The sequence below is a fragment of the Pogoniulus pusillus genome, chromosome 4, assembly GCF_015220805.1.
Source record: "Pogoniulus pusillus isolate bPogPus1 chromosome 4, bPogPus1.pri, whole genome shotgun sequence".
In the NCBI taxonomy this organism is placed as follows: Eukaryota; Metazoa; Chordata; class Aves; order Piciformes; family Lybiidae; genus Pogoniulus; species Pogoniulus pusillus.
This window is the reverse complement of record NC_087267.1, coordinates 6778213-6916332: the sequence shown is the minus strand read 5'-3', so window position 1 is coordinate 6916332 and position 138120 is coordinate 6778213. Positions and strand designations below refer to the sequence as shown.

General features: G+C 41.6%; 1 protein-coding gene across 2 annotated transcripts; it reads left to right on the top strand.

The window, feature by feature from the left end:
- The first annotated feature begins 35743 nt into the window (after positions 1-35743).
- On the top strand, positions 35744-137808 carry MET (MET proto-oncogene, receptor tyrosine kinase). 2 transcript variants are annotated; one of them, XM_064142080.1, is made up of 21 exons: positions 35744-35969; positions 57276-58490; positions 76274-76465; positions 88383-88517; positions 90380-90553; positions 95807-95967; positions 96836-96938; positions 97164-97300; positions 99686-99850; positions 101470-101569; positions 112244-112462; positions 118618-118764; positions 122602-122758; positions 123553-123693; positions 126055-126285; positions 128801-128881; positions 129505-129686; positions 131571-131680; positions 133771-133936; positions 134837-134973; positions 135496-137808. In XM_064142080.1, the coding sequence occupies exons 2-21, from the start codon at positions 57291-57293 to the stop codon at positions 135704-135706; spliced, it is 4149 nt and encodes a 1382-aa protein (XP_063998150.1). In that variant the 5' UTR covers positions 35744-35969; positions 57276-57290; the 3' UTR covers positions 135707-137808. The 2 variants fall into 2 exon arrangements, with proteins under 2 accessions (XP_063998150.1, XP_063998149.1); XM_064142079.1 differs by lacking the exon at positions 126055-126285 and having other exon boundaries at positions 35897-35969.
- The last annotated feature ends 312 nt before the right edge of the window (positions 137809-138120 follow it).

The window sequence follows — 138120 nt, the reverse complement described above, 5'->3', positions numbered from 1 at the left end:
GGCACCCTGTCAGGGGAAGAAAGCCTCCACTGGGGGACAGTGTAATGCAGCCAAGCTGAACTTTCTTTCTGAACTGCTGGGTGCATTACCTGCACCTCAAAAAACATCCTCAAGAAAGATTTGTTTTTTTAAAGAAAGGGTGTTTGAAGTCAAATAGCCTTGCAAATCACCATCAGGATTCAGTATTCCAATTGCTATTGTATTTTCCATTGGAAGCAGAGTTTCAGATAAATCAAAATATTCTTCAGCAACTTTTAAATTTCATTGGAATTGCAAATTGGAAAGCTAGCTGCAAATTAATTTCTGCAATGTTGAAACAATTCACACTGTTATCATTTCGGCTTTTCTGCTTCATATAACATGCATTCTCAAATATTTCACTGATTAGTTAACTAAAATGATAGACATTTCTGCACAGCAGGACTTCTCTTTTCCAGCCTGCATTGGAGCTAACTAAAAATGTGTAGGATAGAAGAAAACTTTGCACATATTCCTTTCTCCAGAAGGCACTTTTTCAGTGAACCTTGTGAAAACAAAGCTAACATCTATTAGGCAGTCCCTGGACTGAAAAAGAGAGTTAAAAAGAGAAGACCTATAAGAAAGTATATCATAATATGATTTGTATATCATAATATGATTTGTTTATTTATTAAATCCTAGTTGCCTTAATCCCACTGACTTTGGCTGGAGGAGGGGGAGTTTAAAATTTATCTGAGCATATTCAGCCTATACTTCATGCCCAGCTTTGGAGAACTGAACATCCTTTACAAGGTCTTCGGGATCCCTTTCAAGAGAAGTTGAGAATATCCTGGGGAAAAAACCAAACCAAACCAAAACAAAACAAACACACTTGGACCTGAGAAATACCTTACATAAATACCATAACAAATCTTTTAAATTCCATAATTCAGAAGAGGACAAGCTCTAGCTCCTGCCTGTGTCTATGCATTAGTAATTAGAGTGGCTTTTGATTGTCTTGTGAGGGCATTACTGTCTCTCATGGCACATCTGCCATGCTGCACCCTGCCCTCACACCTTCACTTGATGCACGCTGATGTCTGGTGTCTCATGCTCACCAGGTCCCAGCTGATCCACAGGGAGATGCTATGGGAAATGAGAACAGGGCCTGATGTTGAACACTTCTGGTCTACACCTGGTTCATGTAGATGCATCTGGTCCTTTTCAGGAGTTGCTGGAAATAAGCAATAACCTTCTTAACTGAGGCTACAGAGAGAAGAAAATCCAGGCTTTATTGTTAGGAAAGGTTTATATTGTGGGGAGTGTGGAGGCTGGCTTACAAATGTATGACTCTTCTCTCAGAAATCATTAAATTAGTGTGGAAAGCTGCTGGCAGTGCTGTGTACTGAGATGGGCAAAAATCAGTCAGAACTGGGGTGTACCACAAAGAATTTAATTTAAAAATCTCTGACTATAGCTGCCAGAATTTCGACTGGCTTCTCAGTTTAAACTATTCATGTTTGAAAGTGAGTAGCATTATTATAATGTTTATTTTTTGCCATTTATAAGCAGATCTCATCAGTGTGACCCACTGTGAATGGGATGAGTCTACAAAAGCATTTGAGAGTGTTTATGAAATATTGAGTTCTGTCCACAACCCCTGGGGGAGAAATGTGCTCTTAAAACAATTTAACAGCTAGGTAAACTAAGCTGGGTAGTTTATCCCAATTATTAGAGGACAACACAGAAAAATAGTACCTATTGCAATCCACATGTTCATATCCTCTATGCACAACTTCCAAATTCTTTCTGTGTATGTTTATTTTACTTAATAACAGTTTAAAATACTATTCTAAAAGGCTACTGCCAGGTAGTATATGGAATCTTAGAGTCATAGAATCATAGAATCATAGAATCAACCAGGTTGGAAGAGATCTCCAAGATCATCCAGTCCAACCTAGCACCCAGCCCTAGCCAGTCAACTAGACCATGGCACTAAGTGCCTCATCCAGGCTTTGCTTGAACACCTCCAGGGACAGTGACTCCATCACCTCCCTGGGCAGCCCATTCCAATGCCAATCACTCTCTCTGGGAAGAACTTCCTCCTAACATCCAGCGTATACCTACCCCAGCACAACTTGAGACTGTGTCCCCTTGTTCTATTGCTGGAAAAAGGCCTGTTAATACCCTGATAAAATATGAAAACATGCAGACAGGCAAAATACAAGGTAAGCATCGTGGTACTGTAAGAAATCCATCTCCAGAGCCACTGGAGTTGGTATGTAGGCTTTAAAGTGGAAAAATTAATCAGCTGGTGATAAAAAGAAACTTCAGTTCCACATCTACATCCTTATTTCATACTATATTCCTCATTCTGCTCTTTATATTAAAAAAAAATCCACACTTTAATGAAAGTGAATAGTCTGTCTCTCGAGCTTAAACAGGAGTGGGTTAGTGATAGTCTGCTGCCCCACCTATTGCATCTGGAATCTGATTGTAAATCAGAGCCACAAGCAGTTATCCCATTTTGCTATTATACAACCATATGGGTAGAAAGGCTTTCCAGATTATTACTTATTTGATAAACAGGAAGAAGCAGAGTGTGTGGATGCCTAAGTATTTATCTAACTGGAAGAACCCACACACACCCCCCTCCCACCCCCTGAGAAGCAGTCACTTACAGCAGGAAGTTGGAGGGGCTGTTGCAAAGAAGTTATTCGGGGTCCTCTGCTCAGCAGCACAGCTCCTCCTCCAGCGTTATCTGATTGCATCCCTCTGCCTGGCAGTTTGTTCAATGTTAGAATCATAGAATCATAGAATCAACCAGGTTGGAAGAGACCTCCAAGATCATCCAGTCCAACCTAACACCCAGCCCTATCCAGAAGCTTAAAGCCTCTTCTGGTCTGTAAATGAATTTTTATCTTTGGAGCCACTATTTAAGCTGAGCTAACAAACTGCATTGCTATGGGACAGGTTGTAAATGTGCTGAAGTGCTGTTTGACAAGCAGGAGTGATGACATTTCTAAAAGATTGTCATAACATTAGTTACTTAACACTGTGCTGAAGTCAAAGATGCTTGTCTGTGTGGAGAGGATATATTTCTATCACAGATCCAGCATACTAAACATTGAGTATTGACTGAATTGATAACAGCTGAAAGTAAGAATTAGTTTCTGCTCTGGGCACTAAAGTAGGAGTCTAGAAAGAGAATCTTGCTGATATATTTTGTTGAATATTCAGTTGTAGGTGCTAAGCCTAGAACATAACCAGCAAGCAATTGAAAAGATAAATGCTATCTAATTATAGTCTCAGTAGTTATATTTTCCAGTTATTTTTAAATCTGCCTCAGGAGTAGAGATGCATGTTGTGCTTTTTAAAACACAGTTGAATTAAACATAAATTGATTCATTTTCATCTTCAAGAAGCTTTAGGTAATTGTCTGGAGAAGAAGAAATAAGTGTGTAAAATACCTAGAGGTTTGAAATCACTGTGGTCCTCTTCTTTGGGAAGCAAGAATCAACATTCATATCTGTTGAGCAGAGCAGACTAATAAATTAAAGTCATGTGAAAAGTTCATTTGTGCTCCAAACTGTAGATACAGAGAAAGTAAGTTTTTTTACTTAGAAGGTATCAGAGTCCATTTAGTATATGGATACCTGCTTAATTTCTAATCACAATATGCATTTGAAAAGTTCATTTGTGCTCCAAACTGTAGCTACAGAGCAAGTAAGTTTTTTATTCAGAAGGTGTCAGGGTCCGTTTAGTATATGGATACCTGCTTAATTTCTAATCACAATATGCATACTTTACCCCTTGTTGTTCTGCAGAACCATTATCGGCACCTGCAGACTGCATCTGCTCTTGGTTGTGCAACAACTGCAGTACTGTCAGACAGGTACCACTGGCAAAATCCATACATCTGACGTGAAGCAGTAAGAAGAAGAATTGAGTTGCCCATGCAGATAAAACACCTCTAGGTCTTTTAAAAAACATCTTATTTGAATCTGAGATTTAGTCATGTCTTAAAGAGCTAGCAAACATAGGAGCTGATACTGCAGTTCAGTTGTTCACATTTCAGAGTACGACTGCCAGTTCAGTTATCTTGTCTCAGCCAATTCTAGCTCTTGGAATCAAAAGTAGATGTTATATGATACAGTCATGTATAACAAATTAAGCCAGAGTGACTTCATGATAGGTAAAGTAGAAGGTATGCCTATCAGATTAGCAATCAAAATTAATATTGTAGAACAGAAGCCTCTAGAAATATCTTAAGGGCATGACAGAAGTATTTTTATTCCTAGGCATGATATAATTACATAATACCACTATAAGAAAGACAATTGCTGCATTAAAATTATCCAGGCAGATGTAGATTTGCTACAGTAGCTTTAGTAAGACAATCAGAAAATAATACACCAACTCATCCTGAAAGCACAATTTGGCCATGGCTTTCATCCCACTGACATCAAAGGAGTCATGTAGTGAATTGTGTCTGCTCCATCAGTCTCACAGGGACAGCAGAAAGAAGAGACAAGACATAAGGTATCTTGGAAGACACAGTAATTTGTTTTCAAGATAAAGTCAATTAACATGCCTAAATCACATCAATTTTATGTGAATTTGCTGCTCAGAAGTCCTTAATTGGCCTGAAACTCTGGACATTTTATGCTTGACTTCCACTGACCAAAGAATGCCTTTTTTTGATGGTGTGTGGTTAAAAGGTGTGGAGGGAATAGGTGTAGAATGAAATCAACACAGGCAAGCTAGGAAATGAGAGTACTTCACCAGGCAGTTCAGTTGACATGAAAAACACAAGTTCAACAGAGATCACAAAGCATTTTAGCCTAAGTCATAAGGCTCAGCAGATTATTTTATTACAGGTGGAAAATCTTTCATTCTCACAAAGAAGGCAAAGTTGGCACTGGGCATACAGTAATCCTGTGGATTTTAAATTCCATTTGGATACCAGGAAATCTCTCCCCAGCTTGTTCTTTTTAGTGCTGCAAAACTTGGCTGAGATAGCCCATTGCCATAAAAAGAGGAGGAAAATTTCTTAGAGCTTAGTTCAGGCAGTTCAGAGACCTGTGTGTATCAAAGTACACAAAAGCATGGGAAAGCCCCACATGTGCAAGCAGAGATATGAAAGACCTAAAGAGCCAGGTGAAATGGGGAGAGGAAGGTGTTTGAGAACATAAGCATCGGGGCCTGCTGCTGCCATAGGGCAGTCAAAATGAGCCAGGTTCTGACTTTAAAAGACTTTTTTTGGTGTTTTAAGTCTAAAACTATCAGAATGTTAGAAAGAATGAAAGAGATGGGGAAACAGATGATGTTCAAGAGGCAGTCATGCCAAGCCATTACAAGCTAGTATTCCATCAAGTTTCAAAAGTCACCCCTGTAAGACTTTCTAGCCCCAAATCAGCCTGATTTTTTTGGAAAGTAGTTGTGGCTAATGTAAAATGTTCAGTGTTTCCCAGGCAGTAAAATGCTTGTGTTACAGGTTTGTTCCCCAGCCAAAGAGTCTGATCACCCAAGTGCAAGTGTTCAGTTCAGGTTTCCCAGTTTCCATTGTGTCCAGTGCTTTGTATATGTACATCTCAAGTGCAACCATTTGTTATTTCATGCTAGGGTTCCATGCAGAATTAGCAAAAGTAAATCAGTTAATGATGTGCAAACTCCTTTTATTACACTGTTTTCTGTCAAGTTTTCAGCTAGATCAAGCTCTTAGTGAGAACTAGCCATTTACTGGACAAAATGTTGTGGTTTTCTAAAAGGAGATTGGGTTTGCATGAAAGGTTTTGGTAGCAAGGCTTCTTGTATGAGAAGCTGGTAAAAGTTTCCCTTATGTCTGATGGATCCAAATGCCAGCCAGCTTCAAAATGCCTGTGCAGCTGTCCAAGGCCAAGCCCATCAGTAATGGAGGTAGCACCTCTGTGATAACATATTCAAGAAGGGGGAGAAATTATGCATGATAGCAATTTCAGCCAGAGAATATGTGAGAGAAATAACTTTACAGACATCAAGGTCAGTGATGAAGAAAAATGAGGAAGAAGTGCTCCAGGTGCTGGAGCAAAGATTCCCCTACAAGCTGTGGTGAAGACCATGGTAAGGCAAGTTGTTCCCCTGCAGCCCAGGGAGGTACACAATGAAGCAGATATCCACCTGCAGCCCATGGAGAACCCCATGGTGAAGCAAGTGGCTTTGCCTGAAGGAGTCTGTGGCCCTGTGGGGAAATTTGGTGCAGTCTGTTCCTAAAGGACTGAAACTCATGGTGAAGACCCATGCTGGAACAGTTCACAAAGACCTGAAACCATAGGAAGGACTCATGTTGGCAGAGTTTGTCTCTGGAACATGAGAAGAGTGTGAGAGGTTGCCACCCTGAGGAGGAAAGGAGCAGCAGAGATGTATGAAAACTTCAACTCATCCCTCATTCCCCATCCCCCTGAACCACTGGGCCAGAGGAGGCAGAGACATTGGAAGTGAAGCTATGCCTGGGAAGAAGGGAGAGGTGCGGAAATATGGTTTTAAAATTTGTAATTTTTCTTATTGTCCACTCAGAACTGATTGATAATAAATTAAATTAATCTTCCCCAAGTCAAGTCTGTTTTGCCACGACAGTAATTGGTGAATGACCTCTCCCTGTCCTTACTTCAACCCATGAGCCTTTTGTTATCTTTTCTCTCTGACATCCAGCTGAAGAGTGGGGGTGACAGAGTAGCTTTGATAGGCACTTGGCATCCAGCCAGCATCAAACCATCACATCAGATTACCAGAAGTCTAAATTAACTGCCTTTTTTTTTCCCCTCAAAGCAGATTACCAGAAATCTAAATTTTTTTTTTTCCTTAAAAATGCAAAACATTTCAGAATTGTCCCTATGGAGGGTCATGAAAGATGTAGCTGTCTTCAGGCCTCTCTATTGCCCAGGTTTTCTAGCTGGATTAGATATCATATAATGAGTCCTACAGCCGGGAACTCTTACAACAGACAGGTCAAGGGAGAAACAGTTTGTTTAAAAAGCCCACACAGCTGAAGGCTTTGGAGTATGAAGCATGCAGACTACTGCTCCCATGAGATGCTTGAGGTATCAAAACAAAACCATTTGCAAGTGAAAACATCAGCTTTATTTTTCATCATAAAGCATAATTTTCATTAAGAAAAATAATTTCTGAGCAGCTCCAAACACAACAGCCCAGTGGCATGCACAGTTCAATGGCTTATTAAACCCAAACTGGGGAATTTGCATGTTATAACATTGGGACATGGCCAGGATGTTCTCGGAAAAAAAGAACCAGGGGACCTTTGCTGATCATTAGCACTACACATGCCAGGGTTAACATCTCATCCAAAACCTGTTACCTCCGAAGTGCTGAACCTCCCTAAGACTCTGTGAAAGAGGTAATCAGAAGGATTATGGGGAAACTTAGCCATTAATAAAAGTCTCATTTTTTGCCAAGGCTGAGTAAAACTTCTTCCTTTTGCCAACAAGAAAATGATTCAATGTGTACCCCTTTCTCAGTTTGTATGAAGATGGAACACACTTCCCTACATTTGGCTGCTGGTGTTATTAGAAATACTGTATCAACAGACAAGATGTACATTAGCAAGAAAAGCACCCAACGTTTTCAGTACAAAGTGAAGCAAGTTCCCCAAGTGAATATTTAAAAACCTGAGTGCAGCATAACAAGTCAAAGTACTTTAAGATTACTAAAAAGCTCTTGTTCCCTCAACATTAGGCAGCAGGGGTCGTTTACCACGGTGGGATATATTGGCAGCCATAAACTTGTAATGGCTCTAGGAAAGTGGGTACTAGGTTAAGGTGATATTGTAGCACCTTAATCAAGTTTTTCCAGAAAAATATTTACTGCACAGTGGTTCTAACACTCAGGATCTTTCTTTTTTTCTCAGCTGTTTTCAGCAGTCTCAGGGAGTGAGACACAGGATGGAAGGAAATGACACAACATTGAAGAGCATCACCAGAAGGTGGGTGACTGTCTTGATGACAATGTCCAGCCCCATGTGTTGGCACTCTGCCTGAGCACTGTCTTTGGTGGAGTGATGTGAAGGACAGGTGACTGGAATGGACAGGCAGGCACAAAGCAGCCAGGGAGTCTGTTCATAATTGCTACAACAATCCTAATGTTTCAGCAGCCCTGGGATTGGAAAAGGCTGACTGAGGTACATTAAGGAAGGGTGAGATAACAAAGGCTGTGGCTTGCCAAGAGTAGAAGCCTAATCTGAAGAGGAAAGTCCATAATAGCAGGTCAAATCTATATAATAGGTAAAAAATCTGCAGGGAAAATCCCCCATTAAAAGATTATAGTTGCAGAGCTCTCTAAAATAGGAGAGTATTTGAGCCTTCCTACCTTGCCATTCACTACAAACTCCCCAGTACAGTTTTAAGGCCCATTCAAACTTTCAAGACAGGCTTTTTTACACAAGTTCTGTACTTACAAAAACTAAACAAGAACAAAAGAACTGAGAAAAGTGTTTTGTTTCCAAAATATCTAGTGTTTGTTGACTCAAATTTTGAAAGTAGAATTTATATAGAGATGAATGCATTTATAGCTCACAGTGCTTATCTCTATCTTCCTATATTCAGCCTGCTTTGGACATTGAAAGAACTGTTGGAGTCAGACCCTTTTTCTAAAAATTTGTTATCTTCAGTGTCTTACATTTCCAGTCTTCCTTCAGGTAAGAGAAAGTCCTAAGTTAGCTATATTTGAAAGTGTATTTGCACATTCTTACCTTGTAAGTGTTCAGCCTTTTAATTATTTGCTGGCAGATGAGAATAACGTCAAACATAAAACTGCACATTGTTTCAGAATTAATAAACCAGTGTTTGACCTCTGCTTACACTGTGAGATTAAGCCAGGCTTGCAGACAAGCATGTTGAGCTTCATGTTATGCTCTCCACACACTGATGGATGATTTCCATACATATCCCTGCCACCTAGTTTCACTAAATGTACCTGTGCTTAGCGCGACCCACGAATAAACTCTGGCTGTAGAATGCTTCAGAGACTCTGATTTCCCTTGTGCTCATCTGTTCAGCTCACCCAAGAGGGTTCAGGTGCCAAGGTACCTGACCCAAGGTACCAGACCCAAGCTTTCCCTTCAGGACTATGCCAAATATCCATATGAGCCCACAGTAAGACACGTTTCTGCTTACAAACAACTTGGAAGGCTGAAAACTGAAATAAGAGGTTAGATATATCAGTGGTGCTTCTTCTATGTATGGCTGCAGCAGTGCATTGCATGATACTCAGCCATGCCCACAATTATTTCCTCAGGAAAAAGCAGGACTCTGTTGTTTTATTTTATTTTTTTGCACACATATATAAAGATCAGTCAGGCACAGTAGAGAAAAGTATTACTTGGATGAAAACTGTGCTGCTTGTATCTGCCTACAACAACAATAAAAACCACAACACTTAGGTGAAATTGTGACTTTCTAGTCTTCTAGCTTTAAAATATAATATTGATATTGACTTTAGATCTTGCTTGATTTACTTTAATTTGAGCTGGGCCTCTACAGAAACCTGTTGCCAAGGTAACAAATGCTGTGCACTGTAATAAGGCAAATTGCTGTTGAAATAAATAGTAATTATGGCCCTGGTTTCAAAAGTATTACCTTTCTTTTTTTATTTTAAACTATCTTTGGGTAGGGTTGTTGGCATTGGCTTTGTTCATTTGCACTGTCATATTGCATGGCAGCTGGGGGAAGAGAGAGTGCCCACTTAAGTCTGTGTCCTCCCTCTGCTCCTCAAGCAGCAGTGAACAAATAGATACTTTGAAAAGGCATTTAATTCCTCAAGGGTACAGCAATACAAAGTATAAGGTTCCCATCAGGAAGGAGCAGGGGTTGACATTACTCCTGTTCAGCATCTCTTACAAGAATCACTTACACATGAGCACTGTAAGTGAGCCTTGGCTCACTCGAGTATTTGAACTGGAAAAATTAATATGGAAAGGAATTTTCATGGCTGCTTTCAGTTTTTTCCCCTCTTCATCAGTTTTTGCTGGTGGATGGCTCAAATCAGCTATGAGGGAACAAAGACCGTGGGGATCATTTGTTATCATTTGTTCTGGGGCTCCTGTCACAGCCCTACTACAGCACACAGCAAAGGCGAAGTCCCACATCTCACCTTTCTCCATAGTAATCAGGACCCAAAGGAAGAAAAACACTGCCAAGCAGATATGTGAGGAGTAAACTGCAACGTGGCCACATAAGAGACAGTGATCCCATCACACATGGGAGCCATCAGCAACACATCTGGGGAATGGAATATAGAGCTTCCCTGCTTGGTCCTGCCACCCATGCCATGTAAGACGGATATTCAGGTTACCACTTTCCACAACAGCTCCTTTGCAACCAATGCTCCCCCTGTTTTGCCCTGCAGGGAGTGGGGAACAGAAGAGAAATGTATTTGGCTGTAGAAGACAACTGTCTGGAATGAGTCACAGCAAGTCCATCCCTAGATATGTTTTCTACTGACACAAGATTTAGTGGGTTGTAGTGAATTAAAAAACCCTAAGTTGTTGTTCTTCCAAGCTAGTGGATCTCCAGAGTGGTGGCACCATCTTTAAAACATTCTTCAACTTTATGATTTTCTTGATATTTCCCTGGTGTTTCTACCTCTGTCATGTTTGTTTCCCAGAGCTTTCAGGTACTCTGCCTGATAAACTACCATAGATTCCAATTTAATAACGTTAAAGCAGCCAAAGTGAGAAGATATGGTTAAAAGAAGTGTTCACAATACCACTTTGCTCAGGAAGATGTCTCCTGTCCATTAAGAAAGCTAAGTCCTGCAGGGAGGGAAGACTTGGCTTCAGGCAGAATGAGTAATGCCAGTCATCCTCTTGGCTTCTCCAGCCTCAGAAAGAGCTGCAGCCCATGGGGACACATAATCACATCTTTGCATCGGGTTTTTCCAGCACAGCTCAGATCTGGTCAAGGATCCTTTCAAATGGGGGCAGGAGTACATTGTGCATATCTTTACACGCCTATTTCTGATAAGGTTTACACATCTCTTTGGAAATTCAATAGGAGTTTTGAAAGTAAACTGAGCTGAAGTGGTGACAGCCATTATGGTGCAAGCTCTGGGACACTGCCCAGGCAGGGGGTGCTTCATCAGGCTTCAAAAGCTCCCTGCTGAGAGTAAAAGGATCAGCTATGGAAAGTGAATTTTCACCTACTTTGGCTACTTCTTAAGACTTCCAAAAAATGTGCGGAGCACGGATTCATTGCCCTATTGAGAAAGAATGACATTTTCTAGAGCTATCTCTCCACCTTATTTAATGAGCCTTGAAACCACTTTAAAAGCGTGTGTGCATGCATGCATGTGTGTACTGGAGGGCAGGGAGGCAGAGGGAATCAGACACTTTATCAGAAAACATGATCTGTTCTTTACGGAGTTTGACACACACAATCTTATCTAATTACTCAGAACATTTAGCATCACCTAACTCCAGATAAAAATCTCTTTCCTCTTCCCCTGCCCCCTCTTAGCTGAAACTTAATACACGGAGGCTAATACGGCACAGAACCATCTCATTGAGCTTTAAGATGTAAGACAACAATTCATGACCTTTGCCATTGATTGCCAGCCAAGTTACATACATCTCGAGTCTCAGTGGGCTACCATTTGTCATTGCACTGACACTGAAATACGGCTCAGCTTGTTGTTCTGCTGCAGTAACCTCAGCCTGGGGCACTGGTAATGAGGGGCAGTTTGCAAGGCATTGTGCTGTGTTCCCTGGGAGACTCTGTGCTGAATACCCTGGATGGTCCATGCGGCTGGGGAAAGGCCACAGACATCAAGGCAATGGAGAGAATTATTCCGTAGAACAGCTTTGGAAACCAGGAATGCCAGCATTGCCAGCCCAGAAAGGGTGGACAATCATCATGCTTTTGGAAAGATTATTATATCTTGGATGAAAACAGGAAAAAAGCCTTCCTCAACAGCACAGGGCGTTTCTGCAGTAAGATGCTGTTTGTGAGTCCTGTGCTTTCCAAACTGGGATTTGCTGAGTCCCTCCTATGCACATTTCATTTAGGCAAAGGAAAGAAACTCTGAATCAGACTGTTTACTTGGGTATAGCTGCTCTCCCACTGTGCTGGCCAAATTTGCTTTGTAGGCTTAGAAAAATACCTAAAGGCCAAGAAGGCTTCCAGGCAGCTATTCTTTATCATTTGGTGCCTGCAAATTAATGGGTACAATTGCAAGGACAATTTGGGTTATGTGAAACAGGCACACATGCAGCCCAAGAGACTGGGTGCTCAACCTGACTTAGGCTGTGTGGGAAAGATCTTTGCCTTCAATTCCTGTCTTCACAACAGGGACTAAGTTTCCTACCTGACTCCAGATGTCCCAAATTAGTGTCCATCAAATATTCATTTAACACTAGAGACACACTCAAAATTCTCTCCTGCCTTTCTCAGTTTCTACAGATGAATATGCTAGAACCACCTATGTTTTGGCAGCACTGCACTGTTTAAGAAAACATCTTTCATTTAAGTTCTCACAGCACTGCTCCATACCTAGCAGCCCAAGACTATGGTCTTTGCTTGTCTTTGAGAACTGGCTCAATAACAAGGGTGTATTTAACCCTATAGAAACCATGCTGTGATTAAGATGTTGGTGTCCCAATTAACATTCTAAGTACTTGCATCTATTCAGGATGGCAGAGTTGCTTTCCTGGCTACAGAAGTGAAACTGCCAGAAAAACATATACAGTCAGATCAATGGTCCAGCACTGCTAGAATTCTCCCCAGCAATGACAACTTCTGACCTTCCAACTCTATCAGCTGGGCTGCTGGATCATATCATAGAATCATCAAAGAACCAACCAGGTTGGAAGAGATCTCCAAGATCATCCACTCCAACCTAGCACCCAGCCCTAGCCAGTCAACTAGACCATGGCACTAAGTGCCTCATCCAGGCTTTTCTTCAACACCTCCAGGGATGGTGCCTCCACCATCTCCCTGGGCAGCCCATTCCAATGCCAATCACTCTCTCTGGGAAGAAATTCCTCCTAATATCCAGCCTACACCTACCCCAGCACAACTTGAGACTGTGTCCCCTTGTTCTGTTGCTGGTTGCCTGGGAGAAGAGACCAACCCCCACCTGGCTACAGCCTCCCTTCAGGTAGCTGTAGACAGCAATGAGGTCACCCCTCAGCCTCCTCCAGGCTAAACACCCCCAGCTCCCTCAGCCTTTCCTCATAGGGTTTGTGTTCCAGGCCCCTCACCAGCTTTGTCGCCCTCCTGTGGACACCTTCCAGCACCTCAGCATCTCTCTTGAATTGAGGAGCCCAGAACTGGACACAGTACTCAAGGTGTGGCCTGACCAGTGCTGAGTACAGGGGAAAAAATAATCTCCCTCATCCTGCTGGCCACACTGTTCCTGATGCAGGCCAGGATGCCATTGGCTCTCTTGGCCATCTGGGCACACTGCTGGCTCATCTTCAGCCTACTATCTACCAGTACCCCCAGGTCCCTTTCTTCCTGGCTGCTCTCCAGCCACTCTGTCCCCAGCCTGTAGCACTGCTTGGGGTTGTTATGGCCAATATGCAGAACCCTGCACTTATGAGTAAGTTATAAAACTTTATCTAAGTTATATAATTTACAAAACTTTATAAATAAAGGCTTCCTCAGTTCTTCCTGTCTGAAGATGCTCCTTATTGCACACACAAAATTCTGGGAAGGCAGCATCTCTGCCTACATGAAAGTTCTTATTTCTGCTTAATATTTATACAATGCCAAGCAGAAGAAAAATCACAAGAAAATGGGAGACCTAGAATCCCATCCTATTCAGCAGTGGAAGGATCTGAGTGTTGATCCCCACTACCTCAAGTGACTCCCCAAACTGACTAGCTACCAAACAAAAAGAGAAGGAAAGCTCTCCATGTTTGTTGTAAGAAATGTGATGAGGATACTCTAGCTCCTAACTTAGCCAAGGTTTCCAGGCTTCCAGCCCACAAGATGATATTCTGGACATGGTACCTTCCTATCTTAGAATCATAGAATCAACCAGCATCCTAGGCTGCCAAGCTTATCTCATATGTGAGTCTATATTTAAAATGTGCAAGTGCATGCACTTTGGTAAAACAATGAAAGCCTTAATTCTGAGTGCTAATATTTGTGCTTCTGCTTCTAAGCTCTACGGTATTTGGCACTGCTCAAATTAATGTCCCAGTATTAATCTGGAGCTCCAAGTAGAAGCAGCAGGAATACAAGCTTTCTTCTTTGTTTTCCTAGTGACATTAACCCTTCTCTCTAGAAAGAAAAATTCTTCCCTAGGATGCCCCCATGTTTTCTATGTAAGAGTATTGATGTGATAAATTCTGTAGGAATTCTCTTGCAACATGTAAAAAGGCCAAGCATTTATCTTTCTTGTGTTTAGCCAAATAACAACTACCTGAGGGGAGGTTGTGGCCAGGAGGAGGTTGCTCTCTTCTCTCAGGTGGCCAGCACCAGAACAAGAGGACACAGCCTCAAGCTACGCCAGGGGAAATTTAGGCTGGAGGTGAGGAGAAAGTTCTTCACTGAGAGAGTCATTGGACACTGGAATGGGCTGCCCGGGGAGGTGGTGGAGTCGCTGTCCCTGGAGCTGTTCAAGGCAGGATTGGACGTGGCACTTGGTGCCATGGTGTAGCCTTGAGCTCTGTGGTAAAGGGTTGGACTTGATGATCTGTGAGGTCTCTTCCAACCTTGGTGATACTGTGATAAGGAGGAAGGGATTGGATGAGTGTTTGTCTCTTTTGGCTATTGGTCTTTTACTAAAGAAGCAGACATAATTATTAATTATGCTGGGGTTTGCTGTTTCTGCTAGTATTTTCAAACTCTTAAAAACAGCTTAGATTGATCTCCCTAAGAGAAGATTCAAATAATTTAACAGTAGAGCAGCAATCAGAAGAACTTAATAAGGCTATGCTGTGTCAGACAGATAGGCCTACAGTACTCTCTCTGACAAGAAGCTAACCTCAGAGGCCTATGAAAGGGTGTTGAAACAGGGTCAGCACCTAGTAACACCCCCTCAGACTCCAACAATTTTCAGACGCTGAGCTTCAGTTTCATATGATAAACCTTGGTGTTTATTTCTTCTTGGGGTTTTTCAGGAGAGAAAAGCATGCATAAGACTGGAAAATACACTGAGGAAATGAGATAAATATCAGAACTCCACTAAAGTCAACTGATTTACACTTGAATAAAGCTGGTAATCAAGATAAAACAAAAGCACGTTTTAATATAGACTATGGATTAGACAGAAGACATTTTCTTGACTGGAATCAGCAGGAATATATCCTGGCAATTATTTTATCCATCTTCAGACCAGCTCCCAGATTCAGAATGTAAATTCCAAGTACCCTATAATTTTCTGCACTCTTCCATTTGATTTCTTTTCAGCATATTTGGGGTGTTTTTGTTACCTAAATTGTAAGATAAATAGCAGTAAAATTTGTGGTTTCATTTCTGTTTGAAATCAAGCTAACACCTCTTGGATATAATACACATCCTAAAAACCCTGTCTCCCCTCTTCAGAGATGCACTTGTGGTATAGAACACTCCTTTTTAGGTGTGTGGGCCACTTCAGAAGAGCAACTTCAACAGCCCCAGCATCTCCAACCTCCCTTTCCTACTCCCAGAAATTAGGAAACCAGTGAGTGTGAGCAGCTTGTATCTTAGCCTTGGGTGCATTGCCGAAGTTCAGAGGAGTAGGCAAGAAGTCTGGTAGCCAGGGATGGGACAAACTGTAAAGCTGTTGCACAGTAGTGGTTAGGTCTCTGCCAACTTCTGTGCCAGGAGTCTCTGGAGGATTATCTACAATCTGTCTCCTTCTGGTGATATGATAGATTATTGTCTTACCCTGTGCCTTTAGAATTATCCAAAGTAGAGCTAAAACAAAGGATCATGCTACAATGGCTATGACACAGAAATATGTACTTTTACTGTCACACTACAGAACCTGCTGTCCTCCTAAAAATCCTTGGAAATGGATATGATAAAGATGAAAAAACATCATGAGAAAGGAGATTTGGATTCTGAATCTCATAGGGATGCAGTTAACAAAAGATGTATTTCCACTATACTCAGTGTTTCCAATTATGAGAGATGTTTCCAAACTGATTTTACCTTAGTTACACTGAGTACTGACAATAACAGACCTAAGAAGTCATGGACTGTAACAGGCCAAAATGCTTAATACTCCTGGCAATTTTACAGCTCATAATGAAGCTCATTACAAGAAGGGCAGTTCCTTGTTGCCAAGAAGAACACTGATCATCAGGTCATGTTGTATAAAACATGGAGAAGAGGATTAGTCCTGGGTATAATCATACATCAGCTTTTATCTTCTGAAAGCATTTCAGAAGTTTTAGCCCAGTTTCAGGTGAACATGTCCAGACCACAGAAATACTGTCACACCTCATATCTTCTCACATCTTCCTTAAGCAGTTCCAGAGCTGCCATTCTTTTGCTCTGATAAATAGTTCCTCTGTTCAAGCATCACAGTTCGTTGGTACAACAATGTTAGGAAGAATGTGATTGGGTAGAATCATAGAATCAACAAGGTTGGAAGAGACCTCCAAGATCATCCAGTCCAACCTAGCATCCAGCCCTATCCAGTCAACTAGACCATGGCATTAAGTGCTGCAGAAAGAGAGAGAAAATCAGACTTACAGTGATATTGCTTCAGGGAATAAAGTTTTAAACAACCACTCCCTGTTTTGAGGCTATAAATAACTCAAATTTCTAAACTTCTTATGCTTTAGCTGCCTGAAGTAGTATGTGTTCTTCTCCCATATTTCTTAAAGTGACTAGAGCAATGTTTCTGTGAAAAGCAAGACAAGACAATCAGTAGCAGACAGAGTCTTATCCATTAGTTTAATTGCATCCTGACAGCTGAAGCATGATCAGAACTTCAGCTATGTAGAAAGCCAACAAATAACAATGGCAGAATTAGATTATGTACCTTTATGTAACTGAGGAGCCTCAGAGGGGACCTTATCACTGTCTACAACTCTCTGAAAGGAGGTTGCAGCCAAGTGGGGATCAGTCTCCTCTCTCAGGCAACCAGTGGCAGAATGAGGGGACACAGCCTCAAGCTGTGCCAGGGGAGGTTTAAGCTGGATGTTAGGAAGAAGTTCTTTGCAGAAAGAGTGATTGGCTGTTGAAATGGACTGCCCAGAGAGGTGGTGCAGTCACTGTCCTTGGAAGTGTTGAAGAAAAGCCTGGATGAGGCACTTAGTGCCATGGTCTAGTTGACTGGATAAGGCTGGGGGATAGGTTGGACTGGATGATCTTGGAGGTCTCTTCCAACCTGGTTGATTCTATGATTCTATAATAGCGTCCCTTCACGCAGGTGTCCTGAAAGAGCAACCTGCAGGTAGTTCTGTCCCTTGTGATTGTAGATTACAGAGCAGTAATTTTATTTTGTGTGCATTTTCCTTCATTTTCTGAAGCACAAATTAGAATGTTCATAGAAGGTGTCAGGTACAAATGCTTAATTACTTGAAACTTCTTTCTAAAACAGAACATCAAAATGCCAAGATTAGACTTGAAATGGCAGCAATCATTCCTGTTCTTAAATTGCAATGTTTATTTCAAGTAATGAAAACATCTGCTAATATTTAGGCTAATGACAAAATGAGCAGTGATGTGCTCAAGGTATCCATCACTATAACTAGGGACGTTGAGATGCTTGAGCATGTCCAGAGAAGGGCGACGAGGCTGGGGAGAGGCCTTGAGCACAGCCCTACGAGGAGAGGCTGAGGGAGCTGGGATTGGTTAGCCTGGAGAAGAGGAGGCTCAGGGGTGACCTTATTGCTGTCTACAACTACCTGAGGGGTGGTTGTGGCCAGGAGGAGGTTGCTCTCTTCTCTCAGGTGGCCAGCACCAGAACAAGAGGACACAGCCTCAGGCTGCACCAGGGGAAATTTAGGCTGGAGGTGAGGAGAAAGTTCTTCACTGAGAGAGTCATTGGACACTGGAATGGGCTGCCCGGGGAGGTGGTGGAGTCACCGTCCCTGGAGCTGTTCAAGGCAGGATTGGACGTGGCACTTGGTGCCATGGTCTAGCCTTGAGCTCTGTGGTAAAGGGTTGGACTTGATGATCTGTGAGATCTCTTCCAACCTTAATGATACTGTGATAGTGTGATAATTTTCAATACTCTTGTTAGGAAATGAGGGAAGTTTACATGGGAGACAGTATCTTTTCATCCAGAAAACAGGTACTTCTACATGAAAAGCTAAGTCACAAAATACTGCTAAATCTTTCTGGAATAATTTCCAGCTCTCAGATTTCTCAAAAACACTGTTTAAAGCTCAGGTATCTGTGAGGAAAAACATTGTTATCAAACTCTGCAACAAACCAGTTTAATAGTTTTCCAGTGACATAAGTCATCAAAAACATTGTGCTTCTTCAAATAGTTAATTACAGGTCTAACAAAAATGTTCTTGTCGTTATTACAGTTGACTTTGGCTTTCACTTTTGCCTGCAGTGTTTCATTTGCTTAGTTTCTTTCCTTGTTTTGCCACATAAGATTCTTTCTGGAATTTATGGTGTCATCCTGCCTCCAAAATGGCTTTTACAGTATCTCTTTCCACTTTCTGAAGTATTATGGCAGTTTCTTTGCCAATGTGAAGTGTCACATTAACCAATATGTTTCTCTCCTGCAGTGCTGGGAGTCCACTTTGAACAAGAGCCACTGCTCTAAGAAGCTAGCCCCACAAAGAATGTTTTATTTGTTGTGAAGTCTCACCTCAAAGCATCAGTCACATCTCAAAGCATCCTGGGCCAAATCTGCTCATTGAGAGGTAAGGTGTGCTTCTGGAGGGATGTAATGAAGGGTTGGAACCTTCTGAAGATGTTGCTATTGGCACCTTCTTTCATTCTGCCTCTGAACTCTTACACATTAGAGCACACATCCACATTTCTACCCACAGAGCTCTCAGGAAGTTCTGAAACATGCCAAAGGAACATTGAGGCTGCAAGACAGTAGGGCTATGTATGAGGTCTCATATCTGGTCTGCAAGGAGCATTGATGACTTTCAAATTTACATCTTTCTGGGTTGCACCCTTTTAAGGACTTTGAGTAGTGACCATCCTTTCACTCCTAGACTTTGCACTTTGAGGGTGGTGTGCAGTTTTGAGCTGAGTTGTGTTGCCTTGAGGAGAATAAGAGCTATGTGTCAGTTTTCCCCTTAGGTTTCTAATCTGATGAAGTAGACTTGTCCTCTTTCCAAGGAAGTTTGTTTTCCATTTGAGTGTTAGTCCACATTGGTCTCAGGACAGGAGTCACCTAGTGTCAATGCTAACTTTCTAAGAAGTAAGCTCTACAGTTGTTGTTTTGCTGCTGAGGGTGTGCTAAAACTGAAGTCTGAAACAGACAGAATGGTTGTTCTCTAGATGGATCACCTCTCTTCACTGACTACAGATAGGATTTGACTAGTTTACATTACATACCAGGCTCTCACATTCTCAAAATTAGGTGCAGTGAATCTCATTTTCTGCAATTACAGGAGCTTGAGCTTTATGTTTTGAATTCTGAGGTGATGAGCTCTGAAAATCAGCTCATCAACGAAAGCTGGGGGCCTGTCTTAGCTGAACAGCACTGGTGAGTATCAACAGAAGGCAGATCCAAGAATATGGTTTCTTTCAGTCCCCTTGCTCTTTTAGGAGGTGTTGACCAGCACCTTTTGTCTTCACTCCAAGTTTTAATCCAAGAAGTTCTCTGGGTAATTATCTTGTTATAACTATTTCAAAAAACAGCAAGCACCAAGTGAATTTATTTTGCCAGAATAGCACTACAAACCAAAGCCTTATTGAAATTTCAACCCTAATCTCCACCCACCCACACAAACAAAATATGTTACCCTCTTTTGGATGTACCTTGAGATCCCACTGCAGACCACAGTTAGACTAGTTCGTTGGGTTTTTTTGACCTGATATTTTGCAGCAAGGATGCTGACTAAGTCAAAAGCTGATAGTCTGCTAGCACTTTCCCATAATTTCCCTTGAGGGATAAACAGATTCTCCTAAGACTGACTGAGAAAGCACAAGGGCTGGGCATTACACAGTCAGATACATACAACAAATTGTAAAAACAGTGAAGAAACAATTGTACATGTGTGGGTGTGCAGTTCACACCCAGCTTGTATTAATTTGCCTTCTGAGAGCGGAGTGACAAACTCTCAGGTTAATTTTGAATGAAAACATACTCCAAAACCAGCCTGTGTATTCTTAACATCTGAAACATTGTTATTAAGGAAAATTTATTGGTTCTGAAAGACTTTTTTTTTTTGGTGGGCTTCTGGAGGTAAGATTAAAACATGTTGGAACTAGAAAAAGGATTTGAATGCACTAACAAGCCTCATGCTCAAAAATGAGACTAAATTGATCAGGATTTGCCACCTTGGGAAAGTGACAATGAGGGGAAAGTTTAAGAAGTACAAAGAAATTAAAGTTAAAAAAAACCCAAACACCAATGACAACAAAAGCCAACTAAAAATACAAGAGGAGAGATTACACAAAATGACAAGGTAGGGGGGTAAAAATAATATTTTTTTCCACACAGATTCTACTGAGTGAGACTCATTGGCAGAAGACACTGAAAGGCAAATGTATGTACACATGTGAAATGTAACAGGAAAAATGGGTGAAATGCTGATCAAGAGCAACAAAACAAAAGCCTAAGGAATCAACAGCTGTCTCACAAAGTTCTCCAGCCACAGACTGCTGGAAAATGAGGAAAACATCCCTGTTTGCTTTGTTCTTGTGCTTCTTTCCCAAACACATGTGGTGAGTGTCAGGAGTTTGATGAGGTTTGGGGACTTTGTCATGATCCAGTGTAAGCAGTTTTTTTACACTTAGGTAGTCAGTGTTGCTCTCTGGATCTCTCCTCTATTGTTATAGCTATAAATATTTTCTGAAGTTTCCCAGTGTAGCCATAACTTCCAAGTGCATTTTGTCGAAGCTGGTGAGTTTTCTAGTATTTCCAGGTTTCATTCTTCTCAGGTTACCTATTAGGCCTTCATCTCCACAAATTCGCTGACTTAGTTACATTGCAGATTCTGATCTATATTTTTTTGGTACAAGCTTTTGAAAACAGTGGCATTTCCTCTTCACATGTTCTTTCTTAAACTTTATCAACATTTAAGTGAATATTTTTTGGTGAGAGAAAGGAGAAACGTTTATTTAGTGATATTCTTGACTGTAATAAACAGTCAAACTGCATTAGTGAGTCAGTATGTTATGAACAGCAAGAAAGGCAAAAGCAATAAGTAAAATAAATAAACATAAAACTCCTTTCAGTGTATTTGATGCAATGCATTTTTTTTTCAACTAGCCAACAGAGTTGTGAGTATGAGTAAGATGCAGGAGCTAAACTCAAAACAATAAGCCAGTGTTCAGACTTACAGAAGGAAGTATGAGCAACTTGAAAAGCAACTGAGAAGTGGTAAATAGAGAAAATAATGAATGCAAATAAATCGCAGCTGCAGAGGGAATTACAGAAAGTTAAATGTTTGATGATGTGAAATCTAAGTAGTTTAATTCTAAGTGTTAATTATTTCAAGTGCCTTTTGCAGCATGCTGAGTCTAGTGAAACGGTATGAATCACTGTCTAGCCTTAAATATGAACCATAATGGAATTTATTTCAATGTTGCTGTCTGTTTTGCTGTTTTTCAACTAAAGCAGTCTTCAGGCATTGTTTACTTAAGGGGCATGAGGCCCCCTGGTTTCAGCTTTGTCTTTGTACAACACTACAGATCTTTCACAAACGTCTTCATAGTTGATTTTAAACATGCAGAAGTGCTAGTTTTCATTTCAGGGGAAAGTCTTAATACAAATATTTGTATCAGTGGTTTATTACAGCTGCCGTGAGTTTGGTCTCAGAACAGATGCATGCTGCACATCAAGCTGCAACAGTGTTTCACAAGAAGCTCTGCTTCAGATATTGTCTCCCACACATGGAATCATAGATTCATAGATTCATAGAATTAACCAGCTTGGAAGAGACCTCCAAGATCATCCAGTCCAACCTAGCACCCAGCCCTAGCCAGTCAACTAGACCATGGCACTAAGTGCCTCATCCAGTCTTTTCTTGAACACCTCCAGGGACGGTGCCTCCACCACCTCCCTGGGCAGCCCATTCCAATGCCAATCACTCTCTCTGGCAAGAACTTCCTCCTAACATCCAGCCTATACTTCCCCCGGCACAACTTGAGACTGTGTCCCCTTGTTCTGTTGCTGGTTGCCTGGAAGAAGAGGCCAACCTCGTCCTCCTGCCTACAACCTCCCCTCAGGTAGTTGTAGACAGCAATGAGGTCACTCCTGAGCATCCTTTTCTCCAGGCTAAACACCCCCAGCTCCCTCAGCCTCTCCTCATAGGGTTTGTGTTCCAGGCCTCTCACCAGCTTTGTCACCCTTCTCTGGACACCTTCCAGCACCTCTTGGGCATTCTAGTGATATTCTTGGTAAGCTCAAAGAGCAAGAACAGTGTTGAACTTTCCATAATATATTTTGGTTTTCTTGTTTGTTTGTTTTTTTTTTCTCATGCATTTATTATGCAGTCACTAATGATGTGCTGAAGGAACAGTTCAGATCCTTCAGGAAAAAAAAAAGTCAGTCGTTCTTTTCACTGAGTCAAATAGACCACTTCTCAGCCCATGTTATTTATACACACAGGTGAAAGGATTCCTCAGATACACACCTCTCAGACTTTCTCAGGGGTGAATTACAAAGACTCAGTTTATACAGCAATGAACAATAACAGGGAGAAGTCTTTTGTTCCTTGTATAAGCAGCCTTCAATCACAGGCACAGTTTGTGAGAGTCACTGCATCTGGATACATCATTAGGAGGGACATTGAGATGCTTGAGCGTGTCCAGAGAAGGGCGACGAGGCTGGTGAGAGGCCTTGAGCACAGCCCTACGAGGAGAGGCTGAGGGAGCTGGGATTGGTTAGCCTGGAGAAGAGGAGGCTCAGGGGAGACCATATTGCTGTCTACAACTACCTGAGGGGAGGTTGTAGCCAGGAGGAGGTTGCTCTCTTCTCTCAGGTGGCCAGCACCAGAACAAGAGGACACAGCCTCAGGCTGCGCCAGGGGAAATTTAGGCTGGAGGTGAGGAGAAAGTTCTTCACTGAGAGAGTCATTGGACACTGGAATGGGCTGCCCGGGGAGGTGGTGGAGTCGCTGTCCCTGGAGCTGTTCAAGGCAGCATTGGATGTGGCACTTGGTGCCATGGTCTGGCCTTGAGCTCTGTGGTAAAGGGTTGGACTTGATGATCTGTGAGGTCTCTTCCAACCTTGGTGATACTGTGATACTGTGATACTGTGATTATCTTTTGTGCATGCTACAGAGTAGCTAATTGGCAAGTTTAGACTACTATTGCTTTTCAAAACACTGTTGTGTAAGAATATGCCTCCTAACTTTCAGACAAGAACTTACAGTGCTGCTTATGCAAATCCTAATAAGATGCTCACCTATAACATTAGAAGCTGAAATATTTACAGAAATGTGGATTCTATATATCAGAATTCTGTGGGTAAGAAGTGAGCCATTATTTGACCATGAATTGTGATACACATTCATGACGACATGTAGGCGATAGTGGTAGAGTAGCTAGATATTATCTCAGGATCCACGAGGTGGCAGTGTCACAGTTTTCTTAGTGTCTCACCCTGAAACATTCATGTACTTGTAAAATATCACAGTATCACAGTATCATCAGGGTTGGAAGAGACCTCACAGATCATCAAGTCCAACCCTTTACCACAGAGCTCAAGGCTAGACCAATATCTGCCTATAACTGTGTGCTATTTTTCAGGTTTTTAAAATTTTAGAGAAGCATTTGAGACATCTCTTTCATTTCCAAAGCCTGACAACGAAAAATTATTTTCCTTAGAAAATTATTGAGTAAGAAAAGGCAGAAACTGGTGTGTAAAGTTTAAGAGCTGGCTTCCCATGAGCCATCTGTCACGTTCTGGGCAGTTCAGTCTTGTGGTAGATACAGAGGCTCGTGAAGGATGTTGAACTCAATTGTGATCACATCTTGCACAGAAATCAGAATGTCAACTCAATTGTGATCATATCTTGCATGGAGATCAGACTGTCACACTCTGAAATCAGCCAGTCTTCAAGACCTACATTCATTTACAGTAGAAAAAGTAAAACAAAACTTTTAAAAATAAAGAAAAAAAACCAATCCTTCCCTACTTCAGTTTTATTTAGAAATTCTTAAGTTTGATATTTAGTAAAACACTGAATGGTAGGCCTATGCCCAGGTGGGCAAGAGAGCCAGTGGCATCCTGGCCTGCATCAGGAACAGTGTGGCCAGTAGGACAAGGGAGGTTATTCTGCCCCTGTACTCAGCACTGGTCAGGCCACAACTTTACTGCTGTGTCCAGTTCTGGGCTCCTCAATTCAAGAGAGATGTTGAGGTGCTGGAAGGTGTCCAGAGAAGGACGACAAAGCTGGTGAAGAGCCTGGAACACAAATCCTATGAGGAGAGGCTGAGGGAGCTGGGGTTGTTTAGCCTAGAGAAGAGGAGGCTCAGGTGGGACCTCATTGCTGTCTACAGCTACCTGAAGGGAGGCTGTAGCCAGGTGGGGGGTGGCCTCTTCTCGCAGACAACCAGCAATAGAACAAGGGGACACAGTCTCAAGTTGTGCTGGGGGAAGTACAGGCTGGATGTTAGGAGGAAGTTCTTCCCACAGAGAGTGATTGGCATTGGAATGGGCTGCCCAGGGAGGTGGTGGAGGCACTGTCCCTGGAGGTGTTCAAGCAAAGCCTGGATGAGGCACTTAGTGCCATGGTCTAGTTGACTGGCTAGGGCTGGGTGCTAGGTTGGCCTGGATGATCTTGGAGGTCTCTTCCAATCTGGTTGATTCTATGATTCAATGTTTGAGAATATCAAATCTCTTCAATAAACACCTCCTTATATAGAATGTGGAATACAAACTATGTCCCTACGTTCCTGACAATATACCTGCATTCTATTTAAAAAGCACTAAGAGAGCAGAAGTACTAAGAAAATCTAATACCCTTGTCCTATTCTAGTCTTTCCCAGGAAACACAACACCCCTATTGCAAATGAAGGAAAAGGTCATGAAGAATTTAACAAATGGTTTCATTTGAATTCCCTTTGCACCCTCTGTCTGGCTCCTTGTGGGCTGTTCTGCTCTGTGCTGAGGGCAGGGGTTGTGGCCATAGCCTTGGCTGCTGGTGCTATGCCGAGGAGGAGCTGGGTGGCCCACACGGAGTTGCCACCACACCAAGAACATTAATGTGATTGGATAGATCACATCCTTTGGGATATGTTGGATTCCCAGGAGGATGATTGATTACTGTAATCATATTTAAACACAGTGTATTGATCCAAATCTTTTTCTACATCCAGTGTGAGCTTTCCTCCCTTATTTTAGCAAGCCCTTTGATAAACACCAGGGATGTGGGACCATGGATACACAGTCTGAGTTGTTCTTAGCAGAACCAGTGCTGGGATTTTCCTCTTGGAGTAAGAGATGCACAGCTGGCTGTCTTGACTTTCACCTTCCAAAAACATCCCTTTAGGCCCTGTGACAGCTACAGCCTTCTTGAAAACTCATGCCTGTGATTGTACCTCTTCCTTCTGGCAAATCCCAAGTGTGATTTTCCCTCCACCTTCTCCAACTCTCCACTTTGCTCTTGCCCACATGTAACATCTCAGTCATGGTCACATCTCTTTTGCCATTCTTAACTAAGTCAGTGACAAAGGTGTTTACCTGAAAGTGCCTACTTGCAGGTGCTCATATGTGAGTTGGGTGTTCAGGCCACACTGCATAGAGGTGCAATTAATACGATCAACCAGTTCGGGAAACACTTAAACATCCAAAATGAGTCTCAGCACCCACAAGACTTCAAGTCAATCTTTCAGCCTCTCTGTGAACACCTGCAGCAGCTCAGGTCAAACCTGGTTAAAACACAGCTTTCACCTTTCCTCAGAGCTTAAATTTTAAAATAGCAACTTGTTCCACAGAAAGTGAATGCTGTTTAGGCTACTGACATGGTGAACAGCCAAAGACAAAGCAGTCCATGAGCCAAAATTTTTGCCATCTGTTCTTGTCCATTTATGAACTACTTCCAAAACAAGTGTTGCAGAAGTAGATTGCTGGTCTAAGGGTATCTCACCAGCCATACCTTTAAGGAAACTGTTATTTATCACAACTAGTGAAATGATCCCTTTATGTTTTGCTACATCATTGATCTATTAAAAAAAAACAAAACAACAAAAACACACACACAAAAAAGAAAAACCAGAACAAACATAAAACCAAAACCAAAAATCCAGCTCTATAGTGAGATCTCCTGCTATCTTTCACAATGAGCAGAAAAATATCAACATTCCTGAGCTGAGAAAATTAGGAGCTGTCTAAGTGTTGGGTTATGCTTTTATCTGTGTATTTTGTCTGCTTTCTTCCTCAAAACTAAACCAATCTGCTTCAGAATTTCTTGGACAACACTGGAGATAACAAATCTTTCCAAGAATATTTCCATTGAGACTTGTTCTAAATTAATTTGGTTTGAAATCTGCATGTCCTGCCATTGCCTAGGTGCTTCCCTCATAGTACACCAGGCAAAAATGCTGGGCTTTTCCTGTCTGACTACCTGTTAATAACTGAGATCCAGATAGGAAGCATCAGATGTCCTGCATCTTGAGTGTAGTATATGAAGAAAAATAGAGTCATTCGTATTTTAGACACACCGAATCACATTCTCAGATGTTTTAGTCTGCTCTGATGTTTACTGCAGAAGGAGGCCAGATTAAAAAGATTCCTACCTTGTGCATTTCAAAAGACACATGGATTGAGCAGAGCCTTGCCCAGGTGAGGGGAGAAGCTGGGAGCAGAGGCCAGCCTGCCCCTAACATAAAGGCCACATCTAACACAAAAGCCACTCCACAGCAGGGTGATGGGGCTGGGTACCTTCTTTTCCTTCCTAGAAAGGAGCAACCTTTCCTTTTTATCTCCAGCCACACTTACACCCTGGGCACTCCCTGACATGTTTAGGTTGAGATTAGGCCTATTGCCTGATTAATGCCAATAGGATGTGTGCAATGAGGCACACTGAAGCCTTCTAAGACAATGTTAACAATTCTGACATCATTATTGTCATTAAAGAGCATTAACAGTTATCAGCAAAACGTTTTCAATACATTTTAGCTCAGAGAAAGGCATCAAAAACTACTGTAGGATGTAAAAGATGGGCAGCCTGATCTAGTTGAGGATGCCCCTGCTCACTGCAGGGAGAGTTGTTGAGGTCCCTTTCCAACCCAGACCATACTATGATTCTATGATAAAAGATTTATCTAAGCTGGCACTTTCAGAGGAAACTGAAATCCCTCAACAAGTTGCCAATCTTTCTATGTGTCCTTCAGTGTAACTTCTGAGAATTTCACAGAGATGATCCTTTATTTATTAAGGGACTGAGAGGACAGGCTGAATTGGCAAGGATGCTTCAGCTGACCTCACAAGCTGACTTGACCAAGACAACCAAGGTGACCTCCTGCATCTGGTAACCAGTATGCTCAAGGCAAGTAGTCCAAGTAACCGTAATTTCTTTCCTGTTTCTCGAGAAACAATTGTGTCAAACCCCCCTGGATTTCACAAGCAAGCAGTTATGTGAGCATAGATTAAAAACACAACGTGGGCAAAAGAAGTACTTTCAGAATTAGCTTCACAACTCAAGGTCTCAATTCCTAAAACGTCTTTTTAATTCTTTTTTCACACGAGGCACACCTCCCTGACTCATTTAGGTATTTTTTAAAGTAAGGTTTCATCTAGAATTTTTAGACCTTCAGAAAGATAATTCTGTATTAAAACTACCTTCCTCCATCTGCTTCTGTAGAAGTTTCCTTCCTGTTGTACCTTAGACAAGACAGTGGTATTCTCAGTTCCTCAGTTCCTCATCAGTCAGCTGATGCTAACAGCACTTCTCAGGAGTATTTTTGGTGGAGAATTAAAACAGCAGGAGTTTGAGATGGAAGGCAGTTATAAGGGATGTATGTAAGTTATAAGGGTGTATGTAAGTTATAAAAGTGCATGTAAGAAAGAAGAAAGAAAGGGTAAAATCTTTTTTGTCTCTCAGTTGGGAGCTAAACTTTGGGAGCTAACGTGGGAGTCAATCAGAGCTGGATCTGTCCTGATGGTAATTGCTGCTTTTATAGGATCATTTAAATTGTCTGTCAAATGAAAATATTTCTGTATAATGAGCATGCTATTAAAAACACCCCTCTCAAACTGAGGGCAGACACAGTCGCCATATCTATGAAGGACTAGCATAGACACATAGCTACTGCCAAGCCAGGTAAAGAGCAGCTCACCATGTGTGAGCTTCCCTTGGCTTTCCAGAGCAGGCTGGGCAGGTAGGCAGGGTAAGTACTGATATTTAATTTGGGAAAGAACTATCACCTTCCAGTTCCTCTCTTCTGATGTACTCATTATACAGCTAAATCTCCTGAGCTGCATGGGTTTTGTCCTACTGGTCACCTCTTTCCTGCTGCCCAGTTCTTGGTGGGGTGCTTTTGTTCCTTCTGAGAGATAAAATTAAATCTATGAAAGTGGCTGAAATCAAGAAGGTGTTCTTCTAAAACTCACATTTTAACTTTGAATTTTCCTTTGTTAAATTCTCTCAGCAGATAGTGGAAAATGAAACATAAAATTACAATGCTGAAGTAATCACTTTTGGTTTGGCTCAGTATTACCTAGAAACTTCTTGTTTCATTTTATTTGAAAATGTTCCCAAACTCAGTTAAACTTTAAACTTACCTGAGCTCTTGCTGGTATGTTAAGCATGCCTTGGGATGTTACACAGCAGTGTTACTAGCTCCCAAAGGAATATAAATGGTAAAAATTTAACAATGGTACAAAGACACTCTGATTTATAGTTTGGTTTTATTTTTCTGTGAAGAAACATACTGCTATCACTATAGATGTATTGTGAAGGGCACAAATATTTCCTGGCTACACATTATGGTTGTGCTCACGCCTAATTTAAAATAATGGGATTTTAATGTTGACTTCATTCTCCATAGTATTAGCTTCATAATCAGCATATGTGTCTAATTAAATTATGGAAGTTATTGAAAGGACTGATCTCCTATCGAGATTCTTATGAGTTGGGCTGTGTCCTAACCCAGCCTTATGAAATACAGCTTTTGGCAAATACCACATACTTACATCATCACAGAATCAACAATGTTCTTCTAAATTTAACTTTAGAATGCAGATTCTTTAATGATAATGAACCAAATGGCCTGACTTACAATGTATTGGCTTGGCCAGAGAGTATCACAGTATCATCAGGGTTGGAAGAGACCTCACAGATCATCAAGTCCAACCCTTTACCACAGAGCTCAAGGCTAGACCATGGCACCAAGTGCCACATCCAACCTTGCCTTGAATCATAGAATCAACCAGGTTGGAAGAGACCTTGAAGATCATCCAGTCCAACCTATCCCCCAGCCCTATCCAGTCAACTAGACCATGGCACTAAGTGCCTCATCCAATCTTTTCTGTATTTATCTCTAAAAATGTATCAGAAAAGGTATTGTACATAAAATGTAACACATTCTAAGCCGTATTTGATGGCTCATGTTTGATGACATTAAGTAAAAAGCCACTTAGTTTTTAGGTCTGTGTTTTTTGGTCATATGGAAGTCAAATTTTATATATTCAGGTATGCACAAAGATTTTTTTTGTGGCCATATAGAAGTCAAATTTTATATATTCAGATATGCACGAAGGTTTTCCAAACCAACAAATAATTCTGTGTCCCTAGAGGAGGTGAAAACATAGTAATGAAACCTAGACACGGTTCTCCAATACTAAGCATGCCAGGCAAATTCCCACTCTAAACTACATCAATCTGAGATTTTGCCAGAGACCTACACTTTGGTAGTTAGAGAGAGCTAAGATGCAAGCTCCCAGGTCTGCAAATGCTTGTGTGTGGAAATGATTTCATTATCAAACATGTTTCCTTTCTTCCCTCTTGATGCCTGGTCAGTATTATGCCAAGTATAAGTCAATATACAATCTCTTTTTTCCTATATTCCCCTGGCATTTTATGGAAGTTTGACAATGATAATTTCTGTTTTAAAGCTTTTTCCTCTTTGACACATGTTGGAAAAATTATTAAGGTGAGGTGCTATAAATGCAAGTAGGCATGCAGAAAATCCTCTGAGATAGTGCTTAGCAGAATTACCCTAGGCAGTAGCATTCTGAGATGCTTGCAGACAAAGGAGAAACCTGAAGGTGATATTTCTCTTTCAACCTGCAGAAGCTCAACAATGGTAATACTTGTGCAAATGACACACAGTGGAGCTGCATGGTGACCTGCAATGAGGAGCACAACTGCATAAACTAGACTGTAAATGCCTGACACATTTGGCATCACCACACTTAGGTACGTGTTTCCCTTTAGGCATCAGATTATCTCTAGTGAAGCTTATGTCCTTCAAAAGTAGACTGTCAGGACGCTGTTTGTTCACATGTGCTCACAGGTATGTTAGTACAGCCACGCCCTCCCAGTGCTCACCAGGTGCACACATAGCTGGAGGCAGCATTTGTCCCTGTGCTTTTAAATAGGCAGATTTTCTATTTCAAATTATCTGGCTGATACTACCTTTGTAAACACAAACAGCAAACTGAAGGGGGAAAAAAAGATTGTATCCAAGTCACAGGAATCAGACAAAAAAGAGACTTCTAGAAACTTTAGCAGCTGATCCAAAAATAATCCTGAAAATATCATAATCAGGTTGATTTTACTAGAAGACAAATGCAAAATGTTTGCAGCCAGAACAAAGGAGTGTAGTATACATTTTAAATGTACTAAAAATAATGTCAGTTATACTTATCAGACCATTTTAATGCAACTAAACATGCAATACCAGTGAACATGTGAAGATAATACACAGCAAATTCCTCACTTGGTAAATATATGACTTTTTAATATCATCAGATTCATTGCCAGTTATATGAACAAATCTACTGTGCCAAAGTGGCAGGTACGTGATGCTGGGTTTGGGGTTTGTCACTGTGCTTTGCCAGAAGCAGTTAGCAATAAGATAAACTACAAAAGTTGGCCACAGCATGTGCTTTGCTTCTATGGTATGTGCCTCCCTATCTTAAGGACATGAGCATAAAATCATGAAGACCATTCAGCTTTTCACCCTTAAAATGATTTCTTGGGTTTGGACATTGAGAGATGCTCATTCAGGAATTTAATATATTTCAACACAACTAGGAAGAGAGATAAGGCTACAGTGGGGAGCAGTGACATATCATCTCCTCCCGGTTTTACTGCCGCTTTCCAGAGAGTGAGGTGCCTCCTCAGTTTAAAGTAACGTAAATCTTGGCTGCTGCCTCCTCCTTGGTCTCTGACCTCGTCCTTTTGCAGACACTAGCACTCATGTTACTGAATAGCAGATGGGTTTGAAGAGCTGATTTGTTTGTAAAGTAGTTTTTTTTTCTTTTGAGTGATTATTTTTTCCTAGATTCCTAAACTTCATGTACCAGGTTCCCACTTGGTGACCAAGGCTCTGGGGTCCGTGGTAATCCAGACTGCAGGTGCACAAACCCTATCCATATTTTCTACCACTCTGGCAATCCACATTGATGCCTGCACCAGAGGGATTCTGAAATTGCTCAGTAATGGTGTTCATTTACAATCAGGAAGACAAATAAAGAAGGGAAAAAAAAACCTCAGAGAAAACAAAGGACTTCCCTTTGCTTAGTCAATACATAGAGAGAAGAAATTACCTGTGATCCACAGTGCAAGGAGTGGAAACACCTTTGGATACAGTCTCTTTTTCCACGCAAATGGAGAACGGCCCAGGGTAGCTGAGTGATTAGAGATTAAGATTTTTAACTATGGACTTTTATTTCTGGCTTTGCAAGGGACTTTTGCAACCTTCAGCAGGATGACATTTCTTTGTGCCACTGTTGACTGTCACAGAAACAAACAGAAAGTACTTCTTTAGCTTGCAGAATCTATAGGCTTGGTTAATAAATGTCTAGATAATTAATAAATAGCCATAAAGCACAGTGATGATCAAATCTTTGAAGCCTAAAAATCTAAGTGGTAATTGTGATATTTAACCTGGTTTCCAGAGAGCCAAAGAAACCATCACAGGCATACTTTCTTGAGACCCAAATCACCGAGTCACCATCATCTGTTCCTGCCCATTTTATGCTTTTTGAGCATAGGAAAGACAGTGAAAAATGGATTATGTCAGAGTGACTTGAAGGGACAAAGTAGTCACAAGAAAATGTGCCTCAGGCACAATCCCTTCCCTGAGCTGCCCCTGGCATTTGCAGCCAGGCTGTCTTCCAGTAAACAAGGGTCTGCAGGAGTTAGTTACACATTACCCAGCAGAATGTTTCACTGATATTTTACTTTCGGACCACTGTAAGGCAGTTGGGTTGGGTGGAGTCATCAAAGGCTCTTTTCTGTATATTGCCGTCTAGGGAGACTCAGACTGAGCTACTGTCAGTCCACATTGCAGAGTACTGCAGCAGGAGGGTACCTGATACCCACCACTTTTAAGCTCAAGTCTAGAGATCTTTGTCTTGCGTGTTCTTTAGCATTCAATTAATTCCCTTCCACTGTCTTGCTCCTTGTGAAATCATTTACTCATGAGTAACCCCCTCTAAGTCAGACGTCTCTGGAGTCTCACAATGACGTTTGCATTTTATATCTGCTCCCAAAGGTGTGAATTACTGCAGCAGAGGACAAAGAGCAAATCCACTGGTGGTACCGTATAGATGTAGTGTCATATAGTACAATGTCGTCCTGCACGAATGCCCAGTAAACCCAAGTTTGATTCTGCAGGTTAAAAGAAGTGGTTAGATTCAAATTTACAGAGATATTTAAATCTCTTCAACTTATTGAAATTAAGTAGAAGTTGAGTACCTAGATGAATCTGGTCTTTTGTCTTTGTTTTGCTACCTGTAGTTATGATGAGTAATTTCTTAGTCTCTGAATACAAGTCATTATCAAACTTGGTCTGAACTGGGCCACTTAGTGTGCTGGGCATGAACTACTGCTAATGCATACAAATATAAATTCTCCTGTGTTTTCATTCCTTATCTTTATGTTTGAAAGTTTAACTTAAAAATAGCCCTGCAATTAGTTTTTTTTCTAACTATGTGTTTGTGTCCTTGGACAAGTGATAGTGTTTGCTCACCAGCTTCCTATCTCAAAACATATCAGGCTGAAAAGCATGTGCCAATACTCTCCCTGGTGCATTCCAGTTCTCTTGCTGAACAGATCACTGTGACAGACTCTCCTTCACACACTTAAACTGTGTTCTGCAGTGCTGTTAGCTTTCTAAAATGTGTCACATGATCATACTTATGCCAGGTGCCTTAACAGAGTCTAGACATCCAGCTCCTTTTGGACAAGAGCGAGAAGTGAGGAAAAGTTATTAAGCCCCAAGGAGTATAAGAAAGGTCATAGTTTCTTTTTCACCAGTTCCTGCACCTTAAAAGGTGCTTCAAGTCTCTGAGAAGCAGTTCACAGTGCACACACATCATTGCAAGTACAGTGAAGGGAGTATCTGAGGATTATCAAAGCCCTGCTGCAGTCTAATTGTCTCATATGGCTAACCTAAAATAACATGGCATCAGCATGGTCAAAATGGAAAGGAAACATCTGTTTCTCCTTTTTATGTTAGTGACAACTCATTTATTAGCTTTAGAATAGCACAGGCTGTCCCACTGATAACAGCTTAGGCGCTGGCTGCTCAGCTGAGGCAGGTGCACAGGGAACTGAGGAGCAGACTAAGAGCAGATAACATGAGAGGCTGTTCTTAGGAGGATGAACAGTGGACTCAAATATTTTTCTTTATCACTTTCTTTTTAAACTAATAATGAGGATTCTTTAGAATCTGGTGTGCCTCTATGGATGCACACTGATTTAACTGATCAATAGCTGAAACCCAGCAAGTTCTATGATCTAACTGTAACTACTACAGCCCTCTCTGAGGGCTGGCACTGTGTGTGCTGCTTCTCAGTCTTCATTTTCTCGACCACTGCAGAGTACTAATTGAAACAACGGTTACTGAAATAAATGGACAGATTCCCAGCGACTTCAGAAAAATCAGATCAGTCAGAACACCTGTACTGCTGGTGAGTTTTTAGCAATTTCATCTTTCAGGGCACAGGAGAATGGGCTGGATTTATTTTCACTTGCTGCACTTTTTAGTGTGCTGCTAACATACATGAAGTGAGGAGGCAATAAGTATAACCTTACCTGTAGCCTCCCAACACTTCTTGGCATGGGCTGTCTTTCTTGCTATGTGTTGTCAGTAAAAGGTACTGCAGAGTAAGAACTTCACAAGTTAGGCACAGAAAAAAAATCACACTCTGTCTCAATCACACAGTTGTTTTTGTAGAGAATTGGTTTATAGCTATGCTAGATGTCTTTATCACTAGTGCCAAAAAGCCTGTAGGAAAGAGGAGACAGACAAACAAACAGTGAAAGCACTGCTGATGCAGATTAGTGGAAGGCTGGCTAACTGCTTTTTAAAAGCATTTTGTTCTGATGTACAGCCTTGTCTATACACACATCACAGTGACATCCCAGGCCTAAACCAAATACATGAAATGCTTTATTTAATTTTCCTTCCAAAATGTTTCAGTGTTAGGTCTGACATTTTTCCCATGGTTAATCATGAAACTGGGCAATGTTTCTTACAGTTCCTTGTACTTCACTCATGCAAAACATTCATCAGTTTAAATGATATGATTAAGGGGAGCAGAGTTGGGGCCAAAAAAGGAAGCATGCAAAGAAAAATAGATGTCTTCAATAACTTCTATTGGAATATGGAGCCTTTCACTTAAAATCTGTTTTAAATCTGTAGCTGCTGTAACTCATTACCATGAAAGAGATGGGTCCTCCAGTGTTGAGACTTAGTCTCTCAGCAGCTCCAAAAGTGTAGATAGCATTGCTTGGTGCCTCAGTTCCCCAGCACCTCTGAAAGGTGAAGCCACTATCCGCCTTGCAAACTGTGCAAGAGAAGGACCCCAACATGTGCCATGCAATGCCCTGCAGAAAGCTCATATGAGCAGCTGTTTGATGGTCTACATGAAGTGAGGTCATTTGCTCTACATTACACGTGGGCAGATGTTCAGAACACAGGCAGCACTGGCACTATCACAGAGACAGTATGGGCTGAATATATTCTCCAATACATGGACTGAGGGGTCCGGAGGCCAGGCTGGAGGTAATCAAATCGTGTCCTCTCAAGATACGGCTTTAGCATTGCTCAGGCGCAGGCACCTGACAGTGCCCAGAGGTCGAGAGGGCAAAGGGAGGCTGTGCCTGCTACCGGTACCCATCGGGCCTGGGAACGCAGGGAGACAGGACGAGGGTCACCAAGAGTGGCCGCGGAGTACCCTCGTGTCTTTCCCCATCTGAGAAGGGATGGGGTGAAAGGAGGTATGGAGGGAAAGAAGGGATGGAAGGAGGGAGAGGGAGTGAAGGAGGCTCTGCCTCCTTCCTTCCCCCCACCGCACACCCGGGCTCCCGCGATGTGGTGAGTCACAGGCAGGTCAGGACCGCGCCGGAGGGGCGGAGGGAGCCGAGGGGACCGGCTGATTTACCGCTGGGAGCCGCCACCAGCGCGGCGAAGGCGCCGGAGGGAAGGGTACGCAGAGCCGCCCCGCAGCCCAGGTGACGGGCAGGACGCACCCACTCTCCGGGGCGCTCAGCCCCCGCCGCCCCCAGGTAAGAGACGGCAGCAGGAGAGGCGAAGCCCGTGGGGACAGAGAGGACTGCAGGACGGAAGGGAACAGGCAGAGCGGCGCGGAATCGCGGAGGTGCGCCGGACTGCGCCCCGCTCCGCTCCGCCCCGCCCAGCCCGGGCTGGGCTGGGCTGTGCCGGGTGCCTGGAAGACGACCGCGGGAGCCAGCCCGCGGAGGAGCAGCGCTCGCCCCTCCGGCGGCGGTTGCCGGCGCGCAGCCTGCTGCGGTAAGGACCGGCAACCGCGGGGAAGACGGGGCGAGCCGGGGGACGCGGGGAGCGGGATGAGCCCCGAGCGGGAGAAGGACGGGGAGCGGCCCGGGTGTTGCGCTGTGCCGCGCTGTGCCCCGCCCGGGAACTCCGCAGGAGTGCAGCGCCCGGGACCGCCGCTGCCCTCCCTGGGGCAGGCAGCCTTCGCGCCAGGCGGGCGCCGCGGGGGCAGGTGAGCCGCGATGTGGGGCCGCCGACACCGGCTTCACCCCGTGCCCGGCCGGGGTCCGCAGGGCGCCAAGAGCAGGGGACGCGCGCGAGGTCGCCGCCACAGGCAGGACTCAGAAGGCTGTGCAGGGCAGCGCGGGCAGCGCGGCGGGCAGCGGCCCCGCAGCGGGCAGCGGGCCGAGCCAACTGCCTCCTCTCCCGCCCCTTCCCGCGCCACGGGCGCGGCAGCAGGGCACAGCACCGCGGAGCTGGCCGCAGCGGCTGCCTGCGGCGGGGCTGGACCCGCAAGCGCCGCGGGAGGTTCCAACTCGGAAACGGCGGCTCCGAGGCGTGGGGTTGTGGTGAGCAGTCCGTGCCTTCCGCGAGGCTGAGGTCTCGGGGCGAGCCTGCAGGATTCCCAAGTTGAGGTTGTGTACTTCGTGGCTGTGCGGCGTTTGCAGTCTGCCCTGAGTTCGTATTGCGGTTCGATTTTCTTTTCCCCCCTTTTTTTTTCTCACGCACACCCCCCACACCCCCCATTTTTGGAAAGAAGCCTTTGCTTCAAATGGTAAATAATTCGCACCATATAATGGCATTCCACCGTTTCCATGTCAGCATTAAATTAGGCAATCTTTGGCTTTACAAGTGCTAAAGGTACTCCTTAGAAATTGGAAGTTTCACACGTACATCTTAAAATAGGAATTAATAATTGAGTAACCGTGATGTTTAACGAACTGTGCGTTTGTAGCCTGTAGGAGGTTATTCAAGCTGCAGTACAAGCGTTTCCCTAAGAACCTCTGCCATATGTGGTAGTGCATTTCCTTTCATCCTACAGGTGCCTTTTGCATTGTCCACCAGAAAAAAATAAAGAGGCTGATGTCTTTTTCTCTTATCTTCTTTTCTCTTCTCTTCTTTTCTCTTCTCTTCTTTTCTCTTCTCTTCTCTTCTCTTCTCTTCTCTTCTCTTCTCTTCTCTTCTCTTCTCTTCTCTTCTCTTCTCTTCTCTTCTCTTCTCTTCTCTTCTTTTCCTTGAGATCTGAGAGATTTGGATTCATAATCAGGCAAGATAAAGTGTCTCGCATGTTTCTCTAAGAGCTGGTTTAATATTTACAGATCACTCTAAGAGCAAAACCTAGCCTTTGGCAGGAGTTGAATGTTGAAAACAAAGTTAGAGAATGGCTGTAGCCCTTGTTCTTTGTGTGCTCTCATCCTTCTTCAACACTGTATGATTCTTTGTCTGCCTTCTAACACAAATGAAATCATTTGGGGAAATTATTACAAATATTTTGTGAAACATTCCTCTCAATTTACAGAAAAGAGAGTCAGCTTCTTTGCCTTTTTGGTGAGGGGGGAATGAATTGTCTTTAGGACTTTTTTCTCCCCTTTCTTGGTTGAGTTTCGTTCTGGTCTCTAGAGGATAACAACTGCTTAGCGGCTTTTTAACTGCAAAACTAAACTGCACATGTTGTGTATGGAGAGTGGTTTGTGGAGGTGTTTGCTACGGGAACATTGCAGTGTAGCCTGTAGATGGATGGGAGCAGATTGAGTCAGGGCAAGCCAGTCATAAAACCAAAATTCATCAAAGATTCAGTGAAGGGCAAGAGAATGCAAAACTGAGTGGCAAATGTCCTCCCAAGACTGCCTTTCTTGTTCTGATTCTCCTGTGTTTATAGTTTCTGGTACCTTAGCTGATGACCTGTAGCCTCCTGCTGGCCCAATGCAAATAGACCCACCTACTCTCATTCTTCTTTGATCTGCAAGGGACTGCTCTGTATTTTTCAGCTTGGAGAAGAAATTCAAAGTCTTCTGCCTTTCAGATCTGGCTTCTAGGACTCCATAGAGTAACCTCAGAGAATGCAAGAGCAGCAAGCAGCCTTGCTTTCACAGCCATGAAGGGAATGAGTAGACACGAGGAAGAAATTTTTTTACAATGAGAGTGGTGAACACCAACATAGGTTGTCCAGAAGGTGTTAGAAGTCCCAGCCATTAAAACATTCAAAGTCAGATTGGACAGGGCTTTGAGCAACTTGATCTTGTTGAAGATGACCCTGGTCATTTCAGGGGGGTTGGATCTTTAAAAGTCTCTTTCAACCTAAAGCATTCTGTGATGCTGGCAACATGCTGCACTGGAGTAGGAAGAAGGGCAGAGCCACAGCAGTGGGAGTCCCAGCCCTCTGGGTAATCTTGCTTTGTACCATAGCTGCTTTGTGGTGGTGATGTATCTAAACTTTCACCTAAGGCAGAAAGCAAGCAGAGGTTCTGCACCTCCATGCATATTTGTGGAATATCTAGTGTAAGGGAAATTCTGCCTGGACTCTCAGGACTGCAGAAATATATCAATTCTTGAATGACAAATGAGCTGAATTTTGTTCTCTGAAAGTACAGGAAGATGAAGAGGGTTGCAAGATCTGTTTGGTGCAAAAGAGAAGGATTGGGCTTCAGTGTTTAATGCTTCAAACAAACCTTCCTAAGATTTTGGGTAGCAACCATGCCTTCCTGGCTGACTGCTGTGAAACCTTTGTGTCCAGCCTTCTCACCTCCCCGTTGCTCTCTCACTGGCTGGCCTTCAAGCCAATGGCCACAATTTCATGTGTTGTTAGGCTTACCCTAAGCCAAGCTGTCAACCTGTGCATCTTGTCCACCATGGACACAGCCTGTGATTTCTCTTTGCACAAAAAAGATTGTTGCCAATAATCAAACCCATGCAACACATCAATGATTGCCACTCCACGTGGGCCTGAGCAGCATGCCGTCACCAAGGACGCAGGACCATGGCTCTGCAGAGGTCTCCACGGGTGCCACCTCTGCCATAGCCAAGCCAGGAAGGTTTTTGCCATTTGCTCTTTATAAAAACATCATGTTTTCCTTGGCAGTAGTTGTAGCAAATCTGTATCTCGTACTTAGAGACTGATGGAAGTGTGTTAGCAGAAGCCATTTTAAAATCAGTTTCCTTACCCAGGGGAAATGTAGTATAGACAGGGCCTTCAGGAAACGAATAATTAGGTGACCTTTTTCCCCCCAGAATATCAGGTCTGTTTTATGTAGAGCTGTTTGAAGTCTCACAAATTCTCATTACTCTCCAAATCTCTAACCTTGCCTTGTTTAAGATACCTTTTAGGAAATCAAATCAGTGTTTCAATCTAATTTCCAAAGGCATTCAAACACATGGTATGTGTGCTAACTTGCTCCCTCTAGCATTAACAAATGTAGCAAATTGCTGAGCTATTTGCCTTCAGGAGAACGATGATGCTGGGCAAGAAGATAAAGTATTTTTTCCTCAGATTTTAAAAATAAGAAATATAAAGGAGAGGTAAAGTTATCAGACTAAATTGGTTTGGGGTACAACTCTTTTGAAGGAAACAGTGTTACCAAGTAGATTGCCCTCTTTTATTGATCTGAGACTTTTTAGTTGCACTATGATCTTTTTCAGTCGCTTGCTGTGGCTGGATGATGACCCAATCCCCTTGGCTTAGATGGATGTTCCTTGAATTAGCTGCTATTGAGTACACAAAATATCAGAGTGGAAATCACAAGGGGCTATAAAGAATTTGAAGGATTTATAACCTTCAAATCTTAAGGGTTAGTAACCCCTAGGGAGAAGCTGTGTAAGTAACCCAGCTGCAGGGTGAATGTGGTGCAAACAGGTAGGTGGTGGATGCCCTGAAACCCCTCTCCTCTACCTCTCCTCCCAGCACTCTATTCTCCAGGGAAGCAAATGCCTCAGGGCGTTTCATTTTTCAAGTAGGTGCCAATAACAAAATAGTTTCTCTAATGCTAAGTAGCTTAATAAGCTCAAGATACCTAAAGAGATCCCCTTCTTTTGTGCATCCTACAGCTCCATGACAATCTCTTCTGCTTATCCCAATAAAGTTAACGTGCACATTTTGTATGGAAGGCAGAGGAAGGGTTCTCATTTGAATACATGATAGATTTGGTTGCAAATGCATGCGAAAGGAAAATTGCCGAATGCTTTCAGAAGATTTTCATTTTGCTCAAGTGTTCACACCATGGCCATCACCATGGCATTTGATAGCTATCCATTTTGTTGTGTACATTTGCAGCTTTAACCTCTCTTTGAAGGGTCGCATGGGCATATATTTCTTCCCATAGTCACGGAGAAATAACAATTCCTATGTAAGTTGCTTTCCTCTACCATAGCTCCTTCATTTTGACGTTTATCCAGCTAAATGATATCAGGATCTTTTTGACATGTATGGGTATCATTTCAATGAAGGATCAGTGACCTAGCTTGATAAATTTAAAGTATCAGCAATATAACTAAATATGTGACATTTATTGAAATTCATTCTTTGCCATGGAGCTACTTACTTTCAAAAATATTGAGAATAGTTAGAAATTTCAGCTGCAATTTGATTAAATCTACAGTTGTTACCATTTGCCTTCTGAAAATTGATTCCCTCTCCTCCTCATCCCCCAGCTTGACATGCTTATTGATTAAAAACTCTGCACTGGCCTAAACCAGCATATATTTGTTAGTGTTTGTGTGCTTCCCATGCAAGTTCAGACAGGCTTTAGATGGTGGAGGCTGGCTCTATTCCTAAGCTATTGGAAATGGTAAGGTTCTTTAGCGATTGTTTTAAACTATATGATGACACATCTTTGAACTCCATTGTGCAAAAGAAAAATACCTTCTGACTGGAGAGAGGCTTCCTGTTTATGTGTGTGTTTGCTGGAATTAAGTCTTCCCCTGTGTGTTGGCTGGGTATGGTTGTTGAGTTTGTTGGGGTTTTTTTCCGTCCAAAATGGCAACATGGTAAGTCACCTCCAGGGTTTATTTTTTGGACAGGATACAGGTCTTTTATTTTCAAAATAGCATGGCTACAGAGTTGATGATGAAGCATAGGGGCCTCTCAGTTGCACTTTTGGAAGCAGGCTCATTTAATCGAGGCAGCACATTTATAAAGACAGATAGATTTGGGCAATAAGTAATTAACTTTATTGACAATTTTCTACTGTGTAAGTTGTTAACTTCCCACACAGGAAGTCTTTGGCTTCAGGCAGATGTTCTTTCAGCATAAGGACATGAAATTTGCCAAATGTTTAATTTATCTTATAAAATGTCCACAGTCATAGCTTTGGTTGTGACTGAAGAGAGAGCCTTAATCTCCTGATTCACTTTGCAAAAGAGCAAAAAGTAGCCCAACAGGTGGCTTCCAGGTAACAGCCCGATTGCAGAAGGACTGCATGCAGCCCAGCTGTGTAGATGTGAGCAGGTGACAAAAAACCAAAGTATATACTGTGCTTCTGCCTCCTGGTGTCTGAGGTGCCTAGGTGATCTTGTAGTGCGCCTCTGCACCCTATGTGCCACAGCTGAGCCTGATTCAGAGGGGAGAGTTGATGTTGCAACACTCAAGAAGGCATTTTGCTTATAACGGTTATGAGGCTGGACTGCTGTGAATTTAGGCAGTAAAGTTATATATTAAGGTTTCTGGCTTGCTTCAAATGATACTCATTTTAGACATGTGTCTGGAACTGGGAGAAACCTGGACTGCTAGACTGATTATTTCAAGCACTTGTTAGGGTTGAGAGCTACAAGGCTCTAGTGTGGGATATTTGTGTTCAGCCCCAGCTGTGCCAGCTGCTGCCCCTGCCCCTGTCCCTTTATTACTCATCACAACGGTATAGACCTACAATAAACATGTCCAAGCAACTTGGTTTTCATACCTTTTATACCTCCTTTTGTGGTTGTACTTCTTGCCTGGAAAGAGTCATGAGCAAGACTGGCCTTGTGGTCTTCCCTATGAGTTTTTCCACTCATTCTTCGTGGACACTGGGTTAACTCTGCCTTTTCTCTGTTTGCACTGTATTTGCAAAACTGATTTCTTCTCCTTCAACTTTAATAGAAGATAGAGATATCCTTTTCCACGTGAGATTTTTCTCACTTGTACAAATTGATAATTTCTGAGGTAATTATTTATTCTTGTTTAAATTTTGTGGAAACAAAAATCCCTTTTGACAATGTCTAATGTGCAGATGAAAACGATTGCCAGCTACAGCCAGAACTCAAAACTTACTTATTTTACTTTTTTAAAAGTATATGTTTTGTTTTCTTATTCTTTTAATTTGAGAAACATGCTGAACCTTACTTTTCATTTACTTTTTTTTCCCCCTATACTGAAACTGGTTCAGTTAGTATGGTTTCAAGCTTGCTAGAGGTCTATTGTGCCACCTGAGTTCCTAGAAACATACATGTTTGGGTTGTTGGGTTTGGGGTTTGGTTTTTTTTCCCCTTGTTTTGTGTTTTGCTTTTATAATGAATAAGAACACCAAAATTTCAGGACCATTAGATATATTTATTAAGTCAGTGGGGTTTGCTTCTCCCTCCTTCATACCTTCACCGTGGATGATCCTACGAGGATCAAAGTAGCAGGTTTCTGAGTAACCCCAGCCTTGAGAAAATCCCTTAATCTATGAGTTGTTTCAAATGCATGACTAGAAGGTGCTTTGGTCTGTAAAAATGAAATAACTTCACAAGCTTAATCTGTCTTTAGATATATGCTGGGGTAACTGAGGCTTGTTTTATTCTCTTAAGTCTGCCACACAGTGAAAATTGTATTAGGATTTCTGTTACAGCCACTATATATCCTTTTATCTATTAGATATCTCTGTATCTTTTATGGGTATTATGATATCATTTTCATGTGTCTTCATGACATGTATCTTCTCGTCCAAAAATACCAGATTCTACTAGTTAGCCTTGAGAAAGCAGGGTACAGCAGAGAGGCAGCTTTACTGAAGACAATGGAAGGTGTTGGTGGTTGAATTCATGTCAAAAGTTGATTAATTCCTCTTTCTTAATGTCATTGAAAATGTTAAATGAATTACTGGAGTTATATTCAGTTTTCCTGTCTACTTCTAGAAAGTGAGTACTAATTTTAAATGTTATCTATTGCTGTCCTGCAAAGCCTTTGCTTAAACTCTTCAGGTTTATTGCTTTTGCTCTTTGCATTAGAGGCTAATCTTTTTCTTGGGGAAAAATGTTTCATGTCAATACTCAGTATTTGATATCATTCTTACAAATACCCAAAACTGCAGTTAAAAAAAAAAAAAAACAAACCAAAGAAAAAACCTCCAACAATTGTAACAGTTAAAATGCCTTAAAGGGTAGGTAGAGTAGAAACAGCATGGGTCTCTGGTGAAGCAGTGAGGCAATGTGGAGATCCCTGTATGATAAAAGACTTTCACGTCAGAGAATATAATCCAAATTTCCTCTGACAAATGTGCTTACCATCCATTCAAATCAGTGGAAAATGTTGTGCTTGTTTGAAGATGTAATTTAGCCCACAGCAGATGATTAAAACCTTTATCTTAACTGTTGTTTAACCCTTCTGATGAGGAAAACTTTAGCATCCACTTTGCTGTTGCCTTCCCATTTGTATTCAAGGACATCATGATGCGTATGATAATGACTTTTATCCTTGTCTGAATCTGCAGCACTTCCAAACACTAAGTAGGGGTGTTGCCCCAACCAGGGTGCAGAAGCCTTTAGGTAAACTCAGGGTATCTGGATACAAGCAAGTTCTATCACCTTCAGTGGAAACTATGCAAGTTCTGGGACCAGATAGAGGACTCGCACTTGTACTGTGGCCTTTTGGTTTTCATGCTTCGCTTTGTTTCCCTCATTTCGTAGTATTTAGTGTTTATTAAGTATATTGCAGTCAGCATCTGCATTTCCCAAATGTCTGTTTTTCCTGTTACTGCAAACACCAGCCTTACATACAAATCAGCAGATAACACGGCACAGTAGCAGCATTTCACTCTGTTCTTTTGCCTTTTTAGAAGATTAAATATCTCTTTGTCTGCGAATGTCTTTTCCTCTGACATTCTCCTTATCTTGTCAGGTCTCTACCTTGGCTTGTCAGTCACACTTCTACACTGGGAATATCCTGTTGAATCTGTCCAGCATGGGAACTTTACTATAAGTTTTTGAACTATGAAACTTAACATTGATTCTGTTCTTGCTTCAGAACTACAATGTGTTTAAAACCCCTTTTCATTTTATCTTCTGTTACATCCAATAGAATTCCATTACTGTTTTTTCTACCAAATTCTATTGGATTTTTGTCCTTGTTATATCCTAGCCTTGTGTCTACAAAAGAGATGGATTGCAAGGCATGTCCATTTGTGAGAAAGAGATGATTACCTCCCTCTCCTAGTTATAAGCAAAAAGACCTAACTAACAGTGGTTATCTTCTTTTGGTTTTTTTTTTTTCCCTGGACAATTACGACAGGGTAGATGAGAGGAGTGGCTCTGAATGCAGAGCATGCTAACAGAAGTTAGGAGAGATGAGAGCCAGATGGGAGGTTGGTAAAGTCAGCATAGAGTGCGTGAAATCACGAAAATCATTAATGACCTTTCAATTGCAGAGCTGAATCTCATGTTTTTCTGCAGGGCTAAAAAAGGAGAACACTGTGCATGGTCATTATCAGTCAGAGGGACAGTTTGCCAGTTTTCTGGAGTTTCCATTCCTTTTGAAAACACATTTACAAAAATAAATATGTGTTTGTTCTTCTTCAGAAGCAATCTGCCATGATAAAATCAGCTGGGGCCGAGCTCTGAGACATCTCTGTAGCTTCCTGAGAATTGCTGCATGGATTTTTTTTTGTTGTTTGTTTTCAGACTGAGAGGTTTTTCATACAATATGCTTTGGAAGAACTCCCTTTATGCAAATAATACCACACTTCTCTTGTAAACTAAACAGAAGCTGGGCCAGTCTCTGCCTGTAGATAAGAACTCATGGCTTCCAAAGTTCCCTGACTGTAGCAGGAGGCCTTCCTGCTTATCTGAAGAGAGTATGCACTTGAAATCCCTGCAGGGCACAAAAATAAGGTAACAACCAGTGAATTGTTTTCATAGTACAAAAACCCTTTCAGGAAGCAGCAAGAAGCAATAAGAGGTGGCTAAAGAATAAGAAAATGCCCCTTTCCCTTCTAGAGAAGGCAAATTTGAGGGTAGGTTATTTACCGAGACCTCTATCATATGCTATTAATAGGGGTAAAAGCCCATCAGTCAAATATTTGACTAGGGATGGTTTATGGGGATTCCAGAGACTTATGAAAAGATAATGCTTGTGTCCATTAGCTAGTTACTTGGAAATGCAGTGCAAGTTAGTTCAGCCTTTCTTGAAAGAGTAATGATTATCTTCATTAACAATATATAAGATTTTTAAAGATTTGCTCTTCTGCACCTATCATCCCTGTTAAATTATCCCTTCTACCACTCAATATGTACTTTGTATCATCTCTTCCTCATTTTAAATGAGGTAATATTGAGATTCTGTCATGCCAACAGATATTCTGTCTTTCAGGCTGTTTCAAGAACCCTGTTTTCTAGTCCTTAGCTCAACTATCACAGGAATCAATGAGAATATTGTTTGCGTAAAAACTGTGGAGTCAAGTTTTGGAAAAGGTGGCAGCTTTGCAGTAAAGGAATGTAATAATCCTGACAAACATTTGATCTAAAGCCAGGGTTATGTGTAAAGGGCCATGTGTGTAAGAGTTTAGATCTGTGCCATCAGCTGTATCTGTTCAATTTAAATTGCTTGAGTGAGTTATTATGAATCACATAAATAGTCTATTTTTTATCTTTAGATGACATGTGTGATATTAATAAGCAATACAGTTTACTTAGAATATTTTAAGTAGAAACTGGGATGCAAAAGAAAATGTCCTTGTTAAAGGACAGCGACCTTCGTTCAGTGCCCGAAGTATGGAATTACAATTGCTCAGGATTAATTGTAGTATAAAGTCCTAAATTCAAAGCATACATTAACTGACATTTCCAATTTTACCACTGTCTTTCCTTTTGGATAAGCAGACCAAGCTTAAAATTATGGATAAGATTAGGAGTGGTTACTTTGGCATCTCAAATGGGGTTTAGAGTGAATTTAGGGCACGGCTCCAAGAAGGGGATCCAGAAAGCTAACACTGGCAGGCCACAAAGCTCTCAGGTGCTTAGATTAACCAGCATCTGCACTTTGTGCTGGATGTGCCCTGGATCTCACCTGAGCTTGTGCTCTGTGGGAGATGGCATCAGTGCTGGCTGAGGTACAGCTCCCAGCAAAGCTTGTTTGCAGTCCCCAGACAGAATGGAGCCAGGCACTGCAGACAGGTCTAGCTGCTGACTGGTGACCTCCTGTCCCATGCTTAACTCCCTCTCTTCCTCCTGTCCCACTCAGCTCTGGAATGTGAGGAGCACTTTGTCTAGGAGGATTCACATCCGTGCCCCCCACCGTTTGCATCTGCCTACTGGGGCGGGAGGAAGAGAGTGAGGAATGGCTGTCAGAGCGGGATGCTGGATCTCTAGCAGAAGAAGGGCAGGAGAGCCCAGGTGGCAGCTGGGAAGGATAGGGGACACAGACAGACAGAGCCGAGCCCTAGTCCAGATCTAGGCCTTTGACCAACTGTGAAGGTTTGGGTGTCCCCTGCCCCCCCCCCCACTTCAGAAATCACCCAGACTAGTCTCAGCCAGCTCTGGGAATATAAATGAAGCTATTTATTTACAGCTGGCACAATATACAAGCAGATATTTACAGTAGATACAGTTACAGACAGAAATATACAAGGTAAAAGGTAATACAGAAACACAACTCCCCTCCCAGAAACCTGAGTCCCCAGGAGGGCCTCTCAACCACCCCTGCACCTTCCCCCTGCCCCTCTCAACCTTACCCCAGTCCTAAGGAAGAATAGAGGTTCGGCCAAGAGGTTAAGAAGCAAAGGTGAGTGGAAGGTGAGGTTAGGGAGATGCAGCTCAGTCAGAAGCCCAAGGCAGAGAGTGACAAAATGATGAGAGAGTTATCTAGTGTTTTCCTTTCTTCTTCAGCAAGACTCTGAGGGCAGTAGACATCACCATTGTTTTCCTTTCCCAGCCTATCATCTAGTTCTTCTCACCAAAACATCCTAGCTAGCTTCAAACTAGCACACCAAGCTGTGCATGCCAGGATGAAGACCACTGTTTCAGATCAGCTGCTTTCTGTCAGGTGCGGCCTCACAGCTCAGCGCTGCTGTGCTAGGCCTGCTGTTAACGCTGGCTCTTTGCCCGTCACAGTCCGGAGGTGCTCTCTAAGAACGAGATCATTTATCCTCGTGTCACCTCTGTGAGAAAGGGAAGTGTTTGGGAACAGCTTCTCTGCTTATCTCATTAACAACTTGAATCTAGTTCCACTGTGAGGTCTAAACAAGTCACAGTTATCACAGTAACAACAACGTTGGAAGAGACCTCATAGACCCTTTACCACAGAGCTCAAGGCCAGACCATGGCACCAAGTGCCACGTCCAATCCTGCCTTGAACAGCTCCAGGGACGGCGACTCCACCACCTCCCCGGGCAGCCCATTCCAGTGTCCAATGACTCTCTCAGTGAAGAACTTTCTCCTCACCTCCAGCCTAAATTTCCCCTGGCATAGCTTGAGGCTGTGTCCTCTTGTTCTGGTGCTGGCCACCTGAGAGAAGAGAGCAACCTCCTCCTGGCCACAACCTCCCCTCAGGCCTGTATAAATGCAAGCCTCTGCGAGGGTCAGTTGCACGTTTTAATCTCCCCAGTTCTCTGCAAAATGAGGGTAAGGGACAGGCTGAAAGGAAATAAATGAAGCAGGTGAAATATCCATTCAGAAAAGAATCCCTCTGACAGCTCATCCATCCCTATACACCTTCAAACTACTGAGCTTTTCAGCATCTGCTGAAGGTCAGCACAGTATTTCAGAATGGAAGCTGTGGCTGACGGACTCTCGCTGAGGGACATCTGCCAAAAAACAGGAGCTGAGGCCACTCCAGATCAGCTACTCTACTGATTGCAGCTGTGACACTGCTGCCTCTGGTGAGAGCCAGGATGTCAGATAGGCTGGTCCCAGGCCATTTAGGGATTTATGAACACCAATATCGTAAAGTCCTTGGAAGGAGATCATGAATCACAGGTTCACAGCAAGGCAGCAGTCATGCCAATGAGCCATCATTAACTCAGTTTCTAAACTGAGTGAAAGTAGGGCATCAGTTAAAGTGCATTGCAATAACATCAACTTGCAGTGACAAAAGCGAGGTCAGCATTAAAAAGAAAGGGTCATAACCTCCTAACCAAACACAGATGCAAAATGAACACTATCCTTGACATGGCTCCTGTTTGATTATCAAAAAGCTGCTATGAACCTAAGTAGACCATCAGGTTATTAACTTGGGAGATAATGGATGTGTTCTGCTAAGCTAAGGCATAGATATAGGCTTTGTTACTTTCACTAGCTGTTTTACAAGCAGCCAAATGACATAGAATCATAGAATCAACGAGGTTGGAAGAGACCTCCAAGATCATCCAGTCCAACCCATCCCCCAGCCCTATCCAGTCAACTAGACCATGGCACTAAGTGTCTCAGCCAGTCTTTTCTTGAACACCTCCAGGGACGGTGACTATTTATAGCTGGTCTGAGGGTTTGCACCATGCTTTTTCACTTGGGGAAAAGACCACCAAGTTAAATTTGCAGAGGCAGTTTGTATTTGATGGGGCTAGTTATCTCAAACACAACGTTATGGTATCGTGGATATACTACTTGCAGAGCCATCTTGGGCCTGTGATGAGTCCAATCTGCTTTCCAGCACTAAATATAATACATGTGGACAAATCACAGCTTCATCCTGATGGATTATGCAAGGCCAAACCAGTTCAGCAACCTCACAAAAGCTCCTACATGCAAGGAGGGGGCTTGGACACAGCCTAAGGACCTCTGTGCAATGCCAGCACAGGTCCACAAACAGAGCTTTTTCCCATTTTCTGCTTTACCTGATAAATCACCTTCAACAGACTGAGTAAAGGAGACCCGATGGTCATATTCCAGGCCTCTGAGTCTGGGAACCTGGCTTACTCTTACAGATGAGCTGATGTTGCTGAGACCCTGCACAAAATTTGATCGTGACATCTTGGCTTGACTGTGCATCAAGTAAGGCATCAGCAACCTATTGGAAATCCTTGACTCTGTATTTTGTTGCTAATTTGCCTTGTGGCTTTTGGAGACACATTGACTCAGAGGGGTGAAGTCATGGCACCCAGTGGCATGCTTTATGTGTGCCTGTGGAGCAGAAAAGCTGTTGCCTGACACTGTTCTGCCAGTTCTTTCAGAGAAAAGGACAGAGCCAGCACAAATTCTTTTGCTTGCTCTCCTAGGCATTTGTACCACACTTTGGAAGAATTCAGGGACTTGTTGGCTTTTGGTTGCTGTCATTATTATATTCATTTTATTTACTATGGCATCAAAAGAAAACTTGATAATTTAGCGTGCATGTAAATCCTTCGTTATGATTCTCATAATGTACTTTATCATCACTATCTATTGATGTTCAGAACTTATTTTTTAATTATTTAAATAGATGAATGTTTGACTAAGAAGAGTTATTGTCTCAGAGATTCCTCAGAACCATTAGCACCACATGACAATTAAACTGCAGGAAATGCCCTACATCGGGATCATTCATAATTTCTGTTAGAACATTTAGATCAAATCTGTATGCTGCCTTTGTTACTCATGGCTATCTGCCTTTTAATCTTTTTAATTTTATGACCCATGCCATTCCTTTAATTATTACAGTATGGAAGGGTGTTAGCCTTACAAGACAGGAAAAGCTTCCAAAATCTGCTTTGCATTTCATTACGAGAATTCAGGTAGATAGATGTTATAACCATAAAGCATAAAGTAGAAAATCTAAATAAGTGCTGAGAGTAGTTAAGGGAATTGAACTTGCAGTATGCTTGCACCCAGGTTGGCCAGCTTGGCTCTTCACAAAAGGAGGAACTGCATTCCAAGGAAATGACACTGTCCTCATTCTGTACAGACAACCACAAAATGCTCAGACTCATGCAGAAAAAGCTGGTCAACAGGATTGACTCAGAAATACTGCTTTCTCCTACTGTAAGGTACTTTTATCACAGCAAAAAAGACTTACTTCTATACCTAAGCTTGTGTGATTTCATCAGAGAACCAGAGCACGTGTCTTCAGGTATCTCAACTGGCTAGAGCAAATAAAGGTCTTTAGTTTGCATAAGCAGTGACAATACATTTAGAGTTGAATTAGTCTGTCCAAACGTGAAAAAATTGGAATGAAACACAAATACCTCCATACTCACTCCCCTGAAATAGAAGAACAATGTTACATGGTGTTGTTGGTCATGCTATACAGTAAGAAACAATGTTAATTTACTCAGCACAGCTCCTTTTCTACTTACAGTAAACACTTGTCAGTTGTCAGGCTGAATTATCCACTGCAGATACCAAGATTACACCCGTGATAGAACTGAATTTGTTTTACTAGCAGTGTACAGAAGAGCCACACCAGCATCACAGGCATTTTACTAAAGCTCTACAACTCCTGACTTGCATTTCAAATGAATGGAGTGGATCAATAGTGTTGTGTTGTTCAAAGTTTACTTTTTTTTCCCTGCTATCACTAAACAATGTAGTGTTTTTCACAATCTTCCTATCCCTATGCATTCAGATGTGGAAAGAAGTCCACCTGTACTTAAAGACCAAAATCCATCTGGAAATACAAGCATGAACAAAGAATTGAGGACCTGCTGTATCGTGGGTATCTCCTCCCTGTTTTTCACTTGTTCTTTGTGTAATTTGAGTTTATTTTTGAGTTTCTGATTGTTATGAAATTGACTGCTCAGCCTTTAGAGTACCACTTCCTCACGTAAGAAATTTCGCTTAATCACAACAAATGCTGTATAACACCTATTAAATCAGTCTTTTTGAACAATGTGTAGCTCTTCATCTACTCCACTCATTTGTAATATACCATTGAGTGTATGCTGAGTTTCATTACAAAAGAACCTGTAGTGCTGTTGTAGCCCACCACAACACAATTTGATTAAATAAATCAAGTTGTGTTACAGACCGAAGATAGGAGTTGGCTTTAGGATGTTAAGTTTTAATCTTAAGTTTCAAAGAATATACTCTAAACTTTAATGCACTGCAGGACACCTACAAAAAAAAAAAAATCTGAATTATTTTAAGAATAATACTTTTCCCAGAATATAGGACAGATTAGTGTTGTGTTTTAATGCCTGTTGGAACTAAACCTGGTAGACTATGAAAATGTCTGTTCCTTACCCTTGTGAATTGCGATGGTCTGCTAGACTTACTAACAGACCATGTGCCACACCTTGAGTACTGTGCCCAGTTCTGGGCTCCTCAATTCAAGAGAGATGTTGAGGTGCTGAAACGTGTCCAGAGAAGGGCAATGAAGCTGGTAAAAGGCCTGGAACACAAACCCTATGAGGAGAGGCTGAGGCAGATGGGATTGTTTAGCCTGGAGAAGAGAAGGCTCAGGGGTGACTGCATTGCTGTCTACAACTACCTGAAGGGAGGTTGTAGCCAGGTGGGGTTTGGCCTCTTCTCTCAGGCAACCAGCAACAGAACAAGGGAACACAGTCTCAAGTTGTGCTGGGGGAAGTACAGGCTGGATGTTAGGAGGAGGTTCTTCCCAGAGAGAGTGATTGGCATTGGAATGGGCTGCCCAGGGAGGTGGTGGAGGCACCATCCCTGGAGGTGTTCAAGAAAAGCCTGGATAAGGCACTTAGTGCCATGGTCTAGTTGACTGGATAGGTCTGGGTGCTAGGTTGGACTGGATGATCTTGGAGGTCTCTTCCAACCTGGTTGATTCTATGATTCTATGTATATTAAAGAGTATATTTTATGCAGGGAGAATTTAGGTTCTATTTTGGCATGTGTTTCAATATTGCAAGTAAAGGCTTAGAGGTCAATTGAACACACTAATAAAAGCAATTTCTTCTGACACACTCAACTGCCCTAATATGTAGAGGTAACTGTTAATGGTAGATCTACCAGCAATTGCCTAGGTTGTGCCTTGACCACTAGTTCCTTGCCAGCAGCCATCTGCATGCACTCACACACCATTTGGAGTACCATACAAACCTCCCATGTCTATTAGGAACAAATTTATGACCTAAATCACCTCTACAAAGTCTTGTGACTCTACACACTAGACAAATGCATCATGTAATGTACACACCACACTGCAGAAAAATTATATTCCCATCCTAGTCAGGATGAGTAACCGAAACTAGAGCTGAAATAGTGCTGAAGACAAAGAAACTTGGATTTTAACTCAAATTAGCCATTTGAAATCAACTCAGGGATCATTTATATGCTCATTGCTGACTACCTCTTTTGATTTCCATGTTCAGGGCAGCCCAATCTAGTTGGATGTGTCCCAGCTTACTGCAGGGGGTTGGACAACCTGAGGGTCCTTTCCAACCTGATGCAATCTGTGAATCTGTTCTCTGTAATTTTAACACAAGGTAGATTATTTAGGTTAGCAGTTCTAACTGAAGAATTATTTTAATCTAGAAAAATAAATTAACTTCAATATATGTTTTGCATATAACCAATCCTGGCAAGAGGTGCAACCATTTGAAGATTTGGATGAAGACATGTTCGCCATGGTCTTTGTTGAAGCTGATGGTAGTGCTGTGACAGATTTGCAAGACCAGATTAAAGTTGGATGGATGGAGCTGTTGTTGATCTGCCCTCTCATTTGCCCTGTGCTGTTAAATGATGCTGCTGTCTCCATGGCAGGGCCTCTGATCCACAGGGAATGAGGTCCTGAACTGGCAGACTTCCATCCAGGATAGCAAAGCAAATGGTATCCTCAGGAGCAGTAGCCACTAGGATTATCCTATATAAATTTGCCACTGCAAGTCTGTCATAGCCCAAAGCAGCCAGGTGTATTAACCCACTGGAAAACAAATATAAAACTATACTAGCAAATATTTCCTTAAAGAGAGGAAAAGGCTAAAATTTGCTGATGATGGACTTTTTTCACATACAAATTTACATGGCTGTGCTGTTACCTAACCTGAAATTACCTCTCTGAAGACTAAAAGTATTCCAGTGCAAACACACATTACATGGGGTATGCAGGACTGTCATTTCCTTTTCTGTAACAAAGCAAGGGAGAATGAGATGCAACAAACAACTTACAAAATGCTTTTGTATCAGTGTGTTGTCTTAGCTCATGCAGATCCTTGGGAGTGCTTTGTGCTTAGAGCTAAATGGGACCCAAGTTGTTGAAACAAGATCTAGGAAAACAAGCATGTCTGTGTTTCCTGGCTTCCTTACATGTGACAGCTTGAACATTATTCCATAATGAAGCCCGGCCTGACTTGTCAGTATGGTGGCAAACAGTGGAAAGGAGAGACATGATCAATATTTACAAATTATCACTCAGGCCATAATTAGGGAGAATGAAACTTGTATGAAAAAGATTCCCATTGGAAAGCCCTTGATAATATACAAACACTCAAGACCAAGCCTGGTAGGAAGCATCGGCCATAGCACTTGGGGCTGCCAAGCACACTAATATGACACATCATTACCAGCCACTTTCAGTGGTTGACCAAAATCCACTTTGTCATCAGTTATACAAGCTACTGTCTGCAGAGGGATGGAAAAATGAGCACATCATGACACAGGCTTTGAAAATATCACATAGAAGAAGGAATATTCTCTCTACAGCTATTGTTTGCTGATAGTTACTGCAAGTCAAAGCTTACAAGTCTTCTGCAGGCACATGAAAGACACCCTGACACACAAGTCATGGGGAGGTCACAAAAGAGTGACTATCATCCATCATTCAAACCTAGTAGAGAAACAAAGAGATTACTTGTTTTCTTTCTACAAATGATAGAGCAGCTAGTTCTTTGATTTGAACTTAAAAAGTGAATCTGTAGCCTAAATGTTTTTGTTCTAATTTAACAAAATGATTTAAGTGCTTAAGTTTAACTGAAACACATTTGAATTTGTGCTAAGAACTGTCACTGTTGGATTTCTGAAGAGTGGTGGGACTGAATTTTTAATCCTTCAAAGTTTTCCTGCTCTTCAGTATGTATTCAGATGAAGTGTGTTTGTGATGACCTACCTGGTGTGGAGATTACAAAAAAGCAGCTCTGTGCTGCAGCTTGCAGTAGGGGAATAGAGAAAGACTCTGGGTCAAATGCAGATAAAGGAGTCACTGAATGTCATGGGAGTCTTACTGAGGAACAGCAGAGTTTATGAGGTGTGTGAACTGAGAAAAAACCAAATACCTAAAAAAAGGAGTTGCACATTGTACTATTCACATAACTCTTATGTCATTCCTAAGTTATAAATGCCTTACAGTAGAGTATGTGCCTTCTGATTTCAGGCACTGTGAGAGAAGTGTCCTGAAAACATGCATTGTTGGCAAACAGCTTCCCTAGAGGTGCCCATAAATTTGAGCCTGAGCTTTCCATAGGTCAAAACTGGCAGATTTCTGTCTGGGAGGAAACATACAAAAGAACACACAATGGAGCTCAAATATGAAAGGAAAGATGACTTTGGTTTTCATTTGTTGCTCATATTTTCTTTCCTGTAGTGGTGAAATACAGTACCTCTTATGCCTGGCATCCTTTGCATAACACCAAATCATAGAATCATAGAATGCTAGGAGTTGGAAGGGTCCTCCAGAGCTCTTGCTGTTAAAGATTTTTATTCCAGTCTCATTTTCTAAAGGAGTTTAAGGAGGAATGTTTGGTGTCCGAAGCACAAATTCAGCCGGTGTTGTTTCACAGAGTGTGGGCAGAGTAGCCTGTCCAAGGCTACTGGCCTCACGTCCTGAGCTGTAGTTTGAGGGGGGGAAATAGGTCAAACAGTAGTCACAGCTCTAAATCTCTTTACTGTTGGACAGCTAGGGATCCTCTTTTTCAGGCACTGCAAGATCAGAGAAAAGTTGTAAACTGGAAACTGAGGGGCATACTTGGTGTGAAATATTAAAATAGGTATGTAACATGATATGCTTCACAAAGTTGGTGCCTGTCAAGTAGCCTTGCATCTTTTTTCCTGAGCAGGTGGTTAATCGGCCACATCCTCATCTGTTGTCCTACCTATTGCTTTCTCCCTCCACTACAGCACCCACCCCTCTTAACGTGAGTTTAAACTTGTTGCAGTAAACGTGCCTCTGTCTCGTGTCAGAAATGCAACACTTTGGAATTTTCTGCTTAATCTAGGATTTGTCAGAACATGTTGATGCACCAGAAGTGAATCTGCAGGAATGCTTCAGTTGTAGCAGTATCTCAGGTAGCAGTGCTGGCTGAAGGAAGGCAAATGGTCCGACCAAGCTCCCCACTCTTCCCTTTGTAGGGACCTTCACTTGGCACTGGTGGGGCAGACATGAGCATGGTTGTTCTTGGATTGGATGTGACTTCTGGATGTTTCACACAAACTTTGAAATCTCTTGGTTTCAGCCAAGCATAAAGCAGGGATAAAAAATTGTAGTAGTAAGAAGTTTCAGAGGATGAGAAAAATATTTCCTGCCCTATACAACATAGAAGTCAGAGCTCTGCGTACTGGGGTTATTTTCTAATTATAACAATTTCCAGTTCTTCTTTTCTTTTAAACTTAAATCCCTATCTGATTTGTTTCCAGGATTCTGTTATCACTAATTAAGATCAGAAAATGTTGTTGATTTGAAAGATCTTAATTTCTTAATACCAGAGGTGTGACTTGTTCTTACCAGCTAACACTTGCAAATATCTTGCATTTCTGATTTTTATCTCCAGTTCTCAATCATGATTCTCATCAGATAACAGGGAAGAAGAACAATTCTTTGTTTCCAAAACCTATTATTTTGTGTAATTAATGAGGTAAGCCACAGTAGATGCTGAAATAAAATATCACAAGAAATGCAGGAGAATTAGCAGTGGATTGTTTTAACCAGTCTAGTGAAAACACTGAGGCAGCTCTGGTCTATAGTCATCTTTTAATTTTGCTTAATGCCTTCATGAAATAAAAAGTCAGCACAGATTCCTGTTATTTCTTTGACATTTTCAACGTTGTCTATTTTAAATCCTTTCAGGGGTCACAAACATTTCTTGATCAGCAACAATTGCTGAACAATAAATAAACTATAAGTATTTTCCCAAAGTATGTGATCATATTGCTGTTAGAAAGCATAATTGTTTTCTCCATGAAGGAGCTAAATTTGGCTTAATGACTGTGTTACAACGTTAACAGAAAACGTCTGGTGGGACAGAGCATAGTGTGGACACTGCACTGAAACGCTCATAACCACAGCTCATTTAATTGATCATCTGAGGGAGTGAAATATCACACTAGTCATCTGCCTCTGGTTTTTCAAGCCACATCAAACAATTGTGTGGAGAAGTGAAAAAAAAAAAAAAAAGAAGTGCTAGGTTGTTCGATTTCATCAGTTAATGGCTGTAGGTCACTTGATACCCCTTTGTTTACAATACAGTGATACGCCTGTGTCTTGTAAAGGTTCACCAGAGTGGCTTACTGCTGTGGTACAAGGCCTAAAATAAAACTTGCACATGCCAGGCACCACATGATGCATAAAATATTCTAACAATATATTACAAAACCTTGTCAGCACTAGGGAAAATTACTATTTCAAGAAGTAGAGCTGACTGAAAGAAAACATTCTTTTTTTCCAAGCCAGACCCTTATGAAATACAGTAATCTGGGGAGCTGGAGGGACAGAGAGAGAAGTTTCTTTCTTTGGTCTGGTGGAGAAATGTCAGCAGAATAAAAGAGAAACCGACTTCCAGCTCAAATCTTCACATTGTTTATGTCTTTTCTATTTCTCATTTTTGAGCAACTGTGCTAAGAACCAGCTCAGCCTTTGAGGAACTTGACAAATATCTTATATCCACACACTGGAGTAATACGGCTCCTTTGTGTGCAGTTGTGTCCTGAGCAGATTTGCATTCAGCTACCTGTGCACTGTCTTGTTCTAAACGGTATGAGTCAGCTGGTTTAATGCCAGTGTGGAAGCAGTCATCGCTCTTCTGCCAAAAAACACACTGAGGGGTCTTGCAAAATTAACCAGAAGAAGGTCCTTCTGTGAATTGTTCTAAAAGCGGTGAAATGGGTACCCAAGAAAGCAATAATTGTACCAGCTTCTAGCACAAGTCTTTCAGTGACACTAAGCGAGATTATGATGCTTCTTAAACTGAGATAGTCCAGCTAATACATGCAGCCTAGAAATGGATTTCTGTTGACTGATAAACTGTTTTAGTATGTGAAATATAACCACTCTTTCCTTTAAATATATTTTGACAGATTAAATCTCTGACAATGAAGCCTTTTACTGCATATCCTTCTGAGTTTATCGTATTCCTGCTTGCCTTGCTGCAGAGGAGCCATGGACAATGCAAAGAAGCAGCTAAACAATCGGAGATGAATTTGAGTGTAAAATACGATCTTCCTAACTTCATTGCAGAAACCCCAATTCAGAATGTAATTTTATACAATCATCACATTTATATTGGAGCAGTCAACAAGATTTATGTACTTAATGAAACTCTCCAGAACATTTCTGTGTACAAGACTGGGCCCATTTTGGAGAATCCTGACTGTGCACCATGCGAAGACTGCAAAGATAAAGCAAATTTATCTAACAGCGTGTGGAAGGATAATGTCAACATGGCGCTGCTGTTAGAAACTTACTATGATGATCAGCTCATCAGCTGTGGTAGTGTGTCTGGAGGCGTTTGCCACCGTCACATCATTCATCCTGACAACCCTGCTGACATAGAAAGCGAGGTGCACTGCATGTATTCACCCCGAGTAGATGGAGAAGCAGATAATTGTCCTGACTGTGTTGTAAGCACTTTAGGAACCAAAGTTTTGGTGACCGAAAAGGACAGATTTGTCAACTTCTTTGTTGGAAATACTGTGACATCTGCTTTTCAACCTCCTCATATGCTGCATTCAATATCGGTTAGAAGGTTAAAAGAAACACAGGATGGATTTGAATTTCTGACAGATCAGTCTTACATAGATATCCTCCCTCAGTTCCGCGACTCATATCCCGTTAGTTATGTCCATGCCTTTGAACATGATCACTTTGTCTATTTTCTGACCGTCCAGAGAGAATCTCTTGACTCGCAGTCTTTTCACACTCGAATTATCCGCTTCTGCACTTTAGATTCAGAGATGCGTTCGTACATGGAAATGCCTCTGGAATGTATTTTTACTGAAAAGCGGAGAAAAAGGTCCATCCGCAAGGAGGTATTCAACATTTTGCAAGCTGCCTACGTAAGCAAGCCAGGTGCAGCCCTAGCCCATGAAATGGGTCTTGGCTTGAACGATGACATTCTCTATGGTGTTTTTGCACAAAGCAAACCAGACTCTTCAGAACCAACCAACAGGTCTGCTGTCTGTGCTGTCTCTGTGCGAACCATCAACGAGTTCTTCAACAAGATTGTTGACAAACAGAACATGAAATGTCTCCAGCACTTTTATGGGAAAGAGAGTAAATACTGCTTGAACAAGGTAAGTGACAATTCATTTGTTGTGTTTTCAGACTCTTCTTCTCTCTTTGCCTGCTCCACTGCCAGGTCACTGTGCCCTCTGTTTCTGTTACAAAATGTAAGTCTGATTACTTAGCGTTGTCAGTGATTCATCTCTGTAAGGATTAGTTCTTGTAAATTGAGTGCGAAAATCACTGAGGTCCTTATGGTGCTAAAAAAGTGGAAATGGGGAAAAACTCCTTTTAAATTAAAAAAAAGGGCAAGTAATTATTTCTCTTGGAGAGACTGTGATGCAGATAAATGGAACGTTTAGGCAGTTATTTCTTTTAATATTTTATTTTAAATTCATTAACATTTGTATCAATGTGCACTGAGGAGTCCCCAGAAATATCACTCATATTTTAAACTACATTAATGCTGAAATACTGCTCTCAGACAAAAAAAAAAACAAAAAAAAGCCAGTAATGCATTTACTCATGCTTGGTATAGAAACAATCCCACCAAAATCAGGTTTTTTTAATGAAAGAAGTGTTTATGAAAAGTGCATCTGAATGAGGATACTGGTAGTCTCAGATGAGAGGGTTGCCTTTCTGCATGCTGTGTTAAAGTGGTTGCTGCTCTCCAACCTTCTGAAATATTATGAGAGAAGGAAGCATAGAAGTTATTTCTTTCCTTCTAGCCAGTGTCTGCTGTCACCTTTTGTAAAGGAAATATGGTATCTGGGAACTGGGTGCTTGTAACATTTACTCTGAAAGATAAAATGAGCTTTGAATTTTACCTGCTTATGCAGTAGGGCCTTAAGTGTCCTCTCTTGGGAACCTTCTTTTCTCAAAAGAAGAAAACTGGAGTTTGGAGGCAACACGTTGTCCTCTTCTAGAGAGCCAGAGAACAGGAGCTCTTATGGTGTGGCATTGCTAAGCATCACAAACCAAGATGAAGTCTATGTCAGGACAGAATGGTGGATCAACCTGCATTTAGAGATGACTGGGATCTATCATAGAATCATAGAATCAACCAGGTTGGAAGAGACCTCCAAGATCATCCAGTCCAACCTAGCACCCAGCCCTAGCCAGTCAACTAGACCATGGCACTAAGTGCCTCAGCCAGGCTTTTCTTGAACACCTCCAGGGACGGTGCCTCCACCACCTCCCTGGACAGCCCATTCCAATGGGAAATCTGAATGGGTTTAGGTGAGGGTGGGAAGTGCAGGCCTTTGTCTCTCCAGTACCACCAGAGTTCTCCTCAGCTTGGCTGCCCAGCATGGAGCATCAGGATAGGATGCTGGTACGTGCCCCATTTGAAGATGGGAGCCTCTGGCATGAAAGAGAAGGGCTGCTTCTCACTCCCAGGGATGAGCATCCGTTACAGAGCTGCTGCAGTTTATCTCCAATAGGTGGTATGCTCAAAAGTTGGGTCTAACCCAGCCTGAGCATCATCACAACAGCTCAGCATTTGGGGAGTGACTGCTTATTGCAAGCTCCCTGTGTTTCACAGAGAAGTAAGCATTGCCAGTGGATGCTGATACAGTAACTGCAACAGACATACCATTTGATTCCCTGTTCTTTTTTAAGGGAAAGGCAGTTTTCAGGAACTTAAAGGAAATGTTCAGCACAGTAACTTATTACCATCTTTCTTCATTGTGTTATTGTTGTCCTAATTTTTCATTTCAGTTCTTCTCTGAGAGTACCTTTTTCTTCTCTCCCCTGGGGTATTTTATTTGTGAGCGACCGCCTTTAAAGCTTGTGGCCTTTAACTTATCTCATTCTGTACTTACCTATAGACCCATTTCAGAAGTTAATCTTTTCATAGCAAAGTATACCATTAACATATTGACAAAACAATTTGCCACCTTTCACATGCTGGGAAGCACTTTCCCTTTTCAGAAGCTTTTCCAGAGTCTGCCACTGCTTTGCATATCAGAACTGAATGTTTTGTACTGCAAACAGCTTATTATAGTTGCCCATTTAAAAAAAAGTGTCATCCAAATTCTGATGTCTCCTAGATTAAATTGATACAGGGAAAAATGCTTCTGTGGTTTCTTGTGATTCTTTTAAATAGCATGAAGGCAGTCAGAATTTTTTGTCCTGTTTGTCTTCACACTGAAATATCAAAACTGTCAAGTTTTGCCATTCCATTTCTTTGGCTTTTTTTTACAGAGGATTCATTAAGGCTCCAATAAAAAGTGTCTTGTGAGGTTTTTTTCAGGCTTCAGTTGGCCACAAAGAATTTGACAAGCATCATTTATACACCTATTTTTCTCAGGTGTGTAAAACAGGACTGCCAGGTTGGAAGGTAAAGGAAAGGAAGGAGGAGGCAGAAGAAGGAAAGCACATTACTCCATAGGTTTATATCAGGAATGTCTAATCTGGTCTTCCTTGATTTTGCTGGAGATAAAATAGTAAGAAAAAAGCCTCAAACCCCTCAACTCTTTGGCCTTTTAAAATACAGTATAAAAATGAGTAAGCCATTTTTCCCCTTTTGTAAGTCAACTTCAACTTAAAAGAAAGCTGTGAGAGTTTGTCACAGTTTGTTTTGGCAAAATTCAAAACCTGCTCTTTGTAATGTAGCCAAAATGATCTTTCTCTTTGATGTTGAGAGTATGAAACCATAGACCACTGATGGAAGTGAAAAGTACTGACCACTGTGAGATTAAGTCATAGGACAGTGAAAATAGTACAGCAGTGAATAGAGTATACCACTAACTTCAATATTAAAAAGAAAAATGAGCCTTTAGCAATGTTGGCAAAGGAGTGCTATCTGATAATTTACAGTTTGATTGATGAAAACCATTTCATATTAACCAAAAAATGCCCCACAAGACAGTTGTACATAATTTTGTTGGCCTTTGGTTAGTCCATCTTTTTGAGTGGCTGTCCCTCAGGACTGTTTCATCTGAGGCTGCTGAAGGTAGAATTAGACCACAATAAAAAAAATCTAGAACACTTCCTTAACTCATTCTTCTCAGATTTTATGCATTAAAAGATCCCAAAATATTTTAATTCATCTTGATGTGATTAACAAAACTTGCTATCCTTTAGCCTCATTTCCTAAAGGAATGAACTTTATGTTGTCACAATATTGTACACCTGTCATTCTGTTGGTTGTCCTGACCAACTCAGCAGTAAGAAATCTTAAAGATATGAATCCAGAGACACAGCCAATATATGCTCAGGCTATGGAAACTGATTAAGTTTGAGGAGCCCCTTTAGAAATGTGAGAAGGGACCAAAGCAGGTTTTGCTCACCCATAGGAAAAGTCTCCGTTAGAGCTTAGTTTGCCATGGTAAAGTCAACCAACCACAAGCTATAAATCCAGACACAACAATGCTTTGCTTATTCCAGTGCTCATGGAAAACTTTGTAAAATCAAAACAAAACATTTCCACTTGGTTTTAAGTGAAATACCTATTAAGCCAAAGTGTGGGCTCACTGTAGTCAAGGCTAGGAAAAGTGAACCCAGTGATGTCAGTTAGATGCACCTCAGTGGGGCTGTGACTAATTATCTCTTCTTAATATTTTCCTTCAGTGGAGAGCTGGTCATCATTTCAGTGGCAGCAAGGAGGAAGCAGAATTGGCTTTGAATAACAAAAAAAATCAAAAGGTTGGATTCATAGTAAAGGGATTTTATTGCCTGAATCAGGACAAAGATGTCTGAGAAGTAGCTGAAGTGAAGGGTTTTGAATCACTGTTCAGGATTTTCTTCACCCACAATGAAGAGAAAACTGGATGGATGCTTTTAGCAGAATTTACTTGGTCATAGTTTAGTCATTACCCATCTTGGTATGGTGCTCCTCAAAGCAGAGGTGTAGTTAGATGATGAGATAAATGCCACTTGGGTATTTTGCAGATATAGTGCAGTAGTGTGTGCACCTTTGTCATGGATTAAGTGTGATTCTCCAAGTGAGGAAGATGAGTTCGAATTAGCCTTGACAATTTCAATTATACAATTCAATTGTCATTAGTTAGATCATGACTTTATGGGTTTTGTTTAGCCTTTTTGCATCTCTTAATGTGCTAAACTATTGTTAGTCTTCTTGTCCTCTGATACTTAACTTCAGTCACTATTGACTCCCACAGAGAAGCACATCTGAAAACAAAATCGAAATTCAGGTCTGTTGAGATCCTGTAACTTTGTTTCTTCAGTAAGTAAGTTCAGGTGAATGGCTAAAGTACTCTGTTCACCCTACAGGAAAACAGAAACCACAAACAGGCTTTTGCCACCATGTTCCCAACTAGTACCCTAGAGCAAGACAAACTGGTCACAACTACTGTCGTATGAAAGGTGGAAGAACGTGAAATGAAAACAGGAGATCATGAAAACAAAAGATAAAGTGACAGTAAAATAAACACATGGTGATGCTTCTTTATTACCATTACACACATGATAGATGAGTAAAATTAGGTTATGCTTATATTGTAATGGAAGAAAATAATTGCTGCCTTCTGTTGGGAGACCGCAAAGGCACTTATTGATCTGTCATCCTAAGGGTACGCCTAAGGAATATTTAATCAAATAAACAGAGACAAATAACTCTTTTGAGGCTCTGTAACTGTAATATTCCATACTGTTTGGCTTAAAAATTTTTGGCAGGTTTAAAAATAACACCACACCTCTATGATTAAGAAGGGTTGCTATCATTTATTTAGTTAATCATACAGTGTGGAGGTGTAATGAAGGGGTAATTAATTAATGCAAGATGATATTTTTTCCAAAATTAATATTGTTTTATTAATTTTGATATTCAGAACTCTCACCACCCCTGACCACTAATTTTAACAATAATTGGTTCTTTGCATGATCATGGAAACATTATACAGATAATAACTAGATCTAGAAATAACCAGCAAAAATATATGAACATTAATTGGCTGGAAGAGAAGGTTCCTGTGGTCAAATACCGCTTGTCCACTAGATGTACTCAAGGAGCTCCTTTCTGCTTACAGCAGAAGGCAATGGTGAATTACAAGAGGCTTTAAGTATTTACACACAAAATGTTATCTCCCAACTCACAGGGCTAGCTACAGCTTCAGACAGTACCCAAATGCTTTCAGGGAATTCTGATATTGTCTTGACAGCTGTTGAGGTTCCCCAGGCTTCAGCATGCTGGGGAAAGGAGGCAAACAATCTCTGACCTTGTCCCTTGGCTCCTCTGAATGATCTGTGTATCCAGGACTTCCCGTCTTGTCAGGAGACTTTCAGGTGTAGGCAGGATGTCTTGCGATGTGCAGTCTCAGCACATCATCACTCTGGCTATGCAGGCTGATTGTGTGGAGGCATTTAGAGCCTGTTCCTGGAAAACTTGAGGCAGTGTAGTTTCCAGACAAACAAACTCAGAGGGTCAGAGTTTGTTACTTTGTGGCAGAGGTAGCTTATAGCTTTAGCATAATGCTGCAGAAGGCAGTGGCAGAATCACTGCCAGAAACAGAGAGCAATAGCAGCAGGCAACAGCAGGCATGAATACAATGGCAGAGCACATTGCATTTACCTGTGTATCTCCTTTTATCAATGTAGCCCAAGACTAATAGGCCTTTGGACACACAATTGGCAGTCAGAATGGCAGTTAGCGAAGCCTGACCATATTAGGTGAAGACATAGACTTGCTTTACCCAAAATTGGGAAAATTATAGGCCTTGCACAAGGCAGGCACAAGCTAAGTGTGTGTACCTTGTTTACCACAGGATGTAAACAAGTCTGGGCAGGCCAGAGTCCTTAGACTCAGTGGCTCCAGGTTCTTTGTCCGCTTTCCTGCGGTTGCTTCTCCCCAAAGCAGAAGGAGGGAGAGTACAAAAACATGCCTAGGCAATCCAGGACATGTATAAGCCTATTTTGGTCTATCAGGCCTACCACAATAGGAGGAAAACTTTCTTTATATTGTGAGTAGAACGTGCCTGAATATTTTCCCTAAAAGTCAGGCACCAGAATCCATTGGATTAGTTCAGTCATTTATCCCCAGGAAATAGTCTATCAAATGTCATGCAGCACTCTGCCTGGGCATGAAGTCTGCTTCCATCCTTACCGATTCTGTACAAGCTTCTCCATGGTGTTCTGATGTCTCAGAAGATTAAATGAAGAGGGCCTGAGTGATGGGCAGTATGCACTGACATGCCTTACAACAAGCATGAACCGTAGCAGTAGGATGACAGACTGCATCACTATTCCTACTGTGCTCACTGCCCAACTGCTGAAAGCCAAGCTGTATCCTGAAGGTCTCTGTTGTGTAGTGCAAGGCAAGATGTGTTCACCACCTAGACCTGTTCCACCATCAGGTATGTGGCCATCTACCCACCTGGCCATGCAAGACCTGACTGAGACAAACAGCATGATGTAAGGGATTGCAGTAAGAGTCTGAACTCCAGTTAAGATGGAGGCACGAGTATGGGTATGTATAAGAGTATAGATAGAGGTACGAGCGTGTAGCTGGTATGACGTGCACATAGGTATGGGTATGGTTTTCTCAGGTTGAGCAGACAGAAGTATAGAGGTAAGGCCTCTTCTGTCCCCAGGGACAGCCACATGGACACTGTCACAGGCGAGTTCCTAAGAAAAAGGGAAGGCAAGCCAGGGCAAAAAGCAGGTCAGAGAGTTTCTTTGCAAAGTACCACACCACTCTGAGTGGCAGATGGCTCTTCTGAGCCCTGTGCAGATTCAGGGCTCACCTACTGGCCCTTGAATGCTGCAACAAATACTTTTCCTACCCCTGATGTCCTGTTAGGGTCCAGTCTCTGTTTGCCTCCCAGTGCTGCTCCTTGGTGTTTTAGCATCTTCTTGATGAAAGCTGGATTTCTCTGTGAAAAAGTGGTATCTGTTAAACTACCATTTTCTGCAAAGGGCACTGTTTATCAGCCAGAGTTACTAATAATATTCCATTTCCAGACTCTTTAATGCAATTCTTCTACTGAAGACAGGGTTCCCTATTGGTTATTATTGTGAAAGAGTGACTCTGCTGCTTTTCTGTGGAATTGTACAGAAAGCTTTGTATTTTTGAGGCTTTGGGGAGGGGGGCTGTTTCTTTGTTTTTTACATGGATATCTGGTTATGTGGTTTTATGTGTCAGAGTTTCTTGAGGCCCTTAAATAATTCTGAAGGCTAGAACTGGGCAAGGACCAGTTTTCTTATCCTATGTAACCTTGACAATTTGAAAACCTTTACAATCCCACAAGAAAAGATGTCCAAAATGCAGACAATCAAGTATGTAACTTTAAGGATACACACTAGAGATGTTTAATATTCAAATCTAATCCTCTTTTCCTGGGTTCAGAACAAATTCTATGTCTCCTGTGCCCCACATTAAGTTTCTTTCTAGTCTGCTGATGGCTATTCTGCAATTGGACTATGTCAGCTTCTCCTGAAACCCCTCCTTGGGTTTATTTTTAAACAAGTTCACGTTCCAGAGAAAGAAACTGATTCTGCAGTGCACTGCATGCAGATTTAAGTTCTGGATTCATCCCACTTAGCTTTAGTAGGTAGTTGATGCAGCTAAGTAAGCAATGAATTTTGAGGTTCTGCTGCCAAACAATGGAGAGTCACATAAATCCTGACAAAGCAAACATCTGTCTTTCAGCTCACTCAGCACCATCCTTACCTCAGCAGTTTCTCTACTTACTCCACTTGTTCTGACTCAGGACCACAGATTGCCATCATTATTGTTCACTAAAGCAACAGTAGGTGGTCATTATCCAGGAAAGTGTGGTGTTTCTTGAACTTTCTAGTAGTATGTGGGTTTCTGATCTCAGGCAGTTTTTGCATCAGAGTGGAATTAGTCCTAATTTCCAAACACACAAGTAAAACCAGAGTCAAAGCCCACACTTAATTAAAAAATATCTATATATAGATATACAGATACGTATTGCTGCTCCATGACATGAAAGGTTCAGAAAGCAAGGGCAGGTCTGTGGAGTGGGTGAAAACAATTAAACGTTAAAGGATGAATGATCTTCAGGGAATTGATAATGAGAGATTCATTTTCTTAACACAGATGTTACCCTGCTTTTGTGTGTGGCCTATGGAAATCAAGGCAGATTCCATGATATTCTCCTGCTTTCTGGACTCCTTTCTATCTAACACTTCTCTTGCACCACTGTTTTGACTAGACATGCAGTTGCTGTGCAAGATTATTTTGGAATAAATCTCCACACTCAACGTTATCTTAAGATAATTAGTCTACTTGGAATTCACAGCTTTTCTATTTCATCACAGCTTCCATGTAAATAAGGACTTCTATGAAAGATGCACCTGATGTAAGCTACAAATGTACAGCAAAACTGCTTTTATCAATACAACATCTCAAATGCATTGTTTTATTTCTTCAAAATGTGTAATTAGTCAACACCTGTCCTTTGGTAGTCCGTGTGCTCAGTTAAATGTTAAATTAATATAAGGGAAATCAGCAAAATACAAAGATTACTTAGGTCCATTTTATCTGCTGAATCAATAGGATTTACTTAGTGCTAATGCACTAACCAGATTATGAGAACTAATGCAGCGCTGTTCAATGACAAAAGCAAATAACTCTTTGAATGATCCTGATGATTGAACTTGTAATCATCTTAATTTGTATTAACTAATTACATTTAACATGGATGTCTTTTTACCTTTTACCTTAAGTGGAGCATTGGTACAGTAACTTCCTCCTCTCTCTCATTTTAGCAGTGAAGTGGATCGAGCCAACAAGTATGTAGAGTTATTGGGAAAATCTTATATCAGTGGAGTCCTTCAAAAAAATTCTCTAGAGGTCATAAAAATTTGTGTAATCTTTCCATTGACTTCAGTGAGTTCTAGATCAAGTCTCTGAAGCTGAAAGTGTAGAGGTAGTTAATCCTTCAGTAATTCTCTCTAAATTGTTCCTTATTTTGCAACAAGTAGTCTTTTGAACAGTTGGTTTCCTTTACCTCAGACTTTCTCCAGGCAGTAGCAACATATAGCAGTGGCTACCATATAGTTAGGCTTTCCTGTTTCTATCCTAAAGGACTGCTTCCAGTTGCTTGGATTGTTTTTTTTTTTTTGAAGTCTCATGCTTTGCAGTTGAGATTTGAACATAATTCTCTATTTCATTTTTAAAAAATTTGACTTGCTTTCAAATACCTGAGGAAGGTATTCAGTCCTCAATGAATGCTGCACTGAGTTCACAACACCTACACCCTCAAGGTGTCTTTTCCCATTGGAATGGGCTGCCCAGGGAGGTGGTGGAGGCACCGTCCCTGAAGGTGTTCAAGGAAAGCCTGGATGAGCCCTCGGTGCCATGGTCTAGTTGACTGGATAGGGCTGGATGCTAAGTTGGACTGGATGATCTTGGAGGTCTCTTCCAACCTAATTGATTCTATGATTCACCTGTCAAGAAGAAACCAGTGGTCCTGCATCTGTGGGAATTGTTAAGCACATAAATTTGTGTCCACTGGCAAAGTTGAGCTCTTCCATTTATTATTCATTTTTCCCTTCATTAGGATTCCAAGAAGTTCTTGGTGATAATGTCTGCTGCTACTGTGCAGAAATCTGTTTACAAAGCACATAGCATTTTGAATACTGTGCTTTCAAATACTTTTATCTTGTGATGTGACTTCTGAGTGGTTTCTGTTCCACCTCTCTAGAACATGGAGTTCTCAGGAAGAACAAATTGCTTGACAAAATAGAGCTCAAAGAAGAAAGAGAAAATCAGCACATCTAGTACCTGTCACTGACACATTAACAAGAAAATTAGCTGTCTTTCCTGTGAGAGCAGCAGGTGGGGTGTGCACGGCATATCTTCAGCAGACTGTTCTAGTCTGGCTTCCATGCAATCTCTGCTGCAAATTCTAGCCATCCATTTTGGGATACCCCTTTCTGAGGACTTAGGAGTCCTATCAATACAAATATGTGAAGTAGTTCAGTTTAAAAAATCTGATGTCATTAATTTCTAGTATTTGATGAAGGAAGTGAAATGAAAGAATATGATGTGATGTCATTTGGTGCTGATAAGGAATACTACTCATGTGCATTTGGCCTGCTATTGAAGAGTACATATGACTAGTGATATATGGCCAATCATATTCAGTTACCTGCAGCTGTTTCTTTTAGAGATACAGCAGAAACTATTGAGAACTCACACTGCAGCTACACTGCTCCAGAGGGTGAGAAGTCTTCACTGTGGACTTGCAGTTGATCATGTCAAAAGCCAATATGCTACATAGAAAGAATTTCTGTCTCTCATATTCCTCAGTTCTGGCTGTCTTCTATTCTGCCTGTGTACAGAGATGGAGCTTGTTCATGACAGGTTATTTTTTTGGTCTGTTACTTCCTTGATGGGCTGGATGGGTGGGCAGAGGCCAGTGGGGTGAGATTTAACAAGGCTAAGTGCAGGGTTCTACACTTTGGCCGCAGCAACCCCAAGCAGCGCTACAGGCTGGGACAGGGGATGGAGTGGCTGCAGAGCAGCCAGGCAGAAAGGGACCTGCAGGTACTGGTAGGCTGAACATGAGGCAGCAGTGTGTCCAGGTGGCCAGGAGAGCCAATGGCATCCTGGCCTGTGTCAGTAAAATATGGCCAGTGTGGCTGGGGTTGTTTAGCCTGGAGAAGAGGAGGCTCAGGGGTGACCTCGTTGCTGTCTACAGCTACCTGAAGGGACATTGTAGCCAGGTGGGGGTTGGTCTCTTCTCCCAGGCAATGAGCACCAGAACAAGGGGACACAGTCTCAAGTTGTGTCGGGGGAGGCTGGATGTTAGGAGGAAGTTCTTCCCAGAGAGAGTGATTGGCATTGGAATTGGCTCCCTAGGGAGGTGGTGGAGTTGCCATGCCTGGAGGTGTTCAAGAAAAGACTGTCTGAAGCACTTAGTGCCACAGTCTAGTTGAATGGATAGGGCTGGGTGATAGGTTGGACTGGATGATCTTGGAGGTCTCTTCCAACCTGGCTGATTCTATGGTTCCAACAAATACATGTGCTCACATTTTTTCCCTGTATTGCCGTCAAATGTGCTAACAACTGTAAAGAATTCAGACACTCTGTGACAGAGGTTTATAGTGAGAACAATAAATGGGACTATGAATTTTTAGAGCTGATTGTAGTAAACATTTTACCATTTTGCAAACTTTCTGCTTTGAGAAAAAAAAAATCAAAGGAAAAAAAAATACTTTGCAATAGTGAGTAGAAAGCTGTTCTCCACTATGCTCTATTCACACTGACCAGCTATGGCATGAAAGCATGTGGGAAAGGAGTACAGAGACAAGGGAACTAACAGAAGAAGGCATGAAGTGAACAGTCTGTAAATGTGCAAGAAGCCAAAAAGTTTGCCTTGGCTATTTGCTTCTCATTTTGTCAAAGAACTCTGAGTACAAGGATCTTAGCAGTCATCTCCAACTGAGACCAGAATTAAAGGGACCAGTATGTGACAGCCAGAAAGATTTGTGAGGTTTATGAAATTTAAGAAGTAATTACTTTCAAAGATAGACCAAATTTATAATGTCCTCCTTCACTTTTATTTACATGAAAATAGGAAACAGGTGACACATGTTCTAACTCCTGCCTTCTAACAGACCTTCAGCAGGATAATGCTCAAATCACTCATCCTCTTCAGGGAACATCATGGCTTCATTGAGTTACTTGGGCCAAAATTTACCTCCTTATATTTCACGTGGAGAAAAACAGTCATCAAATGTGATTCTTGCTTGTAAAGAAATACTGCAAACTGCTGAGAAAAAAAATCAAATGTATTACAGAAGGGCAAAACTGTGTTGGCTGTAAATATACAAGAAAATTGTGAGAGGAAAATCTGACAAGGTTCTTCTGTGTCCCTCACAGTTACTCTTCCTATTCGTAGTCTGCCATTCGTGTAAATTCTTCGCCAATACGTGCTTCATTCCAGCAGCTGTAGGTTTATTATTGCCCAGGTGGCCAAGAGAGCCAGTGGCATCCTGGCCTGCATCAGGAACAGTGTGGCCAGTAGGACAAGGGAGGTTATTCTTCCCCTGTACTCAGCACTGGTCAGGCCACACCTTGAGTCCTGTGTCCAGTTCTAGGCCCCTCAATTCAAGAGAGATGTTGAGGTGCTGGAAGGTGTCCAGAGAAGGGCGACAAAGCTGGTGAGGGGCCTGGAGCACAAACCCTATGAGGAGAGGCTGAGGGAGCTGAGGGTGTTTAGCCTGGAGAAGAGGAGGCTCAGGGGTGACCTCATTGCTGTCTACAACTACCTGAAGGGACATTGTAGACAGGTGGGGGTTGGTCTCTTCTGCCAGGCAACCAGCAACAGAACAAGGGGACACAGTCTCAAGTTGTGCCAGGGGAAGTATAGGCTGGATGTTAGGAGGAAGTTCCTCCCAGAGAGAGTGATTGGCATTGGAATGGGCTGCTCAGGGAGGTGGTGGAGTCACCATCCCTAGAGGTGTTCAAGAAAAGCCTGGATGAGGCACTTAGTGCCATGGTCTAGTTGACTGGCTAGGGCTGGGTGCTAGGTTTGAGTGGATGATCTTGGAGGCCTCTTCCAACCTGGTTGATTCTATGATTCTATGATTATTCAGCTGTGTTCACTGACTTTCACAACAGAAGAGATAAACGACCCATACACTCTCTTTTAATTGTCTTGGCAATTAATTTGTTATGTAGAATCATCTATTCATTCAGTCTGCAGCAGTCTCTTTGGAAAAGGATTTTTGCCACTTACCGGTGTCACGATCCAGCTTATTTAGCAGTAGCTCGTTTCCCCTTGCTTCTTGTTATGCCATAGAAATGTTCAGAAAGGAAACATTATCAGCACTTGTGGGTGTCCACTTCACTTGAGAGACACTCCCAGGATCCATAGCAGAAAGCAGAAGTTGTTATTTAGGAGTTTGATTCCCAAACAAGTTAAGAATTGTATAAATAAAGCAGTAGGGGAAAATGCCTGCTTAAAGCAGTACGAAATAATGCCTGCTTGTTTCTGCTTTAAGTTCTTCATAACTGTGATAACAAGCAACACTAGGAAATTTTACCCAGTTACTTTCAGACCTTGTCTCCAATTTGTCAAAGCAAATTTTAATTTTAATAATGTCCTCCAGAGTGTTTGTAAGACTATCAGATGTTCTGTGTGATTAAGTCATTAATTTCTAGTTTATTCAGGACATTAAACATAGTACCAAGACATTATGCATAATATCACTTTCTAATTGAGCACTTAACTAAGAAGAAAAGGTTTTGGCCAGCTCTAGAAGGATGAGTTTGGGGGAGCTGGTAGGTGAGGTCAGAGAGCAGAACAGTCTCCCTGTAATCCAGGAGGAAGGACTTAGGGACCTGTTGAGCCTCTTGGATCCTCACAAGTCTATGGGACCAGTTGGGATCCATCCTAGGGTGCTGAGAGAGCTGTCAGATGAGCTGTCCACGCTGCTCTCCATCATTTAACAACAATCCTGGCTCAATGGAGAGGCCCCTGAAGACTGGAAGCTGATCAATGTGGTGCCCATCCACAAGAAAGGTCGGAAAGAGGACCTGGAAATTACAGACTGGTCAGCCTGACCTCAGTGCCATGCAAGATAATGGAGCAGATCATACTGAGTGCAATCACAGGACACCTACAGGATGGCCAGGGGATCAGACCCAACCAGCACACATTTAGGAGGGGCAGGTCCTGCTTCACCAACTTGATCTCTTTTTACAGCCAGGTGGCTGCCTGGTGGATGTGGGGGAAGGCTGTGGATGTAGTCTACCTGGACTTCAGCAAGGCTCTTGACACTGTTTGCCATAGCAAATTCCTAGCAGAACTGGCAGCTCATGGCTTGTTCAGGGGCACTCTGTGCTAGGTTTAGAACTGGCTGGATGGCTGGGCCCAGAGAGTGGTGGTTAATGAAGCCACATCCAGCTGGCTGCCAGTGGTGAGCTCCAGGGATCAGTGCTGAGCCTAGTTCTGTTTAATATCTTTATAGATGATCTGGATGAGGGGATTGAGTCCACCATCAGTAAGTTTGCAGACAACACCAAGTTGGGAGCATGTGTTGATCTGTTAGAGGGCAGGAGGGCTCTGCAGAGGGACCTGGACAGGCTGGATAGGTGGGCACAGTCCAACACCATGAGTTTTAATAAGGCCAAGTGCAGGATTCTGCACTTTGGCCACAACAACTCCATGAAGCACTACAGGCTGGGGACAGAGTAGCTGCAAATAACAGGAAAGCTGACAAAGAGTTGTTGGTTAAATTTTGATTGTCATTTTTTCCCCGAGCCTAGTGCTCAGACTAGAGACTAGACTGTGATTTGTTCTGACACTGACCTATTTGGGTATTTTTGTGAGATTTTCATTAGTGACTTTAAGATTTCTTCCATGCTTTTTACTTTTGGCTTCAAATGTGCAATATTGCCTGAAATACTTTTATGCTCACTGAATGTGATATATAAATCATCAGTTAACTGCCAAACAGCAACAGTAACCCTGAGACTTTTCAGTGGGCCAGTGCAGGGTAAATTCTGAAACACCACAACTTCTCCTATAAACAAATAAGATAGCATTGGTTATCTCCTACCTTTCTGGACAGACATGAAAGGCAGGGCTTGCCCATACCTCATTGCATTCCAGTGGCACACCTACACCAGCTTCACAAAGCCCTCGCTGTGAATCACAGGCAGTTGGCACCTCCTGCCCTGCAAGAGAGGTGATACAGCCCAACCCAAGCACTTACCCGGGCTCTAATCGTCATTTCAATAGTTGTGTGATTTGTCACTGGAGTTTGGCAGGATATCCAGAGCGCATCATCTGACTTCAGTTATTTTTCCACACTGACAGCCAAATGGATACTTACGTGTATACCGAGAAAGAAGTAGGGAGGGAGAGATTAAGTCTTCAAAGAGTTAATTTAAAGCAGCTTCTTTGCTGAAGTTTTCCGTGTTATCAATCTTCCTTTATTTTTCTAAGTAGCCTTTTAATCTCTGTGTTTCTACTCAAAGATCAAAGTCTTAGCTGGCTAACCTTACATTATGGTTAATCCGTGAAGCACCAGGTTTTGTTAAGACAGCCATATGTGGAACAATCTGCAGGTTCTTGGGCAGATACCCAAAACTGCAACATCTCTGAGTAAGGCTGAGCAGCTTTTGTGGCTGAGCTGACTTGGGGGAAGCTAGGAAAGGTGTCGGGGCAAGCAAGAAAATCACAGTATCACAGTATCACCAAGGTTGGAAGAGACCTCACAGATCATCAAGTCCAACCCTTTACCACAGAGCTCAAGGCTAGACCATGGCACCAAGTGCCACGTCCAATCCTGCCTTGAACAGCTCCAGGGACGGCGACTCCACCACCTCCCCGGGCAGCCCATTCCAGTGTCCAATGACTCTCTCAGTGAAGAACTTTCTCCTCACCTCGAGCCTAAATTTCCCCTGGCGTAGCTTGAGGCTGTGTCCTCTCGTTCTGGCGCTGGCCACCTGAGAGAAGAGAGCAACCTCCCCCTGGCTACAACCACCCTTCAGGTAGTTGTAGACAGCAATAAGGTCTCCCCTGAGCCTCCTCTTCTCCAGGCTAACCAATCCCAGCTCCCTCAGCCTCTCCTCGTAAGGCTGTGCTCGAGGCCTCTTACCAGCCTCGTTGCCCTTCTCTGGACACGTTGAAGCATCTCAATGTCCTTCTTAAATTGAGGGGCCCAGAACTGGACACAGTACTGGCCACCTGAGAGAAGAGAGCAACCTTCTCCTGGCCACAACCACCCTTCAGGTAGTTGTAGACAGCAATAAGGTGGCCACTTGTTGAAAAGGGCTTGGACAGGGTTTCATGAGTCATGTCAGGATGTTCAAATTGTGTTGAGATGGCTTCACAGAAGGAAGTACCTTTTTAAGGTTAGCAAAAAAATGTCTCTTCCCAAACTCATTTGCTTATGGGGGGAAAAAAAGGGAGTTATAGCATATAAAAACTAAGGTTGTGAGTTGGGGAAGGGTGAATTCAGAAATCTGCCTTATTTCAAAAAGCATGAAAACTGTACATCTTTCTGCATTTGAACATTTCATACTCATTGTATGAGTAATCTTTGCACAGATGTTTCAGAAATGCTTTTAGACTGGATAGGATATGAGTGCAAATGAATAAAGCTTTGAGCTTATTTGGTGGCCAAAACACAGGGAAGCTAAATTTGATGGCTGGTAATTTATCACAGTCAAGTACAGGGTTAAAAAAGTATTTAAAGTGTATTCAATGTTTCTAGTGCAGAGTATTAGTTCAGTTCTTGCCAAGCAAAACACAGCATACATTAACAGTTAATACCATAACTAGTACAGCAAACCCCTTTGCACATGGATGTCTAAACTGTTAAGTCACTGCTGTATCAGATCTAATCTAGAAGTCCTCTTTCTATATCATTAAGGCACTGCACAGTGATTTCAGTTGTTCTTGTTTGATCTCACACAGATTTTTGCCTAAATAGTGCAGTAAATTGACAGGGCACCTGGAGAAAATCTGGCAGCAGTGCTGACTGCAACTCCTAGGGGTCATAGAAAACTTACTCGCCAGTAGTGTGGCTGTGCACGTTTCAGAAGCACTACAATTCAATAGCAAAGGATTCACCTGCTGAGTTGAACATTTTGTAGTTAGCATTGTCAGTGCCTAGGTTCTTTATTTCCCCAGAATTCACCAGAGTTCAACCAGCAAGAAATTCTTGGTTCATTGCTTATTTGCTCATAGTACTTTGAAGGAGAAACATCTTAATCTAGAAAACAAAATTTTATTCCTCTATATTCTTTAAGGATATGCTATAGATCTGTTGAATTTAGTGGAAAGACTGACTGTCTTTAAAAGGTTTAATTCAAGCTTTTAAAAAAGGTATTTTTAGGCATGTTTGTAAGAACAACAAATCAATTAGGAAAAATGAAGCTCTCTATTTGTCCTTGATAATCTCCCTACATGTTTATTCATTCAGTAGGTCACAGCGGGAACATGCTAAATGACTTCCAAATGTAAATGGGTTTGAGATCCTTTAGGAGGTTCCCGGTTGTTATCTGTATGATCTCACCAAAGCAGATGATGTAGTATCAATAGTAATGGAATTATCAGTTAATAGATTGCTATTGAATTGTCAGGACAGCAGGTTATATTCTTCTCAAGAGATGACTTAAAGAGTATTGTCCAAGGATTTTTTCCAATGCAAATTAAAAACATGTAATCTCTATTCCCAAACTGAAAGAGAAAATCCTGCAAATGCAGCAACTATTATAGTACATTCAAGATGCACAGAAATTGGACAAATCAGTGCATGAGCCACAGATGATCTATACAACAGCTAAAGTAATTACAAAAAGCTGACCTCCCCACAGTTTCATTCAAATATACAATCAGAAACATGCTTTTCCTGGTTTATCTCCTTTTACTCTTTCTCCATCTTTTGATCCCCTTTTCTGTCCTTGCACTGAAAAAAAGATGGTGAAAAGAGAATACACAGAGAAAAAGACAGAAAATTGTTGGTTTCATGCAAAAAAATAAAAAGGTTAAAAATGCAACGTTTTAAGATAATTATTTTCTAGGAATCACATCTTAGAAGCAAGGATGTCACTGGTGAGACTCTTTAGTCAGAGAATTCTGAGACCCTTGAAGAAGCAGCATTAAAGAAATCACTAAGAGCAAGGATACCTTGATATATGTGCTCATATACATACCATCTGGTTAAGCAAAGACTCACTGCCTTATTCCCAACAGACAGGATAAAGAAAATTGAAAAGAAATATTTCCCTAACATTAAGAAGTCATTGCCTTCCTCATGGAACACCATAACTGATGAAGCAATTAACTTTGAAATGTTTCAAAATACTTTTGGTCGAATGCATTTGTGCTAAATGACTTCACTCTGACAGAGATCTATTTCTACTCATAAAGACAGCACTCATCTGTACTTCATTTTCAAACAGGCTTTTTCAAGAAATGCTTCATACTGCAGAGCACAAGATGATGAATATCGCTTGGAAGTTACAACTCCTTTGCAGAGAGTTGACTTGTTCATGGGCCAGTTCAACAGTGTCCTGTTAACTTCAATATCTGTCTTCACCAAAGGGAATCTTACTGTTGCTAATCTGGGAACTTCGGAGGGTCACTTCATGCAGGTAAATATTACTATGGCACCTTGACAATAAAAAAAATGTACTAGATTTTAGCAGGATGGTGAAAAGTAAGGAGCAATATTCCCCCAGTTTAACAGGGCATTAAAAAATTGGAATTGCTACATAAAATAGAGCTGCTGGAATATAAACAAAGTGCCTAACAGAGTTTTCAGCATCTTAAGCATTTACATGGGATTTGTGGTTTGGAGCAACAGTTTTGAAGCAAATGCTGCCATGATCTCTGCTTAGTCCAGCTGGCTCGGTTCACAGAGTAGTTTTGTTCCATACAAACTAGACTTCTTTCAAAGGAAACTAAACTGGAAGCTTTGTCTTGGATATACTCCAAATGAGAGGTTCAAATACACACTTCATGTGGTCATTTGGTCTAGAGGATCAGTTTAAACCTAGTTCAATACAGAATGCCAAGACATAAGGTGGAAATAGAAGCCTCAGCATTGTTTGTTTCTATACACTGATCCACTCCTCTGGCACCACATTTCTTGCTAAGGTACCTGTAGCCTGTGAGTCACATCTGCAGAATTGAGATTACCTCCTCCACAACTTACTTTCAAGTTTCTCTCAGTTCATCTTAGATTTTTGGGCTGTTGCTCATTCCCATGTTGCTGTTCTTTTGGACAGAAATTCTTCCATAAGTGGAAGTCCATCTACCTCCACTGAGTACAAAACTAATCTAGACAGGTAGATTATATGACATGATTTCTTTGTAGATGACCTGTGAAACAAATCTAACACACAGACTCAACAGTCCTTTAAAAAATTTGCAGCCAAAATAAAAAATCAGAAGACAAAAATACTTTGACAGCACCAAGGGCTTCCTGTATTTACTCATCTCATGTCAATCACTGTCATCCTGCAATGACCACTTCAGTGAGCTTGGCTTCTTCATCTGCCAGAGTCCAGCCTGGATGTGCATCTCTGTCTGGTCCCTCCTGCACACAAGGACCTGTGTCCTTTTGCTCTGCCAGTATTATTTATCTTATAGTGGGCTCTCTGAAGAATTGCCAGTCTTTGGCCCTTCTTGCTCTGTGGGCTGCAGAGAGTCATCAAAGCTAGTAGTATTGTTCTCCCCCCATCACTGATGAAACTTCATGACAAGGCCATCATCTGCTGTGCCCTTCCAGTTCTCCCATTTCCCATTATCTTCCATGAGATAATATTTGGGCACATGTAATTTTTTCTTAAAAACAAGCCTTCCCTTTATTCTGTCTCTTTCCCTCATTCTCTTTCTGTACCACATGCAGTAAGTAGGCTTACATATTTTGCCCAGTATATGGACCCTTTCTGGAAAGGAAATCCTATAGCTCAGGGGTCCTCAAACTGCAGGCCAGATATGGCCCCCCAGGGTCCTCAATCTGGTCCACTGGTATTTACAGAACCCCCACCCCCCACCGGGGGCTGGGAGGGAAACCAAGCAGCCACTTGCTGCCACTTAATCCAGAACTAACCTCCACCTTGTCCATAAGTGTAGTCACTGGTTCACACAGCAAACATGAGCAATTTAACCTTCCCGAATCCATTTGCTAATCCACAAAATACAGTTAATAACAGCCACTGTCTTACGTGCAGCATTTCTTCTGGGCTGTCACAAAGCTTTTAGGGAGGTTTAGTGGAAAGTGCAAGGCAGCATTATTTTTATTTGTAACATTCTTTAAATTATTCATTCAAGTCCTGAGTTACACATTTCATTCGGACACCTGCCCAACTCAAGGAACAATTACAGTATTTTCAGGATACGTTTCCCATTCCAGATTCAGCTACAGATCAAAAGAAAGGCTATTGTGTACACTGCACATTGCCATTAGCAGAAATATTCTCATCATTGAATTAAATGGGCTGGAGCTACAGGGGGAAGTCAGGATTGGGCTTATAGTGTAATAAGTAGGAGCTTGCTCTTTGAGGGTTTTGTACAACCAGCAGAGGAATAAGTATATTGACTACGATTAATGATGCTACCTCCAAATAAAAAAGTTCTTATTTGTTTTGCCTTTAAACGATCTTGGAAGGGATACCAGGTCCATAGGATACAGCAGACACAGCTTTTTGCAGGATTTAATGTTCACTTACATTAAAAAGTTTTTCTTTTTTTTTTTTTCAGTAGTAGTTATCTAGGAAGTGCTTTCAAATGTTCATCAGCAAATGCCCAAGCAAAGCATCTTTGCAGTGTTTCTATGGAAATATATCTATTAACTGCAGTGAGATGGAGATCGTTAAAAACCGAGCTATTAAATGACCATTACTGAAGTAAAATGGTTTTAAAACAAATCAAGGTTAATCTAATGACTTAATTTATCAAAAAGATACCCCCTGACACTTGCCCACATTTTTTTAGCAAAGAAATGTAATGATATTCTTTGTTGTTTCGTTCACAAATCTACTGGAACATAATGCAAAGAATCCTGTTTTTCACTTCATACACATCCCGCTTCTGTACAGTCATTTTCACTCATATTTTTAGCTCTTTGTACATGCAAACATTGAGTTTTCCTGTGTAACCTATCACTATTGACTGTATCCTTTCAGATGTAGGTGTGCTTTCAGAGAGAATTAGCTGCAAAATTTTACCTATTAGGGAACCTGTTTTAAAACTGATGATATTGTATTAATATCTTGTGAACGTATTTTCATGCCAGCAATGTAAAAGCAAAAGAAAAAAATATTCACATATAGGTTTCTAAAATTAGAAGATCATCTCAGCCCTTTCAGTGAATCCAGTTCATCATGTATCCTCTTTGAAATACCAAACCTTACCATATTTAGACAATTTAGTTTTGTGACATCAATTTCAGCACTAGCAGACATCCGTGAGATTTAAAGAAACAGCAGCACAATATCTCTGTCTCTGATAACCGCACCCCGAAGCACCCAAATATGAAACAGCTTGGTGAAAGTAATGAACATTTAATTGACAGCTTTGGTGTATTAATTCCTTAACTGTTAGGAAAAGCTGGGGGAAGGAGGGGGAGGGAAAGTGGGGGAAAGATGTTGAAAACGTGGTGAACGTGTCACCTACATTGAATTGAACTTCCAAGTCTATGCTGTGGAAGCCAGCAGGTGCAGCTGCAGGCTACTGATACTCAACCTGAGAGACATGTATTTGAAAAGGTTTCTCATATTCTCCCATTAGACTTGCTTATGCTTGGTCAGTAGCCAACCACTTGATTCTCCTTCTTTTCCTTCTTTCCTTTTTCATGCCATATTTCTGCCTCCTTTTGCATTTCATCTGCTCATCACTTTCTGTCTTCTTACTGCCCCATCATCTCTATTTCCCTCTCCTTCCGCTTGTTGCTCTTCACCCCACATCTGTAGCACAACATTGCTGCAAAAATCAACAGGTTTAATGTGTAGTTTCTGAGAATAAAGTTTTTCCTTCTGTAGGTGATGGCTAACTGATTCTGGGGGTCTGATGTATTTTTCCTTCTGTAGGTGATGGCTAACTGATTCTGGGGGTCTGATGTATTTTTCCTTCTGTAGGTGATGGCTAACTGATTCTGGGGGGTCTGATGTATTTTTCCTTCTGTACATGGTGGCTAACTGATTCTGGAGGTCTGATGTATTTTAACAATGAGTAGTACCTGGTTTTACTGATTCCAGTAAAGCTTATAGCATTTCCCATCTAAACTGTGCTAATCACCCAATTCAGAATATAGCCTGTATTTTGCTTACTTTTTAAAAGCCATCTGAGGATTCAGAAATATTCAGAGTGATAAAGCAGGTATGTTTTATCCAACCAACATATAGTCACCTGTTGTTTTCTGCTTGTGCTGTTAGTCTGATTCACTTGAACAGCTCTGGGAAACACTAATACTGGAAAGGAAATACAGCCTTCTTCACTAAATGTTTCTTCTGTTTCAGCCAAAATATAAAACTAAAATAAAATGAGTTTGGATGGCCCAAATATAGAAGATTCATGAGTCCTTTTAAGGAGGATAATTGGGGCCAGGAGGTGAATTCCAAAGCTCCCCTGGAAAGTAATTGCAGCCCATTGACCTACTGAGTACATTCTGGCTCCATCAGAAATGTTAAATCTGTATTTGGCCCCACGTAGATTGGAGTTTGTAATTGACCAAATATTGTGGAGTTTCTGTTGAAAAACAGAGCAGTAATAATTTTTCTAAGACAGCTGACACGCATGAGACGGAAAAGAAAAATGGTTTTGCTTCCTTCCTAAGCTGGAGCCTGACAACAAGCTTTTTTCCTCCACTATTTTTTTTCTGTGGAGAAGTTGCAGCTGTTTCAGCCTTTCTTATTGTGTTCATTTTCAGAGTGTGACTGGGAACACGGGCTGAAACTACAGCTGTTGGGGGCAAAGTGAATCAGGTATTTCACAGTAGTTATTTGATTAGAAAACAGCACCCGGTCACACTGTCGTAGCTGAGGAATCAGATTTTCAGCTGGTGTAAAGCAGCCTTATTCTGCTCAAGCCAAAGGAGCTGTGCTGAAAATACAACTTAAAACTGGAAAAGACACTTTAATTATCAGCTGGTATTTTGGTGAAATTATAGTTTGTCAAAAAAACATTCACAAAGCTATGAGATACTGAGATTTTTTTTTTTCTTACTTCTGTGTTGATTTTGTTCATTTTTTTTTCCTAACTGCCTGGAGCTTGAGATCTTCAAGAAAAGACTGGATGAGGCACTCGGTGCCATGGTCTAGTTGACTGAATAGGGCTGGGTGATAGGTTGGACTGGATGATCTTGGAGGTCTCTTCCAACCTGGTTGATTCTATGATTCTACGATTGCTTCAGAGAGTGACTTTTAAGTGAAGAAAAGAGCAAAGTTCTTCAGGAAGGGGAAATCTTTCTGATAGCTCTGTGAAAAGTGGGATGTGAGAAAATTTTACAAGCTTTATGCTGAAAACCTTGCATTTGATCCAGCCTTAATAATGAAGACAAGACCAATGCACTTGGCATATGCAGAAGGTGTGTTTAGCATAAAAGGCTGTGTTTGTAAGCAGAATACTCTGTGTGCTCCCTACACTTAAAGCTGTCCTCATCAGGGTAAAGCCCAAGCAACTACACTATAGCAGTGAAACTCAGTGCACAGTAAGGCAGCACTGCGCTCTGCATGGAGTAGCTTCTCATCTTCATAGTGCAGTAGGACAGTTGCTTCTAGAGGTAAGGAAAGGGTCTTTCCATGGATATACATAGACCCTGAGATACAGTCAGCTACATGCTGGCTGCAGTCCTGTCCAATCCAGCTGGATATGATCCAACTCTAGCTAAGAAGCCAAGTGTAAGCAAAACATGGTCATGCACTGTCATGTCTGAACAGATTCTGGACTAACGATGACTTTGAGCACAAGAGCCAAAGTGTGATGGCACAGATAGGCCTCAGTTGAATAGGCCACTCATCTTCCTCAGGGCCTCACTACTTGTTAGACATAAAACAATAGAGAAAATTCATAAACCTAATTTCATCTCAGTGCTTCTATCCAATATTACAGTATTTTAAAACAGAACTTTAGATAAAAAGGTTATATGAGTTTAGAATAACAGTTCAAAAAACAGAGTTTCCTATCTCTGGCAGGAGCTGAGATGGATAAAGGACAGCTTTGAGGCAAGTGATACCTCCACCAGTATCACTGGGACACACCCTGAGATTCATAGAATCATAGAATGAGTCAGGGTTGGAAGGGACCACAAGGATCATCTAGTTCCAACCCCTCCCTGCCATGGGCAGGGACCCCTTAGCCTAGATCAAGCTGGCCAGCGACCCATCCAGCCTGGCCTCAAACACTCCAGGGACAGAGCCTCAACCACCTCCCTGAGCAACCCATTCCAGGGTCTCACCACTCTCATGGCGAAGAACTTCCTCCTCATGTCCAGCCTGAACCTACTCATCTCCAGCTTTGCTCCATTCCCCCTAGTCCTGTCACTGCCTGATATCCTAAAAAGTCCTTCCTTGATTCCCTAATCTGGAAATTTCATCTGTATCAGGTGTTTGATGGTCCTTGATGGGTGTCTTTTTCATTCATTTTGTTTCTTGGGTTTTATTTTGGTTTGCTTTTAATTATTTGCTGCTCCACAGTATGCTTGGGCAATGACTTCCACAATTTCATTCTGCTTTAAATGATGAAGAGCTTCCTTTGCAGTTTTCTTAACCTGCTGCCTTATGGTGTCATTTGGTGCCCCTGATTCTGTCTGATGAGGAATAGGGATGGAGTTTCCACAGATCAATGGTTTGGGAGATTTTCACATGCTGAGCATAAACCTGTTGATTTTCACATCCAGGTAGATTGAACACTTGACAGTCCCGCTCATTTCCCAGGAATACTTATGATTGAAAACAAACACTACCACCAAACATTTACACACATCTCATTTCTCTGAAAAGAGAGAAATTAGCATGTGTCAGAGCTGTTTTCATAGATTACATGCCAGGCAACATAATGCATACTATAGACAAAAATAATCACATCTGCTTTTGATTTGCAACTGCAGTCAAAGCTTAGAAAAAATTGCCCTAGAATTCAGCAAGAACACAGCCAAGCCTTCAGCATTGCTCTTCTCTTGCAAACAGCAAAATGGCAAGGGCTTACCACTCCAGGAATCAAGGCTTAAAACCATGCTGTCTATCAGCAAAAATAGTCGATGAGCAAAAAAAAATACAGAGTTTTGCATCTTTCAGCATGCTCATTCAAATCCAATTTATACCATAGTATACTAGACGCCATCTCCTTTAAATTGATCAGACTTCTTTTGATCTAGTTCCTGTCTCACTACACAAAGGCAGTCATAATAAAACCTGCCAGTGCAAGTTGCAAGCCATGTTGTGAGCAAGTGTGAGGAGATTAAGAGATACATGGCCATGGACCTTAAACCTACAGGACTAAAAGGAGGACAGAGTGATGGGATGTCCATAGAGTCATTGCAGAGGTTGTCCTCAATGCCCACTGCTTTTCTGCCTCTGTGGTCCAACAGTTTACCTGGCTTCTCAGTACTGGCAGTTTGAGCCATTTATGGTTAAATGCAAGCTATCCATATATGAATTTGTAGGAATGTGAATATTTGCAATCTTTCACACTTTGCAATTTTCAAACCAACAGAAAAATGTGGCAGATTCTTGGTAAATAATATTTTTATATCTGTAGCTCAACTTTTAATGGTTTTATAACAGCAGTTCTTTCTGTGATAACAGCTCTATGCTCTCAAGTAAAAAATGTTATTCTTTCAAATAAAAATCAAATATTGTGAAATCCATATAGCCAAATTCAAATCAACACCTGGTGCCAAATAACTGTTTCAAGAACACACATGTTTTAATATTCAGTTTGAGTAGAAAAGCTTACACTTTCCAGAGGAGATCCATTATACTCTCCATGGATTAAAATGATATACAGCCTTTAGAGAGCACATATGTGCTGTTTGCAAGGCTATGCTGCATATCCCAGGGCATTTGAGGCATTACACAATAAAGTTAACCCTGAGCCTATCTCTGCTGGGTAATGGCCTACACCTGCCAGATATCTAGGGAAAAAAATAACAATATGATACTTAGATGGGATTGCTTTTAGAAGGCCTCTCGTTTTTGCAGAGGATATTTCAACCCATAGACAGTAACATTTGTAATTCAATCCTGCTGACTAGCAGAACTGAGCATCAGAATGATTTTTAAAAGAAGCTGTTGCATGCTGGTTTTCAACTCAAGTTATTGTAGTCTTAATTTGCCGTATTATGCATAAATAAACCTGGAGTCAATTCTTCTTACTTAACATTAAAACTAGCTGATGGCAATGACAGAATATTTAAATGAATCAATGTTCGTGGACCTAAGTGATGACTGATTTCCAGTGTAAAAGATGTGATGATTCATATATTCATTACCTAATTAACTCTTGGCTGTTATCTTCATGGACACACTTGGAGCTATTCTGAAAGACTACATACTTGTACGGTTTTCTCTTAAATAGAAAGACCTAGTATTGTGTTTCCCTTGGGTGAGGATGGCTGGGGTTGTAGTTACTAATAATTAACATGATTTTGAGAAGGGTTATTTGTAAGAACATCAGAAGACTCACATGGGTTTGAATGTAGTGTCCATCTAGTTCAGTGTTCTGTCTGCAGCAGTGGTGACAAGTGTATGTCTAAGGACCCAGGAAACACAAACAATACCTTCTGCTTCAAATTTCCTCTGTTTTCCATTCTGAGGATTTTCTGAGCTATTGGATCTTGTCTCTTTAGCTCTTCATGGACTTTCCCTTTGAATGTGTATTCCTCTTGCATTCACATCTCATAGGACCCACAGTCACATAAGTCATCACATACTGCTAAAGTCTTACTCTTTTGTTTGCTTCGAACTTGACTCTCACTTTTGCCTTTTGATGTACTTTAGTACTTTTATTAGAAGAGAATAAATGGTCAGTCTTTACCCACTTGTGATTCTTTATGCCTTTTTCATAGCACCTACCCTTCTCAGGTGTTCACTGCAAGATTTTGATCATCATTGTTACCCTTTACTTTTTCCATTTTAGCATACTCCTTTCATCTTGAGGAAACCAGAACTTTACAGAGAATTCACGGTTTGGGCTAGCCATGAATTTGTATGACCTTAGGATGTTTTTTGATTTGTTGTCTAATCCTTTTCTAATAACTTCTAAGTTTTCATTTGGTGGGTTTTGATTTTTTTTTCACTGATGCTGAGCAGTGAAATGTGTTCATGGAGCTATCTATCACATACCACTTTAAATTCATCTTCTTTGTTGTATGTCACCTGCCATTTTGCTGCCTTGACATGCTGTCTTAAAAAGTTCTTCTGCCATCCTTCATAGTCTGTCCTTATCACCCTGAATACCTTGAGATCATCAGAAAACTTTGTCACTGGACTTCAAAATCTCTTTTCCAGCACATTTATGAGTATGTTGGACAATACGGATCCCAACACAGACACCTTGAAGAACACCTATGGTGACTTCTTGCCATCGAAAGGGCTGACATCAGTTTGTTATCTTTATAGACAGTTTTTAACCTATGCAAGACCTTCCCTCCCTCCTAACTGCTTGAGTGCAGGCACATAGATATACTTTAATTTGTCTTATTCCCTGAAGAAATGCTTGGTTATTAAATCGATTATTAACATGTCAAAGAACCCAACAATAATAACAACACCCCTCCCTCCCCCCAAAAAACACCCACACTCAAAGCCAAACTAGCACTTTATAGCCTTTATGAAAATAAATCCTTCTGTAGTACCGAACCATTCCCATGGCAGAAGTAGCCCCTGTATGGTGGCGTGTCCACAGTAGATTAAAGCCACACTGTATGCATACCAGCCCACTCCCAAGCAATAAAAATCAGAGGGTTCTGAAAACAACACTGGAGGCCTATGTAGTCTCTTCTTCTTGCTGTAGAAGCTGTCTTCACATTGCCTTTTTCTTCAGGATTATGTTGGATAAGGGTAAGATAGAATTTCAAGGACGGGGCTGACATATGCAAAAACAGTTACACAGACCAAAAAGAGCATTTTTTTTCATCTAATATCTGTAACAGCAGCACTGTAGGCTGGCAGATAAGTTCTAAGCAAAATCTAAACTTTTATTCCATAGTCCCAAACAAACTAGGAAGTGTAATTTGAGTGGCCTTTATGTCCCGAGGCCAAAGTCTATTCACTTGCAGTTGAGCAGGTGATTTGACTACCAGCCTCAGTAAAACAAAGGTTGATCAGTGTTTAAATCATAGAATCATAGAATCAACCAGGTTGGAAGAGACCTCAAAGATCATCCAGTCCAACCTAGCACCCAGCCCTATCCAGTCAACTAGACCATGGCACTAAGTGCCTCATCCAGGCTTTTCTTGAACACCTCCAGGGACGGTGCCTCCACCACGTCCCTGGGCAGCCCATTCCAATGCCAATCACTCTCTCTGTGAAAAACTTCCTCCTAACATCCAGCCTATACTTCCCCCAGCACAACTTGAGACTGCAAGGTTGCAGAGATTGTATCCAAATTTTTATGTATTGCTCCAAGCTTGCAATGCAGATGTGTTTAAAGGGTTAAGACTGTGGCTCAATCAGAAAGAATGCCTGGCAATAAGAGGAAGCCTGGATTAATGATAGAAAAGAATTCTTAGCATTTTATAGCAGTGGGTATTCGAGATGAGACATGGCTAATGATCAACTAAAAAGGTATTTGCAGCTGTGGTGTTACCTCTCCCCATAATGCCAACATTAATCAAGCTTTTTCATGCAGCTTTGCAGTCCATTCTGTTTTTCATTGTCCCGAATATTAAACCAGAGCTCATACCCTAATACACTGAGTGAGAAACCATACTTCTATGTCACCAAACATTATCAGCCCCTGCTGATTTGTAAAAGCTGCACTTTCTGTACTGTGAAACAAGTTCATAGCAAAGACTAACAAAGACAGTTTCATTTTTAAAGAAAAAATCCTTGTGTAACCCCAAACTGTAAATACTTCTAGGATATGAAGCACGAACAACCGTGAATAAACTTTGCATGCATTTTATTTAAGTCTTGAATTACAACAAAACATCAGCTGCAATTACAGCATCTCTCCAGTTTTTGGAGTCAGCCATCTTGTTGAAAGCCCTTGGCAGTGTGAAAAGCCAGTGAAATCGTGTAAGTCAATGTCCTAGCTGTTCTGATGCTGCCTTTGGAGTCGGAAGAAAAGCTTCATTATAGTGAAAAATTAAACATTCAACATACAAGTTATTTCCAGAATGGCTTCAGTCCTTTTAAATAAGGAACCCCATTGAATTTCAAATTCTCAGAAAATGTTCATTATCTAAATTCCTTAAGTAAACTACACGTGATGGAGCTTTTGAAACATGAACATGATCTTCCCTCATGTAAACAATCCTCTGCCTTTGCTGCCCGATGCTATCACATTTGGGAGCACATCCTTCTGGACTGCAGGCCCAAGCCTATAAAATCTCACTATCAAATATCCATCCCTATCTTCAGATGCTTTATGCCTCTGCTTAACAGCCGTGACTCATCCCATTAAAGTCAGGAAAGTTACAGTAGTGAAGTTAAGCATGTGCTTGCAGAAATAGGCCCAAACTCTCAGAAGTATTAGGGTAACTCAAGATGCAGAGAGATGACTAGTAGGGGAATTTCATACTGGTGTGACTAATCTCTCTAAGATCTCCTAAAATCAAGAGAGAGAGAGAGAGAGAGAGAGGGCTCCTGCAAAGGGGCTTCAGGACAGCTAAATTAAGCTCCTGTTTTGGAGTGTCTTCCCAAAGAATCCTCCAGCTCTCCCTGTCATTTTAGATTTTCTCTACATGCTCTGTCCTGGGCACCTGGCTCCCACACAAATCAGCAGAAGTCAGACCTCCAGATGCCCAGACACATCTTGCAAGAAGCTTACTTGCAGCATTAGCTACCTTGCCAGCTCTGAGAATCGACCTCCATGTACTTAAGGCTCTGTAGCACTGCTCACAGCGACAACCTGTACCTGCCATAGCCTTGCACTGGCCTCACGTGCATCAAACCCACATGTTGACAGAGGGTAAAGTTTATTTTTCAAGTTGAAGGACCAAAGTGAAAAAAATTGGAAATATCTCTGACTTTTGAAGGCCTGAGGAGTTTGAAGATTCCTCTCAATGTACAGGGCTGACTAAATGACCCATCTTCTTTTTTACTGTTGATTTGTAAATACCTGAAATTAAAAGACTAGAAAACATGCAATGCCTACTTGGTGTTTTAATAAATCTGATGTATTGATGTATTTTAAGGATCCTCCAGCAGCCATGATTTTGCTGTGTTAAATAAAGTAAATTTTATAGCACTTTAATCAAATCATGATGGAACATTATGCAAAATATTATGCAATGTAATGCGAAGTAATTAATGCAAGCAGAGCAGGAGCTTGAGACTGCTGAGCAGCATGCATTTGTGTCACACATTGCCTGCTGATTTTCTCAATTTGTTTCTTTTTTAGATAGTGGTTTCCCGTTCAGAGCCCACAACTCCACATGTCAGCTTTCAGCTAGATTCCCACCCTGTGTCTCCCCAAGTTGTTGTCAAGAATTCATTAGAAGATGATGGCTATACCCTGGTAGTGACCGGGAAAAAGGTGAGTAGTTCATAATCTAATCTGTTCTGTTCACTGTGTAAACCTGTCTTCAGAGCCACAACTTTTAGTAAGATCAACTATTCATGCCACTGCTTTATGTTCTGCATCCTCCCAGCCTTGCCATTCCCTTGAGAACACTGGAGGAGCAAATTTCCTCCAAGATCTTTTTTTTTTTCTTCCTCTACTAAACAAAACAGCCTAATATTGAGAAATGTTTAAATAATGTAAGAGCTGTGATATAAGCCAACAAAAGCCAGGAAATGCAAATTTTAAGGCTGAAGCCCTGTCCTTATTTCAAATGCTTGCAAAGAAAAAACACACAATGGCTTAAGAAAAGAATGGTGCTCACAGTTTCCTGGCTTTTGTTCGTTTGTGTCATAAGTTTTTTAAGGAGGGACATGTGTGCAAGAATTACGTGGCTGTGTTTAAGATTGAGAGCCAGCATTCATCGTAAGGTTTCGCGTGTAGTCTACAAAGGTGTGATGGTTTGGGTGTTCCCTGCCCCCCACACTTTAGAAATCACCCAGGCTAGACTCAGTTGGCTCTGGGAATATGAATGAAGCTATTTATTTACAGCAGCACAATATACAAGCAGATATTTACAGTAGATACAGTTATAGACAGAAATATACAAGGTAAAAGGTAATACAGAAACACAACTCCCCTCCCAGAAACCTGAGTCCCCAGGAGGGGCTCTCAACCACCCCTTCACCTTCCCCCTACCCCTCTGAACCTTACCCCAGTCCCAAGGAAGAATAGGGGTTCTGCCAAGAGGTTAAGAAGCAAAGGTGGGTGGAGGGTGTGTTAGAGAGATGCAGCTCACCCAGCAGCCCAAGTGAGAGTGAGACAAAATGATGAGAGTGTTATCTAATGTTTTAATTTCTTCTTCAGCAAGACTGTGAGTGAAGTAGACATCACCATTGTTTTCCTTTCCCAGCCTATGATCTAGTTCTTCTCACCAAAACATCCTAGCTAGCTTCAGACTAGCACAAAAGGGTTAATAAAAGGCTTAAGAGTTGTCATAAATATGCTATGGTCATGAGCAGATATGCATTATAGAATAAGTTTAAGACATCAGCAGATAATATTACAGATAATCCTAAACCAGAATCGTAAGCAATAATGTGACCCCTCGAGTTCTATAAGAATTTACAGAAATCCATCAGCCATTTTTAAAGATGGTTATTAATCATTTACTAGAAATGTATGAAGGATAAGCTTCAAAAGGATGTCCAGTGCAAGGAAGTGCCTTATGGAAGGTACTGAAGTATGAGGTACTGATACAGTAACCTAATTAAATTCTGATTTTAATATTCTGGCTAAAAAGAATTATTCTATATTTAGAGTTATTACTATCATAACTATCCTTGTATTTAAAACAATATAAATTTTAATTCATTTTTTTAGGTATAGTATAGGGGGTTTTATTAGTAGGTATTAGAAAGCAAGTCCTTGGGCAGTGACATGCTCTAAGTGTTTCACAGATACTAATACAGCTTTTGTATGAACTAAGACACACTGAGATACACTGTTTTTTTCAAGAACTAATGCAGAACTGGGAGCAGCATGCTGCTGTTTTCTCTTCCCATTAGCAAAAAATGCTACCTTGCTGTAAACACCAGATGCTGATAGTAACTATATAACATTAAGATGCCTGTAGGATTTCTCCCAAGTGAATTTAAAATCATGTCAGTTAAATTACTTATAAGATCCTATAATTACTGAGCTAAAGAGAAGTCAAACTGCAGCTTGTACATCTGAAATGTGAGTAACACCACAGCTCATTGCATAAAATAGTGACTCTCCTTGCCACTTAGTGTATATATTAAAGGAGTCTGTGCACCATGTCTTTCCTTCAACAGATAACGAGGATCCCACTGAAGGGGCCAGGCTGCCATCACTTCAGGTCCTGCAGCCAGTGCCTGCTGGCACCTCCCTTCATGCAGTGTGGCTGGTGCAGTCAGCAATGCCTCAGGTCTTCTGAGTGCCCCAGTGGCATATGGACCCCGGAGACCTGCTTGCCTAGGGTTTATGAGGTAAACTAGTGGATTTCTCTTATTTATGTGAGGGAAGAAGATGGTCTGTGCTCTACAGACATCTTCTGTTTATTTTTATGCAAGTGTAATAAATTAAACCTCTGCTCTCCTCGACTTCTCCTTGGCCTCAGAGCCCATAAAGCCTCTGGCTGGATGCATATACTGCCCCTGAATGCTGCAGGCTCAGACACTCACAGTGGACGGCTCTGCATGATCATCCTGGCTTGCCATGGATGAGTTTTGGCACTCATGATGGGGAAACATCATGGGTCTGAGCCAGCCTGGCAGGGGTCTGACAGGAAAGGCCAGTTACACAAAGGAGCACCCTTCCTCTTAGACCACTCTCAAAGGGAGAAGACAGCTGCCACAGCCTGACTCAGTGCAGGAGGTCTCTGCTCCCTATTCTTTATCTGTCTCATGCTGGCTCCAGTGTTGGCTCCATCTTACCACCCTGAGTGACATGTTTTTTCCTAATGTTACTCCCTGGCTCCTTGTTCTTATGGGTCCATTTGCCACCGAGAACAAGCCTATAGCTGCACCACTTCCTGGGACAAAGGACAGCTGGAGGCTGCTGCCAGACAGCCAAAGCCCATCAAGGGTGTGCAAGAACAAAACCTTACAGATGAGCAGAGCCACGCTGGCTTGTTCCTGGTTTAATTTAGCTATGGTTAGTGCAGGGTTCGAACTGACTGGCTGTATGCGTAACCAAATCATCCCATGTGAAGTGTGACAGAGCTGTGAAGGCAGAGGTTTCACAGGGCAGTTAAAGGACTAGAAAACTGAGAGAAGGGCAAGCATAAAACATTTACTTTCTTTAGTGCATTTAAACTACACCATGCTGTTAAAAATGCATTTTCCTTTATGGGCCTACAGCTTATAAATGGAGATCAGAATTTGAGATGTCAGACTCTCAGGAGAGAAAGTGAGACAAAAGGATTCTTAAAAATAAAGAACACACTTCTTACCATCAGGCAAATGATTTCATATCCAGCAGCTTTTTAAGAGCAGACAGGTAAAACTGCTGATAGTTTAGAAACGCATTCACAAGGTGTTCTCTTTCTTTTCCATGTTCATTTAGAACTAACATAGGCAAAGTTCCATGAAACATTATAGGAACCCAACACAAAATGGATGGAAAGGAGGATGTGTGTATGTTTGTTTTGCCTTCTATTGTGATTTACCTTTGGTCAAAGGCAATGTTAAAGAAATGCTACTCTGAAGAGTTTGCTTTCCTTTTATATAAGAACACATTTATTCCAAAAATGCTATAGAAGATAATCAAATAATCCTTTTTGTTCTTAGATTATATGAGACTATGAACCATCCATTCAAAGGGATACACTGAGAATTAGTCTTGATACAGGCCCAAGCTGCTCACCTTTCCTCCACATCTGGTTTTGTCTCTCCTAGAGCTCAAGCACATTACCATCCCTTAATGTTTTGCTCATGGCAAAACTTCACAGCAGTGGCTGTATATTGCCGTGCCTCCAAAAAGATTTTTAGGGCTCACAGCTGCTTAGTTTCTTATTTTCAGAGGTGCTGAGTTGTTATGAGTGTGTATTCAGCAGTTTTAAGAAGCAAGTGTCTGAGCCCATGCAGAGACGCTTAGACTGAGAGGTGCATCCCCAAGGCCACTCTACAGTCCCTACACAGTTGCTAGGTGACTCATGCAGGGGAGCACACCTTCAACCTGGCTGCAGGAATGCAGCTGGCCAGGTGATCTCCTTCCCCATGTGGTTCAGCTCTGCCTGCTCAGCACAAGCCCAGTCTACCCCTGTAATGAATATGGATCTGTGGCACTGATGGATCTTAAAATGAAATCTCGAATTACATGCCCACGTTTGTAGAATTTGCTTCTAGAAGGCTTGTAAGAAAAAAAAAAATGCAGCTGAGTACTTAAATCTCTTTGGATTGCTAGCTGTTAAGATAGATTTCATGCTCTACTGGACCATGACATTTCACATTATTACTGAAAAAAAATATAAACCAGATTATTCTTCATCTTCTGATCTGTCTTTAAACGCATATGCATAAAATATGAGAAACAAGCTTGATTTGTTCTTAACAACCCGAGGATGACCTGCTTTGCATAGTACCTGAAATTCAGTCTGTACATCTCCCCCCTCTAATATTTTGCAGCTTTCAGAAGGACAGATTACTTGAGATTTGTCATTCGATCACTTTAACCTGAGGGAAACACAGAGCTTCTCTGAGTGTCTGGTCTGATGGACAGTAGTCTTCAACAAAGTTTTCCCAGGTTATTGCACAGAGTGGTGCACAACAGAGAAAAGACAACAGCACCAAAACAAAACAAAACAAAAAGACATGATTTTCATCTCAGGAGGGATGGCAGAGCAGAAATCTAGTATTTTCCTGGTGAGCCTGGAGATCCTTTGTCTCTGCCCCCCACACTTTAGAAATCACCCAGACTAGACTCAGTTGGCTCTGGGAATATGAATGAAGCTTATTTATTTACAGCAGCACAATATACAAGCAAATATTTACAGTATATACTGTTATATACAGAAATATACAAGGTAAGCACATTTCCTTGGAGCTGTGGGTGGTAGGGAGCAGCTACACACCCCAGGCCTGCAGGGAATGCAGAGCTCCAAGTCTGCCTTGGCATCTGCCATGCTACAGATAGGGCTGGCAGCAGAGCACATCCCCTCCATAGCCCTGCTTCCACCCTGCACCTCAACACTGTACCCTTCTCCTGTCCACCAGCTCTGCCAACACTGGCACATGCTCTGTCACCCTGGACAAGCTGTGCTAGAGGAAAATCAGGGAACTTGAGGGAGTCTCCTCCGAGATCACTCAGTGCTGGAACTAATTGCAGGCATCTGCTTGTGGTGTTCATGTTGTGATGAAAGGTGAATGGCATAAAAGAAGAAACAAGTTGGTCTCCCATTTGTTTCTTTGTCATGATTAAAAACCTGCCTAAGTTGGAGGTTTTGCTGGGAACTTAACGTCTTTCCTCTTACTTCAAATGAACAGGCTGTTGAAACTTTAATAGATATTTTCTTCCAACAGTTTACAATGTGTGTGGATATTAGCATAATGACTGTCAACGTAAACAAAAGGAAAACACAGTGCTTAATATTTTTTCTGAAAAGAAAAAGAAAAAGAAGCTTTTTCTTCCTTAACTCAAAGTCCAAAGAGCCACAGGGACAAGCAAAATGCCAGGCCTTGCAGAAGGACATGCTCCATGTTGTCAGTGGAGTTTCCTTGCTAGAGAGGAACTCTTGAATCCAGAATATCATAGCATTTAGAATTGATTTACTTGTGCACACACAAGTTACCTACATATACTTCAGTTCAATGTCCAGGAGGTTCACTGTTCATTCCCAATGACCCTCACAAGAGCAAATCTGGGAAACTATTTGAGTTTCAGAGGGTTTTATGGTACAGAATAAATGGAGCAAAAATAAAGGCATGAATAAAAGCACTCCAGGGCTATTTCTGTGGGACTTAAATACAAAAGTTTAAGCTATTGTTTATTTTTTGCTATCCCCTCAGAGGTCTTGCCTCCTAAATTTGCTGGCAGAATGCAGTAAGTACTTAACTCTCTCTCAATTAAGGCTGCTATAGCAAGTCTCTTTGGCAGATAAGATCTCTCAAAACCAGTTAAGTGCCTTTGTTTTTTATTCTGTATGGCTTTGTGAAACCTGATTTTAACACCCTGAATTTGCTAACTTCAGGATTACATTTCAAACTCTTCAAATGCCACTCATCAATAGGTTATTATTGTGCAAAACATTGAGGCATCCTGTGCCCCCACAGAGCTGTTAGGGTTTCTGTTCGGGTTTTGTTACTCCAAAAATAGACAATGTGCTGAGACACTAAGTAGCGTGGAACTCTTGGATCTGAAGTCAATCCAGATTTGAAAGGAACTTGGGAATTGCAGAGACTCCATGGGGTACAGTACTGCTCCACACTCTTAGCTGCGGTGTTGTGTGTCAGGGGACTGTGCAATCATCACTCCTTTTTTATGAGATTTGTGCAGAAGTACTATTCCTGCATACATTCCCTTTTCTTTGCTCACTGGAAGCTGATTTAAAGCTCATCAAAATAGGAAAGATTCCTCCTGGCTTTAGTGCATTTTAGATCAGACTCTTTGTCTGGTTTCTAATGGGGGCAGTAAATTTCACCGTATAGAATATATAGCATAACTCTTTTGAAGTATTCTTCAGCTGCCTTTCCATCTGCAATAGTTCATTTGTGAGAGTCTTGAAGTAGAGCTACAAGGGAGTTGAAAAGAAACTGTGCTGTCTTGCTGGATTTCCAGGTGAAATAATAGCCAAGTACCCCCCCAAACACTTTCAGCTTGAAAATTAAGTCAGGTCCTCTAAAAGGCACAGCTGTACTGCATTTTAGGGCCAAAATTACTGTCACTAAAGCAAGACATTTAGGCCCTCTGACCACAACTAGAAATTCAGCATTTCACTCTCTGTTGTTTGTCCAGTGGTACTGATATGTTTGCAAAATTACAGCATTGTTAAAAGTCCCCACAAGCCCTCAACCAATGGGGTTTTTATTTCTCTTTTATTTTTTACTGGTATTACTGACCAGTACTTTTACTGAGTTTTTTAAGATCCTACAGTGTTCTTACATTTTTTTCCCACCATTGTTACATTTTACAGGACAATTTACAATATACAGAAAAAAAAAAAAAAGCATTTCCTTTGTAGATTGTCTCTGTGTTTCTGAGGGGTAGTTTATTTTTAACTTGGAATTAGAGGTGGGCAAATGTAAAAGATTTAAAGAAAGAATAGCAGAAGTCATGTTAACTTTATCACAGCCAACGTGATGCTGGATTATGGTGTCTTTGAAGCTACTTCACTCTGAACCTGACTTTCATCAAGCTGACAAAAAAAATTGTCATTTTGGAGCTCTTTTCTGTTCACTATTCAGCTTCTAACAAAATAAGTACATTGTAAGTTTAACATGCCAGAAATAAGATGTGAAAGAGTAGAACAGTAGGATTTAAAAGACTATTACAATGCACAGCTTGTGCAGTGCCCCTAAACACTATCCTTCAAAACTTCCTACTATGGGTTTTGTTATTTATTGCACTGTCAGAGAAAGCTCATAATGTGACAAATGTAAGGTGAAGAACAATTAAGATGAATGGTAGGACATAGCCTACCAGAAAAAAAAAATGCTTTTCTAAAATTATTCCTTTGCACATTCTTTAACTGCATTTGAAGTTCAAGAAAACCTGATGTAACTAACAGAGTCTTTTTTTAACAGATTCTGCCGAGCAGTGCTCCTTTAGAAGGCGGGACAAAACTCACACTGTGTGGATGGGACTTTGGGTTCAGCAAAAATAATAGATTCGAATTTAAAAATACAGTAGTCCATATTGGAGGACAAATTTGTGCCTTGGAAGCAAAGTCCAGCAACAAAAACAAGTAAGAAACCTAATCCAGGAATTTTCTTTTATACAGATGGTCTTTATGTGGTATGGATTTTTTTCTAAGGACAAAAGCATTCAGTCGTTAAGTGTCATAGAATCATAGAATCAACCAGGTTGGAAGAGACCTCCAAGATCATCCAGTCCAACCTAGCCCCCAGCCCTAGCCAGTCAACTAGACCATGGCACTAAGTGCCTCATCCAGGCTTTGCTTGAACACCTCCAGGGACAGTGACTCCACCACCTCCCTGGGCAGCCCATTTCAATGCCAATCACTCTCTGGGAAGAACTTCCTCCTAACATCCAGCCTGTACTTCCCCTGGCACAACTTGAGACTGTGTCCCCTTGTTCTATTGGTGGTTGCCTAGCAGAAGAGGCTACCCCCCACCTGGCTACAACCTCCCTTCAGGTCGCCCCTGAGCCTCCTCTTCTCCAAGCTAAACAACCCCAGCTCCCCCAGCCTCTCCTCATAGGGCTGTGCTCAAGGCCAGCACCAGAACAAGAGGACACAGCCTCAAGCTACGCCAGGGGAAATTTAGGCTCGAGGTGAGGAGAAAGTTCTTCACTGAGAGAGTCATTGGACACTGGAATGGGCTGCCCGGGGAGGTGGTGGAGTCGCCGTCCCTGGAGCTGTTCAAGGCAGGATTGGACGTGGCACTTGGTGCCATGGTCTAGCCTTGAGCTCTGTGGTAAAGGGTTGGACTTGATGATCTATGAGGTCTCTTCCAACCTTGGTGATACTGTGATACTGTGTGATAGTATAGCTGTCCATGACACACATAGATTGATGATTTGAGTGGTATGGATAGTCCATTATTATGAGAAAAATAATACAATCTCTTTTTTTTTTTTCTTGTTTTCCAAAGGCTGGAATGCACAGTTCCTGCTGCAAAAGATCCAAGTTTTAATATATCCAGTAGTGTTTCTGTTGGACATGGCAAAACACTATTCAATACATTTTCATACGTGGTAAGCACTATGATTAAAACTTTATTGTCAAAATTAGCTTCAGTATTATTTGGAAGAAGACTCCTCACCAGTCAGAATTATGATAATTCTGTATTGCTGTTTGCTTTATTATTACTTCACAGAAATGCTAATGAGTGTTTTCAGATTCTTCCCCTTCACATTTTGAAGATAATGTAACAATCCACCACTCTGATTTTTACACCTCTTCTCCTCTCCCCGGCTCAGAATCCTGTAATAACAAGTATCTATCCCACCTATGGCCCAAAATCTGGAGGAACATTGCTAACTATAACTGGAAAATACCTAAACAGTGGAAAATCGAGAAGGATTTTTGTTGGTGAGAAACCATGCACCTTGAAAAGGTAAGGTCCAACCAGGTTGATTCTATGATTCTATGAAAATAATATTGATAGAACTTGATCAAAATGTTTGAGAGGGAAAAAAACCCAGCAAATAAGCATTGTTTTCCTCTCCTCTTGTTACACATTGGAGAGCTGGTAGAGTAATAATCATTCCATTCTGGATTACATCCTGAGTTTAGGATGTCCGACAGGTTCCTGAAGAGACTACAGTTCCCTAGAAGACATGTTTATTCTGTAATGTCTTCATTAACCTCATTAAAAGGCTAATTAAAGAAGTAGCAAATCAGCTTCTAATGGTCTAGAAACTGCCCATTTCCCATCGTTTTTGTCCTCCCAACTCCAACACTCTTCAGCCTTCTCTTACATTATGAAGAGCTGCTGTTTATTCAGTGAACATCCAGTGACTACAGGTTGCCATTTCTTGCTGGTTTGTTCAGTGGGAACCCACACACAGTGGGAATGTGTATCCTCTGCAGAGCAGCAACTATTTCTACACTACTGGTGAACAGACTCCAAACCAGGGAGAGCATCATTTTGGAACGTTTCCTGGGTTTGAAGATTAAGCTAGAATTTTTGTGTGTCTCTGTACTGGTTCCAGTAGGAGCTCAGTCAAGAATTCTTTACATACTCTGTGTGGAAATGCCTTCTGTCCTAGCTGATAATGTTGAATACCAAGCACACATTCTCTGATATGGCCAGAGAAGTGGTCTTCATTTGGTAGCCATTCTAACATAGTGCAAGTCCTGCTTGGTCCTGCTTTCAGGTAAAGTGGGGCAGCTCTAGCTTTGGCATCTCTGTGGCCAAGGGCATAGAGAATCTGGCCCACCATATTTCAGGAAGAGGATGTACAGCAATTGCTCTAAATTTTGAGTCTTTCCTAGTGGTAATGGAAGGTTGTACTAGTGAAAGATTGCAGTTGTGGAGAACATTGAGAAACAATAACCTATTAGTTAATGTCAGACTCCAAGTCAGAACAGCTCAATTTTATTCTGTGCTGCGAAAAGATTTATTGTGTGCTCTTGATCAAATCACCAAAGTCTAACTAAATCAAGAAAGGGAATTAGATATTCAAGTCTGATATTTAATCACTACCAAGATCTTCAGCACTGCTGTTCAGTGGCTACCTAATAGCTTAGGGTGGCATTTATTGATGTCCTCATCTCAGCTGGTCAATTAATGGACAAATATATAAACCTTCTCGCAATGATTCATCTGGTGCATTTGAGATATCTACTGTGGGAGTGAGATGACAGCCAGCTCAGAGACAGACAACAGCTTTGATCAGGTGGACCTCTAAGTGTCAAGCCATAGTTGGAGCATCTCCAGTACCCCTCTTTCTCACCAGCCAAGCTGCTTAGAGACTTCTACAGGCCTTAGCTAATTTCTCAGGGTGGATATTTAGCTTCCAAAACTGGCGGCTTTCCGCAGTTTTGATGGCAGCTAGATCAAGCTAGTAAAAGCTTTCAGATACACAGGAACAGATCACCTAATGTCTACAGCACACAGTGAACTGCACCTTCCTAGAAAGCTTCAGAAATGACAGCATATGCCCCTTATGTCTAATCTGGATATAGTCTCTCATATCTTTTGAGAATGGCCTCACCTGGAGGGCTCCTGAATGTGGCTGGGCCTCAATGATTGAAATTAGCTGGTAGAGTTACATTTCTTTCTCTAATCAATCATTAGTCTTGCCTCTGATGTGCTGGGTTCCCTGTGGCCACACTTCATGTGCCTGAAGCTTCAGGATCCTTCACCCCTCTGCTGCCCTCTCACCCACTGAGCTCAGTGTAGGAGGAGGACTTCTAGAGCCAAGTATGAGACAGCAAGGAGAAGGTAAATATCCTAGAGATTCTGCTGCTGTGTTGGATCCAGATAGCTGTTTCAAAATTTTCATCTTCTCCCTTCTCCTTGCCCTCTGCCTGCCCCTCAGCAGCACCTGGAGCCAGCAGGCACATCCCTCAACAATTTTGCTAGAAGGTTTTACCACAGGTTAAAGCCTGTGGATTGGAAAGAGAAAGATATTATCCCTTGGTTACAGCAGAACAAGTCATTCTCTTTAAACCTGGAGCATGCTCTCATTTTCCAGGCTGGAAGCTGCCTTTGCAGAGTGCAGGGGCTGATGCAGCTGTCACCAGCACTGGGGAAACACCTTTCAATAAGCAAGGTGCAAGACAACCAAATGAAGATGAATCCTGAGCCTAAGTGTTAGTATTGCTGTTTCTACCTCACACCATGCTTAGCTGTTGCAAAATTATTATCCAGTGTGGAGATCAGAGACTTTTACAAGTGGATCCTTAGGCAGGGTTGTGGCTTAGGAAAGGACAGTGTTTTATACCAGGCACGTTTCATAATGCTGACAAGCAAGCCTTTCTTCTGTCCTTCCAGCCTTTCAGTGAACACTGTAGAGTGCTACACTCCAGCACAACAGATTCCCCAGGAATACCCTGTGAGGGTGGGAATCGACAAAGCTGTCCGAGCCGCCAGTGGCCATTTCACCTACAGAGAAGACCCTGTGGTCTTAAAAATTCATCCAGCCAAGTCCTTCCTTAGGTGAGTAGAAAATTCTTACAGCAATAAGAGAAGTAATGAATGGAAGAAGAAAGGCTATGCTGCGCAGCAATCTATCAAAAGAAATTGCATTCTTATCTCTATCTGCCATGCCAATTGCTTCTATTATGGTGCAGTTGCAGAGGGCAGATCATTTCCTTTCAGAGGTGAAGGAGGAGGGGGAAGGGCACCTCTTTTCTTTATGTCATTTACCTCCCAGCTGCTGCTGGGCATACTTGTGATGTCCTGCTCAGATACCTACTGTACAACTAAGTGTGTCTCCTGTACTGCATCTGGACATTACACTGATGAGTGAGGAAAATCATTTCATGTGACAACTCACTGGTACTCAGGAGAGCAAATGGGTTTTAAAACAGTCTAAATCCAGTGCTACATAAATATTATGAATATATATGTATGGTAGTATGTGTGTGTGTTTAAGTGACATATTTATGGTCTCAGTAGCTCTAATCCAAGCCATCTGCTTCTGCCAGAAAAATGTCAGCAGTAAAAAAAGACACCTTTTTCAGCAGCGCTGAAAGCAGGAAGTTAACAAATGCTAAGTGCAAGTACAGGCCCTCTTTTAAAATGTGTGCATTTGTTTTATAGCCTGCCATACCATACCACAATTTTTAGAATGACTTTTCTTTTCTTGTATTTGATTAGTTGTTGTAGCAAGTGTAAAATTTGTTTCCCAGGAAAGTATTCGTCACAGGTTCTGCACTTTGGCCCCAACAACCCCATGCAGCGCTATAGGCTGGGGACTGAGTGGCTGGAGAGCAGCCAGGAGGAAAGGGGCCTGGAGGTACTGGTAGATAGTAGCTGAAGATGAGCCAGCAGTGTGCCCAGGTGGGCAAGAGAGCCAATGGCATCCTGGCCTGCATCAGGAACAGTGTAGCCAGTAGGACAAGGGAGGTTATTCTGCCCCTGTACTCAGCACTGGTCAGGCCACACCTTGAGTACTGTGTCCAGTTCTGGGCCCCTCAATTCAAGAGAGATGTTGAGGTGCTGGAATGTGTCCAGAGAAGGGCAATGAAGCTGGTGAGGGGCCTGGAACATAAACCCTATGAGGAGAGGCTGAGGGAGCTGGGGGTGTGCAGCCTGGAGAAGAGGAGGCTCAGGGGTGATCTTATTACTGTCTACAACTACCTGAAGGGACATTGTAGCCAGGTGGGGGTTGGCCTCTTCTGCCAGGCAACCAGCAACAGAAGAAGGGGACACAGTCTCAAGTTGTGCCAGGGTAGGTATAGGCTGGATGTTAGGAGGAAGTTCTTCCCAGAGAGAGTGATTGGCATTGGAATGGGCTGCCCAGGGAGGTGGTGGAGGCACCGTCCCTGGAGGTCTTCAAGGAAAGACTGGATGAGGCACTTAGTGCCATGGTCTAGTTGACTGGCTAGGGCTGGGTGCTAGGTTGGACTGGATGATCTTGGAGGTCTCTTCCAACCTGGTTGATTCTATGATTCTATGATTCACTGCTCAGAGCTGTGTATTTGCATTCACTCTTTATATCCCTAATTCTGCTTTTATGTTGTCATTTGCTCTAAGATATAATTTGTAATTAAGATTACCACAGCAGATGCATCATTATCCTGCTCATGGGGTTTTAATTTTTTTTTTCCTAGTGGTGGAAGTACAATCACAGCTCAGGGAATCAACTTGAACTCAGTGTGCTTTCCTCAGATGGTGATTACTGTACCTAAACTGGGAATGAACTTCTCTGTGGTGAGTCAGTCTCAGAGAAAACGATCTGTTATCTTCTCTTCTTGTGGTGAATGGCAGAGAATTTTCATTCAAAACACTTTGATCTTTGCCTTACGTTTTAGTATTTTATTGCATGTGCTGTTTCCAGTACACACAAAACACAACAAAAACTTGAAATTAAGCTGGTGGTAGAACAGCAGTTTTCCAGGAACAGCTTCCAAAGAAATAAGGCTTTCACAGTGTCCTATAACAAGACCCTCATACTGCAATTTAACAATGCAAAGCCAGTGACTAAATACAGAACAATGCAATACAGGTGACTCAGATTTGCATGGCAACTTCAGGTGTTACTGTGATAAGTAGGAAGCATATTTGAATAATGACTGTGGATATAAAAGGAAAATGAAGCAAGTGCTAAAGAAAGACAAAATAAATACCTAAAAGCAAAAGTAAGTGTTATTTGGAAGAATTTCTGATTGCCAAATCTCCTGTTGAGGCAAATATTTCCTAACTTAACTAAGGTCAGCAACTAACTGTTAAGAGACTTTGGCCTTCTGCAGTTGGGTACTTCTACATGAACAGAGGGTCAGTCCTGGATCAGAACCTTCTGTTGTAACCTGAGTTGATAATATGCACTGTTTAAATCTAAATAAAGTGGTCAGATATGACCATGCAATTGACTTTCATTTTTGTAAGGCAAATATTACATTTATTGGCTAGTTGTACTGAAATTATTTCCTATAAGCTTTTGCCTACACATTTTGCACCTCTGACACCTTCTGTGTGGCCTGTTCAGCCTAACTGAAGCTAAACTGGCCTAGACTCTTTATGACATGCTACATTACTGCTTATATTCTCATCCTATTTCTAATGATCATCATACTAATGATCATCATTACAATTCTAAGTATCAGACCTAGGTTTGCTCAAAGCATGTTAAATGGTATGTCTGCAAATTTGCAATCTTTTATAGCTCCAAGGTCATAATATTCTTCATGATCCTAATTTGTATAACACTGTGAGTGTTGGGACCTGAATTTCAGTTGGATGTAATCACGGCTTGGAATTTAATGAGTTCAATTTTTAATCTGAGCATCAGTGCCCCTGCAAAGAAGCATGGTGTTCAATGTTACCAAAGAATGAACTTACCCATTAGTCAGAAACCAAAATATTTCAGTGAAAGCAACCAAACTCAACATTTATTAGATTTTTATGTGGGAATGGTTACTTCTAAGCAAAAATTATTTCCAAAGAAAATATTATTGCTGAAATCAGCTCTTTAGATTCTGCTTTATGTGGATTTGAGCAAACTTATTTTCATTCACTTGCTTTCTGTGCTTGCATGCGAGAATATGCAATATTGCATCTCTTCAGGGCATGATGCTGCATATCTTGTGTGCCAGATACTTTGGACTTTCTCAGAATTTGAACAGATTGGAAAGGAAATGAAGTTTTAATTTACTTAATCCACTGTCCAAAAGTGACCAGCAACTTCACTGTGGAGTTTACTATCTCCCCCAAATATGAGGTGCAACATTTCCTTCTTTGCTGCTATCCTACCTCCAGATATGCTATTGAAAAAAAGACATGGATATGGTTGGAGTTCTCTCTCTTTTTCTTGTCATGTGTTGCAGTGTGCTTGATATTGTATTCCTAGGCTTTTGAAAAGCCTTTGATACAGTTCCCCACAAAATTCTTGTAGACAAATTGGTTGCTCGTGGCTTGGATGAGCACACTGTCTCCTGGATAAAGCACTGGCTGAGTAGGAGGGCCCAGAGAGTGGTGGTCAAGGGAGTTAAATCCAACTGGTGTCCAGTCACTAGTGGTGTTCCTCAGGGATCTGTGTCGGGACCACTTCTTTTTAACATCTTTATTGATGACCTTGATTCAGGCATAGAGAGTGCCAGCAGTAAGTTTGCAGATGACACCAAGTTAGGTGGCAGTGTTGATTTGAATGAGGTTAGAAAGGCTCTTCAGAGGGACGTGGATAGGCTAGATCAATGGGCCAGCTTTAATGGGATGAGTTTCAACAAGGCCAAATGCCACTTGGGTCACAACAACCCCAAGCAACGCTACAGGCCTGGGGCAGTGTGGCTGGAGAGCTGCCTGGCAGAAAGGAACCTGCAGATTGTAATAGACAGGCAGCTGCATATGAGCCAGCAGTGTGCCCAGGCAGCCAAGAAGGCCAATGGCATCCTGATTTGTATTTAAAATGCTGTGTCCAGCAGGAGCAGGGAGGTGACTGTCCCTTTGTACTCAGCTTTAGTGATGTCACACCTCGAGTATTGTGTTAGTTTTGGGCACTAGAGTATAGGAGAGATGTGGAGATGCTGGAGTGTGTCCAAAGGAGGGTGACAAAGCTGCTGAAGGGCCTGGAGGATGAATCTTGTGAGGAGCAACTGAGGGAGCTGGGGATGGTTAGGTTGAAAAAGAGGAGGCTGAGGGGAGACCTCACTGCTGTCTGCAGCTACCCAAAGGGACATTGTGGAGAGGCTGCTGCTGGTCTCTTCTCACAGGTAACTGGAGACAGAACAAGGGGCAATGGCCTCAAGGCTGGGTAGGTTTGGACTGGACATTAGGAAAAATTTTTTTCACAGAGAGTGGTCAGGCATTGGAATGAGCTGCCCAGGGAGGTGGTGGAGTCACCCAGCCTGCATGTGTTTAAGGGTCATTTGGTTGTAGTGCTTAGGGTAGGGCTATGGTTTAAGGATACTCTTGCAGAGTAGGGTTCTAGGTTGGACTTGGTGATCCTGAGGGTCTTTTCCAACCTGGATGTTTCTGTGATTCTGTACTAGTTGCTACTGCTGATCTCTAAGAGTCTGCTCCAGCATAAAAGCACACAAAAGGTGGAACACAACCTCAATCCAGAGTCTTTGATACTTTCCAAGCAATATATTTTGCTCTATGGAAATTAGAGGCTTCTGGCATTCAGTGGCTTTCCCTGTCTCTGTGTCAGCCTAGCTCTGCTTGCCATTTGTTCTGCCACTGACTGCAGAACCATAGAATGATCTGGGTTGGAAGCGACCTCCAAAGGTCACCCAGTCCAACTCTCCTGTAGTCAGCAGGGACACCTGCAACCAGAGCAGGTTACCCAGACCCCTGTCAAGCCCAACCCTGGATATTTTCAGGGATGGGGCCTCAGCTACTTCCTTGGGCAACCTGTTGCAGTGTTCCACCACGCTCATGGTCTACAATTCCTTCTTATAAACCCCAAGTGCTTGGCTGAATGTGTCATTTCTTGCTGCCATAATGGGTTGTGAGCTCATTTAACACCTGCTGAGATCTGTTTCCTCATCAAGAAATGGGATGCACACACACAACAAGTTTCAGAGTATGTGTAGCTTGTTGCCTGAACAAGATGCAGGGAAAAGCAGTGAGAAAATAAGCCTTGCTGAATGCTCAGCTAATAACCCCCCCCAGTTTTGTGCAAACATGTTTAATGATTACCTCAAGCTTATTTCTCGAGGAAGAATATTAGTTCTCAGGGAGAAGGGGAAGAATCATAAGTGGCAAAACAAGATTGCACTGTGTAGCTGAGGAAATTGCTGGCATAGGATGCCTATGGCTACAGCCTGCCCAATCCTGCACTGAAGATTCCAGTGAGCAGTATGCCAAAACTCCAAACTTTCATCCTGTCCTTGCAAAAATAAACAATGACAAGAAAATATTTGCAGCAGGAGCTATTTGCAAAGCACTATAACCAGAATAGACTAAACCCAGACAAATAATATAATGCAAACCAAAATGATCAAGAAGTCCTAGAGCTGAGGTTATATATTTTTGCTTCCTTAGTCTGGGAGAGGAGAGCTAACTGATTGTTATTTAAGGCCTTTTTCTTTCAGTTTTCTCTCACCAGCCCTATAGAATCATAGAATCAACCAGGTTGGAAGAGACCTCCAAGATCATTCAGTCCAACCTATCACTCAGCCCTACCCAATCAACTAGACCAAGTGCCTCATCCAGTCTTTTCTTGAACACCTCCAGGGACAGTGCCTCCACCACCTCCCTGGGCAGCCCATTCCAATGCCAATCACTCTCTGTGGGAAGAACTTCCTCCTAACATCCAGCCTGTGCCTCCCCCAACACAACTTGAGACTGTGTCCCCTTGTTCTGTTGCTGGTTGCCTGGGAGAAGAGACTGAGCCCAACCTGGATAGAACCTCCCTTCAGGTAGTTGTAGACAGTAATAAGATCACACCTGAGCCTCCTCCTCTCCAGGCTAAACACCCCCAGCTCCCTCAGCCTCTCCTCATAGGGTTTGTGTTCCAGGCCCCTCACCAGCTTTGTTGCCCTTCTCTGGACACCTTCCAGCACCTCAACATCTCTCTTATATTGAGGGGCCCAGAACTGGACACAGCAGTCAAGGTGTGGCCTGACCAGTGCTGAGTACAGGGGAAGAATAACCTCCCTTGTCCTACTGGCCACACTCTTCTCCAAGAAGCTTCTTTTGTCAGCATTCAGAAGTTCTAGCTCTTGGGAAATCCAAAGCCAGCACTGAAACACATCCCAAAGCATCAAAGGAAAGTACAGCTTGGAGAGACCACAAAGGCCTAGCCTGGTCTGGACTTCCCTGCTGCAGGACCAAATGTACCAACCACTGCCTGACAGATATTTGTCTAGGTTGTTATTAAAGCTGCTTTTGAAAGACATTTCACAACCTTGCTTAAACAAGCTTTGGGGAAAGCTGCTCTACCTGCTTACCTAGTGGTTTGGAAAGATTTCTTTCTAATAATTAACCCAAATCCTAGCTGCTGATTTGGCTTGTTTAACCCTCAGTGGACACAAACAGATTAGCAGCCTGTCATGATAGTTTTACAGATTTGCTTTTCTCTTCTCTAGTTAAAACAAACTGCTCCAAATTCTCCTGATAAATGTGGTTTCCTAGAGCTCTGCTCGTGCTTTCTGCCACCTCACAAACCCTCTGTCATCTGTCTAAAACTGTTGGTGCCCTATTTAAAAGAGCTTTCACCTTTTCCTGCCAGCTGACTGTCCCCAGACCCTTAATTCACTCCCTCAGGCTTAATTGTGGCCTAAAGCCCTGACAGAGTCCTTGTATGAGTGGAGGGTCAGTTTCCTAAGCAGCAGGAGCTGTTGGGGATGCTCTGCATCCCAAAGCCTCAGGGAACCAAGCCAGCTGACACAGCCTGGGGCATTTGCTCTTCTCTGTCTGCTTCTTTTCATCCCGGTGGAAGAAGCAGTACAACTGCTAAAAGTTTCTGCAACAACTCCTTGTAAGAAATGGAGTTTGACTGAGATTCAAAAAGTTGGGGGGGGGGGGGGGGGGGCAGTGTGCCAGCCCCAAATGGAAGAAGCATTTAAGTTGAGCTTTTCAGCTTTCGTGTTTGAAGTTCAGCATTTCTGAAACCTTTTCTTCTGTAAGGCAAAAATACCTTGCTTCAGCACAAACGTGAATTGTCATTCATATTTATTGAGGTTTCCTTTAAATTATTCAACACTGGATCACACTAGTTGTATTTATATTGCCTTCTGTGGTAGCACTATCAAAATCATGTAGTTTGCCTTCTTTGAAGTTGGTGTTTCAAAGAGTGAAAAAAATGTTCTAGTGTTATTGAATCCTATGTTTCAGCACTTTGCATGTGTCTCTCTTTAGTTTCTGTTCCATGAGTTCTCTTGACCATTTGTTTTGACTAGGGAAAAAAATACTAATTTAGACAGTGCTGCATGAATTCCTAACAGCTTCAGACACTGTGTGAGGATGCACAAACTCTTTCATTTCTACTCAAGTCCAGTTCCTGCGTGAGCTACACGAGGAGGGAAGCTGCTTGTTCCTCCCTTTCACTCTCTTCTAACCTCTGCTACAAGTTGTGCTAGATGGTTCTTCTCTTTCTGAAGCACTTGAGGCCAATATTTTCTCTTTGAAAGCCTATACTTTACATTGATTCCCCAAGAGCAGCCAAGTGATAATCTGGGGATCTTTTTCTGTGACATTTTTCATATTCCCTCTATTAACCAATTTGGATATATATTCCCACTGCTTCTCTTCAAACCATGAGTGCCCCAAGATATGCCAAGTTGCAAAATTAGGGAGAACTACCCTGTCATGCATGACCTTCAACAACTGGTCCCATAGCTATGTAGATCATCTCTGTCCACAGATATCTAATTAATTCTTCAGTAAGTAGTCTATTGACTGATCCTTAGCATTTCTTAATTGCTCCCACTAGATGCCATTTCCTGCTGTATTACAGGAGCATTTTAAAATACCCTGAATTTCTTTCACTGCTTACAAGCCCATAAAGAATCTGTACTCATAGTAGTCACCAAAATACTCAGAATTCACCTGCAAAAGTTTGTTTTAAATCTATTAAATAGTGATAGAAGAAATTCCCTAGAAACTGTGGATGGTGAGTGTGTGATTTTTGAAGATATTCCTGACTACCTATCTGAAGACACTTCAGGATTTGATTCTCTATCTCTGTTGATTCAGAAGCTCAGCAAATAATTTCCTTCACAAAGAGGAATCTTTGGCCCTTTTCTATGTTGAATCTGCATCTCATGCATGTCTCCTGCTGAGGAAAGAGTGCAGCAGGGGCTTGACAGGGAAAACCCTGCACTGTAAAATCTCCAAGGTGCAAGGGATGTGGTGCTCCCAAGCCCACCAAGTATTGGTCATGTTGTGCAAAGAGCTGGCTTTCAGTCCTAAGAGTAAGAAAGGCTTTACTCTACCTTCTGGTACAATGATCTGATAGACTAGAAGTATCATCTCCCATGTCTTCATCAACTAGAATTAAAATGCCACTGAGCCATTATGGCCATTCATTGTACTGCCTGAAACGGCAGGAAAAAGCAGTGAGTTCTCTGAAGAATCTTCATGATATCCTGCTTGAGTTCACTGTTCAGTTTCTCACCTACACAGAAAAGCTTTCTGAGTGGGCTTTCCTCAAGTTGGACCTGGATTCTCATCTCTTTCTATTGAGAAATCATCCCTTGGCAAATAGAGTTGGAGAGTCTCCCAGTCTGTCTTTAACTTCATTCATCTTTTGTTCCTCACTGGAACTCCAAAAGTTTACTTTTTTATGAAAGGATAAATTGGCCTTTTTCTCCCTTCTGACTGCTACAGATCCTGCAATACACACCCAACTGCCCCTTTCTTAACTGGGTCAGCTGCTGGGAGACCTCTGGAGCTCAGGGATCCTCCCTTATACTTTTCTTGTTGTTCTGTCAGATGAAAAAAAAAATTGAATTGGCCACTGAAGTTCAGATTCTGTAGGTCAGGTTTGAATTAATTGCCTCAAGGGTCATATTTTACAAATGAAACAAGAATACATACCTTTAAGTCATGAGTCATATGCATTGTGTAATGGATTATTATTCCCTTCGGGGTATAGTGTTTACTTATGCTTGTGAAATGCTCCATAACTTTTACATCTTTTCTTTCTTATTATCTTCAGATGTATAGTCACAGGAGGAAGGTAGACTTAGCTTTTAAAGTGAATGTACTTTAAATCCTAATTAAATAAAAGTTAAAGGTGCTGGGTGATAGGCAGTACCTTAACTGAGAAGGCAATAGATTGAATTAGGGTTTTTTTTCTTATAGATCCTCAATCCAATATTTCTTGAAAACTAAACCATCATATTCTTCAATTGCTAAAACCAATTTCAAGGTAAAAATGTCATGTCAAATCATGTACCAATAAGGGCATCGCAAATAAGATTTCTCTTGACCTTACCAATCAGTCACATTGCATCCCCTCCAAAGAGTATTATTAGATTTTTATCATTTTCTGAAAGCTTCTCTTCAGAGACCAGCCTGATAAAGTAAAGTATTCAATTCTAATAGATAGCCACAAACAAAGTTACAAATACCACTGCTATTCATTTAAGGGATATCACTACTCTGCAGTAGATAAAAAGTCTAATGAATTTACATTAATAAAAAATATAATGATTACCTGGGGCATACTTGGGTTTATAATTATATATATATATATATCAGTAATCCCTTTTTAGAAGGGACACAACATGATAGATATCTTTACAAATATTCATACATCATGGAAAAGCATGGCTTGATCACCTATTATGCTAATGATTCATTTTATTATTACCATACTGATCCAAACTAATTTCCAGATCCAAGTGATATAACAAAGCCTGAGATTTAGTCAATGAGATATTCAGAAGAGAAAGAAGAGTCTAATACTGAGTCTACAACTACCTGAGGGGTGGTTGTGGCCAGGAGGAGGTTGCTCTCTTCTCTCAGGTGGCCAGCACCAGAACAAGAGGACACAGCCTCAGGCTGCGCCAGGGGAGATTTAGGCTGGAGGTGAGGAGAAAGTTCTTCACTGAGAGAGTCATTGGACACTGGAATGGGCTGCCCGGGGAGGTGGTGGAGTCGCCGTCAGTGGAGCTGTTCAAGGCAGGATTGGACGTGGCACTTGGTGCCATGGTCTAGCCTTGAGCTCTGTGGTAAAGGGTTGGACTTGATGATCTGTGAGGTCTCTTCCAACCTTGGTGATACTGTGATACTGTGATACTGTGATACTGTAAGGAAACTGAGGAAAATTCTGCCTTGGCTTGTGTCCCATGAATTACCTTGTGGTCATGGAGGATGCACAGATATTTCTGAACTTGTGCTAGGAATCTAAATGGGCTGTCAGTGACATGAATACAAGTTCCATCAGCATCACCGAGAGCCGCACCAAGACGTTTAACTAGGAGTGCCAAACTCACAGCTCGCAGACATGTAACCCATGTCACGGAGCTGTAAAACCCTAACACTCAGTTTCAGAGCCTAGAAAATGTTTCCCTTGGCAGATTCAGGATTTCACAATGTTATGCACAGCAACATGAGTTCCTGTGGTGATAAGAAAAAGAGCTGATTTGTAAATTGCTAATTCAATCCCACTTTTCAAGCTAACGCGAGTATGTAACCGATACAGCTTGAACACTTATGTCACTGATTTGAAACAGCAAAATTATATGGCATTAATTTAGCCTGTTAGAGGCAAATAGAAGCTAATTGCACAGCTCCTTCAGGCAGCATTTTATAATGACAACTGACTTAATTTGAAAAACAGAAAAAAAAAAGAAAAAATTCTTCAGATGTGCAAAGGTATCCGACAGGGCTGTTGGTTTTCCAGGGAGATTGCTTGTAGAACAAATATGTCATACTGGGGCATGTGTCAGCCACTCTACCTGTATTTCTTTAAAGGTAAATAAATAAATAAAACCTCTGCTGTCAGACACAGTGTACAGGCAACTACTTACAGAAGGTTTATACAGTTGAAAGAGAAATGCTTCGGTGGAACTGAAACAACTCTTTTTTTGCCAGAAGTCCTTCAACCATATCCATGGTAGGCAGCATGAAAGGGAGGCACAGAGAAGGGACTGTAAGATGCTACCCAGCACCCACCCTGTCTCTCATCGATGCTTGTAGATATGCTGTTGACATTATAATCAAATTAGTCATGTAGAAACTCTCACAGTCAAGAGAGAGAGGCTGACCCTTCTAGAGCACTGCTAATCTAATTAAAGCTGTTGTCTAAAATGAATCCCTTGCATCCCACCCTAGGTGAGCCTCTTTCCCCCTGTTGACTATAAAGGCAATTTAGACAACTAACTTCAGTGAGAGTGTCTGGATGCAGCTTGGATGAATCCCATCTGCAAGAATTCATGTTAGACCCTGCAAACGGCCTAAACTCAGCTTCAAATCAGGCTGCCAGTAAATCTTGTCTGTAGAGAGAAGCACCAGGCCAGGCATTTCACACTGGATTATACCCTTATAACAGAAAGCATGCTCTGGCAGGTCATCTGCATTGTGGCATGCACCAGCATCTTCCCCCTGCCCAGGAACCACTTCCAGAGCAGGCCTTCGTGAGGAATGACAAAGTGAGGATCAAGTGTGGCTTCATTCCCACCATCAGGCACCTTCTGTGCTACAGTGAGGGACAAACATCTTACTTCTGCTGGTTTGAGATAGAGTGTGAGGCACATCCCACAGTAAACATACCCAGGAGGGACATGCATGGCACTTGGGTATCTAAGCACCTCATTCTGCACAACTATGGCCTTAATCATACATTTTCAGAAGGAAGATACTCTGAGTTTTTGTGGCCCAGAGTCTCACAGTGGCTTCAGCTTCAATGCATTTCACAGAGCCCCTAGTACCTTTCTGGAAACACAGCGACTTAGCTACACCGTGGGTAAAGAGTGCTTTGCTTCTGTTTTCTGCCCTTTCAGTCAGATTCATTGCCCCTGTTTTTACCTTCTCCTCTAGTCCCTTGCTCTTGCTTTAGCAGGAAAAAAGGAAGAGAAATCTGTGTGGCAGTGACTCTGACACAGTCTGAGTAAGCTGAATTATGGCTGCTCAGTACATCAGGCTAGCCTCCTGATGGTGCTTGGCTTTGGAAATAATTTTCCATTAATTATCTGCAAAATATTTACTTTAAAAATGCTGTGAACAATCGGGTCAGGAAGCTTGTTTATTTGAACATTTCCTCAACAAGAGTGCAAACACCATTGACATGAAGTTTTTATGCTTTTCTCCCAGCTCCAACTGAACGCTGCCTAGCACCGATCAGGGTTTTGCTTTGGTTAAAGAAGAACGAGGCTCCTGGTGTTTGTTTTTTCAATATATGTGTATTGTTAAGAGCAGTTGCATTCATCAGTGACTTCCTATGCACGTACTTACAGCAATTACCTCTTTCTTTCTTTCTTTCTTTCTTTCTTATAGGCGTGTACCCACCGCTCCAGCTCAGAGATAATCTGCTGTACAACTCCTTCACTCAAAGCCTTCAATCTGCAACCCCCCTTTGTAACCAAAGTGTTCTTTGTTTTTGATGGTGTCAGTTCTTTGTACTTTGATTTCGACTACGTAAATAATCCTGTGTTTAAGCATTTTGAAAAGCCGGTGTTCATCTCAAGAGGCAACCAAAATATTCTGGAAATTAAGGTAAGAAATCTTGATCTAAGTTTTTCAATTATTCACAAGTGCACATCAGCAATGTAGCGTGGAACAGACGTTTTGATGAAATAAAGGAAGCCCCAAGGAGGCAAAGGCAGAGAGAGCAGCGTGTTCAGTACTGCGTTCACCCAAGCCCCCAGCTGTCACAAATTAAAAGATGCAGAGTTGAAAACAAAGATGTATACCAGGTTGCTTGCTGGTATCAAGTGCGTAGGGGTGGGCAAGAGGCTTTTCTTGCCCTTGTGGGAGGACTGCACTGCAACAGCTTCTGATTGTGATGAATTGCGTCACCAGTTCAGGATTAAGCGTGGCCATCAGCCCAGAACCTGAAGCGTGTGGTCTTTGTGCAAGTCTCAGCTCTCAACTGTCACATGGTTTTGTGTCCTTTCTTACAAAAGACATGGAGTTGTCTTTAGAAAGTGAACAAGCAGCTCTGGCTCTCTAGAGCTGAGGGAAACTGGCCTACACACAAAATCACTCATGAGGATCAGTCACCACTGTAGCCTAAATATTTATGGATCCATGAAAAATGCAAAGTTGATGCTGAGTGCCTCTACAAAGAGCACTGAGAATAGCCTACACGGCACTGAGAAACATCTCTTAGGAATGTGAGGCCCTTACAGGCACTGGCTGCTCTCTACTACAATGTTGTAGAGGAAGTTAAATGCCTTTTGTGGCAGTCCAGTTCCTTGATATCTAGTGCTTTTCTGAGTTAGAGTATCAAAGAGAAAGAGTATAAATACAAGTATTGCTACTTTGAAATGAATTATTATGGCAATGTATTATTATGTACATGAGATTTATATAGAATAGCTATAATTTATATAGAATACAATCCCTAAAAATGCTTTATGGAAGAGAACCTATCTTAGTGCTGTGGTCAGCTCTTTGCGTAGCTCCTCCGTAGCTCTGGAAGCCAAAAGTCTTTTCCTCTATGGCAGTCATGACATTTTGAAACCCTGAGGGAGGTCTTTAACTCCAAATGGTCCAGGGGACAGCATCTGAGCTGCAGAAAATCAGAGAAAGTTACTTCAGAGCCTCTGTCAGCCATGCTGGGTTCCAGTCAAACTCTTGACATTGATCTGTCTCCACAAGGCGTCTTGGGAAAAACACAAAGAACAATCAATCTGATTTTTTTCCCCCCAGTTTTTCTGCTTGAAGCTTGTAGCTATACAATCATCACTTCCTCAATGCAGAGCAATTCTCCTCTTGGTTATAGAAAAACACTGGAAAGACAGAGAGCTGGGAATATATAGCTGCTGCATGGCTCAGTGCTTCTGTGCAGTAACAGCAGTGTTTTCCAGTATTTTCCGGGTCATGCATATCAACGGTCTTTGTAGTCTAACCCCCTTGCTCAGAGCAGAGCTAAGTGAAAAAATAGGTCAGGTTGCCTATGGCCTTGCCTAGATGGTTTCTGAAGATCTCCAAGAATAGGGATTTTACAGCTTTAAAGCACTCATCTCCCCTAGCCTCGCATTGTGTATCCTGGGCCTTAGCTCCCTTCCTAGCTCAGTGGCCCTCTGCTGTATTTATCCCATTTGTCAGGATCTCTCTCATCTGCCAGGTTCAAAATTTGACACAATTCTCCAGATGTGGTCTCACAAGTACTGGCTTTGCTGCTGCTAAAATATGCCTTGAGCTTTTGTCACTACAGAGGCACACTGTTGTCTCACTTCACCTCGTGGTCCATGAGGACTACAAGTCCTTTTCTGTAACTGTCTTCCTATGCTGCTGTTGCCGGCCTGCCCTAGTGCATGGGATTATTCCAACCTAGGTGCAGGACTTTGCATCCATTCTTGTTGAATGTATGAGCTTCCTGCTGGCTCATTCCTCCCACAGAGTCACTCTGGGGAGTGATTGTGTCCTCCAGTATTTCAGTCATGCTCCTAAATCTGATATAATCTGAAAGAATACTGTTCAGGTTGTTGATAAAGATTTTAAGCAGAACTGGTCCCAGTACCAGCCATTGAGTAATGCCACTTCTAACCTTTATGCTGATGGCTAGTCTGTTTTCCACCCACCTCAATCACAGAAACATTCAGGTAGGAAAAGACCTTCAGGGTCACCAAACTGTGATAACCCTACTCTACAAGGTTCACCCCTAAACCATATCCCCAAGCACCACATCCAAATGACTTTTAAACACATCCAGGATTGATGACTCAGCCACATCCCAGGGCAGCCCATTCCACTGATCACTCTTTCTGTGACCATCCATCCAGTCCTATCATCCCCTTGAAAACCTTGCTAAAATCAAGATAAACATTGTCCAGTGATCACTCTTCATCTAGAGAATCAGTCATCTCTTCATAGAAGGCAGTCAGACTGTTCAGGCAAAATCTGCTATTAGGAACCTATGCTGTCTAGTCCCAATTGTGTACTTCTCCTTCCTCTGCCTGGAAAAGCTTCCGTGAGGACTTGCTCCAAAATATTCCCAGGGACTAAGATTAAAAAAATAGTTATGTTTTTTAATCTCCTCATCCTTTTACTTACAGACCTTTTATTCTCTTTAAGGAGAAGTCCCAAGTGCTACTGAGTTCTGGGAAGAATCCATTCACATGAGAAAGGCTGGCTGAGGACTGTTCCACTGACAACTGACCAATGTCACAATTCTGTCATACTGATGTCCCCTGTAGTCATGGCATCCAAAGTAGATGTCTACCTAAATCTAATGCTGTTGTTATTTCCTGGCAACCAGCTGGAGAATAACATTGTGAACGCTGGTCTCCTAGAACAAAAGATGAACAAGCACCAGTTTAACATCTCCCTCTAAATAGAATTAGTTATACTGGGATGCTTCTATCAAAACAGCGAGGCGACTTTCAGCAACTATAGTCGGGAGCCAAAAGATCATTACAAGCCATATTGGCAACACTTTCCTCTCGCCCCATACCCACATTCAAAGATACACACAAGTTTACATGCCTCATGGTCATATTTTGTGTGGTAATTAAGCAAACTCAGCATGAAATTAAATGGCAGCTTGCTTCAGTGAACAGTCTGTTCTACCAAACCAAAGTTCTTTTATCTTTTTCTTAATTAGTTTCAGAGGGGAGGAGGGAACTTTTATCAGAAGTTTTTCAGTCAGACTAATCCAGTGTGACATTTGGCTTTCATCAAATGACAGTGGGTACCAATTGAAAGGTTCTGTTTGGTTTCCCCCGATGACTATAAGATGTTCTTGTAAGAAAATGTTACACACAAGGAAATGTTAAGTCCTCTATCTACAACACAGTCAGGGCGCTGTGTGCCAGGAATGCCAGCCTTTCTTGTTTTCAGTGCCAGCCCTTTTGTCTTCCACACTACCAAGCCTCTTAAGGTCCCACATCATCACTGTCTTCCTCTGCCAAGTATGTGGCTCTTTGAAGTCTCTCATTGCCCACCATGTTCCAGTCAGAGGGGTCATGGCAGAGTGGCTTGAAGCACTTCTTTCCTTCAGCACCATGAAGACACCACTTCAGAAGTGCTTCCATGTCCTGCCAGCATGGCAGCCTCTCAGAGCAGGAGCACTGTTGGGGTGACCAAAACCTGAGTCTGCTGAGGAGGAGAAAGTTCTTCACTGAGAGAGTCATTGGACACTGGAATGGGCTGCCCAGGGAGATGGTGGAGTCGCCGTCTCTGGAACTGTTCAAGGCAGGATTGGACGTGACACTTGGTGCCATGGTCTAGCCTTGAGCTCTGTGGTAACAGGTTGGACTTGATGATCTATGAGGTCTCTTCCAACCTTGGTGATACTGTGATACTGTGTGATACTGTGACAGAGTTCAGTTGATGCCTCCTGCAGGAGCCATTGACCCAGACCTGCAAGCTGGCCTGCTGACATCCCAGTATGCCCCAGCTGTGAAAAAAAAAACAACAAAGTGAGAAAGAAACAGCTTCTCACCTCAATCTGCCCAGAGCTCTGGCCTGGTCTGGTTTGTGTTTGTGCACCAAGCTGGTGCAGGAACTCTGTGCATGCTTCCAGAGGAGGCCTAGGAACTGGCTGCTAGGTGACTAAAAGTGTATTTATAAATACAAATCTTCCACTAGAGAAATAAGTAGCACAATTGTCATTTCACATGGCACAGCTGAGATCTTGGCTGCCCGCTGGCACATTTGTCCTAAAATTCAGAGTAGGACAAGGCTTAATAAGTTGCCTGCTCTATTCCTAGACCAGTGCAACACATTCTTTATGAGATAATCTTAAGGAGCTCTTCTTGTCTTTTCATAGGTCACTCTATAAATTGCATAGAAAATGATGTTTCTCTCAGTGTCTAGTCCATGAGAGTGCAATTATTTCTGTGCAAGGTGAAGTGGAATTTCTGTAGGTGCAGTAACCTCTCATTCTTCCTAAGTCAACCTGCTGTGATGAGGAACCTCAAAAATTCTTCTGATACCAGTCTCAACATTTTCATGTCTTGGTTTGTAGTCTTTCTACTGCTTCTAAATTTTCATCCAGGTTATTCCCATCTCTCTACACTTGTGAAGTGCTCGATCTGTCAGACTTGTTTGCAACAGCTACTCATTCCAGCAACAAGTTTTTCCAGCTTGCATGCAAAGGCATTGCTCAGCAAGAAGGGGGTAATACACATTTTAAAATAGGAAATACTGTTTCCCAGCTCTCACAGGAGCCAGTGTCCTCCTTTTCTTACAAGCATAGGCACATTCTGAGAAGTGGTTCTGAGAAGAGCAAAACCACTGCTCAAAGAGTTTTGAAGCTCTTATATATTGAGATACTATACTGAATATATTTGAAACTATAATATATTGTTGATAACATAATGGTAATAAGTAAAAGCTTATTTTGTAACTGGATAAGGACCACCTTATCAGTATGCTTTTTTTTTATTTTCCCTTTGGATAAGTGTCAGTTTTGGTGGAGGAAAAAAATGGTAAGATTTGATGTAGAAGAAAAAGAGGCCATTTGTCCACACTTTCCAAGATAATGTATTTATCCTCAAGATGGAAAACACATCATTCTATGAAAGACCTGAACAGGAATGACTCACTATCTGCAGCAAGTCTCCATACCAATAAGCAATCAGTCACATGTTCATTGAATATTTACTTAATTAACAGCAAACAGGATGGCTCCAAAGTAGACAGAAGATAGAGTGCTAGACAGACCTATTTTGGCCAGCAGTAAAAACCACTTACCTGGGATATAACTTTGCCAGTCAAAACAGAACATTAAGCTAGCTTTCCTATATGGTTATTAATTTTCTAACCAAGGTTCATCCTGATTCTGCAACAGACCAAAACCATATTACAAAGTGAGATACTTCTCAGAATCCCTCAGAATGGGGGTATACAAAGTCTCATATTAGTGTCAGCCATGGTGCCTTCCTCCCTCCTTGTGAAAAACTCCCATATCCAGCCAACATAAATAGCCTGCACTATTGTTACTCCTCATCCTCCCTTTTTAGTCACACTTAATATGACTGCTCTTTCATCTTAAGATGGGCTGTACACAGGATAGGGCAACTTCTTAAATACTGAGGCACTGCTGATCCTGAACTTGACCTTTGGACACTACTATCACAATTCCAAAAGGAATAATATTCCACGTGAGTCCAAGATGTAAAAGTGGGTTTTCTGAGTAGGGAGCACACTTTGTATGCTGTCATCTGTAACAATGGTTGGTTGTTTTTTTTTTTGTCTGCATAATGTGATTTTAACAGATCTGTGCTTTTTTTTTTTGTTATTATAATTAATTAGTTATTTCTGAAAGCTTCACTTCTGCTACCATAACCACTTGCAAAACAAAATGCTTGAAATGCCTTTATTTTGTGGGTAATATAATGCAATTTTGTACAAGCAACAGAGTCACCATAATGCATCCTTTCTTGTGTAAATTATGCACAACTCTAAACAGGACCCACAAGATTTATCCCCTGGACATTTTTAGAAGTCTATGTGGGCTGTGTGAATATTAGTGACAGCAGATATTATCCATGGACTTTATCATCTCCCTCTGGCCTGTCTGTCAAACTCTTATTTACATGATAAAACCCAATACATGCATATCGACAGGGAAAGTAAATTTGCATTAGTCATTTATTTCACAATTGTTTTTCCATTAAAAACATTTTCCAAAGTAATAAAAGGATTCCTTAACTTTTATGAGATGATTGTCTAATATGAAATTGATTTTTTTTTCCAAGGGAAATTATATTGATTCAGAAGCTGTTAAAGGAGAGGTGCTAAAAGTCGGAAACAAAAGCTGTGAAAACCTTCTCCTGCAGTCAGAATCAATTCTGTGTACGGTTCCCAGTGATCTCCTGAAATCCAACAGTGAGTTAAATATAGAGGTAAGGCACCTACACCACACATGATATATTAATGCCATTTTTATTGTCATTCCAAATATCACTATTGAACCTATAATGTTTAAACTTAATCCTAAGAAGACTGTGTTTACAAAGATATTTCTATTCCCGTTTGTTTGTATTTCTATTCCTGTTTTATTGTCATTCCCAATATCATTATTGAACCTATAATGTTTAAACTTAATCCTAAGACTGTGTTTACAAAGATATTTCTATTCCTGTTTTATTGTCATTCCCAATATCACTATTGAACCTATAATGTTTAAACTTAATCCTAAGAAGACTGTGTTTACAAAGATATTTCTATTCCTGTTTGTTTGTACTTCTAATCCTGTTTTATTGTCATTCCCAATATCACTACTGAACCTATAATGTTTAAACTTAATCCTAAGACTGTGTTTACAAAGATATTTCTATTCCTGCTTGTTTGTATTTCTATTCCTGTTTTATTGTCATTCCCAATATCACTACTGAACCTATAATGTTTAAACTTAATCCTAAGACTGTGTTTACAAAGATATTTCTATTCCTGCTTGTTTGTATTTCTATTCCTGTTTTATTGTCATTCCCAATATCACTATTGAACCTATAATGTTTAAACTTAATCCTAAGACTGTGTTTACAAAGATATTTCTATTCCTGTTTTATTGTCATTCCCAATATCACTATTGAACCTATAATGTTTAAACTTAATCCTAAGACTGTGTTTACAAAGATATTTCTATTCCTGTTTGTTTAGGATGGAAATTCAAATAGTATTGACTATCTGAAAAGAAATATTCTCATCATGGTTGTCATTACCTGCTTGCACAGAGACTTTCTGGAGCCTTAGGCACAAAGTAGAATCTAAACTAAGCAGAGAAATAAAATTATAGTTATTCATCCAAGCACAAGAGAAAACCTGGGGAAGAACAGGAAGCTATGATGGAGTAGGTTAACTTTGGAGCTCACAAACCCTATTTTCAGCAAAATATTCAGCTGCAGTCAAGGGGAACAGATACCTTCCAAATAAGTTTTTTGTCTGCTTTTTATAATTTCATGTCAATTCTCCTTGTTAGAAGCAAACACCACAAATGTTTGAGTTTCACTGTGGTTCTAAAGGTGATCTACCTAGAGTCGTTCAGCGTTCTACTGCAAATGAAAATTGTAGACAGTTTTGACCTACTGATTCATAGAATAAGACACAGCTCTTTCAGAATTTTCATATATATTTAAAGATTTTTTTAAAAATCACTGTGGAATAAGTCTTCCTTTAAACTATGAAATTTGCCAATCATGGACTCTGATTCATTAAAAACAGTGGAGACTTTGCTAGTCATGTAAGTGTGATTAGGATCAAAGCCTGTGTAAGCTGCTTGGAGCATGCACCATCTACTTTTTTCTGTCTTTATGGCATTCATCTCAGTAGGATCCTGGGCCATGTCAGACCGTAAGCTAAGCAAGGAGTAAAAATTTGCTTTATTATTATGGCTGCTGGATGAGGGAAAGGCTGTTTATGTTTTATTCCTAGACTTTTGAAAAGCCTTTGATACATTCTTGTAGACAAATTGGCTGCTCATGGCTTGGATGAGCACACTGTCTCCTGGATAAAGCACTGGCTGAGCAGGAGGGCCCAGAGAGTGGTGGTCAAGGGAGTTAAATCCAGTTGGTGTCCAGTCACTAGTGGTGTTCCTCAGGGATCTGTGTCGGGACCACTTCTTTTTAACATCTTTATTGATGACCTTGATTCGGGCATAGAGAGTGCCAGCAGTAAGTTTGCAGATGACACCAAGTTAGGTGGCAGTGTTGATTTGAATGAGGTTAGAAAGGCTCTTCAGAGGGACATGGATAGGCTAGATCAATGGGCCAGCTTTAATGAGATGAGTTTCAACAAGACCAAATGCCACCTGGGTCACAACAACCCCAAGCAACGCTACAGGCCTGGGGCAGTGTGGCTGGAGAGCTGCCTGGCAGAAAGGAACCTGCAGATTGTAACAGACAGGCAGCTGCATATGAGCCAGCAGTGTGCCCAGGCAGCCAAGAAGGCCAATGGCATCCTGATTTGTATTTAAAATGCTGTGTCCAGCAGGAGCAGGGAGGTGACTGTCCCTTTGTACTCAGCTTTAGTGAGGCCACACCTGGAGTATTGTGTTAGTTTTGGGCACCAGAGTATAGGAGAGATGTGGAGGTGCTGGAGTGTGTCCAAAGGAGGGTGACAAAGCTGCTGAAGGGCCTGGAGGATGACTCTTGTGAGGAGCGACTGAGGGAGCTGGGGATGGTCAGGTTGAAAATGAGGAGGCTGTGGGGAGACCTCACTGCTGTCTGCAGCTACCCAAAGGGACACTGTGGAGAGGCTGCTGCTGGTCTCTTCTCACAGGTAACTGGAGACAGAACAAGGGGCAATGGCCTCAAGGCTGGGTAGGTTTGGACTGGACATTAGGAAAAAGTTTTTTCACAGAGCGAGTGGTCAGGCACTGGAATGAGCTGCCCAGGGAGGTGGTGGAGTCACCCACCCTGTATGTGTTTAAGGGTCATTTGGTTGTAGTGCTTAGGGTAGGGCTATGGTTTAAGGTGACTCTTGTAGAGTAGGGTTTTAGGTTGGACTTGGTGATCCTGAGGGTCTTTTCCAACCTGGATGTTTCTGTGATTCTGTGAAATGCTAATTAATTTTAATATTAATTTATTTTGAAAAGTACAAGTTAAATTTCTTAGCTCTATCAGGCAAACTAAAAAATCAGATGCAGCTCTCCTATTAGTGCATCCACTTCCCAGACCTCTGAAAGCCTTGTTACATGTACATGTAGTACCTGTGCACATGCTACAGCCTGTAGCTGTTCACATTTTTACCCACGCAACTGGGACTGGCACTGCATGCAATCAGTTCTGCTATGCAATATTTCCTCAACTTCTAGGGAACAGATATGCATGGCATGTATTTCATGCATGGAAAAGAACACAACATAAAGGGGTTAAATAAGGTTTCTGCTTATTTACTGGCAAGGTGCCTCAGAAATTGCAGTCTGCCCAGCGAAGAAGAACATTTTCTCTTTTGACGGGCAAATCCATCATTACAGTACCCAGAGGAATGAATTCCACAGGAGGAAGAGAAAAGATGGCCAAATGCATTCCAACTGACTGAGCTAGTGCCACGTGACCTAAACCAGTTTTTCCTTGTTAGCTGCTTGGTGTCTGTTTGGTCGTTGATTTTTGGGGTTGGGGTTTTTTGTTTGTTTGTTTTGTTCTGTTTTGCCTCTTTAAACTACCAAGAAGCTGGAAGCTGGCAAGGAGCTAAAATGCAGGCACGCTGTCAACAGCAAGAGAGTTTGATGTTACAGCACATCTATGCCAGAAGGACACATATTAAAGACATTTGGGTTGGGGTTTTTTTTTGTTTTTTTAACAAACATCTCAGCCCATGTATCCATAAGCCCAGACATTTGAGTAAAAGTATGAATTCAGCATTTTGAGTTAACATCTGGTAGCACTGGAACCCTGCTATCTGGAGTGTGTGTGAGGGCGTGCTGTATGTGTGGTGTAGCACACACATAGCTGTGTCACTACCAGAGCTCTTGAGGGTGTGTATTGGATTATAAAAGCATAGATCTGCTTTTACATACAGCCACATCACAATTCCTCCACTCCCAGTGTCTTATCACAGCACAGCATCACAAAATCAAGATTTAATGCACATGGGACATAGCAGCTCATACTTTAGAACCAATAATCTACTTCTTACTTGCCTTAAAATCACCACACTATTTACCTTAGTACTAATCATCTCATTCTTACTTGTCTTAAAATTATCATACTTTTTTTTCTTTCTGTTTTGTTTTTTTCCAGTGGAAACAAGAAGTTCTGTCAACAGTGATCGGAAAAGTGCTGATCCGGCAAGATCAAAATTTCACAGGCCTAATTGCTGGAGTTGTTTCAACATCAGTGTTAATTTTTATCTTTGTGGTGTTTTTCCTCTGGAGAAGGAAGAATAAACAAATTAAAGGTCTATCATAGTCCATTCTATCAAATAATTCCATTATTATGTCTTAGATTTTAAAACCTCGCTTGTTTTGCTTATCTGCCATGCGATGCCCTGTTGTAACCTGCCAGCAAAGGTTTCACAATCAAGTCCTCCAATGTTTAATTGCATTTCAGTCCTTGGCACTTGCCTCAGGTGGGTGAAGGGCCACACTGTTTCTAAAAGAGAGAATTCCAGAGGAACTGGACGCTATTTGGAAAATTCTTCCTCAGTCAGCCTTGAAAGAGAGGATGAGTAAATTACATGCATGGAATCACAAATACTTCAGCTTCATTCACTTGCCTTTTAGTCCTCCCAGACATGCCTAAGTCATGCAAGACACAAAGCACTGCAATGTGGTCTCCTGCTCACCCAATTCAGGGATTTGGTCAGAGAGTGCATCCTCTCTGGCCACCATGTCTGTGTTTCCTTCCAGTGGGAACCACTACACTACAGACAGAGAGAGGGTGCAGGGAGCTAGTGTATAACCAGGTAGTGTTCAGATGCAGTACTACAGTGGGACCATGAAAATAGCCTCAGAAGCTTCAAAGTCTCTTTGATCTTCCAGTGTGGCCAAGAGCAAGGCTGTCACACAAGTTACAGTAAATCTTGTGCTGTTTGAATAGCTCGAGTTCAGGTCCTGCACACATCTGCCTCAGCAACAACCCAACTCCCTTCCCAGCAAAACATAACAGCTAAATAGAAGTAAAAATCTAAATGTATGTTGGCAGGTAGCAGTCATGAGAGTTTTCTAACACTTCTTTCTCTTCCTGCTTCAGATTTGGGAAGTGAACTAGTGCGCTATGATGGCAGAGTGCACACTCCTCACCTGGACAGGCTGGTGAGTGCAAGGAGTGTAAGTCCAACAACAGAAATGGTTTCAAGCGAATCTGTAGACTACAGATCAACTTTTCTAGAAGGTATGCCTCTATTATAAAGCTGCACAGGTAGTATTTTATACATCTTGCTTTGGATATGTCTTCAGATCAATATCTAAATTTCAGCTTCTCATTGGTTTCTCTGTGTCTGCATTGTTTGGGACTTTCACGTGTCCACAGGCTTGCTATTCGATGTGAACTTCTCAGATACTTCCCCAGATTAAAGTGCAAAGGATTTTTCTTTTTATTCAGGCTGGAGAAATACATAAGGCTCTCTGTAATTATGCCACACAATTTATTAAGAGCTGGGGGATGTTGTGATATTGTGTTATCTTGAGGTCCATCACATCTCTCTCAGCCTCTCTCTCAAAAAAAAAAAGTGTTTTTAAGGATAGCATTGAGCGGTTGTAGGTTTAGAGTGTCTCAGTAACTTCAAACAGTCATTATATATCAGTTCTGTCAGCCCAGGAAGATTTGTCTGGTCATGCCCCTCCTATAAAATGTCACATTGTGTATGATACAGAAATGCTGATTTTAAAAATGAAGCAATGGGATGTGAGAGCTGTGACAAAATGAGTGGAATTCCAAGTGGGCTGATATGCCAGTCTTAGAAAACATGCTGTTCATTTTCAGGACTGTGGGCAATAGAGAAGAATGAGCTTATGCTGAATACATTTTTGTGCCTTAAACACCATTTTAGAGTGGGTATTCTCCAGAAGAGTATTCTACTACATCTACCATATCACTTTAAGCTGTACATGTCCTTTAGGACATGTGAAGATTCTGTGATCACCATTGAAGAGTCTTTTAGTATTAGGAGTTACCATATTATGATATTTGAGATATCACAGCTATTTGTTAGCCTTGTACTATTTCTGGTGCTGCTATATATAACTTAACATAAATCACCCCAAATCCTTATTCCACCTTTGTAATCCCTAGTCGTGGAGCTGTATGAAAGCCAGGCCCATTCCTAGCTTCCTTTATGATTCTTTAATTGCTGCCGCCAGCTTGCACAGGAAGTTTCTTGATTGAAGCATTCCCAAAGGAAAAGGAAAGCCTGTTCCAGAGGTTAGAAGGGAAAGTGGTACACAAGACATAAGGAAGCAAAGATCCTTCATGGAAGGTAAACCTGCAGTGCTCCAGGGACCACTGTGCACTGGCAAAGCACAGGCAAGAGCACACCCAGGAAGAAGGTGTGTTCATTAATGTTCCTCAAGGAATGTTTACATCAATTACTGTCAAAGAGTAAAATGAGATGAACTTTAGAAACCATGCAGATTTACATCTAGCAGCTGTACAAATTCTCTTGCAGCCATGGCCAGAGTATTTTGCTCAGATTATTAAATAGGTATTTGCCTTCAGTAACATAAATGTGGCTTTGCACATGTCGAGAGTCTGTATTTTTGCTTCTTGGGAAAGTAGGTAGCACTGAGTTTTTCTCAGCACTATGAGTAAGACTGGCATTACATAAAAATTTCCCAGTTTTTATGCTTATATAAAGCATGTCTGTACAACATCTCTTATGTTTTTTATGCTCTGTGATATCTGGTAATTTCTGTTGTTACATTTATTCTCTTTTTTTTAATTTATTTGTTTTTGACCCTGGGCTAAATTTTGCTCATTGACTCCACTGGAATCCTTCCAAACTGAAATTAGTGTAAATTAAACTTAGTTAATTGATTTTCTTACCAAAAAAAAAAATACACAAAAAAAACTTCTAAACAAAAACAATTTAAAATCCCTGTTGACAAAAATAGTTTTCTCAAATAAATGATCCCTGACTGACTGAAACATTTTAATTTCTGCTATTTTAAATCATCTGGCTCATGTTATTTTCATGAGTAGCACCAACTGTATTATCTTCAGCAGTTACAGGATATGAATCACCTCTAGGCATTTCCCTGGTTGAATATTTACCATTGGATAAATATAGCTAGTCACCAGCAGTTTGGAAACCTTCATGAAATGTAGAGTTCCCTACCAAATTAGAACATGACAGTAATGAAAGGTTTGATGTTTTCAATTCTTCACTACTTCTTCCTCCTGTATCACTGTCATTTTCAGAATTTATTCTCGTTACTTCCAGTTACTAGAAATGTTATAATCCACCACTTGGCAAGAAGCAGCAAGGCTTCATTCCATCTCTTCAGAAGAGCAGAAGTTTTGCCATCTACTTTCATAGCAGTAGAGCTGAGACAAGCCTAAGTTTCTAGTGACATGGTTTTCCTGTAGTTTGGCAGGTTAGCAATGCATATTTTCATTTCCCCTTTGTGACCAAAACTCCTGCAAAGCCAAGCCAGTTCCAAACTGATAAACTCAAACCTTGTTTAGTGGTGGAATAAAATTCTTCATTTTCCCAGAAGTCTGCAAGTACTGTAACAGTTTCTGTTCATCTTGCAGATCAGTTTCCAAGCATGTCTCAGAATGGATCATGCAGACCTGCCCAGTACCCGCACTCTGACCTCTCCCCGATTCTGTCTAGCGGAGACTCAGATTTAGCCAGTCCTCTTCTCCAAACTAATGTCCACATTGACATCAGTGCCTTAAATCCTGAACTGCTCAAAGAAGTGCAGCATGTGGTTATTGGTGCTGACAGTCTGATTGTGCACTTCAGTGAAGTAATAGGAAGAGGTGAGTATTGCAACTCTTACCTTGCAAACTGCTGCTCTTTTTGCACATCTGTTCATTATGAACCGTTCTGAATAAGGTGTCTACACAGAGCGTTTTCAAGCTTTTTACTTCTTACAGCACTGCATCCCATGCACCAAATAAAGGGGGGAGACCAAGGGGCTCTCCTCTGAAGCCAAATGAAGGATTGTGTATTTGATCAGTTGGAGAAGGCACCAGAGGAAGGAAGTAACCTGCCAATTAATGGGGCTCCTTTGAACTCAGAGGCTTGCTAGTTCACTCACCATTTTCCAACCTACAGAAAAGCTCAGCCAGAGCTTCTGATCCATGAAGCTGTGGTACAGAAGTGAGGCTGCAGCAGGGGCACGGCCCTAAGGCAAATGGCTTAACGGCAGGGGGTGCCGAAGCAGGGACACCTGCAACCGTAAACTCGGAGCCTGAGAGCAGGCACGATGGCTACACAGCGCTGAAAACTCCTGCTGTCACTAGTGCATTCAGTAGATATCCCTACAGGCCAGGAGAAATGCACACAACCCTGTACCCTCTGCAAACTTTTCCCAGCTCTGAATAGCTCGCTGTTTGTTTCCCCCTACCAAAGGCTCTCAGTTCCCTGTCATAGAATCATAGAATCAACCAAGTTGGAAGAGACCTCCAAGATCAGCCAGTCCAACCTAGCACCCTGCCCTATCCAATCAACTAGACCGTGGCACTAAATGCCTCATCCAGTCTTTTCTTGAAGACCCCCAGGGACAGTGCCTCCACCATCTCCCTGGGCAGCCCATTCCAATGCCAATCACTCTCTCTGTGAAGAACTTCTTCCTAATATCCAGCCTATACCTACCCTGGCACAAGTTGAGACTGTGTCCCCTTGTTCTATTGCTGGTTGCAGTAATGCATAGCTCCTGATTCACTTCCCCTTATTTTCTTCCTGATATAGCAAGTCACCTATTCTGAATGTCTCCCATCACTCCTCTTCCTCTTCACCCCCATAAGTAGGTGCCCTCCTTTCATAGCCCAAGCCAGTATTTCTGTTAAGGGCATTTATTAAACTCTATTCTATCGAGTATCTATTAGTGACCCAAGTAAAAATTGGATTTTCAGTACCTCTGCAGATCATACATGAGAGATTTCTTACTGAGTATCAGAACACTGATAAAGATTTGGCTATAAATGATATTCCTAATGCCTCTTCTTGCAGGAAAACACCCACAAATCCTACAGTCAGTGTGTTTCCCTTCCATGTAGCCCAGTCCATCATTCCTATAGCAGGAGTGGGCCTTTCTTGTTTCAGAGAAATCCAAGTAGTTTCCCTTTCTTTAAGGATGAAAAATATCAAGAATGACACCAGCAAAATTAACCATTTTTAATTTTCTCTTCCGAACTATAAATGGGCCAAACCCCAAAATATTTTAGACACACCCGATCCAAGCTTTAGGATTTGTGCCCGGGCTCCAAACAATCTGTGGTCTGATGGGATTTTAGTTGCTTTTATAAAAGAAACTTCGTATTAATTTTACTTTGAGCCAAAAGCAAAGCCAGCTGGACTCTGACCAGCACTTACCACTGGAATCTAGTAGAGTTAATCAGATAGTCTTGTTCTCCGCAGTACTCACGCTTGACAAAAACCTATTTTGCTTTCTAACTGCAAATAGTAGTGTTTTTTAAGGGTCCAGTCAATAGCACATCTGTGAAGGAAAACCACCATTACATGTACATAATCTGATTTGGATAAATCAATGTGTGTGCCTGGAGCACAGAGGTCTTTGTCTCCCAAGCAGGTCAACCTGACTTCTCACAGCAGGTTTCCTCATGCTAGGTTTCTGTCGACTACCCCATTTGCTTGTCAGGAAAGCATTGGCTCATGAAGATTTTCTGTGTTCCTGGCAGTTTATTTCACTGCTCAGACAGAATTTGCTCACCATCTTTTAGTGATATTTTGCACTCAGAACTGATCTATAACAGAGACCATAGGCCACTGCCTAATTATTTGGTCAGTCTACGATCAGTAAAGCAACTCCCAAAACATTCATGACACCACATACAACTCTCAACATTTGCCATGGAATATCAAGACCTGAGAGACTGTATGCAACTTTCCCCTGAAGATGCATCCAGTAAACCATTTAGCATAGGCTTACAAACCACTGAGAGCCACTGGTCATGTCAACTCCTAACTTCTCCCTTGTGCCTTCCAGTGCCCTCCTTTGACGTGTATGTCACAAGAGAGTATAGTGGGAACGGGCTGACATGACTTTTGTGCACACTGTGAAGCATCATGGCACTGGTCTTGCCACTATTTACACTCTCCATCCATATGAAGAGATGTCAGTTATGCTGCAGTTTCATTTTATGTAATGGTGGGCTTATGTGTTAGTTATGAAGTATCCTTTACAAGTATTGGGAACTGGACAGAAATTAAGTGTGGTTATTTTCCTAAAGTGTAACTGACACCCAGTGGAAAATACCAAAAAGTTAATTTTGCTTATTAAAGCTAATCTTGCTCCTTTTTTTCACACAGGACATTTTGGGTGTGTGTACCATGGGACACTACTGGATAATGACAGCAGGAAAATTCACTGTGCCGTGAAGTCACTAAATAGTGAGTTACATGTTTAATAGTGAGACATTATCATCATTCTAAAGATAACCAGGGTGAACTCATTAATTACAGTGAAGGGTACTTTCACAAATAATGACTCTTAGTTGCAGCTGGATCAGATGTGTCTCTGGAGCAATTCCAGTGACTTCAGATTACCACAAGGCATTGATATGTATTTGTGTATCAAGAGAAATTCCCATTTATTTCCTCTACAAAGAAAAGGACTCAAGAAAATGAGGGCAAGACAGTGTCAGTTTTTATTCTACTTATTACTGGAGGTTTGAGTATGGAAGTTAAATCCTAAAAAAGTAGGCAAAGCTACTGGAAAAACAGGAAGAGAGTATAAAAACATTTATTAAAGGGTTTAATCAAGTGTTGTTATTCAATTCTACATAATTCATAACAAGGAAGGGAGAAACGGAATGAAAATTGCCAACAAGTTGGGTTTGGTCATTGTAAGAAAACCACTGCACATAACCTAATTGTAATGTGGGTGGTGGGGATCATGTTTCTTGCTTCTCACTATCACTTTGTTGTGCAATGACACTGACTAATATACCAAAAGTAATTGTAATTTGTTTAGGTTTCTTTTAATTAACTGATCTTACTACTGGATTTCTCAGGGATTACAGACCTAGAAGAAGTAGCTCAGTTTCTGAAAGAAGGAATAATCATGAAAGATTTCACTCATCCCAATGTTCTGTCTCTCCTGGGAATCTGTTTACCCAATGAAGGATCCCCTTTAGTCATTCTTCCATACATGAAACACGGAGATCTTCGAAACTTCATCAGGAATGAGACTCATGTAAGTACATGGTGAGGTCTATCAAATAATAGCCATACCCTTCTCCAATACCACAGGTTATAAGGTCTGATAATTACATTACATCTATAACTTGCTGCTGCTACTACACCTTAACCTTTAGTACTTGCTTAGGCTGCCACCAAGCCTGATTACAGTGCTGCCACTCCTTCCCTTCCCTCTCAAATTCCTCTCTAGAATGTTTCCCAGAAATTACCAGCAATAAGTATTTCTCATTTCCCATCCACAAGCCTCTTTTGTAAACAAGTGCATTTATGAGACCTAAGCAAAGGGGCCCAGCCATCTGCTGGTTTAAACCAGCATATCTCTGTTGACTTCAGCACAGTTGTGCCAGTCGTCACCATCTGCTCTTCCAGCTCTCAGGTATGGAATCTTCGTGTCCAGCTAGTGTCACAGTCCTGTTATTATCAATATTTTTTCTCTTATCTTGAGAAAGAAAACAGCAATTGTTATGCAAACTACAAGTACTCTATTATCAGAGACTTTCCCTATTTCCATTGAAAGACTACAGATTTCTCAAATCACAGAATTAACCAGGTTGGAAAAGACCTTTGAGTTCATCGAGTCCAATCTATCACCTAACACCTCCTAATTAATTAAACCATGGCACTAAGTGCCTCATCCAACCTTGTTTCAAACACTTCCATGGATGGTGACTCCATCACCTCCCTGGGCAGCCCATTCCAATGGCAAATCACTCTCTCTGTGAAGAATTTCTTCATAACATCCAGCCTAAACCTGCCCTGGCACAACTTGGGACTGTGTCTTCTTAGGCTGTCACTCATTGCCTAGGGGAAGAGACTGACCCCCACCTGGCTACAACCTCTCTTCAGGCAGCTGTAGAGAGCAGTAAGGTCTCCCCTGAGCCTCCTCTTCTCTGGGCTAAAAGTGTGCCTCACTGCCTTGTCTCAAGTATCAGACCACGCATCTTGCCTCAGGTAGTGCATGCCCACTTTATGCTGCAGCATTTCACTCATTTCACAGTGCTGGGACAATGTAAAGTGAACCAATAGGACTTTGCCCCTCCCTCTATGGTAATTGACAACAGCCAGTACAGTTCTTGAAAACAATGCATCTGACAATTGTTGGGGGAGTTAAGACTTCTGAGGTAAGGACCTTCTCCATTTTGAGTTTTCTTCATTCTACAAGCAACAGGGCCCATGTCTGTGAACGGTGCTCCTGCCTGGAATAAGAATGACCACAGCTGAACAAGATTGTTCCGCAGAAGAGGATGCCATAGAGCAATGTCAACAACACAAAAATCTGTAGGGCCTTACTAGCACATAACAAGTCATACTGTTGGGTAAAAGACTTACATATAAGCACAAATATACTTATGAAAATATTTAACTTTTTCAATAAGGTCTCACTTTGTAAACCTTTGTGGAATATTTTCCTCTGGTAACTGCAAAGGTCTCATTTGCCATGGGAACAAATGGCTTTGTGCTGATGACAGCTTGCAATTTATTTTGCCACACATCAGACACTTTCCTTTCTTGGTCATTTCAGCTGCTTAGCCTCAAGCTCATAGTTAGAACCTTCTACTGAGTAGCACGTTATTACTCTTAAGTTCTCAAGTTTTGTGTGTCAGTTGTAATGCTGGGGGTTCAGCACACCTTTCCAGCCCAGGTCACTGCTCATACTGAAAACTCCACTCTGCTGGAGTCTGACAGCATTTTGTTGATTTCTTCAAGTGTGCTTCCTCACTGGAGGTAAGAACCTGACCTAAACTTACACCAGTTTTACCACAAGCAACACATTCTGGTGGTATGATAGGTCTGGCAAAACCTGAAAGTCACAGCATAAACCAGCCTGCTCCTTGTACTTCTGCATTCATTGTATCATGTAAATGTTTGTATTTTACAGAACCCAACAGTAAAAGATTTAATTGGATTTGGCCTTCAGGTCGCAAAAGGGATGAAATACCTTGCAAGCAAAAAGTTTGTTCACAGAGACTTGGCAGCAAGAAATTGTATGTAAGTAGAAACATCTATTTGCAGCCACAGTATCACACTTGTCTGTGTAAGGGAAAGTTTCCAGGATTCTGCTTTTTTTGGTCAAAACAGGGTGTGTTTTTCATTGTTCCATAATTATACTGATGTTTGTCCTGCATACTAATGAGCTACTCAGCTTGCTAAGGACTTGCTTTTTACACATAAGCTTTTTTTGAGTGTGGGAAATAAGAAAAGCTGAGGTGAAAGTGTAGCCTCTCAAAATCATTGGTTAGAGAATTTAAAAGGCATCTCCTAAGGGAAGCTAAACTGCTGTTGTCTCAACTTGCTGTGCTTCCACCCAGCCTCTTCAGAAGCAGCATGTCTCTGCTGCCGCACCTAGCAGAAGGGAGAAGGACACAGGGGAACTTGGTGAGAAAAACAGGACCACAAATACCAGTGAGACCTCTTGACAGTAATTTTTCATTAGGTGTGCATGAGCCTACTTTGGCTCAATTGCACACACAAATTAACATTCAAAAACCAGAGCATGCGAAGAATCTTCCTAGTGTCTGGATAGCCAGACAGTCAAATTCACACAAAGACTCGCTGATACAGGAGCTGCCAATACTATTATGCTGATTCATCACCTATGTTGTGAAGTAATGAGGTGCAAGATTAATCATTAGAGTTTATTTTCAGCACATTTTAATCTGGAACTCTGTCTGCAAGAAGTTTATCCACTTGTGACATTAGATTCCTTTTCTTTTCTTTCCAAGGGTGCACACTTAGGCAGCTTCTGAAAAAGAGCATTTTCTTACAGCTGCTGGTTTTTTTAAGGGAGGTAAAAATTTATAAGCAAAATGATTTTCAGTATTCCTAAGAAGAAAGGAACTGGGTCACTGGATAAAAGCCCTGGTTCGTTTAATCAAAGTCCAAACAGTGGCAACAAGACATTCCCTCTGGGCTACTTGGGTGAGGAGGGAACAGCTACCAGGATGTCTGACATTGCCAAATGAATGGCTGCTTTTGTATGGCTTCAAAGCCTGGAGAGCTGCTGCTACAGGAGAGGACTACGTAGAGCTGAAGACCCGCATTCCCCAGCAGTCCCTGCAGTCCAGCACTCAGAATGCTACAACTGCAGCGTCTATCAGAAAGGAAACCAGAATCAAAATACAGTCCCCATGGACTCTTGACTCTATTCCACTGTCCTAGAAAAAGTGCAGAAAGCTACTATGGCATAAACTGTCCACCGGTGACCCATCAGGGTTCCCTCCTACTCCATCAGCACTGGTTTAGTTATCACATCAGTAAATACAAGAGATGATCATGTGCCATTTAGAGGGACTTCAACGGACCAGAGTTACCCAGACAGAATCCTCATAAATTCAAGACAGGAAAACTCCACATACGTGGAGACCGAATGAGAGAGAGGATTGCCCAAAAGAGCAGGTGGTTGCTGTGATTAGGTCTGCACACACAATATAGGCTTAAGCAAGCCAACAGCCACACACTATGTGTTTTCTGACAGTGACACCACTTACCAGGACAAATGCCAGTCTTAGGAGAAGCAAAACTAAGAAGACCTGGTGTAGCTGAGCTGTCAACCCAGCAGAACTTTCCTCATGACATCCTTCTTCCTTAGTACAGACACCAAACACATCCTTACTTACAGGACTACGTTATTATAACAGGCAGTCACTGAGATGATGATGGGTTGTTCCTTATCAAAACTGAGATAGGTGATGTCCTGACTTGGAAATTAAATTGAGAGATTTCTAAGGATATGGAAGAAGAAACAGCTGTGGAAGGAATGACACAGCATGCAATCAGGATGCATAGGCTATTAGCAAAACTCTTTTTATACAGAGCAATTGTTTCAAAAGAATTGTAATTCAAATTATGTTATCAAAACAATATCAGTAATTTCCTGAGTTTATTCATTCTGTTAAATGGATGTCAAATATACTTTGCTGCACTTTTTGTTTCACTGTTACATTAGCTAATAGATCTGAGATAGAGTACTGCCTTCCAGAGTCACAGGCTCAAAGGTGCAAGGCACTCATTATAATCCACCATCACTACAAACCTTGCCTGCTCAGTTGCAGATAATACTTTTTTTGTCATTTCTCTAGGCTGGATGAAAAATTCACTGTCAAGGTTGCTGATTTTGGTCTTGCTAGAGATGTCTATGATAAAGAGTACTACAGTGTGCACAATAAAACAGGAGCTAAACTGCCAGTGAAATGGATGGCTTTAGAAAGTTTACAAACTCAGAAGTTCACAACAAAGTCAGATGTGGTAATGTACAAACATACTTCTATCACCTCTTAACTTCTCCTATATTGCCTGAGGTGTCTCTCCAGTATTTAATGAATGGATTAACTCCAACCCAACACCTACATTTAAATCTAACTTTAGTTCCCATAAGAATAATAAACTGTTTCTACATCCAGAAAAGGTATTTGTCCCAAACAAAGAGCAACAAGCTGTTGACCTGATTATCTGTTACTGCTTAGGAAAGACTAAGGAGTTTAATTTCACTCCAAGGGAAACTAAGGACATTCCAAGTTGGAGCCAAACCCTGATACAGGAGGGGTTCTGGAAAGCTTGACAAAACAGGTTAACTCTGAGACTTGTAAAATTGAATAGTTCTCAAAAAGACATTATTTGCTTTATAAATACTTACTGACTGCCTACAGCAACCTCAAGTGTTCTTCACCCCTTTGTGAAGAAAAAAAATCATAAAGATGAAGTCATTAGTTGGCTGGATCACTTTGTGTTTTAGCTCTCCTTTCAATCCAGATTCAAATTATCCTCTGATGTATGGAATCTTCACCACATATATTCTCTTCAGTATGTATTTACACAGGGTTAGTCAGATCAACAACTCATGTAAATTGGCAGAGCTCCATTAACCTCAGCAGAGGTCTGCCAATTTGCACCATCTAAGTAGAAAGCCTATAGGCTTTTTTTTTTAATTTACTTAGTTGAGTTTCCCTGGCTCTAATTTAAGTGGCTTCTCAAGTCCCTACAGCATTTATTAGCCCACTTAAAAGAAAGATGAGCGCAGTAAAATAACTTTTCAGGGGAAAAAAAATCTGTGCATTTGAATGCTTAAATCTGTCAAACCATCTTCTAAAACTGGAATGTAAAGCCCTCCAACCATATAACTTATCATTTATTGCTTTGCTTTCTTAGTGGTCCTTTGGCGTGTTGTTATGGGAACTTATGACAAGAGGGGCACCACCTTATCCTGATGTAAATTCTTTTGATATAACTGTTTACTTATTACAAGGAAGGAGGCTGCTACAACCTGAATACTGTCCCGACCCACTGTAAGTAGTTTGCAAAGCCTTATCATAGAATCATAGAATCAACCAGGTTGGAAGAGACCTCCAAGATCATCCAGTCCAACCTATCCCCCAGCCCTATCCAGTCAACTAGACCATAGAATCATAGAATCAACCAGGTTGGAAGAGACCTCCAAGATCACCCAGTCCAACCTAGCCCCCAGCCCTAACCAATCAACCAGACCATGGCACTAAGTGCCTCATCCAGTCTCTTCTTGAAGACCTCCAGGGACGGTGCCTCCACCACCTCCCTGGGCAGCCCATTCCAATGGCAAATCACCCTCTCTGTGAAGAACTTCCTCCTAATATCCAGCCTATACCTACCCTGGCACAACATGAGACTGTGTCCCCTTGTTCTATGGCTGGTTGCCTGGGCTGATTCTGATACTATAGTAAGTGAGGCTGTGGGAGGACGGAGGGTGGAGTGTTTGGTTTTTTGGGTTGGGTTTTTTTTTCCCTTTTTTTCCATGATTTCATAATTAAACACTTCTTTTATTTGAATGGCAGGTATGAAGTCATGTTGAAGTGCTGGCACCCGAAGCCTGAGATGCGTCCAGCATTTTCTGAACTTGTTTCAAAAATATCAACAATCTTCTCCACTTTTATTGGAGAACACTACGTGCACGTCAATGCTACTTATGTCAACGTCAAGTGCATTGCTCCCTATCCTTCTCTTTTATCATCACAAGACAACACAGATATGGATGTCGACACATGACGGGTATGTCTGGAATAGAGGAAAATCCATTTGTAGTTGTATGAACAAAAAGCAAAATGTTCTGTCCACTACTTTTTACTGCCAGGTCTTTGTGAGAACACTGTTGCACATGTTTATGTTGTTGCCCGAGTTGCACTAGTACAAGGATGTAATATCACGTTGTTTAAGGCAGTGGGATTCTATAAACCATCACTTCAATTACCAGCTATTTGGAGAACTGCACCAATAGCATTGTGTGCTACCATCCAGAGCTGATTCCCAATAGCTCTCATTAATGTGGGCTCAGACGCAAGAACGAAGATTCATCATTACTGCCATGAAGGAGAAAGTAGAATACTAATCTGTACAGCTGGAAGGGCTGTTACTGTTTCATGTACTTTAGGTAAATGAGCAGTGCAGAAATGGTTTCCACAGAAAAGGCTAAGAGAAATGATGAGAGAGTTAAGGAGTTCGAAAGGTGTTTTCATCCCGCACAGCCCAAACTTTGGAGTTTCTTAAAACACAGGCAGCCAAAAGAGCCAGCCTCATGGTGAATATCTTAACAGAAATCAACATCAAAAAACGATGTGCAGTAAAATGTCAGCCTTGCCAGCTCTGGTGTAGTCAGACGGTACATAAACTGAAAGGAAAATCATCTAGCATAAAGCATGCCTTATGTCAACTTCATTCCAGCATTCAACCACTTCGAGTCAAACAGCTTATGTTGACAGATCTCTCACTGAAAAACGCAAAGCCTCCTTTCGGTAAAGAATTAACCACTCTCTGACAAGAAAAATTTGAAGGCATCCATACTAAATGTCAGGCCAATCCCCGAGATGTAGTAATAGGGACATCATTATTCTAGAGAGGAAGAGGAGACAGGCAGGCTGGCAACCCTCGGGTGCTGCTGTGTGGTGAGTCACACTGTGAGTAGCTGAAGCTCTGCCACCTACCCTTGGGTGGAGCTGCTGCCAAAGATGAGTAAAGAGCAGAGGCATTGCAGCCAGCTCTGACCTAAAAAGACACTGCCATAACAGGAGTGTTGATAACTTCTCTGTGCCAGCCCTCAAGAGCTGAGAAGACTGATCAAAAGAAGAAACAGCGTTGCCTCCCGCCCCGTCTCTTCTTGGATCACACAACCCAACCAATGATGATACCTACTTTTATTTCTAAATTAGGAGCAGAGAAACCATTTTGAAAAGAGAGAGTAAATAGAAGTTTCATTAATTAGGGAAGAGTACTATAGCTTTAGGGCAAGCATCACATGTCATTTCTGTTCCTGTGGAATTCTGTGCATACTACTGTATAGCTTGTTTAGTATAGGATAGAGTCGGGTTTGTTGGTGTAAACACATAAAGTATTCTATTTTTATATTAAAAAAAAAAGGAAAAAGAAGAAGTTTATTTTTAATGACATTGACAAAGTTTGGTTAGGCCACAAAATACTGCACTGTGAACATTTCAGAAAACCTATCTCATCGTACATGAATCATAAATCGTAGCAACCTTTAAAAAATGCTGTGTAGATATTCAAAAGGCAAAGAACTGACTGTAAACACACTCCACCCTCACTGTAATATCTCCCTTGCTGCAAGCCAGCCATTTTAAGATCTTCAAAGAGAGAGGTAGCAGACAAGGAACGGATGTAAGGGAGATACACTGTTATAACTGAAAGATTTATAACGACGGCAGAGTGTGTAGGCAAACTATGAGCAGATAATATTGTATTGTGTTTCATCACCACTTTCATTTCAGAAATGAACTTTAATGTCTGCTGAGAGCAATACTAATTGTAGATTGCTCCAAGACAAAAGGCTTTGCTGCAGGCAGAAAAAAATATCATCTCTGTAGTTGTTAAAACAGCTAAAGAAAGTTACGACACAGATTTGGAGGAGATACTCCAAACTTGTACATACATGCCTGAGGAACGCTGCAATGTGAGACAGAGACATTTTTACTATTTATGAACTTTTGCTTAATAAAGTTAATGTTGTGTCTGGGACACCTGTAAGAATACGTGATTCTGGTAAAGATTTGATGTTAGTTCATATCTCTGCAAAGAGCTGAATGGTACTTCTGTTTATAGTTGTTGTTACAATCTAATAAACATGTTAGTAAAATGAATGATTGTAATATTTTACTTTCCAAGTGCTGTGTAGTTATGGTTCAGAATTGACTGTTAAGCTGATCAAAGTCACAGAATCACAGAATGTTAGTGGCTGGAAGGGACCTCAAAAGATCATCTAGACCAACTCCCCTGCCAGAGCAGGATCGCCTATACCAGGTCACACAGGAATGCATCCAGGGATTGGATGAATATCTTCAGAGAAGAAGACTCCACAACCCCCCTGGGCATCCTGTTCCGGTGTTCTGTCACCCTCACAGTGAAAAAAAAATTTCCTTGTACTTCCACGGAACTTCTATGCTTCAACTTCC

Bases quoted from the DNA above. Each gene is read 5' to 3' on its own strand.
- MET (XM_064142080.1), top strand. From the start codon at position 57,291: ATGAAGCCTTTTACTGCATATCCTTCTGAGTTTATCGTATTCCTGCTT. The intron at 101,570-112,243 runs GTGAGTCAGTCT...TCTTTCTTATAG, and splicing joins TGGGAATGAACTTCTCTGTG to GCGTGTACCCACCGCTCCAG. The intron at 133,937-134,836 runs GTAATGTACAAA...TTGCTTTCTTAG, and splicing joins TCACAACAAAGTCAGATGTG to TGGTCCTTTGGCGTGTTGTT.